Source organism: Eretmochelys imbricata, chromosome 1, assembly GCF_965152235.1.
Source record: "Eretmochelys imbricata isolate rEreImb1 chromosome 1, rEreImb1.hap1, whole genome shotgun sequence".
NCBI classification, from domain to species: Eukaryota; Metazoa; Chordata; order Testudines; family Cheloniidae; genus Eretmochelys; species Eretmochelys imbricata.
In genome coordinates, this window is record NC_135572.1 from 158,910,542 (window position 1) to 159,037,542 (window position 127,001).

General features: G+C 41.9%; 1 protein-coding gene across 1 annotated transcript; it reads right to left on the minus strand.

The window, feature by feature from the left end:
* Nucleotides 1-21,221: 21,221 nt before the first annotated feature.
* Nucleotides 21,222-100,823, minus strand: PDE9A (phosphodiesterase 9A). Its single transcript, XM_077818132.1, has 19 exons — nt 100,755-100,823; nt 88,639-88,709; nt 86,762-86,839; nt 85,762-85,805; nt 68,513-68,567; nt 67,581-67,651; nt 57,624-57,708; nt 49,676-49,757; nt 47,284-47,358; nt 40,435-40,521; nt 36,360-36,464; nt 33,583-33,665; nt 32,425-32,581; nt 31,250-31,363; nt 29,935-30,039; nt 27,656-27,784; nt 27,392-27,487; nt 23,891-23,977; nt 21,222-21,304 (listed from the first exon to the last, which is right to left on the minus strand). Exons 1-18 carry the CDS (start codon nt 100,821-100,823, stop codon nt 23,927-23,929), a joined length of 1,557 nt encoding a protein of 518 aa, XP_077674258.1. The 3' UTR covers nt 21,222-21,304; nt 23,891-23,926.
* Between the last annotated feature and the right edge of the window lie 26,178 nt (nt 100,824-127,001).

The following is a 127,001-nucleotide window of genomic DNA, read 5'->3' on the forward strand; positions in this document are numbered from 1 at the left end:
GATGAGGCAGGGGTACCAGAAGGCAAGGGAGGACAACCATAGCTCTGGTGCAGCGCTGAAGACATGCCGCTTCTATAAGGAGCTGCACATTATGCTCGGTGGCAAACCCACCTCCACCGCCAAGAACCATGTGGATACTTAGGGGGGACTGGAGGCAGAGGCCAGCAGACTCAACCCCGATGAACTGGTGGCCATCAATTATTTCCTGCACATTACCAAGAGTCAGTCTTTAATAGCAGGAAGCGATTAATGGCCCTGCACACTTGCAACACTGCAACCCCCGTGGTGGACTTTCCAACTCCAAACTGATTTGCGACTGACTGGTAGCAGTCTGGAGTTGCCAGCTTCCACACAGCAATTGCCACTTGCTTTTCCACAGTGAGGGCAGCTCTCACTCTGGTGTCCTTGCACAGCATAACTGAAGTCGACTTAACTCTGTAGTGTAGACACAGGCTAAGAGGAGTTCTTTTCCCTTGCCAATGATACCCATTGCAAATAATCCAGATCTTAACTCAGATCACTAACCAGAGAGCTTTAAAGACTGGGAGAGCTATGGAATATACATGGTTGGCCAGCTATTCAGTAAAGAACGTTTCTAACTTATTTAGAGATCAAAACTGACTTTAACTGGTCTTATTTCCCATAGTATCCATACCTTCAAATTAGACGTTTCTCAACTTTCTAGAAAAGCTGTTTTATACAGAATGCTAATTTTAATCGAAGTGATGGTATTTTGTCCATTAAGAAACAAAAGTAATTATAACTAACTTATATCAATCTTTTCAGACAACTATCCTAAAACAAAAAACAACCCCCCAAAACAAAAAAATCCATATATTAAAAAAACATCCATTTATAAAAACCACAATAATTTCTATTTGCAATTTAACCAGTACTTTCTTTACTACCCCTTTACATCAAAACAATTATAAATTTACTTTCCCTTTTCAAACAACCCCAACTACGTTTTACCAAAATACCTACAAACTTAATACCGCTATTATTTATCACACCCATGTAAACACAATATAATCTCCTACGTAAATATTTTAATTTATACCGAAACAAATTTAAAAATCCTAAACAAAATTACAAAAATTACAGAAAAATCCAAAACCCCCCAAAATTTAAGATAGCCCCTCAAAAAACCAATTATGCTCACAAATAAACCAACTAAAAAAAAAAAAACATTCCCATAACTCCCAGCTCCCACAAATATAATCACTCTCAAATCATTTCTAAAAATAATCTTTCCAACATTTTATTAAAAACTTTTAAAAAACCCTTCAACCCCACTACACAAACTTAAAATAAATAAACAAAACAAAAAGCATTAAGCCTATTAAAACAAGTTTTAGCTCAAGCCCCAGCCTCAACCTATCCAAAAATAAAACAGCCATTTATACTGGAATTAATTACAAAAAAACAAAACAAAGCTACATCAAAACCATAATACAAAGCGCCAGTCCATAACCTATACCTTTAAATAAAATAAAAATAATTCATTCCCTATTACAATAATCTTTGCGCTAATATAAACTCTGCAAGGTTAAAAATATCTAATAAAATCATAAATATTGCTATCCCCCCCCATAAAATATATACTCATTAGCAAAATGAGCAACAATCAATTTTTCTTATATCATGACCAACCCCTCCCACCCAAATCCTCATTTCACTGAAAATGTCACTGATGAGACAGGTATATCATTTAGCTGGCAGTCATGGCAAAACATGAATCAGCCTTCATAGCTGCGCTCCACTTTGAAAGGTCTGCATGGAGAGTCTTGAGATTAGCTAAACCAAGCTTTAAGCTATTTTAAATCATGTATCAGTGTTGTTTTCTGAGAAGTATATGGAGCAGCACTTCAGAGTATGCCAGGGTCTCACTCTGGAGATATTTTTATTATATGACATATGACATAAGTAATTAGAAGCAAATTATGGAGCACATGGACAAGACAATGACTCCATGAAAGATGAGAAATGAAGAAATCATCCATTTGTTGCAAGGAAAAAGGAATCAGCTCTGCAAGCCTCATTCATGAGTTTGTTCCTTCTCCAGTGCAGGTGAAGTCAACAGGATTTACTTAAGTAAATATTACTTGCATGAGTAAAGATTGTTGGCTTCAGCTCTAAATTTATGTCACAGCGGAGCTCTCTGTTAAAAACAGTGCTCAAGAAAGCTGTGGGATCTGAAATGGAAGCAGTAAATTAAGTTCTCTGCCTATAAGACAAACAGAATGCAATCTGCAGCAGTGTAAGCTTCCACCTGCTCTCTCACTCCTGAGCTGAGAAGGTATTTAATTCTTCATACCCATTCAATCCTCAGGCCTTCTGCAGAAACTGTCAGCCAGCCTGCCAATTACTCTGGGATATTTTTGTGACCCAGCCACCTGTCTTATTCACTAAGAAGTGAGCTGAGTTCCCTATATAACAGGATACCGATGGGAGAGTTAAAGTAACAAAGGCAAAAGGGTAGATTGCAGCCAGCCCCTGAACAGGATTCAAGGGGATAGCTGTTACTGCAATTCTTGTGCTCTCCTGAGCAGAAAGGCCGGTGCTAGCTACTCAAAACAGGCAAGGAGAAGTCGGTGCTATGGCTGGATGAGGATGGGCGCATACACTACACCCCCTTAAGGGATGCTGTGATCACACAGTCTCTCTTGTGAGTCAGTGAGACACAATGGGAGGTATTCGTCTCTGCACTGCCGTTTCTTTGTGCCAGCTAGAAAATCCCCTGGGGAAGATATTCCTGACAGTAGGATCCTCAGCCTAACATTCATCAGCTCTGCACCCCAGCTCCCAACCCTACCCTGAAGCCCTCAGTGCTGAGCACATTCTAAGGCAGGCGGAAATGGGACTAATTTGTTTCTATGCCACGGCTGTTACCCAGCTGCAGAAGGCTCTTAAGGGCCATGGGCGGGGTGCTGGAACAATCTGTATAATTGAGAGACATTGAACTGTAAACCTGTCTATAATGGAAACCACTTCAAGCCAGAGGGTGCTTCTGCATCCCCTGCACCCCTCGTTCCAGCACCTCTGGTCGTGGGCAGCCCCAGGTACAACTTCTAACCTGTACTTGTGGCTAGTTTAGTCCCAGAACTGAGTAGGTACCAGCCATTTTCCATCAATCCCAGGACTAGTGCAGGGAAGGGAAGAATCTGGTCCCAGCCTTCCTGGAGCTCCTGCTGGAGCAGTGAATACCTGCATCACCCCCAGCTGAGGGCTGTACTTTAATGAGCCCTTACCTTACAATTGAAGAGACCTGACAAAGAACAAAGGCATGGCCCTGTTATAATACAGTTCTGGCTCTCTCATCCTCATTGCTATTTGTATAGTAACCATTGATTTCTAGGTCATCTGCTCATTGTCTAGTTAGTTACACCCACGCTTACAGGCAAGCTACAGGAGGATCCTTTGTTGGGTGGAATAAAGGAACTACATTTTCACTTCACTGTACTTTGTTCTGTTTCATTATTAGTTCAGTGTTCTCTGTGTGGCTAATTGAACAGAGCATGGCAATAAAAAGCTTAGAGATTGCACTTGTAATGATCCTATAAAATTCAGTACAAAACATTATTAACAGTGTTCTTGAAAATAGGTAAGTTCAAGGCACAAAATTCATGCTGGATCCAATGGGGATATTTGGATTAGAGGTTTTGCTCCTTTGAGCAGCAAACAACCAATACATGCCAAGATGTCTGCTACATTATCGAGCAGAGCTCCACCGACCAGAAAGCAGCTCCATCAGTTGTTTAATCCGGTCAGTGCTGCAGACGGCAATATTAGGCAGGCAACCGCTCCTGCAACCGCTGGAGATGGAACATGCTGTGACCATCGTTGCCAAAAAGTGAGCTAGACCGTAGTGGAAAATTCCAGGTGAAAAATTTCAATTGGTTCCAACTGGCAACTAAATTTTGGAGCAATGCAATAGGTCTTGTAGTCTAGGGTTCCCTTCCTGTAACTACCACCACCTTTCTTCTTCATGACAGTCACCAAATAAACAAAGACCACACAACCCCTTCTCTCCACATCTAAATGAAAACAGGCATAATTTGTATTAAGAATGGAGGCAGAAAAACAAATTTACCAATTCAGCATTATCAAGATGCTTGCGTAGTCAGGAAACTATGTAATCTTTTACTGTAGCTCTTGTCCTCTCTCTCCTCCTATTGTTTGTTGAACTTATTTGCATCCACATCTAAATGAAAACAGGCATAATTTGTATTAAGAATGGAGGCAGAAAAACAAATTTACCAATTCAGCATTATCAAGATGCTTGCGTAGTCAGGAAACTATGTAATCTTTTACTGTAGCTCTTGTCCTCTCTCTCCTCCTATTGTTTGTTGAACTTATTTGCATGCCATGTCCAGTGAAGCTGCGAGCGCTTTGGGGTGGAGACTGTGTTTCTCTTTATGTTTTCACAGTGCCTAACAAAACAACCCCTCTCCTCTCCCCCGCATCTCCAGTCCTCATTGAGGACCTTGCGTGTTACCATAAATACATATAATAATACTGTTCCTTCACTAGAAAGGTAGAGACAAGTAAAAACCAAGATACCTGCTGAGGGGTTCTAATGAAGCCTATTGGCATTTCCACTTGCGGTCCAAGACAAATCCATTTCGTATATACAGTCTAAGATAGTTACTTTTACCTTCAGAGCCTCTGCCTTCTAGATGAAGTGCAATTGTTCCTGGGCAACGCTAGCTATATTCCAAAATACTGTAATAGGCTTCTAGTGAAACGCTACCATTCTATATGTTTATGTAGGTAAATACTGTAGGAGAGTTCGTATTAGAGATAGGCCAAAGAGACAGTGTTTGGCTCTAGAATAATTTTAGGCTAGAGTTAGAGGCTTGGGCCTGTGACGTTTGAGTTCAAGATAGTGGTAATCTGCTACGATCAGCCATTTTAGTGAAATTGTCGCCATCTTCATCTGAATCTGAGTTGGATTCAGAAAATAGGCCTCATCTAGATTGGGATTCATCCGAGCACCAAAATGGATATCAGGCTTGGATCCAAGGATTTAAAAACCGGGCCCCACATGCGGTAGTTATGATTATAATAGTGTTTAAATATTGCATGTTTTTGAGGAGAGCTGTGACTGGAAAACCACTAATAATTGAATTCTAATGACTGATGACATGTCACTATCTCTGAGAAAATATTCTTGGCAGGGGAGTATATGAGGTGTTAAATAGCTTTTGTGATTGTCAAATGCCTGCAAAAGCTCTTTATTGTAAACATAATCCAGTCCCGTGAAGGTCATCCCTATTTGGTGACAAAAAATTAAGAAACCCACAACCCAAGATATTCTGAACCAGGGACTATGAAAGTTTTCTGCTGCTTCCTTCTCTTGCTGTTCACGGATAATTGTTGAACACAGTAGCTGTGTAGTAAGGGGTGTGAGGTAACTGGATGTAAATGATAGCCAATATGGATTTCAATGTCCTTTGTTAGATAACATAATGACTTAGTTAATGCACTGGACTTCTTATATAAGCATAGGTCCTTTGCAAGCTATTAGTCCCTTGTATTCATGAGAGAAGTAAGATACCTAAATATCACTTTTCCATGACATTTTAAACAGTGAGTAACAGACATAAAAAGAATTGTAGGGCCCTGTATTTTGCTTGCTAATAGGTGCTGCTTTTACATAAAATTGAATGCATTTATTCATGTCATTTGGTAAAAAGGATCCTCTGGTGCTGTGTAACAGAGAATAAAAGAACCTTGAAAAGATGAAAAATTGGAGAAGATGAGAGACTTTCAAATTTGTTGCAGTATTGCGCCTTACTTTGGAAATGGATGGGGGCCTATACAAGTAGGATGATCTATATATGAACAGAAAAAGACATTACCACCTCTGAAGATAGAAAAATACACAGTATAGTCACCACATTGTCTAATACAGCATGTATTTCTATCAGGACTAAATATCTGCTGCTTTGTATATGCTGAATATTTAATTGGAATCCTTTTGTAGCAAGCAGCATTGGCACAGGGAACAAGCAAGTTTGCCAGTTATATGTTTTCTTTTCCTTCTCTTCTGTTCCACGCTAATTGACACATCTAATGTTCTTTAGACTTGGGGAATGAATTTTTAAAGGCAAAAGGTTTGGATGCAAATTTAACAGCCAAGAGTATTTCTCAGATGCTATATTGTGACTTCAAAATAGCATTTAGCCAAGAGTTAGAGTGACCAACTGCTTCTGGTTTTCTGGATTGGTTCCTTTCTATTAGCATCTGTTCCTTAATTAGGTGCAATATGTTCCTTACTTTTACTCTTTCGGTTGCTAGGTTTAAGATGCAATACTCAGTGACTGACACCAATTTCCTTTCACTCCCTGTCTACAAGGGACTCAATTAATTCTGAGCAGGGAGGGGTATGTACAGCTGCACAAACTTCCATTTGGACACACAGTAACACTTCAGAAAGCTGATATCCCGTTGCAACATTATTGCAAGTTACAGAGTGCATGGGCATGACTCACTCACACCTCCCTTTCCTGGGGCACAGCTGTGGAAAACAGGTCTCCGCCACCTACACGGCAGCATGTAGACGGTGTAGGCTCTTTTGACCTTGCCCAGCAGGTCACCTTAATTCTGTAGGGCTTTAGTATCCGCGGTGTGACAAATTGCAGGGCAGGGGCATCAGACACAGTCTATGGGCGGTCCATATTTCATTTTGAAGAGGGGGCTAGCACCATAGCTACAAGTTTAGCACATGATATGACTCCCAGAACACCAGAACTCACTGATGTCAATGGGAACTTTGCACAAAGACTGAGGGTAGAATGTGGCCTTTACATAGTTACTATACTTGTTGTACAGTGGGTTCTGAGTGGGTGCTCAATTGAGAAGGTGCAAGAAGCTTCTGGGTATAATCCCTCTAGGCACACCAGCACTACACCCTACTATCATCTTGTGGGTGCTAAATACCCAAAAGGGGCCAAGGAAGAGTTCTCCTCCCCAATCTCACCTCAGTGCAGACTCCAGTGGGAAATCTTCAATGGAGAGCTGCCCAGACTCTGTGGTGGCTCTACCATAATGAATACTTTTCTTCTCCTCCACCTCTCTTAGAGCACTGACAGGTGGAGCATTTAAAAGGGAGGTGATTCAGAGACAGCTGCACCAGCAGACTTCAGGGATTCACAGATTCCAAGGCCAGAAGGGACAACTGTAATAATCCAGTCTGATCTCCTGTGTAACACAGCCACAGAACTTCCCCAAAGTAATTAATTCAGAATAGCTTTTAGGAAAACAGCCAATCTTGATTTAAAAATTGTCAGTGATGAAGAAACCACCACAACCCATGGTAAATTGTTCCAGTGGTTAATTATCCTCATTGTCAAAAATTTATGCCTTATATCCAGGCTGAATTTGTCTAGCTTCAACTTCCAGCCATTGGAACATGTCATACCTTTCTCAGCTAGATTGAAGAGCCCATTATTACATATTTGTGTTTCATGTAGATATTTATAGAATGTGATCAAGTCTTCAGAGACTGGTTGCAGATGAAAGATGACCAGCGCTTAACCTACTCTTTGTTAAGCTAAATAGACTGAGCTTCTTGAATTTCTCACTATAAGACATTTTTCTAATCCTTTAACCATTCTCGTGGCTCTTCTCTGAACCCTCTCCAATTTATCAACCTCCTTCTTGAATTGTGGGCTCCAGAACAGACACAGTATTCCAGCAGAGGTTCCACAGTGCCAAATACAGAAGTAAAATAACCTCTCTACTCCTACTCGAGATTCCCCTGTTTATGCATCCCAGGATTGCATTAGCCCTTTTGGCCACAGAGTCACTGGGAACTCATGTTCAACTGATTATCCACCAAAACCCTGAAATCTTTGTCAGAGTCACTGCTTCTCAGGATAGAGTCCCCGACCCTGTAAAAATGGCCTACATTCCTTGTTCCTAGCTGTATACATTTACATTTAGCCGAATTAAAATGCACATTGTTTGCTTGTGCCCAGTTTACAAAGCAATCCAGATCGCGTTGTGTCAGTAACTTGCCATCTTCATTATTTACCACTACCCAAATTTTTGACTCATCTGCAAACTTTATCAGTGATGATTTTATGTTTTCTTCCAGGTCACTGAGAAGCATGTTAAAGAGCTTAGGGACAAGAACGGATCCCTGTGGATCCTACTGGAAATGCAGCCACTCAATGACAATTTCCCATTTACAATTACAATTTGACACCTGTGAGTGAGCCAGTTTTTAATCCATTTAATGTGTGCCATGTTAATTCTATATCATTATCATTTTTTAATTGAAGTGTCATGCCGTACCAAGTCAAATGCCTTATAGAAGTCCAAGTATATTAATGCAATGCTATTATCTTTATCAACCAAATTTGTAATCTCATCAAAAAATATATCAAGTTAGTTTGACAGGAACTATTTTCTGTAAACCCATGTTGATTTGCATTAACTAATTTATCTTCCTTTAATTCTTTATGAATTGAGTCCCATATCAGCTGCTCCATGATCTTGCCTGAGAGCGATATCTGGCTGACAGGCCAATAATTATATGGATCATCCCATTTACCCCTTTTAAAAATTGGCATAATATTAGCTTTCTTCCAGTCTTCTGGAACTTCCCCAGTGTTCCAATACTTATTGAAAAAAAACATTAATGGTCCAGCGAGCTGCTCAGCCAGCTGTTCTAAAGCTCCTGGATGCAAGTTATCTGGACCCTCTGATTTTAAAAAGTTCAACTTTAGTAGCTGTTCTTTAACATCCTCTAGTGATATTAATGGCATGGAAAAAGCATTATCATCACCATATGATACGACTATATAATCTGTTTCCCCTCCAAATACACAACAGAAATATTTATTGAACTCTTCTGCCTTTTCTGCATTATTACTGATACTTATATCATTTCCAACTAGTAATGGACAAATATCATTGTCAGGATTCTTTTTGTTATAATTTTTTTTTTTTTAAAAACCCTCTTCTTATTGTCCTTAACTCTGCCAGCCATAGATGTCTCCTGATGTTCCTTTGCTTCCCTTGTCAATTTTCTATAATTTCTAACTTCTGATTTATATTCATTACTCTCAACTTTCCCTTTCTTCCATTTATTATATATTATTTTGTTATTTTTTTAATAACTGCCTTCACTTTCCTTCTAAACCAAGTTGTTTTTTTAACCAGCATAGCCTTCTTCCTCAGTTGTGGGACTGTGGATTTTTGGGCATCTAGTAAGATGCTCTTAAATGATTTCTAATTATGATTCACATTTTTCTAATTAAATTCTTCCCCTCAGCTGACTCTGCCCATAATTGTTTGCAGCTTTGTGAAACTGATCCTTTTAAAGTACCAAGTATAGAAATCAGTCATCCTGTTCCCTAGTGTTAGTTGGTGGTCGATACCAGGCACCAACTAATACTGGATCTTGTGCTTTATATGTCAGGGCACTGATCTATAAACATTCAAGATCAATTTATTCTGAGTTATCAGTGACTCAGAAACAGATAATGACATTTCTGACAGGGGGGAGAGGGGCAGAAGTACAGGAGAAAAATGTTATTTTTATTCTTTCCCTTCTTCTGAACAGGGAGTGGGGAAGTCCAGCAGTAGTTGATTTTTCTTCCCCCCCCGCTCAATCCTCTTGATGGGGACTGAGTCAGAAGGAAGGCACAGACATTAAGGCTCAGATCCTCAAAGTTTTTTAGGTGCCTAACTTCAGTGGGAGTTAGGTGCCTGAATACCTTTGAGGATCTTGGTCTGAGAGACTGGGACAGGAAAGATGGCGCCACGGAGCTAAGCACATTAGATGGGTGTTTCTGTTAAAATAATCACCAGTTAAACAGTTATCATTGTTGACATTTATAACATTACCATTAGGCTTCAGAGCCAATGTAATGAACTGAAATGAATGGGGCCAAGTCACCCACTCTTTAGGGTGATTGGTTCAAAATGTCTGTCTGTTGTCTCAGGAAGATTACATTGCATTAGTTCATACTGCAAAGTCTGTCTTTGTAACCAAGTGGCCTAATTTCTGTGTTGTTTTTATTGGTGATAGTTTTACATTTTACAGAACCCTAAAATGACACAGGGGTCAAATTAATACAGCAAGCAAGCTTCTTCTAACACACAGGCTTAGAACTTGACCTCCACAACATGGAGAATGAATCATCTCCTGTAACACTATGAAGAATTCTCCCTCTTTTGTAACGATGTGCAGTCAGTTGTTATTCGCTTTACAGCCTGTAAAGTCCATTCTTACTTGGCAAATGCTGAATTCCTCTTACAAGTCATTCCACAGAATTCCCTTCCCTGTGCAATATGTCTTCAAAGATAACTACTATCTCTCCAGTTAAACTTTAACAACCAGGGATGAGAAGAGACCTTTGTCCCAGAGATAAGTTCGGAGGTGTTATAAGCTTATTACAGTGTGAATAATATATTTAACTTAATTTATAAAAGAAGAAGAAGGAAAAAAGTAAGCTCGTTGAGGTCTCCTTTGATGATTGTTGTATGGTACAAAGGGAAAGGAATAAAATAGAATTTATTTCAATCAAATTTTAATACATTTTTAATGTGTTTGTAGCATTTACTTTATTTGCATGCATTTAGGTCTGGGACATACACTGGGCCTGATTGCTGTAAAGGGACTCAGTGCAGATATACAAATGCCTACAATTCATTGAAGGTGCAAAATGGAGGGGGGCATTATTTGAGGGTGCAACATTTCTCCCACAAAATTAAAGGATTAATTAAGTGATTAAGAAATAAACTGACTGGTTGCATAAAGTGCAAAAGAATAAACAAGGGGGAATGCCTGAACTTTTCAGCTTACTAAAATGTGTGCTGCAAACGGGGGTTCTCCCTCAATCCAGTCCCACTTTCAGATTCCTTCCTTGACAAAAGCTGTGAAGGCAAACCCTAACTTATCTGAAACTCTGCTACATTTGTTCAGAACAACTCGGCACTGTCAGTTTATATGTTAAATTGAGCTGGTGAGCTTGGTTCAAATCCTAACGTGAACACAGGTCCGTATCAGAAAAAATATCCTCACCACACAATTGTCACCTTGTTTGACCGTCTCAGCTGAGAGGACCAGACTGCATAGGCATGGTGAACAAAATAGCCTTTCACACCCACTAGAGCTGCTTATGTGTCAGTTATGGCAGAATGAAGGGGCAGCATGTGGGAGCTTCACACAGCTACTGTACCTGTTAATTAAAAAAAAGGAACAACTCTTTTTGTTTGTTTCCTTCATTTTTCATGATTTTTTTAACCAACAATTTTTTGTCCCCCCTTTGTCCTTTTTCCATTTGGCCACTGAAAAAGGAGGAGATGGGGGGAAATGGGGAGAGAAATATTTAAAAAAAAGAAAAGCTTTTCATTTAGTCAAATGAATTATCTTGAAAAAAAAATATCAACGGGCCTGATCGTCAGCAAACGTAAATCAGTTTATATGCATTGAAGACAACAGAGTTGGGCCTATACCCACTGAGGATCTGCCCCTTACTGTATAGGGAGTAACAACTATGACTAGGAAGCACAAAGTCCTTAAAAACAGCCTGGAAGAAGTAATATTTTAATTTACAACATGTGCCTATAAACCTAATGACCCTCCTGCAGGTACTTAGTGTTTTAGACTTTTTGTCTTATATGCTTTAGAAATTTATTTCTCTAGCTCTGGATGGGTTACATTGGACTCTCATTGCCTCATGGAGCAGGTACAAAACATGTACGCTCATAAAGGTGCTCTTATCTAGCACTGTTTCTCCACCTTGGTTAACCTTATACACCACGGTAGTAATTGTTCTAGCAACCTGAGTGGGCGGGCCTAACACTGAAGCTACCCCCATGGGGGAGATCTGAGCAAAAGGTTGCAGAGTCGCCATGATCCTCTTAGCTCTGGTGGCTAGTTAAGGGACTACATGAGTAGAATCAAAAGGAAACCATGGGCCTAAGGAGAGAAGAGGATTAAGAAGAGAGAAGATTGATGAGGATTGTCAGGGTCAAGTATCCTCTATAATGGCTAGAGCAAGGAACGGAGAGCTAAGGCTCCTGGCTTCTATTCCTGGTATTTGAATGGCTATGCTACCTTGGGGAAGTCCCTTAATTTTTCTGTGCATCAGTTTACCAGTCTGTAAAAGAGAGGGGATAATCTTTCCCTAATTCACAGGGTATTGTGAGTTTTACTGAATGTTTGTAGAGCCCTCTGAGATCCGGAGATGGAAAGGGCTGTATAAGGGCAAAGTATGTGTGTGAAGGATGACACAATAAACAGAATTGTAAATCATTGGGAGAAAATTAAATCAGAGATTAGTTTTACGTGGTCAGTCTTAACTGGAACATACTGTATAAATACCTGTCAGTGCACAGCAATACACACTTCATCACAGCAAGGTCTTAACTTCTCAACAGTCAAATCACCCATGAAAATACAAAGTAGTTATTGCCTTGGCTTCGGGAAAAGACTGTTGCAACTTCAGCTGAACCTTCATGCTGACTCTTGCAACTTCCTGAGCCTCCTTCAGGAAGTGAAGAATAAGCCATTCCTTCCCACTGAGCTGAACAAATGGCTCAGAGTTCAAAGGCCAGATCTTGCCAGTCTTCTGTGAGCTGAACTCCGACTGAAAGCAATGGGAGTTCTGAACACAGAGGGTTTGCAAGATCAGGACCCAATTTAGCCATCCTGAGCAAATCTTACTAGGTGATAATATAGACACAATTTTCAGAGGTGCTGAGTTCCCTCAGCTCCTACTGACTTCAACTCAGCTTCTCTGAAAATCAGGCCCTTAGAGCCAGATCTAGAGGCAGCTCCAGTGCAGAGCACTCTGAGGGGAATAGACGTAGCTCGTTCTCATGGGACTGCTGCTGATTTTTTCCCATTAATTTATAAAAGTCTTAACTCTGCTGCCCTCCCCCTTATTAGTCTAACCATCCTGTTGGGCTTCCTGAGCTTGTCAACAACCCAAGAGAGGCAGACGCAGCGACATCTGTTGTGAGCCAGTGCAAGAAAATGTTGGTAGTGTAAGAACCACAACTCTAAAGGTGGTACAGTGGACGAGCTCATCAAGGCAGGATCCATGGACAGCTGCCCTAGAAAGTTGCTCATGTCACTGGAAGTTAGCAGGACCCATTTACATGGGAATTAAATTGGTAGGTTTAGGACTTGAGTAGCAGAGGGGTATTGGGTGAGATTAAGGAGCAGAGGCAGAGCTGTGTGGGAAAGCTTGCACAACAGCTGCTCATGCTATGCCCTGTTCAAGCCAAAGCTGTTAATCACCACTTTCCTGGCTACTAGATTTTTATTTGTTAGTTCAGTAGCACTATACGGTAAGTGTGCATGCCAGTTTACAGTAATTGAACTGTGCTAAACAAATAACAATATCCCTTGAGGACTGTTACCTTATAATTGTTAAACCTTGTTCCTCAGAGGCTTGATCCTACACTCTGGAAGTTAATGGGAGTTTTGCCGTTGACTTCAGTGGGAGCAAGACCAAACTCTCAGGCCCAGATTTTCAAAGGCATTTTGGCATTGAGATGCTCAGCGTGGCAGCGATTTCGAAGTCTCAATCTCGTTTTCAAAATGGATTTATGTACTGACTGTCCGGGGCATTTTGGCTCATAAGTGCCTAAATCCCTTTTGAAAATGTGATTTAGACATGTACATCAGTTAGGTGTTGCAATGTTGAGTGCTGCAACATCTAAACACCTTTACAAATCTGGACCTCAGTCATCAGATGTTTCTTGTGCATCCAGAGGCCCACAGCTATACCTACAATAGCCCTGGTCGGAGAGGACCCTTTTGTGCATGCTCTTTTTACCACGCATCCTTAGTGGGGCCACCTCCAGACCTTTTTTTCCTTACCTCTTCTTCAGTGTCAAAGGTTTCTTTCACTTGGCGAGGACACTTTGGTGAAATTTCCAAACATCAGTCTAGAACCACAGAATCCAGTAGAATAAGCCTGATTAGCAATAAGCAGCCAAAAAGATCAGATAACCAAAAGGGGAAGCAGCATGTATCAGCTGATCAGGGTCAGATGACACAGAAATAAAAATGCCCGAGTCTTGCTGACACAACAGCTTCCACCATTCCTAGTGCTGGCAGAGCTGCAGTGGTGAAGAATTGCAGCTATGGAGATGGCAAAGCCTACGTGTGTGAGACAGGCTGAACAAGGAGTGCACAAGGAGTGAGCAGGCGAAGCGAATGGATGGGAAGTAAGGAGTGAGGGGGGCTGTGTAGGAGAGAAATCTGATTTTTTTAAAAAGCGATTAACGCGAAGGGTTTCAGGTTAATTGCATTCAAAATTTAATTTTAAGAAAGAATTGCAACCTTAAGTGATCCTTTCCACAGCCTGAGTTATAAAGCCCCAACTACAAGGCTTTTGACAATGGAAAGGCGGATAGACCCGCCAGCGCTAACGATAGCAGGATCCAAACACTGCCACTAGACTAGATTGTCAGCCTGCTGATTTGAAAAGCAGATTGAACTCTTTCCATAGCCAGCTGGAAATTCGTTGCAAAACACCACAAAAGAATTGGAAACATTGGAATGAGCAAACCAGTTTAAGACCCAAGATGGGAAAGGGAAATGTTAGCGGCTTTCCCGTTGCATTGACTTGGCAATTTATTTGCATGTGCTTAGAACCCTTCTAGAGACTGCTATGCAGCTTAGTGATACGACTAGTGACCCTTCTAGTGACTGCTGAGCACTCCAGCCAGAGTGACCTGAACTTGGGCCATCAGGCATTTATTATATATCCCCATGTCACTTTTCATCATGTGGGACTTTTTAACTGCTCGCTAGCTAATGTTAGTTAAGTCCAAACAGGAAATGTTAGACAGGCTAACAGCAGATGAACAGTTGGCCAGTGTGCCTGGTTGTGAACTATCCAAAGCCCAAAAACCTGTGGTTTGCAGTGGGTCAGCCTGTCAGGTGGAGGATGTGTGTCTAACAGGGCACCTTGGCTCAGCATTAGTTAAGGGCACTTTGAAAGCACCCCTCACTCCGCTGCTGTGGCTGGCAGGCTTTGCAGGTCTCTGCTGGAATGAGCACTACAGTGTGGAGCAATATGGCTGGAGCAGCTGACCCCATAATGGACTGGTTGCCTGGGAAAGTATTCTGTTGTTAGCAGCTGTGCTCTGAGCACACAGACTAGGGTACATATATTTTACTTTGATTTTATTTTTGCTGACTGCAGAAATGCCCCAGCTATCTTAATAGCAGAATTACCACTGATGGTCTGACAGCAAATTGATTTATTTGAGAAAGAAATATAGCTATTCCAAATTCCTACTATTTAGCAGCTCCCCTCTGGGGAAGATCTGCCGTCTATCATATAGGGCAGGGAACATGGAGCAACAAAATTTGGAAGGGAAAGATTTTTCCTCAAAAGAAGAATTATAGTGAGCTTTGGCTGAGACAGAATCAGTTCATATTTGCCAAACCCTCCCGATTCTAAGTTTCCCTTGTAACAGAGAAAATTCAGCATTATAAAAACATCTACAGATAGCACGTGTGTGTGTGAGGCCTGTACACATGCCAGTACAAGCATCACAGGTCCAGCTGGAAATATAAACTATCCAGCCCCCAACTAGAACCTCAAGCCTCCCATCTAGGGATTATGCCTTTTCACTCAAACTTTATATATTTTTTTCAAGATATGTAATAGGATTAGCAGGCTAGTCTTAATTATAAATAGGATATATACATACATGAATGTATTAATATATCATATCATGTATGTATAAATATTATTAATATTAATGTGAGTGTATATAATTAGAAGGAACACAAATAAAACAAGGCATGACATAGGTTAGACAAGATAACAACGGGCATAAAAATGGTAAACCAGGCATTGCTGTTTACCCTTCATCATGCTACAAGAATGAGGGGCCAATCAATGAAACTGAAAGGCAGCAAAAGGGAATATATTTTCACGGACCATATAACTCACCTGGGGTACTCAACGAGGACAAGGTGCTAGGGAAGTACAGGGTCTGACCCTGGAGCCACAAGACATCCCAGAAATGCCAGGAGGAGATGGGAGCATGGTCTCCTCCCTTCACTCCCAGTGTACTGGCCTGCTGAGCTGACTGGACAAGGTGACTTGAGCATGCTGAAGGGACAGTGCATCATCCACTGTCCCTGTGTGGCTGGGTCTCCGTCCCACAGCTCCCCTGGGGTAGAGGATCAGGACTTTGACTTATCAGAACAATTGAGCCCTAAGCACGTGACACTTATTGGATATTAGCTGGGAAGAATTTCATTCCCATGCCAACAAAACCACTGGGAAAGACTGTGAGGTGAGAACGTAAGTCAGACTCCTGTGCATAACTGCACCACATGCCAACCCCCGTTTCTTGCATTCAGTTTAGTAGGGGCAGAACGCAACGTGACAGGAAGCTATACTGACGCTTTTGCAGCTCTGATTTTTGAAGGTTCTGGGTAAGCTTTTTATTTTTGTTAAATGAGGGGTGCGGAGGAATGTTATGAATGTAACTATATTTCAAGGAAGGGGAGGGCACATGTTTATGGCTGTTGGCCTTTCTCCTGTGATAGGTGCACTTATTGCCTGCTTTCTAGTGCAGTTCTGCAGAGCCCAGTCACTAACTTTTACCCTGCGCTTTCCTGTGGGATTGAGAACAGACCTTCCCGCCCACTTTTTTGTTGCCTGGGAAAACATTAACAATGTTTTAAACACAGCAGGCCTTGATTCGCCAGCATGTGGAGAAGACTTTGCCAGCAAAAAAGCAGCCCTACCCAGCAGATCTACACACTGGAGTATTCCCCATGCACCGGGGAATCTTTAGGTGATACAGAGCCTTGTATGCCACCCTTTCTCGACATGGCCAGAGAACGGGGGGACAGTGGGGGAGGGGGTACATGGCATGGCCAAGGTTACCTTATTCCTGCCCGATTCCCAGCTGCACAGACAGCCCCTGGGGGCCTCTAGAAACTAGTGTTTATTTTGAGGACCAGTCTGCACACAAGGACCCCAGGATCAGAGGTGTATAATTCTTGCAGTCTCCCTCCAGCCTTGTGTTAAGTGCCTCTAATGTTACACCAGGGAATCAGTGGGAGCCAGCTTCATTCTGCCCCATCTTACCCCCCACCCCGCATCCAACGCCAATGAAGTCAATGAGATGACATGGGGTATAAGCAAGGTAGGGAAGATTTTGCCCAACTCTGTGGAAAATTTGTTCCAGAATTAGTGTATTTCTCCTGAAATCTTTTATTTTTTTTATTATGTATTAATTATTATAATTATTATAACAAAACAATGAGATTAGGATCGTAATAAAAAGTGTATGAATTTTTAATATTACAACTCAAGCACAAAGACTTTCTCTAGCTTCCAATGTTTCTGGAGCAGAGAGGCAGGTTGGAACAATAGCCCATGATGTAAAAGGGAAAATTAAATACTGTCTGACATTTCTTTTCACGATGGGTTCATCCTCAGTACCAGTATTGTGCTTCACTGCCATAGGGAACAGATGCTATTATTATTACACCGCAGAGGCAACTCTGTTATCAACAATTTCCACGTACAGATATTTATTTGGCATTACATAGTCCGTGTATTTAACATGCACTAAACTTTCCTTTAAAATTGGCTGCTGTGGAGTAGTCAAGTTTTTAAAGCTGTCTCTTTCCCAGCTATGTAGTTATGATATATGACCTTACTTTGATCTGATTAGAAATGCTCTGCGCAAGAGTGAAGTGTGTACAGGACTCGGGGGACATCGCTCTATTTAAAAACAAAACAGAGCCCTAGCTTGGTTTCCCAAGCCAAAAATGTGGAACAGATATAAACTCTTTTGTATTTGCCTGTGATTCTAAGGATAATGGTAAAAATACCGGGCTGGAGTGCATTCAGGATAATAATGATGCTCAAAGGATATGAAGAGCAGAGAGTGTAACATTTTGTAAGGCACATATCACAGAGTCAAAAATAATATTACAATATAACATTCATAGATATATACTTGACTGGGTTAGAAAAAAATTATTAAATCACACTTCAGATGCCTGTCTGGATGTCTCCAAACGCTCCATTTTTATGCCAAGTATAGATTTCAAATGTCAGACTGAAAATGCATGACAATTGAAAGGGCTGATTGCCAGGATTTATCAAATCCATTCATTTACATATAAATCACAATATCCAATATTATGGAAACACAGGTGAAACCTAGAATTAAGAGAGGATGCCTTCCAATCCCCATGTTTAAACATAAATTCGACAGGGACTGCTTGGAAAACACTACAAATACAGAGGGGGCAAAATATATCAGTAGCTAGTTAATAAAACAAGGGGTCTTGTTTTCATTTTGTCTAAACAGCTGCTTGCACTTTGCATGTTCCTTTTGTAAACTGCAGTATATGTTACAAGAGCCTGACAGGTATTAGCATATGCTTGAGTACGTAAGAGCCAAATTCTCCTCAGTAATACTGATGTACCTCCATTAAAGCCAGAAGGGTTGCATCAGTGTCCTTTATAGTAATCTCCCTTCAGAAGTAAATCAGAGATTTCAGGCTACCCTTAAACATGATGGGGAATTAGCTTGGTCCCACTGAAGTCAATTACAAAACTCTCATTGATTTCAATGGGAGAAGGCTCAAGCTCATGATGAGCCCTGATCCTGAACACGCTTGTGCACATGCTTAACTTTATGCAGGTGTGGAGTTCCATTAATGTCTATGAGACTATCATGTGTGTAAAGTTAAGCAAATGCTTGGAGAATCAGAGCTTTGGTTTGCTGAAGAGCCTTTCAGTTGAAATGAAACCTACGAGGTAACACAACATAATAATAAACACTCAAAAATCTTTATTATGAGTGGGGTGAGGTGGTCTTATTACCAGAGATTTTCTCATGTAATGCTCTCGTTGAATGCGGGACTTGGTATATCCTAAAGCAATTGTTTGTAATTACTACACAGCACATCTGCTTTGGGGGCTGATTTGTGGAAGAAATTCACTTAACTGGAGATGGTAAATTTGATTCCCTTGTGAAAAGAAACCAGGAACTCCACAGCAAAATGAATCTGGTTCATCATGAACTCTGGAGTATAATATTTACTAGAGACAGGTAGCTGCAAAATTCAGATTCAATTCTCAAACATCACAGAGTTCAGGTGTATATGGATCATTGTATTATAAAGGTATTTGTATAACTTGCATCTGAATCTGGGTTTAGAACCTTTCCTTGTCTGGGTGTTAAAATCCAGGCTTTGGTTCTGGCTACCATGCAATGTACAACAGAAAAAGTCAGCACTACCCACTGTGGTTCTGCCACTGGGGCAGCCAAGCAGGAAGAGGGCAAAGATTTCAAGGAGCTGTCCAGTCTGTGGAGGTCTGGAGAGCAGATTACAATACTGGGATATCCACCACGTGAGAAACAATGTGAAGCTGAGAATTAACAAACACAAACTAGAGGAGAATAAAGGCTTTGAAATGCCAGAGCACTGTACAAAAAGGATGTAAGGATTATTATTCAATGCTGAAAAGAGCGAGTGTTAGTCACTTGGTACTCCTAGAAAGGAAAGCCTGAGATTCCCAAAGTGTTGCCTGTGTCACGAGGAAGAAGGACTAGCCACCCACCTTCTTCTTTCTTTTTAAAATGAGCTAAGACTTCACATGCAGCTTTGGAGCTTGCAGACATATGGCTTCAGTGTGTGTGCCCTTCAAAGAGAAACACGAGCATTCGTGGGCACCAGGCCTTCCTTATGTGCTACTCTGCATATTTATAGCGCAACCACGGAATAACCTAGGAGACAAAGCACAGAAAAGGCAGCCTGTTTTCTTCCACCACAAGAGTCTGATTAAAAACATACCTATGTGAAAGCTACAGTGCAATACTTCTTACGCTTCTGTCATGTGAAGATTTAAAAACCAAGGGCCAAATTCTGCCCTCGGTAATACGTGTGGAAGCCCGTTCCAGGCTCTGTTGTGGCTACTAGCCATGAACCTTCCTTGGGGGTGGAATGGAGGAGCACCACTCCAGCACTGACACTGCTGTGCACGCTGCTCGGAATTCCCTTGCGTGCAGGTGTAAGCCTGGGTGAACACGGGCTACCTCTGCCCCTCTGTGTCGAGATACAGAGGATAGGAGTTGTTGCAGTCCCTAACTCCAGAGCTTTGGCTGTTTAGCGCAAGCTCATGTTTTTAGCTTTGGACATCTCCTGTCCAGTTCCCCGTGTGTCAGCCAAGAGGGCAGCTGTCACACAGACAGAGCACACCCCTGGATACCGCCCAGCGGGGGGACTCCGCTGTGCAGCTGGCCAACTCTGGCAGCTAGTGTCCCAGCCGGTGCTAGCAGGGACCAGTTCCTGCACTCAGGGTTGCTCCGGGACTAAAATTGCGGCTAACCCCTGCAATGGGGGCACAAGAAACAACGGTTCCTTACCCCTCCTCCTCCTCCTCCCCTCCTTGTGCTCTTGCACAGGGATTAATTACAATCTGGCCCTCAGTAGGCTGGCAGGGGCGGGAGGGACTAGGCCTAGTAAATAAACCTCTCTCTCCCACATGTCAGTGCATATCAACACCCCTAGACCACCAGAGTCAAACTTTTTTCTCTCTTTCCTTTGATTATCCCTACAAAAGGTTCCCCCACCCCCTGGCTCTCCTGCTGATAATAGCTAACCTACCTGATCACTCTCCTTACAATGTGTATGGTAACACCCATTGTTTCATGTTCTCGGTGTATATAAATCTCCCCACTGTATTTTCCACTGCATGCATCCGATGAAGTGAGCTGTAGCTCGCGAAAGCTTATGCTCAAATAAATTTGTTAGTCTCTAAGGTGCCACAAGTCCTCCTTTTCTTCATGTGAGGGTTAGTGTCCTGTGGCAGGATTTGGCTCCTAATATTTACATAACCATACATGAATAATAAAGCATTTTTCTGTTCTTACTGTTATGACACACACTATACCACACACAAATGTTTATAAAATGGCTCCTCTAAAAGGTCCAACACCCATTCCTTTCCTCCATGTACATATGAAAACATTTTTCTTTGGGAACAGGAGCAGTTCTTTATATACACATCTATGAAAGGAAATAATTACACCACCCAGGTTTGTATAAGAATATTTTATTTAGAAGAGCAGTTGAAAAATAAAAAAATTCTATACATCAAAGTTTCCTTTTTTTGTGTCCATGAAGATAGCAACAGTTCTTAGAAAATACGTTCTTGACGTGGTCTCGGCAGCTTTCTACCATCTTTCCTCTGGGCTGAAGGATCCCATGATACTTAGCTGCATCAGTCCACTCCGTGAACAAACACAACAGACCTTTAAGGTCTCAACAATTCTGTTCTGGTACAGAAGGGAAATTCAGATCAAATATATTAAATGTCAACTAAACATAATACAATTCAGAAGATTATATAGATAAATACACTGTTAGGTCATAATCTCTGGAATATTGCTAGGTAAACCGAGAAGTCTGCTGCTTGTTAGGAGCTAGGGTTCACGATGTGACGGAGAGACTGTCGAGACTCATCAAGCCCTCGGATCGCTACCCCTTCCTGGTTCTCCATGTGGGCACCAATGATACTGCCAAGAATGACCTTGAGCGGATCACTGCGGACTACGTGGCTCTGGGAAGAAGGATAAAGGAGTTTGAGGCGCAAGTGGTCTTCTCGTCCATCTTCCCCGTGGAAAGAAAAGGCCGGGGTAAGGACCGTCGAATCGTGGAAGTCAACGAATGGCTACACAGGTGGTGTCGGAGAGAAGGCTTTGGATTCTTTGACCATGGGATGGTGTTCCAAGAAGGAGGAGTGCTAGGCAGAGACGGGCTCCACCTAACGAAGAAAGGGAAGAGCATCTTCGCAAGCAGGCTGGGTAACCTAGTGAGGAGGGTTTAAACTAGGTTCACCGGGAGAAGGAGACCAAAGCCCTCAGGTAAGTGGGGACGTGGGATACCAGGAGGAAGCAGAAGCGCACGAGAGGGCAGGGCTCCTGCCTCGTACTGAGAAAGAGGGACGATCAGCGAGTTATCTCAAGTGCCTATACACAAATGCAAGAAGCCTGGGAAACAAGCAGGGAGAACTGGAAGTCCTGGCACAGTCAAGGAATTATGATGTGATTGGAATAGAGACTTGGTGGGATAACTCACATGACTGGAGTACTGTCATGGATGGATATAAACTGTTCAGGAAGGACAGGCAGGGCAGAAAAAAAAAAAGGGAAGAAAGAGGATCCTGGGAACTACAGGCCTGTCAGCCTCACCTCAGTCCCTGGAAAGATCATGGAGCAGATCCTCAAGGAATCAATTCTGAACCACTTAGAGGACAGGAAAGTGATCAGGAACAGTCAGCATGGATTCACCAAGGGCAAGTCATGCCTGACTAATCTAATTGCCTTCTATGACGAGATAACTGGCTCTGTGGATGAGGGGAAAGCGGTGGACGTGTTGTTCCTTGACTTTAGCAAAGCTTTTGACATGGTCTCCCACAGTATTCTTGCCAGCAAGTTAAAGAAGTATGGGCTGGATGAATGGACTATAAGGTGGATAGAAAGTTGGCTAGATTGTCGGGCTCAACGGGTAGTGATCAATGGCTCCATGTCTAGTTGGCAGCCAGTATCAAGTGGAGTGCCCCAAGGGTCGGTCCTCGGGCCGGTTTTGTTCAATATCTTCATAAATGATCTGGAAGATGGTGTGGATTGCACCCTCAGCAAGTTTGCAGATGACACTAAACTGGGAGGAGAGGTAGATACGCTGGAGGGTAGGGATAGAATACAGAGGGACCTAGACAAATTAGAGGATTGGGCCAAAAGAAATCTGATGAGGTTCAACAAGGACAAGTGCAGAGTCCTGCACTTAGGAAGGAAGAACCCCATGCACTGCTACAGACTAGGGACCGAATGGCTCGGCAGCAGTTCTGCAGAAAAGGACCTAGGGGTTACAGTGGACGAGAAGCTGCATATGAGAAGCTGCATATGTGCCCTTGTTGCCAAGAAGGCCAATGGCATTTTGGGATGTATACGAAGGGGCATTGCCAGCAGATCGAAGGACGTGATCGTTCCCCTCTATTCGACATTGGTGAGGCCTCATCTGGAGTACTGTGTCCAGTTTTGGGCCCCACACTACAAGAAGGATGTGGAAAAATTGGAAAATGTCCAGCGGAGGGCAACAAAAATGATTAGGGGACTGGAACACATGAGTTATGAGGAGAGGCTGAGGGAACTGGGATTGTTTAGTCTGCAGAAGAGAAGAATGAGCAGGGATTTAATAGCTGCTTTCAATTACCTGAAAGGGGGTTCCAAAGAGGATGGATCTAGACTGTTCTCAGTGGTAGCTGATGACAGAACAAGGAGTAATGGTGTCAAGTTGCAGTGGGGGAGGTTTAAGTTGGATATTAGGAAAACCTTTTTCACTAGGAGGGTAGTGAAGCACTGGAATGGGTTACCTAGAGAGGTGGTGGAATCTCCTTTCTTAGAGGTTTTTAAGGTCAGGCTTGACAAAGGCCTGGCTGGGATGATTTAGTTGGGGATCGGTCCTGCTTTGAGCAGGGGGTTGGACTATATGACCTCCTGAGGTCCCTTCCAACCCTGATATTCTATGATTCTAAACAAAGCATGTGCAGCATGCTACACCCACTGACTCATAAATATTAGGATACAAAGATTAGTTAGATAATGCTGTAATTGTCATATGGCTGCCTACAGGTATTTAGTGCATGAATCAGAAAGACTTTTTTGTTGTTGTTGTTGACTTCTGTGAATCATTTTCCAGAAAAGGGTGGTTGCTAAAACTTCATCTTATGTGGATGGACTCCTGGCCAAATTCTCTAGGGGCACAAGAAGGGACAGGTTCACTGAAGTCAGTTGAGCTGCACCATCTTCTGTCCATGTGTGTCTACTTTTAAAATATTTTAAAAACAAACTCACTCACCTTGTGACTTTTGTGTAGCTAAGGGTGTTTTTCTTTTCACTTCTGTGTGCTCTCAGTTGTCAAACTTGCACTTTTCTTCTTTTGCAACTAGAATAAAGAGCAAAACAGAACAAATATCACCACTGGCACATCCCAGACAGACTGCTACAGCTAGCTGATCACTAATCCTCAATAAGATATCAGCTGAATCTCTAATGCAATAGTATACACCAATTTGGTGCATCACGGGCCCCATTGAATCCAAAATAACTATGGTACTTGACTGGAGAAAGTGCACCTCAGTATTTCTCATTATCTGTTGACTTAATTTCTGAGATTGTTCGCTACCTGCTATTTGTTTGATGGCATTTCTGAGTTTACACAGTTCTCATTATACCAGCACTCCTTGTGCCGATATACTGTAATTAAGGCTCTATCAGTTTCCATAGAAACTCTGTTTTTGACAGCTTTACATTTCAGGTATAGAAATTCACTTCAGCTTGAAACTTCTCAAAGCTTCTCAAAGCCCCCACTATCACCTTGAACTTATTTTTAGTTTTTTTAAGGAATGTTTCATGTTTCTGTTGTAGACTTGAGAATTTCCACAAGATTTTATTTGCCCTTATATAACTCTCCCCACAAGACCTGTGTTCTGTTCCTCTCCACTCTTAATCAGAATTAGAATCTGAGCTCCTTGGAGAAGGAACTGTCCTTCCTAAAAAAAAGAAAAGGAGGACTTGTTGCACCTTAGAGACTAACCAATTTATTAAGAGCATAAGCTTTCGTGAGCTACAGCTCACTTCATCGGATGCATGCAGTAGAAAATACAGTGGGGAGATTTTATATACACAGAGAAAATGAAACAAAGGGTGTTACCATACACACTGTAACAAAAGTGATCAGGTAAGGTGAGCCATTACCAGCAGGAGAGCGGGGTGTGTGTGTGTGTGTGTGTGAACCTTTGGTAGTGATAATCAAGGTGGGCCATTTCCAGCAGTTAACAAGAACGTCTGAGGAACAGTGGGAGGGGGAGCGGGGGAACGCGCAGGGCGGGGGAGGGAAATAAACATGGGGAAATAGTTTTACTTTGTGTAGTGACCCATGCACTCCCATGCATCATCAAGGATCTACAACCTATCCTGAAGGATGTCCCATCACTCTCACAGATCTTGGGAGACAGGCCAGTCCTTGCTTACAGACAACCCCCCAACCTGAAGCAAATACTCACCAGCAACCACACACCACACAACAGAACCACTAACCCAGGAATCTATCCTTGCAACAAAGCCCGTTGCCAACTCTGTCCACATATCTATTCAGGGGACACCATCATAGGGCCTAATCACATCAGCCACACTATCAGAGGCTCATTCACCTGCACATCTACCAATGTGATATATGCCATCATGTGCCAGCAATGACCCTCTGCCATGTACATTGGCCAAACTGGACAGTCTCTACGTAAAAGAATAAATGGACACAAATCAGACGTCAAGAATTATAACATTCAAAAACCAGTTGGAGAACATTTCAATCTCTTTGGTCACTCGATTACAGACCTAAAAGTGGCAATTCTTCAACAAAAAAATTTCAGAAACAGACTCCAATGAGAGACTGCTGAATTGGAATTAATTTGCAAACCGGATACAATTAACTTAGGCTTGAATAAAGACTGGGAGTGGATGGGTCATTAGACAAAGTAAAACTATTTCCCCATGTTTATTTCCCCCCTCCCCCTCACGCTGTTCCTCAGATGTTCTTGTTAACTGCTGGAAATGGCCCACCTTGATTATCACTACAAAAGGTTCCCCCCCCCGCACCGGCTCTCCTGCTGATAATAGCTCACCTTACCTGTTTCAGAGTAGCAGCCGTGTTAGTCTGTATTCACAAAGAGAAAAGGAGTACTTGTGGCACCTTAGAGACTAACACATTTATTTGAGCATAAGCTTTCGTGAGCTACAGCTCACTTCATCTTACTTGATCACTCTTGTTACAGTGTGTATGGTAACACCCATTGTTTCATGTTCTCTGTGTATATAAATCTCCTCACTGTATTTTCCACGGTATGCATCCGATGAAGTGAGCTGTAGCTCACGAAAGCTTATGCTCAAATAAATTTGTTAAGTCTCTAAGGTGCCACAAGTCCTCCTATTTCCATACTTTGTAATGCCAGCTTTGTGCCCCTCGATCAGTGCTTTTATCAGAGCATCCACCTAGATGAGCTTATTCACAATCCTAATTTATTTTCGGATTTTTCTGTTTTCTCTCCTGTGCCCATAAACTCTGCTTTTATGTAAGGTAACTGGATTTGGATGTAGTGAATTTGGGGTTACCTGCTGTTGGGCATCATGACAAGAGGAAAAGAAACCTAAACTCTGACCTCAGAGGGAGAGGACTCAGGAGCAGAGGTCACAGTCTGAGCACTAAGGGCATCATTCTGTATCACTGAAGTCAATGGTGGCTCTGTCATTGACTTCAATGGGAGCAGGACCAAGCATGACAGCACTGTGATTCCCCTGCTTGCCCAGTGCTGAAGAGGATTTGGCCCAGGTCAGAGAGAGCTGAAAGACCTGGCACCTGGTTACAGATATCATCAAAGCTCTCCGAGGTCTTACATGCCAACGGGAGAGACATCTGGTAAATACCATTGATAGATAGTTTAACCTGGGCCATAAAATGAATTAAGGTGGCCATTTGTTTAATTGTATTGTATGGTATGTGTGTTTGTGCAGGTGTGTGTGCAGTATAAGAGAGAGAAAGAGCAATTCCTGGTGTAATGCCAATGATATCTGGTGATATCTCGGCAGGCTCTTTTGAATGACTCATTCTGTGCACCCAGAATTTTTTTGCCATTTTCTTTTCTGTGGTACGGTATCATGGCTGCTTCTCTTGCTCTTTCTGTTTATAATTATTATTAATGATCTTGTGGCATAGGTATGCCTGGTGCTTTACAAATATATAGGAAGAAAAAGTGACCATAGATATAATCAAAAGCAATAAATATCATCAAACTGAAGAACTTGAACTGTCTGTTTCACTTCTTAGTACCACCCAGAGTGTATGTACAGAGCTGAGAGAATAATCAATTTTTCAGTTCAAATCCACAAAATCAGTTTGTTTGGAATTGAAACAGATTTTTTTGTTTGTTTTTTCTTGATGAAACAAAAAGACTGAAAAAAATCACTTTGGCTTGAGCAAAATATGTAATTTGAGTGAAACAACTGTTTTCATTTTGTTACGTTTTCAGGTGTTTTTACCCTTTTAAATAAAAATTTGAACAAATGGAGCTAGATTTCAAAAAGAAATGTTGTTTTGACATGAAAAGTCAAAACATTTTGCCTTTAAAAAGCCAAAATAAACCATTTAGACTTTTTCAACTTAAAAAAAAATGTATTCGGCGAAAACTATTTGCTGAATTCAACCCATATTCACAAACAGTTTTGGTCACTTCTCACTGAATTTTTGAGCAAATTTAAGATTTGACTGAAATATGTCACCCAGTTCTAGGTATGTATAGCTTGCCTCTTTCATAGTATCATCTAGTTGTTTTAATTCCTCGTAGCGGTCCCTGGATTCCCAAAGAGGTTGGAGCATCACTTCGTCAACTTCTGGAAAAAGCTAAACAAAAGTGAGAAGAGTCAAACTATCATTTCTTTAAATATTTATTTACCTGTAAATGATAAAAATGGAGTAAGAGGAGGTGTCACTGGCTGACTAAATGTTTAGCAAAATCAAAGCTGAAATGTTCTCAGTTCCTGCAGGCATCTTAGAACCTTAATAACGTACCTTTGTTACTGTTTCAAACATTGGGATCAGGACAAACTTAAGGAACCCGATCTGTGCTGTTGGTTTGGTCACTTTATCTCGGTCCATGAAAGGTGCCACTGGAAGTCCCTCAGACTTTTCTCGGTCACTCTAGGACAGATTCAATAGTTAACAAAGATTATTATCAACAGGGAGACTGTGAGGGCAGCAAAACACAAACTGTTTGCAGACCAGTAACTAGATCACTGATATCCTATACACATGCCTCAATGGTGTATGTGACAACAGCAAATGAAAGGGAAACTGTGTGTCATACATTTTAGAAGCTGACTCTTATTGTTTTAATAACCTTTGTATTGTTGTTTCTTTTGGTTTTTCACAAATGCTGCATGTACAGAAACGTATCATATTATAACAAGGCCATAAGGGTATGTATGCAGTCAGGAGCGAGCCTCACAGCCCATGTAGACTGATTCACACTAGTGGGACTCGAGCTAGAGTGCTAAAAATAGCTGTGTGGCTGTTTTGGCATTGGAGGAGGCTAGCCACCTCACCTCGAACCCAGGAGGCAGGGTGGGCTTGAGCTCAGGTGGCTAGCTCAAGCCTCTGCTAGTGCAATGTCCACACAGCTATATTTAGTGTAAGCCCACTAGCACAAGTCTGCCTGCCTGGCTTAAGAGGCTTGTGTAACACCAACAGACCCCGGTCGTTGTCTGCCAGGATCAAACCTGGGACCTCTGGAGCTTAATGCATGAGCCTCTACCGCATGAGCTAAAAGACATGCCTCTTAGCCCAGGCTATAGCAGACTCATCAATCTCTAGCTGCCACTAGAGGGGGACAGAGTGCCACACCAAGCAGGCATGGGTTGCACTTGCTCCCTGCTACAGTATAGACATACCGTAAGAGGGAGATACTCAGAGGCATACAAATCCCAAAATCCATGGGACTTCTTGTGGAGTAAAGCACTACTCAGTGTGAGACAAGGTAACAGAATCTAGCCCTTAGCCATTCTATATAAGAGGGAAAGGGTCCTTGACTTCCTTCTCCTCTGGAGAATTATTCTTTTGGGTATTAGGCTACAACTAGCCAACCATGATCAAAAATGGTTGAGTGTTTCTAGTCTATCAAGCGGCTCCTAGTACATATAGATTCAGGGAGGGATGTATCTCTGTGTGCCAAACTTTGGAAAGATCTTTACAAATAATGGGCTGGATCCTTAGCTAGTATAAATCAGCGTAGCTCCATTGACTTAAATGGGTCTACAGTGATTGGACTGTCCTATAAGCGCATAGTTAGTAAGAAGGGCACAGAATACGCCAAAAATTGACACCCCTTTAACTTCATTGCCAGAATTTACTCTCATCTGTCAGACTTGCTTTAATAATGTGTGTACAGTAGTACTTTGGGTCAGATATTAGGGTGAGGAAGACAATAAAGTGCAGAGACAGATCATTTTATTTTGCATAAAAATATTGCAGAGACAATGAGCTAATTGTCATTAAGATTCCCTATTGTCAAGCCTTCCCCTTTGGATATGTCTAATGTCATTTCTTTGTCAAATTGATTCCTTCAGCACAGGGAAAATGTTAAAAAAAATAGAAAGAAGAAAACTCTGGCATCTTGTTCCTCCAATCATGATAAAGCTTTGCATGCTGCCAGCTACTTCACAGACAGCTTGGCTTGGGTAGGAGAGAGCAGAGGATTACTGTTAGTTTTAATGTTGCTTTATACTACAAGAAGCCACACTAGAGAGGGATGGGAATCCAGAAAGAAGCAACTGTTTTGGGAGCATAAGCTGACTTTTCAGGACTAATGAAGTTGATGGTGTCCTTTGGAAATAATCAGAATGTTTTCATTTTTAAAGCAAATGTTCATCCTATGCAGCCTTGGGCATTTCAAATCATCACGGATATAATTTAAACTTGGACCATTTAATACTGCACATTTAATTGACTTTTTCTATACTCACGCTTCTTGCCCTTTTGGCTTGACAAGGGTTTACATGCCAAGAAACTCACAAGACAGCCCTATTAGTGAGAACAAGCTGCAGTCCAATGACATTAGCATTTCTACATTATTGTCATTAATCTTACAAATTGCAGTCAATTACAGTAACTTTTATTCTGAACATACTGTCTTATGCCACACTTCTGTCACCTTATGCAAAAGAAACCTCCTCATCCTTGTGGCACTGGATTGTCATACAGTAGTACCAGTCAGCTGTCAGCTATAGTTAAAATAGGAATTACTATTATGATGATGATGATTGTGTATCTGTGTCTCTGTCTCTCATTCTTACCTGCATAAAATACTCCTCTAATAAGCAGTCTACCCACGGTTCCGCTACTTCCATCGGGCGGACTTCATTTGAGATATCACAACATTTTATCAGTACCATCTTCAACTGAAGAAGGAAAAATACTTTAACACTCTGGTAATATAGAAGCCTGCCTCTTTGCCTTTACAGAAGCCATAGAAGCCATGAGTCCTTCATTTTTAGAGAGGCAGAGGGAAATGATCTCAGACAAGAAGGATAGTCTTATGGCTAAGGCACAAGACTGATCTGGTTTCTCTTCCTTCTACCTAGAGAGATTTGATTCCTGGTTCTGCCTGCCACATATTTCCTGTATGATCTTTGGCAAGTCACTTAACCCCTCTGTGTCTCAGTTTTCCTTTCTGTGAAAGGGGGATAATGGTTACCTACTCCATGGGAGGCTTAATCCATGAATGATTGCAAAGGGCTTTGACATTCCTGGAGGGAAGACACTATAGGGGCCTGATCCCACCCTCATTAATGTCAGTGGAAAGATTCCCACTGAGTTCAATGGGAATTAGATTAGGGCTAGAGCAAAGTATTGTTATGATGGATGTAATGGAGACTAGAATGAAACTAAGAATTTATATCCAGACAGATACAGTAATTATTTCTTGCTCAGATGACTCTAAGATTTCAAAATCTGAAAGAGAAATCTAGACTTTCTTTGTATCAAGTGACCCCAGACTTCTCATTGTTTTTTGGGGAAAAAGCTTTTATAAAAATCTACAGAAATACTTTGACGTTTCTTTTAACGTTACAGTGCAAACGGTTGTTTTTAGGCACACATTTCCCTGCACTTGGTACCCACTCACAGTGACACCCAAAAAGGGTAGGAAGGATGGTTCCATAGTTAGGTAGCTAGGCTGGGATTAGGGAGAGCTCGGCCAATACCCTGCTCTGCCAAGGATTTCCTGTGAGACCTGGGGCAAGTCACTTAGTCTCTCTGGGTCTCACTTCTCCAGCTGTAAAAGTAGTACTTCTCTACCTCAGAGGGGTGTTGGAGGCACTTATATGCTACACTGAGCGGAGCTATCCAAGTATTCAATTCAGATTGATCCAACCCAAAACAAACTATTTTATTTGGATTTTTTTCTTGTCAAAATCTTTTCCCCACACAGAAAATTTCAAGTTTGCAGAAACTGCATTTTCTGTTGAAAAAACCCATTTTGACAGAAAAATTCTGACTACTTCTACTCAACATCTTGCATGATTAGGCCAAAACCAAAGTTTAGAATGTAGCAGTATCACTGCGAACCATGGTAGGCACTGAAAAATGATAAACATGTAATCTCCTTACACAGGTGACATGTTCCTCATTTGAGTAATCAAAATTATCCATTTTTTCTTTGAAAGAGTCCAGTATTTCTGCATGTCTTGCCATGTCTGTTGCCAGGATTAATGTAATTATCCCCTATCAAAACAAATAATAATAATACATTGATTTAACGTCTCACAAGGCATAGCTATTGCTATGTAAAGAAATGTGCTTAAATTAACACAAATACCTTATGATAGAACACAGACAAGAAGAACAGATGTATCACATCAGCACCATTGAAAGAGGAACTTTCATACTTGAGGCCACTTGACAAAGTAGACCATTAATTTAAAGAATTCACAGTGACATAAGAGAATGACTAACTATGTAATTGGTTTTGTATAATTATATGCTGGAGAAACTACTGCTTCTTGTTCTGAGCTTTGTTTGATTTTTAGTATGAATGCAAAGTGCACAAAGAAATAAACTAAAAGCTCAATTCTACATGCTGAGGCCCAAGCTTGGTCCCACAGAAGTCAATGGCAGTTTTGCATTTCTGCATTTTCATTTAAAATGGATGGGAGAGTTGCATCCATGAATCTGAGGGCGGAATTTGGCCCATAATGCTATGCGAATTACATCTTAGTTTGTGGTCACGGAAAATATTGTGAATTTATTCTTATGACTTCATTGCCTCACGCAACAGAAAAAGAGATGGGCTCCACAGGTTGAAGCTTTTGTGCAAACACAAATATTTTTAATACTGATGAAAAATGGGGAAAAAAAGATGATAAAATGTGTAGGAGGTGAATATTTGTTTATGTCTTTACAAATTGTCTCCAGTTTGAACTCCCTGTTTAAGTTCAGCATAATGTTCTCCTAATGGTTAAGTTGTTACCATATGAGCAAGTTGGCCTAGTTACAGTCACATCCTAACAACTCTTTTCATAATGTAAGTTTCTACACAGAAGAGGATAAGTTTAAGAGTCAAACTTTGCTCATTGGTACCCAAGGAAGGTCAGCTCAACTGTCCAACGAGAGTTGCTAGAGAAATAGCCCAGGAATCTCTCTGTGTTACTTCAAGTTTGAGATTATTCAGTTCTAACCTCTTGATGGAATTATTCTGCTGGACTGTTCAGAAGGTAGATTTGTGCACACTGAAACTTCAAGAGCGGTTTGCATGTCATACCTCCCTTCTGGATCAACATTCATACCTGTCTTATCCGTTTGAATTGTTCCTGGGTAGCATTGGAGAAAATGTTGCATTCTGGCTGGGCAATGATCTGGAAAGCCACAGCACAGTGATGGTTCTCCAGTGGGGAGATGTCATTGTAGCGCACGGCAAGCTCTGTTCGGGCATTAATCTGGTAGCTGATGTGAAGGAAAATAGTGAGGTCTCACACGTTGCCTACACCCGACACTTAAAAACATACATTACACATTAGACATTGGTTATTTTTATGTATATTGTTGTGAATACCTAATTAATTAATAATAAATTATTGCAACAGTTAATATTAAATCCAAATATTTTTTTGAGAAAATCATACTTCCACATCGTTTCAAACACTCTCATTATTTACTTGTTATTACTGAATTTCTATAACTTAAAAACATATGGGGGAAGGATAGAGGGGACTCTTCTTCTTTTTAGCTCACAGGCTTGACTCCCACTAACTCCCAGTAAAGTCAGTGGAAAGATGCTCATGGAGCTCAATGCAAATTGGATCAGGCCCTTATTTAATAGCTGAATACAAGCAAATTAGAGTTTATATGTAGTTCACAGAAGTAATAATGCTTAGCACTTCTAGCACTTTCCATCTGAGGCTCACACCATGCTTTACAGACATTTATGAAGTAACCTTCAGATCATCCCTGCCATCTAGCTCCATTGTATAGATGGGCAAATGGAGATAGACAGTGGTTAAGGGCTTTGTTTAAGGTCTTTGGCAGAGCTGGGAAAAGAACCAGAAACTCTTCCCGTGTAATTGAGCCTCAACCATATGACCATTCTTCTACTACATAGCATAATTAACAAAAGAATTTGACCTGAGATGTTTTCTAGCTGCCAATTTCCTTTAATGGAAAATACTAAGTTTTATGAGAAAATTGAAGAGGGAGCCATTTTCCTTTCAGAGTTTAGCACACTTAGCAGCCTCAGCTCAGGACTGAGTAAGCTAATGGCTAGCGTTGCATATAACCTAACCAGTGGTGGCTCTGTCCTTGTCAGTGTTTGACCATAATAGCAGAGCATTGTGGGTAGATTCCTAATTAGCTGCCCTACTCTCTGCTCTGGACATGAGAAGAAAATGCTGATCTGCATTGTTTTCCAGATATATTTGAAAGGAACAAAAAATAAAGGGCACCCATACGTGTTGTTATATCCTGGATGATCCAAATCATGGCAAACTGCAGCAGTCATCAGAATTAAGATATCAATTTGGGGAAATTTCTCCTGCAAAAGAAAAACATAATAATGTAGTGTCTTACAATTTCTATACTTTTTCCCCCCAATACATTCACATTTCAGAAAAACAAGTCACCTGGGTAGAATTAACCATTATTCGTTAATTAAATTTACTGCAGATAAGAAAGAAGATTTCACTGTTCACTGCAGCAACAAATGACTCAGATTTGGCTTTGACGCATTAAATAGAAGCAGTTTGGAGGAGGCCAGTAGAATTTTGTCTGAGAGTTATTCATATTCATATTATGTTTTAAAGCACAGAGATGTTAATACTCAGGCCTTTAGAAATCATTCCAGTGTCTACACTAGCTGAGGGAGGGTTGGAAGACAATTTACATACTATTATCTTTCACACTAACTAGAGATGGGAAGAGAGTGAGGAAAATTTTTCACAAACATTTCAGCAACTTCCAAACAGGATGAATATTCGTGGAAGCGGTTTTGCTCATATGTATATCCACAAGAACACAAATTCTTGCCAGTATCTGGGATTCATTTTACCATGGAACAAAATGTGGTTTGTGATGAAATTAAATTTGTTTTGTGTGGAAGTGAAAGCAGTTTAGAAATGTTAGGTCATCCAGTGAGGGAAAAATACACCTGGCAAAGGTGACCGACCATACAGAATAAATATGAATCGTGAACATAGAACATGCAAAGCAATATTTTCAGTGAGCGGTTCATGAACAACCCATAGGCTAAATCTAGTTTGCAGAAAACATTTGCTGAAATATTTTATATAGTGAATGAAGTCCCAATTCATAGACCATGAAAGTCACTTCACTGGGATTTTGACCGGCCCCAAATTCATACAAATGTCAGACTACCTGCATCCAGAGAAAGGGTTAAATTAATACATTGTGAATGGTTCTTCCAGCTTTAATAAGCGCTCTTTCTTTGAGCTGCAGTCTGATTTGGGGGTCTTCTGGGGAAGTAGTGACAAGGAAGAGACAACTTTAGCTTGAATGATGGTTCTTTCTACTTTTTGGTCAATTTAAAGAGGGAGACCTAAATTTGAGATTAAAATCAAAGAGGCCAGTCCTTGGGCTGTTGAAGGTCAGATATACTTCAGTCACAACTACTGTCTGGAAATCTGGATTTTTACTACGTCTCTGGATCACTGATATCTTTGACAGGATGATAGAAGGAGATGTTTTCTAGTCTTCCTATTTGTAGGATTCTATTGTATTATAACTAAAGCTTAATTCATTCCACAGGGCATGCCAGTCAGCCAGCTGTCTTGTGGATTTTCAGAGGTGTTGAGTACTCACAAATCCCAAAGAAGTTAGTGAGAGCTATAGGGGTGCAGCATCTTGGACTACCCCTTGTCTCCATGGGATTACTCTGTCATTTTCCTAATGTTAAGCTTGTGCTTAAGTGCTTTGCTGATTCAGGCCTAGATGACTAAATGAAAGAGTCTCTGAAATGACTGAGCATTTTATTCCGTGATTTAAATAATTACTTTTCATATAATCCAGGGCAATAAGTTCTCATTATAATTAGACATAGATGAACCAATTGGGGTAAAATAAGAACCCACTGGAAACATTTTTTATTTCAGAACAAAACACAGCCTCCTTTTCATGGCTGGATCTGTTCGATAAGTCTCTTCACTATGTCCCGTGACCAGCCCAACCACTTATCTACAGTGGCAGATCCTCTTTTGAGGAAGACTGTAAAACTCCTTCCTTCCTTGGGTGGCAGTTTAGCCTCTGTACTAGCCATTGCTGCTGCAGCTCTTGTCAACCTTCCAGAGAGTCTAGAGTTCCCCTGATACATGCTCCCCAGAATGCCCTACTGGAGCACAGGCAGGCACGTGGTTTAATTGGCTCAGGGGCTTCAGAAGGTGATGGTGTAGTCTGGGACCCAAGTACTGGGGAAGAGCCGGAATGAGTGGAGTGTGAAGGAGCAGTCAGCGGAGACGCTACTGGGTCCTGTTCTCAGCTGCTGCTTCTGGAGAAAGGGAGAGAGAGGGGAGGGCTGCTGCATGGCTTTCCACTGAAGAGAGTACCACACCGGAGGAGTGGAGAAGTCCTCTTCCCCTGAAGCATAGCAAAGAGGAAGGAGCATTGATCAGCAAAGATAGAGGAGCTGGGGTTTTTTGAGGGAGTTGTTTCATAGGGAGGGAGCCAGCAGCGAACTATCCAAGTTTGAGTTTCCAGAACTTTAAGTCATTTCTGGTAAAGCTCTTGTGCTTATGGATACTTATCTAAACTTTTGAGACCCATCCTACCTATCTTAGGTACTTACATAGCCCCATTACTGTCATATTTGAGCATCTCACAATCTTTATGTATTTATCTTCACAAACACGCCTTTGAGGTAGGGCAGTGCTATCATCTCCATCTTACAGGTGGAGAACTGAGGCATAGAGAGGGTAAGTGACTTGCTCAAGGTCAGACAGGAAATCTGTGGCAGAACATGAACTTGAACCCAGGTCTCCCAAGCCCTAGGCTAGTTGCCCAACCTTGAGCAGCCTTTTTTTCCACTTTAACTAATTATAGTTAGGTTTCCTAAAGTTTTCTTGTTTGCTTTCAATAAATTAATGAGTCATGTACAAACAAAATGATGGTCCTTTTTGGAAGGAAAATGTCCTGGGTTTTATGACTCTTAGTGGATGAATATTTGTCTGGTGATAGAAGCAGAAATACAGATAGGTATGTGGACAAACCAGAGACACACCTGGAGATTGCAGAGTGAGATCATACTGTACATCATCTGAGTCACACAGAAGCAGTGCCGGAAATTATGGAATGGGTTGTTTCTGTAATTGTCATGAATACATAGCTACAAAAAGAAGGAGTAAAACAGTTAATGACTGTAGAGATGTTTCAGAATGGAAAGATCTGAGTCCATGCACTTCCCGCTCTCCCTCGAGGCACTGCACGTTGCCATGTGAGACATATGGATCCCAAATCATTCTCCACTTTTGCCCCTTCAAAAATCACAACATGCAGCCCTGCAACACCACCCTCCTCCTTCTGGCTGAGGAGAACTAGATATAGCTCCCTATGAAGATTTTATTAACAGAATCTGTGAACCATCCAATGGAGTCACTGAAAAGTACCAGGTGGCATTCCTTCCCCAGCCACACGAGGGATAGCAATATGAGGCCAGGGATTGTCAGTAGTCCCTCTCTTTGTTATCTGCCTCACCCAGAAGTATAGGCAGGCAATAGCAAGATTTCCCAGTCCTGATGCACAACATGTGCTCTGGTCTTGCATATCTCCTCAGCAGACACCACCAAGTCTGCCAAACTGTGCTGGGGACAAAGGCCCACTTAGGAATATACAGAGGCCACAAAACTCATTTCTGACATAATTTGAATGTCAACTCTTGAGGTCTTCAAAGGCAAGAATGTAATAGTTATTTAATTTACAAATATACACTGAAGACATCTTATCAGATCGCCAATCTTCCCCAGCACTACTGAGCTCCACACACTTAGGGCTTGATTTTGCAAGGTGCTCAGCACTCTGGCCTCCAGCACGTGCTTAACTTTAAGCATGGGACTAGCCCCATTGCCATATGTGGGATTACATACATTCTTAAAGTTAAACTGAGCCTAAGTGCATTGCCGGATCAGGACCAGAGTCCTCCGCGCCCTGCAGGATCAAGCCGCTTGTTCTTGGGCTTGATGTTCTAAGCATCCCAAACCTCCAGCTGGAGTCAATGGGAGCTGGGAAAGCTCAGCACTTCTGAAAAACCAGGCCTGTATTGTTTGGCTTCTATTTCAGTAGAGAAGGACTTTTGAAAGTAACTTTAAAAATTCTATGTTGATAATCTCCTCAAATGTTATAAACATCATCTCATACAACTTCTGTACTGAAATGTGGGTCATACACATTCATTGTGCAAGGTAATATGATTGTAATGCATGCATCCATCAGCGGAAGTCAGAACACTAAATGTGATTCCTGATTCAGAAGCTGTATCAGCCCTGCATGCTGAGCTATTAAAAATATTTGGTTGCATTAGTCATCCTGTTCCTCAGTTTCTCGGTGGTATTTTTAAGGTAGGTGAATGTGGGACCGAGAAAGGAAACGTTCAAGTAAAGTGAGGTAGCTCTTTCTCGTCCACCTGACTTCAACCCTAAGCACACTATAGGCTTTGGGGAAATAGCACCACCTGGAATTAGGGACTGTGGGTCTCTTTTTATCATCCCTTTTTGCAAAGCCGATATTTGCGAAGTAATTTTTGTAACACTCAGATTTTTATAGAATAAACAAGGAGCCGCACACATGGTTCAGAATGAGATTGTATTAACTATTAATAGTAGCACATTGAATTACTCAGGGAAATTTGAACTGATGTGAACGCATCTCTACACATATTGTAGGTGGCACAGATTCATAGTTTTTAATGTCAAAAGGGACCATCGTGATAATCCAGTCTGACCTCCTGTACCACACAGGCCATAGAATGTCACCCCATAATTCCTGAATTTTGCCCAATTTGTGGTTGAACAAGAGCGTATCTTTTAAAAAGACAGCCAATCCTGACTTAAAGATTCCAAGTGATGGAGGATCTACCACATTCCTAGGAAAGTTGTTCCAACGGTTAAATACCCTCACTCTTAAAAATCTGCACCTTATTTCCAGTTTGAACTTCTAGCTTCACCTTTCAGCCGCAGGATCTTGTTATGTTTTTCTCTAATAGGTTAAAGACCCACCTACTACCAAAAATCTTCTCCCTGTTTAGATTTTTAGAGATAACACTCAAGTCACCTCTTGATTTTTTTTACCAGTGAGATAACTAAATTCATCTCCTTAAGTCTCTCACAGTGAAGCATGTTTTCCAGTCCTTGAATCATTTTTGTAGCAATGCCATTTTACTGACATTTGCTACTTTTGGCCAGAGAAAGAGCAATCAAATAGTTTTCATTGCATCCACCAGACAAAAATGATATAATCCTGCAGAGCAACATGCTAGGTGACATACACTTACAAGACAGTACATTTTCTGCTGTGCATAGAAGTGCAGAGACATGCCATGTTTATGAAAAACAGTCTAACAACCTACACGCAGAAGTATTGAGAGTCACATCATGTCCAGTACTAGTAATTTCAGGCTAAACCAATGTATAATATAGGAACACAGACAATGCCATACTGGACATAGGCGTGGGAAGTAGGAGTGCGGGGGATGCTGCCAGCCCAGGGTCCTGGCCACCAGCCCCGCATGTGGGGTTCCGGCCGCTGGCCCTGCCCCCACCCCCGCCCCTAGCTGTGGCCCCAGCCTCTGCTGCCTTACCTCTGTCCGTGTCCCCACCTCCTGGAGCCATGGCCCTGCTCTCGGCCCCAGCTCTAGGGGGCGGTGAGGGGCGCAGACAGGGGAAAGAGGGGTGCAGCTCATCACCCCCACTCCAAAAACTGTTCAAGCACCACTGATACTGGATCAAACCCAACGTCCATCTAGTCCAAGCTCCTGTTTTTGACATGGCCAGTACCAGATGCTTCAGAGGAAAATGTAAGAACCCCACAGGGAAATGTGGGATAATCTGTCCCCCCACCACATTACGTCTACCTCATCTATAATAGTTAGAGATTGGGTTAAGCCCCGAAACATGAGATTTAATGTCTCTTCCAAAAAGAATTATTAGCATTTATCGTGATAACTCTGGGTATTCTTGATATCTATATAAGTGTCTAATCTTGTTAAATTCTTGGTCTCAACACCTTCCTGTGGCACTGAATTCCAGAGTCTAATTATGCATTGCAAATTCTATTTTGAATTTACCACCTTTTAATTTCATTGAATGTCTCTTTGTTCTTGTGTTTCAAGACAGGGAGAACTGACATTCCTGATCTACATTCTCTATATTATTCATTATTTTATATACTTTTATGAAGATCCCTCTTATTCATCTCCTTTCTAAGCAAACCAATCCCAATTTTAATTCATGTGAGTTTTTCCATTACCCTAATCATTCTGGTGGCCCTTCTCTGAAACCTCTCTAATTCTGCAATATCCTTTTTGAGAGATAGTGACCAGTACGACACAAGGTATTCCAAATGATGGTCACATCATTGATTCACATAACGGCATCATACTATTTTCTGTGTTATTTTCCATCCCAATCCTTAGGAATTCTAATGTCTTATTGGCTTTTTTGACCACAGCAGCACATTTTGCAGAGGTCTTCATTGAGCTGTCTGCAATAACACCCAGGGCATTTTTCTAAGGTGACACATCTAATTTAGAACCTTTTAAGGTGTACTAGTTGCCTAATTTTTTGCCTCCAGTGTGTATTACTTTGAATTTATTGACACTGAATGTCATTTGCCAACTCATTTATTTAGGTCTCTCTGAAGTTCTTCAGTCTACCCAGTCCCGACTAATCTATATAACTTTGTCTCATCTGCAAATTTTGCCACCTCACTACTCGCTTCCCTTTTCAGATCATTAATATTAAACACTGTACGTAGTATCTAGCCTTAAAGCACCCTGTGTTAACCTTTTTTTTCCATGTTAACAATTGAGTTACTCTAGGAATAAATTTGGCCGTAGTGAGTCCACAGAAAGCTCAGAATCAAGATTTAAGTAAACAAATACAGACCTATTCCAAAACATGTCATCTGTGACCCCAATCATGCAAACATTGGCACAGGTGCTTAACTTTAAACATGTGAGTAGTTTCACCGCCTTTAGTGGGATTACTCATCTGAATAAAGTTAATGTCATGAGGAAGTGTTTGCAGGATTTGGAGCTGTATTTTAAAAATCACAAATACTGGGAATTTTAAAGAAATACTTACCAACCACCTCTTCAGCGTGATGGGGTTGATATTAAAGCCTTTAACCAAACCGAGATCATGGTACATATGTTCCAAACAACTCAGCATCTGTAATGATGAATAGACAGGATATTGTTTTAATCACTGTTGTTTATAAAGCACAAAGTACAATGTAATGTAAATCTTCACATTACAAGCACTGATGTCTAATGGAGCCCTATTGTTAATCATGAAACAAAGCTGTTCAAAGATTGCAAGATCAAAACCAGTTCACTAAGGACCTGATCCAAAGCCCACTGAAGACAAAATAAAAACTTCTGTTGACTTCAATATGTTTTGGATTGGGCCCTAATTCATCCCAGAGCGTCACAGTGATCATTGCTCATGAAAATCAACACTATATCACCTCTTGAAGAAGTAATTTGATTTTGCTAATGGAACCGGTTTATGGGCCTGATTCAAAGCCCAGTTGAAATCAATGGTGGCCTTTTCATTGACTTCAATGGACATTGTATTAGGACTCAAGTGCATAGAAATACGACAGCAGAAGATAAGAGTGGCTGGAGGTAGAGTGCAGTCCAGATAACTGGGCACATCTAATTCATGTGTGACTTCCTGGAATTTTTAAAAAATCAAGTATCCTCAATAGACTAAACAGACAAAAAAACCCCCTCAGACTGTAAAATTACAAAATTAGAGCAGGTTTGTGCATATTCCCTCCCATAACTGTGTATCTATGAATCTATGAATACCAAAACACAAAGGCAAAACATTGTTTAAGACAACAGCATATGACATTCATTCGTGTTTTCAGAACAGAACACAACTAGCTCAGCTATGCCATTCCAAGTCTAGATTTTGTTGTGTCTGGAAATATTATGGAAAATAACTTATTTATATGCTACTTAGGTCTTGGTTTAAGAGTGGCTGACCCAGTTTTTGCATCTCAATTATAGTAACATTGGAATAGTGTTATAAATATGCCCTAGGAGATATTTGAATTTTAAACCCCTATTTTTTGGGCACTCATAGCGTCCCAGAAAAATTTCTTCCCTTAGTGAAATTTCCTATGTTTGTCAGCTCATATTTAATTTAATATCATGTTTAGTAGAATTCCATTACGGCTGGCTTTGGGTCATTCAAATGTGAATTTAAAAGGTTTTCTCACAAAACTGCAAGAAAAATCTCAGAAGACTGATGGATACTCAGATAAGACCATCACAATTTTGCTTTACAGCATCATGCTTGGTTCCCTGGTACCCAAGGCCAGAACATATTGTTTGATACATTAAAAAACAAACAGACAAAACAAACCCTGTTACTGAAACAAAGATTTAGGCCTGATCTACACTGAAAAGTTGTACTGGTATAATTTTGTCAGTTAGGGTTGTGATTTATTACCAAAACAGTTCTATCTGTACAGCTGCTCATGTGCATGCAGTTATAATGGTACAAAATGCCAGTGCAGCTTATTTCCCTTCCCATACTGGTATAGCTATACCAGTATAAATCATCAATATGACTGCATCCATGCTAGGATTTTAGTTAACAAGGTAGAACATTTTATGTGAAGATGAGAGGATGTTGTGAAGGTCAAGACTATAACAGGGTTAAAAAAAGAACTAGATAAGTTAATGAAGGATAGGCCCATCAATGGCCATTAGCCAGGATAGTTTGCCAGAAGCTGGGAATGGGCGACAGGGGATGGATCACTTGACGATTACCTGTTCTGTTAATTCCCTCTGGGGCACCTGGCATTGACCACGGTTGGAAGACAGGATTCTGGGTTAGATGGACGTTTGGTCTGACCCAGTATGGCCGTTCTTATGTTCTTAAGAAATTGAAAGCAGGGCATCATTATGAGTGGAACTGGAGTCAGAGGGCCCATGTGCCCAGGAGGGCCTGTTTTAGATGAGACACCAGTAGAACAGACAATGCAGGGAGGTTGGTTGGAAGCTAATCAGCCACATGGACAGAGCAGGGCACAAGGTTTAATAAAGTTCCATTTATTCAACTTGACCTGCATTCCACTTCACTCTTTGCTAATGAAACAAGCAGCAGACCTCACATTTGCTGAGCTTCATTTTCCTTAATGATTGAACTGCATCTAGTGCAATTATCCAGCAGGCGTATATTTGGATCTTGGCAAATTAAATGTTTTGGTTCAGTAAAGGATCTCCTTAATTTTTTCTTATATTTCCTTTTCTATTTTGTATGAATAATATTAAAATAAGGGAAATATAATGCAAAATGACAACAATAGGGTTAACATTCTGCAGACACAAAATTCAGAAAATTCAAACTTTTAGTACAGACAGAAAAATTTTAATTTATAAATACTGCACATCTATTCTATATTTTATGTCTGTCTGTCTCATTTTTGCCCTGGATGATGACATTATGGAGATGCAATACAACCTGTCCACACCCCTGCCTAATTATATAACCTGTAAATTTGCCAATTTACAGGTTATATAATTGGGCCAGATTTTCAAGTGCTCAGCTTCAATTAAGGCACCTAAATGAAGTGGCCAGTTCTGCAAATGTACACCCAGTCGCTCCCATTAAGGTTAATGACAAGCTCCCTCGAGGAGCTGCTGGATGCTGAGTACTTTTGAAAAGCTGGCACATTATTTATGTTCAATTACTCATATTATGATAGCACCCATAGGCCAAATATGGATCAGAGCTCCACTGTACAAGGCACTGTACAAACACAGATGTAGACACACACCTTGTCCTGCAGAGTTTACAGTCTAAAGCCCTGATTCTGCTAGCTAGTAAATGGGGGTGGAGGTGGGAGCAGAAGGGACACACTGATGCTGGCACAGAGCCCCATTGAAGTCATTGGGCACAGTGGTTTGCCAGCAAGGAATATCTTGCAGGATTGGGATCAAAGAAGACAAGTGGCAGACAAAAGGTGGGGCAGAAGGAAACACTAAAATACAGTGTTGACTACACTTTGTGATTTATTGTGAGTCTCACAATATTTGGAGTTTTTCTTAAAGCTCCAGCTCCTGGAATCAGGAGAAAACATGAGAATCTTGGGGAGGCGAGTTAAGCCAGAAGGAAAAGAACCCCCCACCCCCCATTTATTAATTTAAAAATCTCATGATTTGGGAGGGCCTTATGATTTTTGAACATTTGGGGTTGGCAACACTGAAAATATATACAATTTTCACATATGATTTGTTAATGTACAGGTATATGGTAAGCTTCTTTCCTTCCTTTCCCTTCAGGGCTGAGCTTAGGCATCATCTGTTGGCAGATACATTGTAAGCACTGTGGAAGAGGTGGCTTTTGAGGAGGGATTTGAAAAAGGTACTGACCTTTATGGACCAGTTCAAGGATGTAAGGAATAACATGGGTTAAAAATATATATGCAGCATGGTACCCCTCTACAAAGACACGGGCACCCATTAAAGGCTTGGAGCGAGGAGCCATTCTGATTCCTCTCAATCTCCATGGGGAAGCTCCTTGTGAGGTATTTGAAGCCCCATGGCTGCAATAACTTCTGATAGTCTGCTAGCCCTGTCTGGGGAGAGGTGGGACAACAAATTCACAGAGATACTCAGTGTGAGGAGAAAGTGGGGCAGGACGTCAATATATGAGTGTGCCCTATCTCCTGAGCAGCTCCATAAATCCAAACAGAAAATGGTCACCTCGTTTCTTTGTCCTCCTTCTGCATATAGCTCGACAGTCCTCAGGACTGATCAGGTAAGCTGCTTTAGAAGGGAACAAGGGACTAACACCCCAGTTACTACTGCATAAGAGAAGGTTAGGTTTTAGCCCCAGTGGGCAAAATATGATTACATTGTCATACATTCCTCAGGGAGCAAGAGATTCTCCAGGTGGGTTGATAAAATACTGTAGAGCAAACTATTACGTTATTGCCTTACACACTGGTTACACTCTAGCATGGTGATTTACAACCCACTTGCTCAAAATCAGCCACATAAACCACCACTTACTGTTAAGTAAGCGTTAACATAATTGAAATGATTCATGTAAACATAAAACAGAGTCAAAAGGGTGAAAATGTCAACAGACATTATCATATGGTATTGTGCCCACAGTGGTTTGTGTGATTGTTTCTGAGCCTAAGTCCCGCATATGGTATGTTCCTAATCTCCATACCCTCATGCTATCAGTGTGTATGCCACAATGTAATGGTTCCCATTACAATGAATGAGTTACGCTGTTAAAATATTGTGCCTCAGTGTACAAAAATCCATGGATAATGCTTTTTTCCCTAGTCCTACTCTTTATTAATGGTCTGCTAAACAATCTGCCAACATTTTTATGATCTACCTGGCACGCTGTAATTCTTAGGGCAGTAAAAACACCACAGGCTAGATATCTTTAAGATGGTGGGTAAATCGTTTTGCCTGACAAGTAAATGACTTTGATGCTTAACTACAGGTGCCTGGAAAAAAATAACTATAAAGAATCTCCCTCAAACTGGCAAGAAGTGTGCGGTGAAAATGCTGTTACCTTCCATGTGAACTTGCATGGCTATATATTCTAACAACCAACAGGAGACTGAACTCTGAACCCACATAAAAGTCCTCCTGTTACTCCTACCAGCTGGAAGTATGTTAACAAAGAAACTGAATGAAGAACATTATTCATGTTAAAAGAAAAGGAGGACTTGTAGCACCTTAGAGACTAACCAATTTATTTGAGCATAAGCTTTCGTGAGCTACAGCTCACTTCATCGGATGCTGTAGCTCACGAAAGCTTATGCTCAAATAAATTGGTTAGTCTCTAAGGTGCCACAAGTCCTCCTGTTCTTTTTGTGAATACAAACTAACACGGCTGCTACTCTGAAACCTGTCATTATTTATGTTGGGATTTTTTTAATCTTTGGAAATTTGCTTCGTCATAGAATATGTTCATCTAGCGATTCTGAAGCAGAATGGCTCCTGTTCGCATAACACTTCTTTGAGGATTGATTTGTGCTGCTAGTTTGCAACTCCACTCTCTCTCCTTTTTTGTTGTTGCTATTGTACTGATCTAGTTACGTCCTTCTTCTCCCTTTCCGGGCTATCGTTTGTTACATCCATTTGTTGAATCTTGTTTCACATTATAACTTTCCACAAAAGGGGCATCCTCTTCCTTTGTGTTTCTACAGTAGCTGACACAATGGGCCCCCTGGGAGCTTCCATAACACAGATGATGATGATTAATAAATAATAATAATATGCTGTGCACTTAGATTTGCATCTCCTCTGAATGTATTGCACACCAACATCCCTGTACAGGAGCATACAAATCAATGTCTGCCCCCAGGCCCTGATTCAGCAAAGCACCTAAATACTTGTTTAATATTGTGCAGGAAAGTAGTGTCATTGATTTCAGTAAAAAGAAAAGGAGTACTTGTGGCACCTTAGAGACATCCGATGAAGTGAGCTGTAGCTCACGAAAGCTCATGCTCAAATAAATTGGTTAGTCTCTAAGGTGCCACAAGTACTCCTTTTCTTTTTGCAAATACAGACTAACACGGTTGTTACTCTGAAACCATTGATTTCAGTGGGATTGGTCACTTACTTAAAGTTAAGCATGTGCTTAAGTGCTTTGCTGAACAGGGATAGACTCACTTATACTAGAGGGCATGAAAGAACACAGGCTGGCATTAACTTTGTTGCACTTGTCCTTGAATGACATTACCAATATTTGGACTATGAAGAAATAAACAAGGAGTTCTATAATAAGGACAATCTATTTGGCACCTTTAGGGAACCAAAATTATTGCACTCCAGAATGATTCACTCAGTAAAGAATTAGATTTCAGGCATATTACCTGGATCCACCAATTCTATGTTTAAAACAGCAAATTTCAACTTAAAAGCTGAGGAGTCATGAAAATATATATTAGGTAAGGGGATCTGAAAAGGAAAAAAACAAAACTTTCTTGAGTGGATATTTTTGGCCTCGTGTACCTTTGGGAATAGCACTGATCCAGCAATTGGTGTACCCCCTCAGGTGCTGATCTCTAAGGATAATGTCTACACTGCAATTAGATGCTTATGGCTGCCCAGTGCCAGTTCACTTGGGTTCACGGGGCTCAGGCTCAGGGGCTGTTTAATTGCGGTATAGACATTTGGGCTCGGGCTGGAGCTTGAGCTCTGGGACCCTCCCACCTCGCAGGGTCCTAAAGCCTGGGCTCATCCCCAAGACTGAATGTCTACACCACAATTAAACAGTCCCTGAGCCTGAGCCCTGTGAGCCTGAGTCAGTTGGCACGGGCCAACCCTGGGTTTTTAATTGCAATGTAGACATGCTCAAAGGCAGTGTCTTCATTGCAAAAAAGGTATGTTTATCTCACTGTAAAATGCGAGTGGAGTGAAGGCACAGGCACTGTTTACCTCTGTCTAGCTAGATGAGGTCATCCCCTATGCCTTCCACCAGGGGTTTATCTTGACTAACTGCATCAAGGTAAGAACTATGGTGCCTTGTCTCCACTAGGATTATAGCTAGCTCAAGTTAGCTATCTCCAGGTAAAAACACCCCCTTTTAAGCAGTGAAGGTGTAGCCTCAGTGTAGAGAAGGGCATGCAGGGGTTTGTTCGACGGAGGGAACGAGGCGCACCCCTACTTGTACGTGGGGTAAAGCACGATGAGCTCAGGCAGTGCAACTCCTTGCATGTTCATTTCTACACTTTGGGGTCAGCGCCCATGTGGTCTCATTGACTTCCGGTGGCCAGTCGATGAACAAAGGGTATTCCTGAGTGTAGGCCAGGTCTTTGTTCTGCATTGCCTTCGTTAGGCTTTCATTGTTAGATACTAAAGATGGTTTTCCTGACCGTCTCAGTGCGGTCATGGGATAAGCCACAAGTACCAACAACTTGTTTACTCCTTGCCTCATTACCTCATTGGGCTCCCACAGCCAGACATCAAACGTTGGTTTCCGAAGTGCTTCTATGGTTTCTTGAGACAGCATGTACTGTAGACAAAAAGACAGAGTCTATAATTAACTACTACAGTACTGAGTTCCCCTCATGTCTTTGTGGGAGCTGCGTTCTGCCCTCATCAGAAGTTCTCCAGTATGCCATTAATTAATTTTCCAAAATATAGTGCCTCAGCCGTGGCTGGGTAAAATGCATTGTCTCTTGTTGGTTTTAATCTTAAGTTCTTCATATTTTGGGGAATGAAATATTTAACTGCAGGTGATTTATATTGTTATTTTGAACAGTTGTTTTTCTCAAGGGTTCCCACATTTCAATCAGGTGCCAGGCAGCAAAGTTTATGCATGTGTTTATTGCGTACTCAGAGCTCCAAAACAAAATCCAAGTCAGCCTCCAGCAGGACTTAAAGTGTGCTGGGCTGGCACAGAACACAAACCCTGGAAATAACATTTCTAAAAGGCAAGCTGGGTCACCTAGGGTACACATTTTTAGTACCCCCAGGGGAAAAGCCCCTCTGATTGCTTGCTTTTCCTGCTTGCCCACATCCTGGGGAAGTGCAGCCAAGCAGAGCTGCTGCAGGAAACAGGTAAGGCTCTTTCTCCCTCCCCTCAGGAGCTGACACCGTTCTCACAGAAGGGGAAAGGGAGGAGGGAGTAGAAAGAGACCAGCAGCTCTGAGCTGGTGGTCGTGGTGGTGGGGCTGAGGAGACAGGATTGATTTGGACTTTGTGGGCAGGAGATGGGCAGATGTGGAGAGGATGACAGACCTCTCCCCCCCCCGCCACTTTTTTCACAGCACTTTAAGCATTGGCCCCCAGTGTTCTGGGTTGTTACTGTGTTGGTAACAATGGCTGGCAATTTGTAAAAAAATTCTAGAGTGTCAGAAGATGTTGAAGGTATCTAACCACTATTGAACTGTGTTTTTGAGACAACATGATCAAAATATTCTTGGAATACGTAAATCTAGTATCTTAATTGTCCACTTACCATAGTTGGCTATAATTAGTTTTGGTATACTATACTGAGAATATAAATGAAATGATCTGCGCCACTCCATTGTTATTTAATTCAAGCAAGAATTACATTTGAGGATTAATCCTTCATCTCTGGAAGGAAGTAATTTTGCATTTGCATTATACTTTATTTGTAGTATAGAGTTTTGCTAGACAGCTGTAAATTAGCAATACTGATGTATTCATTAATAACTGCATTGTAATTACCAAATCTTTTTCAAGTGAACTGCTACCTCCTAACATGCCTGAGGTCACACAAATCCAGTATTTAAAGCCATAACGAATGTCACACACAGAGCAAACAAAACCTAAACTTCTCCTAAAACCAAGCAATTAAAAGCCTTGGGTTCGAGGCAGAAAGGAACAACAGTTTACCACTGTGTTCAGTTAGTGCAACTCTCTACAGTAATAGTTAATCTCAGAAGCCAAGCATTCTAGCAGTGGGTAAAAGGTTAAGGTATAGTTTCCGTCTACATATCATGGAACAAAGGAATGTAGAGCAGTTTGAGAAAGCATGTGTTAGTAGTGTCAACAACACACATAAATTTAAGCAAAGCCAAAATGGAAATGACATTTTACAGCTCATTAAATCCATTTTCAAGAGACAGATGCCAGGACTACATAAATTACTTTAACTGAAAAATAATTCACTGAGAGGGAAAAAGGTAGAGGCGCCATTACAGAATAGGGAATAAAGTTATAGACTAAAATAAATCTTGTTCTGAGCCTGCAGACTAAGTATCATTAGATAAAACAGAACACGAAATGTTCGACAAATTTCAGGAATTCACTAACATTTTCAGCTTTAATGAGATTCCAAATATTGAGGGTCAGATTTCAAACCCATTGAAATCAATGGGAGTCTTTCTATTGGCTTCCAGGGTCTTTGGATTAGGCCCTTGATCTACACCAGTGGTTCCCAAAGTGGTGTTCCCGGACTCTGGGGGATTTTCTGTGGGTCACATGGGAGTCCCACCCTTAAGCCAGGGCCGGAACATGCTGAAACAGCATTCTGGTATTTTTGCTGCATGGAGGATGCCATTTTGTTCTCAAAATGACATCCTCAGCACAGTGTGACCTTTCGCACCCAGTGCGTGACAGGTCACGCTGGCAGGGGTGTTCCCACACTGGTGGGGTTGTTCCAATAGTACAGGATATGAAAGGGGTCCCGGACAGTTAGTTAGTCAGATGCCAAAGGGTCCTTGATGGGAAAAAGTTTGAGAATCACTGATCTAAAAATTAAGCTATAGAGTGATGTGAAGTCATGCATTGTATTCCAGCTTCTCATAGGAAGGCATGCTCTTTTAATTAACAGCCTGATAACAAAGTACATCTTTTGGTACCTTTGGATAGGATGGTACATCCCTTCGGGGTGCCAACTTCTTGTTTTCATCTAAGAAGCTGTGCTTACAGGGACAGCTGGTCCTGCAAATGAAAAATTCAGCACTCAACATTGGGACAACAGCAGGTGCATTCTCTTGAGTAGCACTGAATATAATAAAATATCTTGGTATGTGGTCACATAGAGGGTATGTCTACACTGCATCTTAAGCCTGGGTACTAACTCAGGTTTGAGCCCAAGCCCCACTTCCATTCACACACAAATCAGTTTAACTCAGGTCAGCGAGCACTCAGGGCCTGGATCTTAGGACCAGCTAGAGGGTGGCTCCGAGCCCAAGTTCTGCTGTGACTGAGGTCCAAGCCCTGTGATTTTGCAATGTGGATGAAGCTCAAGCTGCAGACCCAAGTCAGAAGATCTGTGTGGTGCCATATGGATGTAAACCCAGGTTTACAACGCAGTGCGGAAGCTGAAGTGTAGGTTTGGAAACACCAAACCCACAAGCCAAGGTCCCACAGACCTGGCTTTACAATGCAGTGTGGACATATCCTTAGAGTTACACTGCTTCCCAATCTCACCTAACAATCTCATTTTCTCTAATCATAAGAAAGAATCAGGGCCAAGTCATTCTTGCCTATGTATGAGGTAATATATAATTGAGGCCACCATAATAACCAAGAAACTCTCTGGAAACAAATGTAGGTGTATCTGAAATTCATTCATACTCTTTAATTTAATCATCTTTAATAGAATCATAGACTTTAAGATCTTTAAGAAGGGACCATTATGATCGTCTAGTCTGACCTCCTGCACAACGCAGGCCACAGAATCTCATCCACCCACTCCTGTAACAAACCCCTGACCTATGTCTGAGCTATTGAAGTCCTCAAGTCATGGTTTAAAGACTTCAAGGTGCAGAGAATCCTCCAGCAAATGACCCGTGCCCCATGCTGCAGAGGAAGGCGAAAAACCTTTCAATTCAACCGATTCAATATCTTTATTATCTTTTGTGTAAAATAGTTCTGCTTGAGTTTAGCTTTCACTCCTAGATTCCTAATGTTTAGATTATCCCTTTTTATTTTAAAAACACTCAATAGTAAAACAAAAAGCAAAAAACAAAGAAAACTAAAAAAAACCCAAATCCAAAAAACTAAAAAACCAAAAGCCAACAAATCAAAACAACCTATCAACTTTGTTTCTTCTTTTCATAATTTTGGAAATTTCTATTATGTCACAACGTTTCCTCTATTCCAGTGTGAATATCCCAATCCTCTAACTTCTTCCTTGTAACTTTGATGTTTGCTATCATCTCTGTTGCTGTATTTTGTATTCTTTGCAAAGCAATTTTGGCTTTTGGTTGATGGTGATCAGTACTGAATACCATCTAACAAGGGCTTTATGCATTAGCAGTATCACTGGTGAGGTCAGAGATTGTCCAAAACAGTCCTAAGAAATCAATCAGTTCATGAACATTAATAGTATTACTCTTTGTATTGTAGTAGCTCCTAGAGGTCCCAGCTGAGATTGGGACTCCATGGTGATGGCATTGTATGAACACTGAATAAGACAGTCCTTGCTCCAAAGAATTTACAATCTAAATACACAAGACGGACAAAGTACAGAAGAAAGGAACTATTATTCCAGTTTTACCGGCAGGGTGCTGAGGTGCAGAGAAACCAATGGCTAGATCCACAAAGGGGATTTAGGCTTAGCATTGCATCTCCTAACTTCAGGTGCTCTGCCTCCCACTTGAGCCCACAGCTCCGAGTCAGATGCTCAGGCTCCCTATACAATGCATGAGGAGAGTTAGGTGCCCAGAAATGGGATCTACAAAAGCCAGCACATTGAATAGGGAGCGGCCTAAACTAGCCAATAGGAAATACCAAGGAGAGGGATTTGGCCTCAGCCCTACCCCTCTCAGGGACTTAGGCGCCTAACTCTGGCCCAGAGGTTGGTACCTATATCCATTTGGAATTCACAACTGTGATCCTGCTCCCACAGGTGCTGGCTTCCTCCAGGCCCCAGGGGTGCTCAGTGCTTGACAAAGCCCTGGCTAGGATGATTTAGTTGGGGTTGGTCCTGCTTTGAACAGGGGATTAGACTAGATGACCTCCTGAGGTCTCTTCCAACCCTAATCTTCTATGATTTTATGATTCTATGGTAGGCCTGCTCCAAGGCTCCATCTGAGCACACCTACGGGGTTGGGCTCCACAGGTGAGATAGTGGGAAACACCTGGTTTGATGATCCCATCAGAGTTTAAGTGTGAGTGACGTGTCAGAACTTCAGCAGCTGTGCACATGCCTGCTGCCAGATTTTTAGGCACCTCAGAAACTGAGGTACCTACAGGGTTAAGCAGTAGCTGAGTGCGGGTTTTGAGGATCTAAATTTTGGCCTTAAGCACCTGAAGTAGCAGTTAGGTACATAAATCCCTTTGTGGATCTAACCTTAAGTGACTTGCCCAAGGTCACAGAGAAAGCCTGTGGCAGAACGTGGAGCTGACCCCACATCTCTTGAGATGCAGTCCAATGCATTAACCACAAGAACGGCCTTCCTCATTATCAGAGCCTGCTATAGAAATGGGAACCTCTGGGCCGGATTCCTCATTAGCCCACAGCTGATTTGTGCAGTTTGAGGGGGTACTAAACTCTGTAAACTCAGATTAACCAGTCAGTTTCTCCTGTCTAGTGTAGGGGGGATCCCCAGGTGGAGGACAGGCACATTAATGGCTCATAAGCCACACTCCTCCAAGCCCCTGTGCTAGGGGTATGATAGGAGAAAAGGTGGTGTGGTCCCGCCATCCCTGCACCTGGCTGAAAGTAGCTACTGGGGGCGGAGGGCAGAGCAGCATGGAGCAGCCTTCATGTTGCTGTAACTTGCACCAGTGCCAGGACATAATCAAGCACTTATGTATATGCATTACCTAAATTATACCCCACAAGCACCCTCATGTTATTAGCCTCTACAAGCTGCAGGTACAAAAAATAGGGGCCTGCATTAACAATCTGACCCTTAGTGTGTGGGTAAGGGGAAGGGAGCTTTGCTCCTCTTTTTTGTAGAAGCTGATGTGCTTCTATCTGTATGTGATGACACTCCAGGAGGGGCATTTTAAAAACATATACGTTGAGCATTACTATTCTATACCATTAAAATATGACTTTGTCTATATACATTTTAATAAACTGTGTAGTGAATAAAATACTGTGGTACGAAGGCTGGATGAAGTGCAAAGAAAACCACTACGTTGCTCTTGGATGTCTTTTTTAGACCCCTCATGCCGTGGGGAGGGCTTGTTTGCTTAGCAACTCAAGGATGAAGCTCCTCTTGCACTGAGTCAACACTCCTTCATGTCACTGCTCCAGCTGAGCCATGGTTGCTAGGGAAACTGGTAGCTACTTGTAATTACTCAACAACTTCAGTGGGGGTCCTTCTTCAGGACAATGCCACACAAGGAGCAGACTTTCCTTGCCTTAGAAAACCAAAGCAATTCACTGGGATCTTTGATTATATTCTGGTCCAGCTCAGGTCCAGCTGCTGATGCAAGAGCCATCTGTTTAGGCTGATGACTACAGTGGGTGGCTTATTATGCACGCTTTTAGGTCATTCGGCTTGGACCTCAGTCTTCCCTCTAAAAATAAGAATGAGTAAGCTGATACTTTTCTTTTACTTTGATGATGTGGGAGAGGGAGTATGAGTGTTTGTGGGATTCCTTGCTTCCTTCCATACGTTTAATGGAGAATCTGAGATGTAAGTGGTCTCAATTAAAGTAAAAGCAATTAATTAATACAAATAATTAATTTTGCACTTTTACAGTGTTTTTCTCCTGAAGATGTCAAAGTGGTCAACTCCACTCATCAAGTCTCGTAATACTCATGTAAGTTAAGTAAGTATTATGGTACGAAGGATGATCTTGTGATTAAAGTACATGATGGAGAATCAGGAGACCTGGATTCTAATCCTGGCCCTGCCACTGGGGGTATGTCTACACTGCAAAGAAAAACCCGTGGCTGTCCTGTGCCAGCCAATTTCGGCTTGCAGGGCTCAGGCTGCGGGGCTGTTTCATTGCTGCAGAGGCTTCCAGGCTCAGGCTATGGTCTGGATCTAGAACCCTGAGAGGTGGAAGGGTCCTAGATCCCGGGCTCCAGCCAGAGCCCGGCAGTCAATACAGCAATGAACCAGCACTGCAGCCCTAGCCCTGCATGGACCAGCCACGGTTTTTTCTTTGCTGTGTAGACATACCCAGATTTACTACATGATCCTGTCAGATTGTCTCTCAACCTCGTCTTCCTCATCTGTAAAATAGGATAACAGTGTAGTGAATTGGCTAGGAGCCCATGCTTTTGAAGCAGAGGGCTTCAAGGTTAAATGTAACTGTGATTTGACAGTAACTAGGTAATTAAAGCTGCTCCCTACACCTCGCTGGGAATAAAGGGAGAGAAAAGAATCAACTGGGGTTAGCCCAAGATCGGCCAAAAAGAACTCAAGAAGAGCAACAGTCGCTGACTATAGTTACCACTACCTCTGAACAGTGGCCCCTGCTGGCACAGGTCCCTCTGACCTTAGGGGAACCAGGGTGCCTTGACCAACCACCATCAATCAGCAGTAAATGAAAAAAAACAATTTGATTTTATTTTTTTCACCTTTCATACTCTTCAATGGCATCACATCAACATAAAACTAGAATTTTGCTATAGTGAGGCAGGCCCCAAGTTTCTATCTTTTTCTACTGCAAAGATGCAGCTGTTACAGATCTGCAGCCTTGTAGAACAACCGCAACAGCAAAGATGGGATCTCACTTCTCCAGTGCACCACTGACTTAGAGGAGGTGTGAACTCAACATTCTAATTGGATGCATTTAAATCATCACATTATTAAGAACAGGCAAGTTCATTCTTTCTTTTAAAGCCTACTTACTTAAATGCAAAAAACCTGTGTTAAATCAGCATTATGACTGCCCAGTTAAAACCACAAAAATACAACATTTCGGTCCCACAGCAATGTTAACTTGACTACATTGAATGTATGTAGTATTTTCTATTTCTGATTTTCTGGTTAAATGGACAGCTTACTCTATTGCTGCTCATATTACAAAATACAGACCACAAAACAACAGGATGTGCAGCACAAACGAGTCAAGACTGAGGTTAGAACAATAAGTTTTGCATTTCCTAATTTTTGTGTGATATTCACTGTGCAACCTTAATGTAGCATTAACATATTTTTTTGTTCTGTCTCTCTCTGCATGCCTGCATGCACATACTCACATACTCCACAAAAAGTTAGGAATCAAACCGCCTCTCCTGCCCCCCCCCCCGTATGCAAATTGAATCTAACATATATTAGAACACAATTTTTTTTTCATAGATTCATAGATATTTAGGTCAGAAGGGACCATTATGATCACCTAGTCTGACCTCCTGCACAACGCAGGCCACAGAATTTCACCCACCACTCCTGCAATAAACCTCACACCTATATCTGTGCTACTGAAGTCCTCAAATCATAGTTTAAAGACTTCAAGGAGCAGAGAATCCTCCAGCAAGTGACCCGTGCCCCATGCTATAGAGGAAGGCGAAAAACCTCTAGGGCCTCTTCCAATCTGCCCTGGAGGAAAATTCCTTCCCGACCCCAAATATGGCGATCACCTAAACCCTGAGCATATAGGCAAGATTCATCAGCCAGATACTACAGAAAATTCTTTCCTGGGTAACTCGGATCCCACCCCATCTAATATCCCATCACAGGCCATTGGGCCTATTTACCATGAATATTTAATTACCAAAACCATGTTATCCCATCATACCATCTCCTCCATAAACTCATCGAGTTTAATCTTAAAGCCAGATAGATCTTTTGCCCCCACTGCTTCCCTTGGAAGGCTATTTCAAAACTTCACTCCTCTGATGGTTAGAAACCTTCGTCTAATTTCTAGTCTAAATTTCCTAGTGGCCAGTTTATATCCCTTTGTTCTTGTGTCCACATTGGTACTGAGCTTAAATAATTCCTCTCCCTCTCCAGTATTCATCCCTCTGATATATTTATAGATAGCAATCATATCTCCCCTCAACCTTCTTTTAGTTAGGCTAAACAAGCCAAGCTCCTTGAGTCTCCTTTCATAAGACAAGTTTTCCATTCCTCGGATCATCCTAGTAGCCCTTCTCTGTACCTGTTCCAGTTTGAATTCATCCTTCTTAAACATGGGACACCAGAAAGGCACACAGTATTCCAGATGAGGTCTCACCAGTGCCTTGTATAACGGTACTAAAACCTCCTTATCCCTACTGGAAATACCTCTCCTGATGCATCCCAAGACCGCATTAGCTTTTTTCACAGTCACATTACATTGGCAGCTCATAGTCATCATATGATCAGCCAATACTCCAAGGTCCTTTTCCTCCTCCGTTACTTCTAATTGATGCGTCCCTAGCTTATAATTAAAATTATTGTTATTAATCCCTAAATGCATGACCTTACACTTCTCACTATTAAATTTCATCCTATTACTATTACTCCAGTTTAGAAGGTCATCCAGATCCTCCTGTAGGATATCCCTGTCCTTCTCTAAATTGGCAATACCTCCCAGCTTTGTATCATCCGCAAACTTTATTAGCACACTCCCACTTTTTGTGCCAAGGTCAGTAATAAAAAGATTAAATAAGACTGGTCCCAAAACTGATCCTTGAGGAACTCCACTGGTAACCTCCCTCCAGCCTGACAGTTCACCTTTCAGTAGGACACGCTGTAGTCTCCCCTTTAACCAATTCCTTATCCACCTTTCAATTTTCCTATTGATCCTATTGATTTTGCTGCCAAATTCATTCCTAGCCATGCTAATGAAATTCCCTCAGATGCCTTAACAAGTGACTATGTAGTCAGCAGGGCAAATTTGTGTCTGTCACGCTGCTTGCTGTAAATCTGGAGCAGTTCCATTGAGGTTAATGTGTTACTCCAGATTTACTCCAGAATGACAGAGCAGAATTTGGCTCTAAGACGGTATCTAATACAAATGTGTTTTTTGAACTCTTGCATCACATTCATCTGGATAATCATAAAATTATAAAATCAAATTATTATATTTGAACAAATCTCCCATCTACTTCAGTGAAAGATTTGTCTGCTTAAGGACCAAAAAGTGTGACCCTAAATATAGAACAAAAGTGAAAGGCTTTCAAGACAACACACACAGTTAACTTCGCTTAGGAGACACCCTTTTTAGCAAGAGTCTGAATTGCCTGGTGTATTTCTCCTTAATAACCGTACCAGCAGTGTTAATAATCTCTTAGTTGCCGATATGTTTATCTTAATGATGTATTTTGGAGACATAAAGGTCCAACACTCCAGCTGATGCAGTGTATCACAACAAGATACAATTCCCTCTGCTGTTGTTTTAATTACAGCAAGTCTAAACTTGGTAATAGCTGATCGGTAGGGTGACTCCTTGAATTTAGAATGAAATCCCTCATTGCTAGTTGAAACTGGAAGTCAATTCTGCAGAAGTGTGAGATCATAATTAGAAGAACTGTTATGTATTTATGTGATATTTTCCCAACTTCCATTTTAAATCTTAGTGGAGCTAATTAGAACACTAGACTCTTACAAAATAAATGTTTTCTTTGACAGAAGTTTCTCTCTCTGCATAAAACTTGGTGCAAAATTCCTATGACTGGATGGCTGAACACAGAAAAAACAAGACATTAATCTCTGTCTGCAAGAAGATTTTTCTTTCAGTCATCTGGAACAAGCTTTTTTAACGACTGAATTTCCATAAATTCTTAAATGAAACCACAGTCTTTGCAAATGAAGCCAATGCCCTGCACAGCACTGAGCTGCTGATTTGCTTCTGTGTTTAAAAAACCAGAGTGACTAAATTCAATGGAATTACTTCACCAGAGTTTGAATACAGAAATCCAGCTGGATTTTTCTTTTCCCCAGTGGCAACTAAAGCAGAACTTACCTGGTGCTTCTTGCTGCCATTTCCTCCCTCATCTTTTTAATGTCACTCTTGCATTTCTCGATCTCTACTACTTTCAGTCCTTCCACTGTCAACAAAGCAAAACAACAGGGGTGTTACCATGGAGAAACATGAAGGATCTTATTTCATTAATTGTGCAGAATTTCAAAAGGGTTGTAACAGTGGGGTTATCCAGTGAGTCAACAGGTTCTTACATGCTGCACCAGTTCCCATACCTGCAGGAGTTACTGACACCATGTAGCTTTAAAATCCTTAGGAATTTTCTGTTGCCAATTTTTGAAATTACCTCGTGTTTTAATTCACAAAATGGCTATAGCATCTAATCTTTTCAGAGCAGTTAGCAACAGTCTACTGCTCTGTTACCTTTTTCACCCCCTCTTCCTTAGAACACTAATCAAAGGAATTAGTTGGCAAAGAACTGCTCCAGTAATGTGATAAGATTGTGACTGTACAGTCTGGCAAAAGTGTCCTGCTAGAATTCAAATTCTTCATTAAGATAAAAGGTTTTAATTTAAAAAGTTCCCCCCAGGAGCAATAAGAGACTTTGAGAGGCATGCCTGAATACAGAGAAACCAAAAATAGACATTTAAAAAATGTCTTGGTGCTTAGAAATCATTTTATTTCAGTTAATTACCTAAAATATGTCATGATTCCTTGCGGATAAATTGTTGTGCAATCCAGGGTCATTGTTGCATACAGAACAGGAAATACTATACTCTCATCTCTATGTATTATAAGTGCCCCAAGGCAGAGAGTCTGTATTTATGTTGCAGCTCGTTTCATTCCCTGCAGCCTTGAGAGCCTCACGCAGGTCCAATGCGTGGATCTCCCTCCCTTCTCACTCTCAGGCTACCAACATACTCAAGGACATAATACCAAACCATTTATTAAGCGCATATCATTCACAGTGTGATCATGCCACAGCTCATTTGTTTACTGTACTCACTGCTTACGTAGACAAGCTGATGTGCAGGAAACTCAAGGGAACTTTTAACTGTTGGATCAGTATTCATTCACTCTCTCTTAAAATAGTCATCATCCTACCCACCCATAGCATAACATACAAGTGATGAAAAATTGCTTGGGACGGACATAACTCTGTAGATAGCGGAGAACTCAGATTTCATCTAATTGCTAGTATCTACAGTTACTGCTTTTGGGTATGGGAAGGGGAAAAACACAAGGGATACACAAGCTCAATCCAGATTATTACATATGAGAAGAGGAAAAGGAGAGGGTTCTGAAAATAATTCATGTTTGACGAAAGGGACTTGGAAAGCACATTTCCATCGGAACATTTTGTACTTAATATTTTTAGGAGTAACCCTTAAGATGATTAGAGCTGAAAGGGACGAGAGAAAAAAGGTTTATTTATTCAGTGTTTGTTTGGTGTGCTTTTGACAGCACTTGGTGTATGCTCAATTTTACTGCTTTGTTGGTAGTCAGTTGCACTTCCTGTCTCATACACTGGTATGATGACCTCTATGATGCATGACCAGAAAGAGTTAAGCATCCGGCAGGATAAATTACTCAAATTCAACCCTTAACAACATAAGGGGAGATAATGTTTGTGGTTTTGTGTTTTTACATATATATTGGTAGACGTCAACAATGTAATCAAACAGTCCCTGTCTATGTGTATTCTTTTAATTCAGAGATCAAAAGGACATCTTAACATTTAAATGAACTGTAAACATACGATATCGCTGTATTCATCCTTCTTTGCAATGTATAGCAACCCATCTGCGAATGGTGGAAAAACAGGAAATCGCCTTATGTTAATCTGCGTGGATAATTACTGGGGATGCTTAGGAACTGGGTCCACTTCAAAGTCCACATGAGTGCCTACTGTTCGCCTAAGGATTCCGAGCTGTTAAAAGAAGTCCTGAAACTATATGAAGATATTTGGGTCCCAATCCGTTTTATTTCAGATCTGCTTGAGGCTTCATGCAGGAGAAGCCTAACCCATAAGGACTGAGATCCCAGTTCTGACTGGACAGCCCTGAATATAAACTGGATTATAACCTGTGAACTACTTCTGAAAGAACTCTTTGCAACTACAAAGCTCACCATCTCTGCTATGAATCTGAATCTCAAGAATTGTACTCATGTCTTTTATATGATGAATAAGATTTTCAGTAATCCTCATCATATTTGACTTCGGTATCTGGGTGGAGGCCTGAGGCTGGGTTACTATAAGGGAACTGTGTTGTCGGCTTCTGGGCAACCAGTGAGGTACTATAGAAGCTGTTTTGTGTTGGCTCGGTAAAGTAAGTATTGGAATATTCACCAGCTTTGGGGTTTGTCTGCCCCATTCTTTGCAGTTCACCCTAATTGAGTGACCTCAGGTGGCTCCCCTGGGACTCCGGTCACAATTGCGCTTCAGCTTTCCTCAAACCTGCTCACCACCAACACGGGAAAAGAAAACTAATATAATTATTTTTTAAAAGGGTGTTTTTAAAATTAAAAAAAAATTAAGTGTTCTTCTCCTTCCTTACATAGCTTTTGGGCAGGCCGGAAACGGTCATGAAATTAATTTGTGGTCATGAAATTAATGTTGTTAGCATTGTACAATCACATGTAACAGCAGTTTAAATTGAGAGGCAGGGCCAGATTCTGCCCTCACTTTACATTTGTGAAATACTTTGTGGTCATTAAATGTAATGCCATCAACGATGCACCAATGAAAGATAGATAGATAAAGTGGTTTGAGCTCACTCATGGCCTTAGATGTCATTCCTTTAGGTGTCCTTTTCAGATAATGAATTTCAGCTATGGTTGCTGACCTATCTAATAACTACTGTGACGTGATAGATCTTTGAGCCGGGGAGGGGGACATTGACAAAAGGGTCATTTTTCTTCCTCCTAGCACAATGTGGTTGTGTATTTTGTTCAGGTGCAACCTGAGTCATGCTCCTTTGGGATTCACAGTTGCACCCTTGTTACACCCCTCGTTTAAGGCCATTTATTCTACTGCAGGATGCTTTGCTGTCTTGACTACCTGTTTATCTACATGGGGAAGTTTTACAGGTATCGTTTTAGAGATATTACTCCCCACTTTTATTTCAGCATAAAAATGGCTATTTTGGGCGGGAGGGGGTTTAGCTGTAAACCCTTCCCAAGCAATGTAAGAAAAGGAAAAGTCACTCTTATACCAGAATAAGAATGTCCCAGTGAGGGTTGCCCAAGTATAAATACATTGGATTATACTGAGAAAATTTTCCTGTGAAGACAAGGTCTTACATACTTCAGTCAGTTACACCCTGTAGGTGTCCACTTGGCACCCATTTATACTTTTCACATCCCATGTATGCCAGCACCTGGTCTCCATTGCAGAAGTCAAGAGCAAAGGAAGCAGCTGAAAAAAGCGTTATTTGCTTCACACTACTTATATATGATAAACTGCCTTGTTTATGCACACAGATCAAGGCCCTTTACATTAATTTGCAGCAACAAATACATTTTTAAAAGACCCTGTAGTTTAAAAAGGCAAATCCTGAATTCTGCACTGGATCATAACTCTTATTGAACTCAGTGGGAGTTTGCCTAAGTAAGGAGTTCAGGATCCAGCTCATTGCACTTATACATTTAAAACACGAAGACCTGGAATTATTTCAAAATGTTGCATACTTGGCACAGTTGCAAGATCTTGAGTCAAATTCTGAGCAGATGTGTGCACTCGTAGACAGGAAAAAAGGAGCACCTCTTCATCAGCACTGGCTATTGGAGATGCGATCTGATCCATTCAGGCAGAAATAGCCCTGGATAGCCACATCTGTTGTTATTTCTATCAGTAGTGAAACCCAGTTTAAGAAGGAGCCTTGTTTGGGGAAAATTTGTCAGCTCTGTGAATGCTGGCTTCCCAAATCCAACTACCAAGCCCCATGTACTGCAGATACATAATTTATTTCACCATGTAGCTGAAATAAGACAGTTTGCAACTGTGACCCTAAAAGCATCCCAGTGCCAGAGGGAAAGGGACTTGCTGGTATCAGGTAATGAGTTTCAGCTGACCCAACCAATTCAGTGTGCCCTAACTCACTATGGTTATAATCTGTATCTAAAAGGTATCATGCAATACGTCACTGGAAAACTAATAACTCACTGATCGTTAATATTCTGTCAAGGTGTATGCAAAGGGTGCGGACAAAAACTCATGAGTATGTGCTAGAATTATATTCTTGACATGTGTTTGGTGTGTGTTGGCATCCTTTCGTCTGCGAGAGATGGTGGGAATTGTAGCCTACGTTGTAGACGGTTTGCAATGTCTCATGTGTCTGAATAGTCCAATCCGAGATTTGCATGATCTTTGGCAGTTATTGAAAATGTATGTATCTTGGTTGGGAGCTGCTTGCTTCCTATGGGCTCTTTTCTCTTCAAGCTGTAGGAGCCAGTTTCTGTCATAGACTTTGATACCCTGATGGAGACAATGGCGCCACTTATTGTGATCACTCACCAAGATTTCCCATTGGTCAATACCAGGTGTTTGGTAAGTAATGCATAAGCACAGTCTGCCTCCGAAAAAGGAATACATATTTGATTCTCTGACCAGACAGGTCTTCAAGCAGACAGTGAAAGTCCGTTGTTACATATTAGGTAAACAAGGCTATCGAGCCAAAAAATGGGTGAGGAGATAGGATGGTGTCTATGCCCCAGGAGAGAGAAGCTGGGTCCGGGTTTTACTTTTCAAAGAACACATTGTAAAGGTTTACTTGTCTATAAAGACAGGAGGGCTGAACCTCAAGTGATAAGCAATTGAATCAACTGATTATATAGAATATTACTTTATTATAAAAGTTTATAGAGTAAGGTCTTTTCTGAAAGCTAATGACACTGGTGATTAATATTGTGAAATGTATATATTTACAATATATGAGGAAATGTGGATATTTTATGATATTATGCTTTACAAATCTGTGGCCAAACAGGAAGAAACAGGTACTCCCCTCCGGACAGGAAAGAAGGTAGCTATTTTCCTGTCTCCTATGTAAATTAAGCAAGGTGGAATCAAAACAACTGAAGCCCCATATACATACAGAGGGATGGGAGGCCCACGGGAAGGGAAGAACCAGCATGAAGACATCCTGCCTCTTGAAACAAAATAACTGAACTTTGCAAGATATAAGCAAAGACAGAAGTCATCTTTGGCACTCATCACTAGACAGACAAAAGAAACCAGAGCTCTTGCAAGCTGAGAAAGATGGGTCCTTCAACCAAGATGGCGGGGTTTGAAGTCTCTGGAAACTGAATATAGGTTAGAAACCTGCTTAGGCAAAGATGTTTTACCTAGGAAGACAAGGGAAGCCAGCATCTTGTACTTTTGTGGAAGGTCCTGACTGAGGGAAAATCAGCCATGGCTGGGAGAAAAATGTCTGGTGAGAGAAACCATCTTGAACATAGCCTGTACGTTGCTAGATTAAGTTTTAGAACTTCTAGATGAGTTTTCACTTTTATTTGCTTGTAACCCTTTCTAACTTTATTCCTTTTACTTGGCATCACTCAACCTATGTCCTGTTGTTAACAAAGTTGATTTATTTTTAGCTATAAACCAACTCAAAGCTGTGTTTAAATGGAAGAGTGCATTTACCCTAGTTAAATTAATAAGCTGTGATGTGCTTTTGTGTCTTTAGAAGAACACAGAACCCTTAGCATTTCTCTGAACTGTCCAGGAAAGGATGGATATTGCAGAGCACACAGTTTTGTGGAAACAAGGCTGGAGGAAGCTAGAGTGGGGCTGTAGACAGGGTGCTGGGGTCAGAGCTGCTGAACCAGGGCTGTCTAGCACACAAACACTTCAGGGAGTGACCTGCATGCTTGTAGGCTGCTTTTGAGCATTCCAGGCTAGAAGCTACAGCAGCAAAGCACCGTAAGGAACCCAGTGTGGCAGGGCCAGTGGTGACATAACCCTGCACTGGTCTGGATTGAACCCTGAACCATGGGACAGCAACCTTTCTTTATCTCCTCCCATTCCAGCTGGCCTGCCTGTGCTGAAAGGCTGTGCATGCAGAGTGCATCTGTAACTGGGGTTTAGCAGGTGCGTCTGCAGCTAGGGTTTAGTAAGCCACCAGGGAGAGAGCCAGTGGAAGAAGGAAGCATTTGGCTGGCTGGCATAGTTCGACAGAGCACTCTCTCTGGTGCCTGCTCTGTATACCCGTTTGACGGGGAGCCCCACAGAAGTGTTGGCCTCACCTGCTCTGGTCCATGGATTCTGGCAAGCTGCTCGTACTAGCCTAGAGTGAAGAGGCATTGCTGCAGCTGCGGTGCGGCAGAAGGTTCTCTCAATTTCTGTCTTAAATGTGCCTATGCCCATGGAGCATATAAATGAGAACTTGACCATGTCGAAACTGTGCTGTATGACAGTGCTTTATGTGTCCTATTGCCCTCTCTTCCATAGGTCTATTTTATGCGCTACACAGGCTGAAAAAATAAAAATCAGATTGTATATAGAAAAATGCTGCTTTGAACTTTACTTTCGTGCTGCAGAGTAACTAAGAACAATCATTTTACTGTTAAAACAATAAGGAAGAATAGAAACAATAATAGAGCCTTGCAGTGTTTTAATCTGCAACCAGGAAACAGGGGACGAAAGGCGTGGGTGTTCTGTGTTTACACTTCCAGTTTCGGCCAAGGTAATTTAAAGCCTCTGCCTCTTTAATAAAGAGCACAGGTAGCCTTTGTTGCCTAAACTATGTGAAGTCACACGAAATAGATGTAGTCTATTTTATATATGCAGTATATTTATTGGTGTGGACAATATAGTATTTTACATTTTACTTACGTTACATATTCAGAATCAGTGTGTGTGCTGCAGCTAGAATAGGAACCATAGTAGGTGAAAACCTGCATTGATATTAATGGGGCTTTTCCCTTTGACTTCAGTGAGATCCAGATTTCATCCAGTGAGAGAGTACAGAAAGGGAAAAAGAAAGTGAGATATTTTCACATATATTGGAAATACCTTAAAAATCTAATGCTAATAATGGGAAGTTTAAAGTATTCAGTGAGAAGAAGGTATTCAATGGTATTCTCTTTAATATATGGTAAATGTATCAATGAAAGAAGTTGACTGTAAGGGAAGGGAGTGTAAATGACTAACAAGGGTTCTGATTTGTACAGATATCCAGCATAACCACATAAAATGGAAGAAGTTTTTAAAAAGTACTAAAAAATTCAAGGCATGAGACTATATTTTACAGGACTACACTTTATTGAGTGTAGGCACTTATCCTTTGGAGTTGTACTTCACATAAAAGTGAAAACAGCACTATAAATATATATATCACATCCACACACCCAACGTATTTTAAAAGTACAGTATTAAGGTTGAACAGTCAAGCATTAAAAGATCGGAAATTCCAGAATGAATTCTGCTCCCTTGTGTGCATGCGTTATCATACAGTCTTCAATTACACGATCACATACTGGTTTTTCCACAGGCGCTCTTCCTCATTTAGTGCACAGGATGGGCAGTGCTCATTTAATGAGCAGCTATTTGATATTTTGTTTTCTTTTCATTGTTCAATATGTGGCCCCAGGCCTGATTTACTGCACACTATTCAAACCCTGCTCTGAATATACAATTATTAATTTCCTCATTGGTTTTCACGCTAATCACTAGGTTATCTGAGTGCTTCACAAACATTACTTTATCTTCCCAATCCCTATTATCTCCATTTTACAGATGGAGAATGGAAGCACAGCAAGATTAGGGTAAAAATTTTAATTACGGTCCACTAAGTTTCGGTGCCCAATTTGAGATGCCTAGGACCTCATTTTTCAGAGTGCTTAGCATTCCATACCACTTTATATGTTCACCTTCCACCTCCCACTGACTGCCGTTGCAGCTCTGAATTCTCAGCACTTCTGTAAACCAGATCCCAAGGTCTCAAATCAGGAATCCAGAAAAGGAGGGACATACTATTGGTGACCACCTTTGAAAAGTGTGGTTTAAGTGACTTGCTCAGCATCTCATAGGATCTCTGTGGCAGAGGCAGGGACAGAATCTAATTCTCCAAGCCAGCATTCAACTACTGTAACCATGAAACTATCCTTCCTCTTCCTGCAGTCCCGTGCCTCATTCACTGCACACCTTCCAACTTCTATAGCAAATAAAGCAGAAGTCCCTCGGACAACATTTTCTTTTACTACACAGCCCTGATTCCTCTCCAGAGCAGCTCTATCCTGTGTACTAAATGAGGCAGAGGTCCTGAAGAAAAAAAATTAAATGTGATCATGTAATTAAGGACTGTATCATAATGCATGCATACACACAAGGGGGCTGAATTAAGGTAGCACAAGCCACCTTAATTCTGGCATTTCCTAACTTTTGAGTGCTTGACTTTGCACCCTTATATTGTTCTGTTAACACAGTATGGTATGTGTATAATTTCCTAGGTTTTTTAAAAAGCCAACCGAAAAAACAGAAATTCCATCATGTGGCAACTTATTGTCACCAGCATGGGTCATTAGCAGGATTGGAACCTTTAGATCCACCTCACAGAACTCTGCCACTTGAGTTGATAGAGTAACCGACAGTAGTAGGTTGTCATGTGGTCATCTTCCATGTGGACCAGCAGAAGAGGGGGACGGGACAGGACACTTTGACAATGGGTTTCACAGATATTTGCTGACAGCAGAGGAAAGGTGAGACTCAGGAATCCTTCGTTCCATGTCAGGCTCTGGATGGGAGTGTATTGTAGTGTCTGTCCCCCATAAACATGACCCCTTCTACCCCATCCCCTCCAACATGTCCCTGTCCCAGCCCTCTCTTCCCCATCCCTTGTTCCTCATTCCCATCCCAGCCTCCACTCCTTCAGCTTCTCCTCCCAGGCCCAGTCTCCTTACCTAGTGACTCCAAGTCTCAACTCTTTGGACTCTCTGTACCAGTCTCTCCCCCAATCCCAGGGCCCCTCCCAGTTCTCCTCCATACCCTAGCTCTTTGTCAGATCTGTCTCCCCTCCTCCCACATCTCCTTACCCTGGTTCTCAGTTCCAGTCTCCTTGTCCATCCAGTCCCAGTCCCCCCCACCTTCTCTTCCATTCTCAGCAGCCCCTAAATCTATTGGCTCCCAGTCCCCTCCTGTTTCCCTCCCTAGCTTTCAGTCCCCCCCGCCCTCAACTTCCAGTCTCCGTTTCCCTCTTCCCCCTGCCAGTCTCCAGTCCCAGTCTTCCCACAGGCTCCTTGTCACCATCTGCTCCTTCTGCCTCCCCTGCAGGTGAGGCTCTTGTTCCCTCTGCATTCAAATTAGGCAGCTTCTTCCTACACGCTACCTTGTCATCAGCAGCAGAAGGGCGTGGAGAGACAGGCTGTCTGCCCTCAATTTCAATGTCTGGCCCTGCTCTGGCCCATGGCAGCTCAGAACTACAATTGTGCAGAAAATCCTGCTAATCACTGGACTGGAGTGTGCTCAGTACAGATGGAATATTTGGGGAATTTAGCAGCTAAAATTGAAGCAGTCTCTACTGAGCATGTGTAAACTGTGATTTTTCAGAGGCTTATTACTTGTCCAAATTTGGGCAAATATTCATAGGGACAGAAAAAGGCACATCCTGACATAAAGACCACCTCCCTTCCCAACTTTCAAGTCCCTTCTCCAAAGCATAGGGGCGCTAGAGCTTGTCAATGAAAAGGTCACCAGAATTTTTTTAACATGGACGAAACACCATATTTTCCCCTAGCTTCTTGGAAATGACTTAACTTTTTTGGCTGAAAATTTCCAGAACAATTCAGCCTCAGGCAAAGACCCAGCATGGAAAATTTCAGCCCAAATGTCTAAAGTCTGGTAAAAGTCATAAGTAACTGAAAACAGAGTGATATAATGAGAAGTGTCAGGAGACTTTAATAATAGGCAATGCTACCAGTCCCTTGTATTATAATTAAACAGATATCGATTTTATATATAGTAATTCCTAATTGTGTTAAAAAATAAAGGGCACTTACGTTCAACTTTTTTCTCCAGCATTGCCAAGTGATTTGCTACTTCAGTTTTCAGTTCATTGATTTTAAACACCCTGGGAAACAAATTCAGATCTGAAATATACATTTATATCTATATGTACACAAGAAAGAAAAGATTTTCTGCTAGAAACCACACACCAGTTTCAAAGGGTGGACTAAGGAATGACATTTAACGGCAAGTAAAGAACAGCAAAGTCTGTGCTGAATGTACAACCTTGAAGAAAGATATGTGCACATTCAAAGGCAATGGAGAGTCCATGAAAATTAAAAGAGAATGCTATAGTTATGGCTCTAAGAAAATGAAGTCATCACCCCATCTTCCAGCAGATACTTGTTATCATGCCCCTTAGGGAAGCAAAACTAAATTGATAGTGCTTCAAGACCAGCATACAGGTATTTGTACACTTTGAAGCTCTTTTTTCTTTCAATCAGATTGGTGGCTTGCAGAGATGTAGCAGAATTGATCCCTCTTACTGAAGCCAGTGAGGATAAAACAAGCATTCGAAAAACATTCAGAATTATTATCTGAGGGAAGAAAAATGTGCACATGAAAATTGATAAACTGATGCTGAGCCTACAAAACTAAACAAAGCAGCACTTTTTTTTGCCGCCAATAAGATGATGGAAGCACAATTAAATCAATTAACCTTTCCTTTCTTCTGGAAATACCGTCCAAATTCCATCTTGGCCTAAGCCTTGTGCATCTCCTCGTTGCAGTCAATGGGAGTTGTATGGGCTGAGTCTGGCAGTAAGGCTGGAATTGTCAAGAGTTCTAAGGTCATGAGGTGCCCAACTCCCTTTGAATTCCAGTGGAAGTTGGGTGCCTCACTTCTTTAGCCCCCTTTGAAAGCCTCAGCCGGGGTCAATAAAAGAAATAGAACTTTGCATTCATAACAACGATGTAAAGTTTTTACCTTGAGAATTGTTCGGCAACCTGTGTCAGTACACTCTGGAACAATTCCTCTTTCTCTAAAAAACAAAACAATGGGAAAACATAGTACACGACACAGAAAGAGAAGACAGTGAAGTCTGACACTGTATGCATTACTTCAACTTTAGGGCCTGGCAAATGCCACCCACCTGCTGCAACAGGTCGGGGAACTTGATGGAGCCATCAGTGAAGGGGGACAGTCCCAGCAGTGAGGTACGGAGCTACTCACTGAAGGACCTCTCCCTTGGAGTCTCTGGCACTCACTGGCCAGCTGGAGGGGAAAAGGGTGCTGATTGGCTAGCATTCCCCAGCTCCCAGGATTTATCCTGGAATAGGGAGCCATGTGGAGCCTCTTTGGACTTTATTCCTGCAGCCCCACCCTACCCACACTGAACTAGGAATGGGAACCTGGCCTGACAGAGGCTGCAGACCTAGCTCATCGTCTGATTAGGGGCGTCAGGAAAGATTCTTTTTCCCCCCTGGGCCAAGTAGCAGAGGACCAGAGAGTTTTTTGCTGTCTTCACAGCACCTTCAAGCCACAGTGGGTTAAGTAGGAATGCGTTTGGTACCTAACGGGGGTACTTTGATTGAGTTGTTGATTTGTCACAATTTGCAGCTGGTTCCAGCACAGTTAAAGGGATAAAACAAACAGTTTCCAACCTAGGATTTTGGTGATGGGCCTTGGGTTTTTGGGACAAAGTGAGATGTTAGGGCCCTCACGGGCAGAGTGCCCATTCTGCTGCACCCTTTGTTCCCCTTGAGAGGGTACATTGTGCTGCCACTCAGAATGAGCAGAGTACCAGGGGGTAGGCTGAGGAGTGCCTACACTGAGTTATGAGTGATGTGGTAGGAGCTCTGGAAGTCTTGCACTGGAACCAACTAAATGCCTGGTATAGATGAGCAGGGGTGATTGTAGGTAGGGTCCCTCCGCTGTGTTAAAGTTTAATAAGATTTGTAGCTTTCGGCTTAAAATCCATCCACGTGTCTGTCCTGTTTTCGCAGTGGGTCCGCATCAAAGAAACATATAAAGCAAAGCAGCTATTCTGGTGCCTTGAATGTAACCATTCGTTTGGAATGTAGATATGCCAGTGATGGTACCTTTCCCCTTCCACTGGACTTGCTACTTCCTTGGTTCTACCACAGTCTCATATCCTCTGGCTACAGATTACAGCCAAGGTTTTCAAAAGAGGCTGGTCATTTTGGATGCCCAACTTGAGATATCTGAAAAATATCTGATTTCCAGAAAGAATTCTACTCCTATCCTCTGACAATTAGGCCCCTTTCAGGTGTCTCAGGGTGGACACCCAAAACTGGAGGCACCCAAAATCACTAATAGCTTTTGAAAATCTTGGCCCACTTTCCTCTTTCTGGCTCACACAGGTTGCATTTACACTATAAACACACTGTCTGAAGAACCCAGTAACAACATGTTAATGCCTCAACGTAGCTAAAGCACAGCTTGGGATCACGCTTTAGTCCTATCTTTGGCACTGACTGTAAAAAGCAGAAAAGTTCAGTAACTTCTTAAATCCAGGAAGTGTCATTCCATAACCATGTTGTATTCTAGGGTAGGTAATAGTATCAGAAGTGTCTTCTTTACGAGGGTATAACACACCATTGCTAAATAAGGTGATTTTGCAGAGTCGGAGCTGGCTGGTTGACTGTGGAGTCTGTAGTGCGTTTCAGCCATTGCCTGCAAAAACACACTCCAGATATTGGCCTACTCCCTGTCCTCCATTGTGAGTAACTACAATGTGGAAATAAACTGCATTACAGGAAATATAAAATTTTGACCTTTCTGGAGACCTAGGAAACCACTAGATCCTCTAGTTTGTTTGTTTTTAACTTAAAAAATTTCAGGTGAATTTAGTGCTCATGAAAGTTAGAGACTAGTAGCATGATCATAAATCAGGTAGTGTGCAAGCAGATGTTGTGAAAGTTTCTCCCACACAACACAGTAAATGTACCTCATGCCTGACCTGCAAATGTTTTTTACTTACTTCCCCAGAGACTGCCAGTTCTGCGATTTTGTTTTTAAACTTGTCTGCAGGAGGAGAGGAGACCACCATATTCATTTTCCTTTGTAATCCAAACTAGGATTAAAATTCAGGTCCCCAAACAAGAAAGGCCAGTCTGTGTATTAACTTGCTCTATTAGCTTTAGCATGAATCCCATTTTAATTTTCTAGAGGGCCCAACACATGAAATTGAAAAGGAAGTCAAGCTATAAATGATAGGACAGCACTAGGGTTGCCAGGCGTCCCGTTTTTGACTGGAAAGCCCGGTTGAAAAGGGACCCTGGCGGCTCCAGTCAGCACTGCCAACCGGGCCATTAAAAGTCCGGTCAGTGGTGCTGCGGGGCTAAGGCAGTCTAGTCCCTACCTGTCCTGGCTCCGTGCTGTGCCCTGGAGGCGGCCAGCAGGTCCGGCTCCTAGGCGGGAGGGCCAAGGGTCTCAGCGTGCTGCCCCCGCCCTGAGCACCAGCTCCACAATCCCACTGGCTGGGATCCATGGCCAATGGGAGCTGCAGGGGCGGTGCCTGCGGGTGAGAGCAGCGCGTGGAGCCTCCTGGCCCCCCCGCTTAGGAGCCGGATCTGATGGCCACTTCTGGGGCACAGCGCAACATGGAGCCAGGACAGGCAGGAAGCCTACCTTAGCCCTGCTATGCCGCTGACTGGGAGACCCCTGAGGTAAGCCCGTGACCCCAACTCCGAGCCCCAACCTCCTGCCCCAGCCCTGAGCCCGCCCAAATCCAGAGCCTTCTCCTGCACCCCAAACCCCACATCCTCAGCACTACCCCAGAGCCTGCACCCCCCACCAGAGCCCTCACCCCCTGCCCCCCAACTCCCTTCTCCAGCCCAGAGCCCCCTCCCACTCCCTGAACCCCTCATCTATGGCCCCACCCCAAAACCCACACCCCCAGCTGGAGCCCGCACCCCCTTCTGCACCCCAACCCCTTGCCTCAACCCGGAGCCCCCTCCCACATTCCAAATCCCTCGACCCTACCCCCCAGACTGGAGCCCTCTCCTTCACCCCAAACCCCTCATCCCTGGCCCCACCCCACAGCCCACACTCCCAGCCAGAGCCCTCACCACCTCCCGCACCCCAATCCCCTGCCCCAGCCCAGTGAAAGTGAGTGAGGGTGGAGGAGAGTGAGCCACTGAGGAAGGGGGAATGTAATGAGCAGTGGCGGGGCCTCAGGGAAGGGCTGGGGCTAGGGTGTTTGGTTTTGTGCCATTAGAAAGTTGGCAACCCTAGACCAGTGGTTCTCAAAGCTGGTCTGCCGCTTGTTCAGGGAAAGCCCCTGGCAGGCCGGACCAGTTTGTTTATCTGCTACGTCCGCAGGTTCGGCCAATCGCGGTTCGCCGCTCCAGGCCAATGGGGGCTGCGGGAAGTGGCGCGGGCCAAGGGACGTGCTGGCCACCCTTCCCGCAGCTCCCATTGGCCTGGAGTGGCGAACCGCTGAACCTGTGGACATGGCAGGTAAACAAATCGGTCTGGCCCGCCAGGGGCTTTCTCTGAACAAGCAGCAGGCCGGCTTTGAGACTCACTGCCCTAGACAGCACTGAGTGATTTAACCAGGTAGCTAGAAAACAGCAAGTAAAATTTCTTGATTTTGTACATATTAAAAAACAGCCTAAAACCTACAGAAGTGGTGTCCATGTTCACAAGTAAAACATTGCTAATTCTTCAATGGGAGGAAAAGCAATACACCAAACATTGAGACCAATGCTTACTGCAGGAGAGAATTCTAGCTCTTTACTGTTCTTTATGACAACACAACTACAGCAAGTACACTTTAGACACATAGGAAAGGTTTATGCTATATCTTGGCTTTACAATGCTTAGTACTGCAGTAGTTGGCATGTTAGCAAACCTTAAGACAGATAAATAAGGAGCAACTTTCCAGAACACTGATGTTTGACAGAATGAAAGGCATTCAGGATATACTTGCCTTTGACAATCTCCAGTAAATAATTCTTGCAACAAAAACTAAGATGTACCATACTAGGGAAGACCCTTGATCCAACTTGTCTAGTATCCTTTCTATTCCTGACAGTGGGTAACTGCTCTAGTTATGAAATGCCATACTATAGGGACATGATTTTTTATTTATGCTTATGCCTGAAGCATGAAACACGACAGCCAGATTATATCCTCCCCAGTATAGCTGCAGAAGCTATATCCATCACCTATATCTACACACACAGAGCTATCATTTATCTCTATCATCTATATGTACACTCACACACAATATATAAATGTCTAAGGGCAATCCTCAGCTGATATAAAGTGTCGTAGCTCCATAGAAATCAATGGACCTATGACAGTTTACACCAATTGAGGATCTGTCCCAAACTCTTTGTTTTGCGCTATTTATCCAAATGTAATGTAACCAATAGAGAAGGAATCAGCAATAGGACATTTTAAAGTGGAACAGGCCTATAATTCTAAAAGGAAATCTTGGGTAAAAAATTTTAAAGCATTTAAATAACTTCCGCACCTAAGCATCATTTTCAAAAGTAACTTAGGTACTATTAAAAATGGTACCCCTTAACTCTTTTGTCCGAAATGTTATGATCCTCACTGGCCTTGATATCCTTTGCTGGCATTTGGTTTGTTTTTTAGGCTGTATTTACTGACATTCAGTAAAACTATAAATATATATGAAAAAGAAATAACTTTGACTGGACAAGAGTCTGTGGCACGAATGCAAATTAAAGTAAGATGGAGCATTTGAAATAACATTAAACATAAATGTGTCCAAAGTTTTGGACTAAGTGAGGTAAATCTAGAAAGTAAACATGGAAGATGTATCTGTTGTTGACATTGCTTGGGAGATAACCTACTTCTACATTAGATTTTGCTACTCACGCTTTAATTTTTACCTCTGTGCACATGGCTTATGCCTTCTTCCCCATTCAAGCATGGACTTAAATGAGAATTAACATCTATGCATCCCACCTGCAGCAGAGACCACCTCACTAGTCCGTACATTCTGCTTTACCAATATGCTACAGGCTACATTCTGCTTTACCAATATGCTACAAGATAATATCCTTGTATTATCACAGTGCCCAACAGCCCCAGTTAAGGACCAATCATAGTATCAGTATTTCCAAGTAAAATCCCAGTTACAGAGCTCTGTTCTAAACCACTGATAATGCAGCAGGACAGCAAAGTTGCTTTGTACTACACAAACATCCTTAGGATAAAGCAGAAAAGTGCATAATCCTGAGGTCTTACTCCTGGGGGAATTCTTTGCCAAAAAATAAAAAATTCTGAACACAACATTTTTAAATTCTGCATATTTTATTTGTCAAAATAACATAATATAATCACACCAGTTTCAATTATTTTGGTAATTTATTTCAGAATACCTGTCAGCAAGTATGTCTGTAACAATACAGACAACAAAAATGATTCAGGAAAGGTTTTTTGACAAATAGATTAATTACTAGGCATATTAATACAGACATCGGAGTAATAATTCATTTGAACTGTGATACAGAAATGTATTTCCTATGCTCCTCAGAAGTAATGCAAAAGCTTGGGGGAGCCAAGGGTAACAGAGGAGCTGAGGGAGATGGAAGTAATTGCTTTGGAGGATCCTGGGTGTGAACTTGGAGAGTTGTTGGGTATGGGTGGGAGAAGTATGGAACAGGGTTTTTTTTGTGCAGGAAAGGATTGTTAGGGAGCCTTCCCCATGCAGACCCTGGCTGACCCTTAGTCTCTCTCATTCAGTCAGGCACATCTGCCCCTGTCCGCATGTGTCCCTGCATCCCCACTCAGCCAGCCCCCCCATATGTCTCTGCAGCCCCTTCCCTCTGCCCCATGTGTCCCTGTACCCCCATCCTTATTCAGCCCCTACCCTAGTCTGTGCCTCCCACTGGCCCTTCTGAACCCCAATCTGTGACCCCCCAGCAGGTCCATGTGCCACACCCTATCCATCCCTCGCCTCCTGACCTTGCCCCATGGGCAGGGCACTTTGAGGAACGCAGCCTCTTCTCTTCCCTATCTGCAGCTGGGGCAGCTCCCACCCCAGAGTGGCTGCTCTCTGTTCCGGCACACAGTGGCTCCTAGAGGGTGAAAGGCATAACTGCAGCACTTCTTGGCAGAATGTATTTTCTGCTGAGAAAAAAATATTCTGTACTGCACACGAATTCTGCATGTCCGCAGTGGTGCAGAATTCCCCCAGGAGTAGTCTCTACCCAGGGAAAAGCTCCTAATAGAGTAATGGGAATCTTGCCTGCGTAAGGATGGCAGGATCAGACCACTAAATTTATATTATATGGTAATATATTAATTGATTTATTTTTTAAATAAAACAGACTTTCTTTAAAAAATTCTTAGTATACTTTAAAAAGTTGCTAACCTTTAAAAAATGTAAGTGCATAAAATGCTAATATGAAGTGCCAGGTTGACAGCGCTGGAGAACAGAGTCCTCTGAGTATCCATAGGAGAGGGAGAGCATTGGCATTTGCAGTACAAACTTCCCAAGCACTTTCCCCTGAAAATCAAACCTAACCCATCTCTACAGCCTTGTCTACAGTAGGGAATTAAAATGTAAAAATACCACCATTGCCAGCACTGGTTCAGCTGCACTGTTGTTTGCAACATTGGAGGTCCTAGTGTAGACAGCTCTCTGTCTCCAGCAGCTATGTCCATTAAACTTGCTCAGCAGAGTAGTTCAGGTTTCCTCTATCTAGTAAATCCCCAGACTCTTTGCTGAGATTATCCACAAGACCATGCAATTAGTGTTTGAAACAGCAACTGCTTCTTAAACAAGATACTAGATTTTAAGAAGTAGGTTCTTTTAGTTAGGTTTAAAAAAGTAAAATGAGAAAATGGTGCTAATATAATCCCCTGTCCTCCACAAATGAAGTCCAGTAACAATATGCTATATTTCTCTCACTCTCTTCTGGAAATGCAAGCTAAACATTTGATATTCTCACATATGTTTTAAATATATTTTTAATATATTGGCACACACACATTTATTGTCATTTCTAAACAACATATTGTCATTTCTAACAGCTGCCTCTTGTACTTTTCTGATATACCAAAATGTATCATGAATATAACATACATAATGCAAAATACATTTTGGAAAAGAATCAGTTGTATACACATGTAAGAAATAGATACCCAACATATAAAATATATTTCTTTAAAACAGCTTCTGTTTCCTTTGAGAGCATCCATTATCACTAGGCTACTCTTCAAAATATTACAGTTAATTATGAGAGATATCAGTAATACTTCTCAGGAACATTTGCTTTTATTTTCCAAATGATTTGATTATTACATGAATGTGACTCTAAAATGGGACAAGCACACAGTAATCTGAAAGTCTAGGATCTAATTCATGCTCTGTTGTGTTTTTATTTTATTCGATTCCCGGGTTCAGTGACCCGAAGAGCAAATAAAAAGATTTGTTCCATTACAGGGAATAGTTTTCAGTTATCTCAGAAAGGGTTTTAAAACTGCTGTTGAAAATCAAAGAGCTGAAACAAAACAAATAATACTTCTTATTTAAAATACCAGGAAAGCTTCATCTCTGCTTACCGTATACAATGCCTGGAATGCTACGAGTCCAGCAGTAAGAATAAACACAGAAACCTGCGTACCCTGAATTCAATGCCTCTCAGATCTGTCTCAATGGCTGTAGCATACAAGAGAGTGACAAGTTGCTTTTAAAAACCAACCCAGTAACAAAACTAGATGTTCTACTTTCACTCCTTCCGCCTGTCAAAACTCACTAAGTACCAGGACATTCTAATCCAGGGAACAATCAACTGCAATGTGATGTTTATGGATGTAATAAATGACTTTCAAAACAAAAATGTGTTTTTACAACCCTAGAGTGCAATAAATATATATGACTAACAATGGTAGTTCCTCTCATCTTAAAGAGACAAAGCACCATTTCTTTTCACCATTTTAATCAAGAATGATATAATTGCTTATACAAAAAAAAAAAAAAGAATTATGCAGACACCATTTAATCTCTCTGGCTCAGATCCTCAAAGGCATTTAGGACCCTAGCTCCCATTGAAATCAATGGGAGTTAGGTGCCTAAAAACCTTTGAGGATCTGCACTTCTGTGCCTCAATTTCCCATCTGTAAAATGAGGATAATAATAATCTTCCCATTCTCCTATCTTCTGTCTGTTGTATCTATTTAGCTCTTTTGGGCAGGGAATGGCTCTTACTATGGGCCAGATTGCAATCTCCCTCTCATGCTGAATACTGCCTTATGCCATCAGTAATCTCATTGATTTCACTGCAGCTCCTTGTGTAACTTAATGTGCATCAGGATATCGCAATCTGACCTTACATGTATGCACAGTGCATAGCACAATGCTTCATTAGGGCCTCTAGCTCCTACTGGAATGCAAACATGCAACGTAATTGTCACCTTCATTCTGAAATTCACATTTACAAAAGTGGATATGGTTTTACAAGACAAGAGTTTTTGCATAATTTGCAAAGGACTTCAGTTTTGCTCCCCAACATTTTTCAAGTGAAAATCAGAAGGTTTACACCCACCCAATGATATTGCAGTAAAATAATGCTGCACAGTTTACAGGCCAAATTCAACTCTTTCTGCAGCTATCTGTTACCTATTCTGCACTTGCTCTGTGTGGAGCTCTCGGCAAGGTTTCTTGTATGACGACAATGGAAATTCATCCCCAAATGAAAGGGAGTACTTGTGGCACCTTAGAGACTAACCAATTTATTTGAGCGTAAGCTTTCGTGAGCTACAGCTCACTTCATCGGGCACCCGATGAAGTGAGCTGTAGCTCATGAAAGCTTATGCTCAAATAAATTGGTTAGTCTCTAACGTGCAACAAGTACTCCTTTTCTTTTTGCGAACACAGACTAACACGGCTGTTACTCTGATCCCCAAATGAGGGCATGATATTCAGCAGTGCTTCCACAGCCTGGATATGAGCTCTGCAATATAGGATCAGAGAGGAGGAGTTTGCCCTTTTTCTTTAAAGGCCAAATTCCAGCAGCCTTCAGGTTTGGCCAGAAAACAGGTGCATACCAATGCTGTAAAAGCACTTTCTTTGTCAAGTGTACTGTGCCAGACTGCTGCCATGCACAGATTTTTCCTGCCAGAATCAGGAGAAATTTAGAGTAGGACAGGTATATGCTGGGCTGAGTAGGTTACACACACACTAAAACAGGTGGCCTCATATCCCATAATCCCTCGGTGCCTTCTTTAGAATGGCCAGAGTTACAATCCCTCCCCTGCTTCACCTCTGGCCCCAGACAGCTATTGCAGCCTACAAGTATGGGGAGGCAGAAGCAGGGATCTTACCACTTCCCACTGAGTTGCTCACGGGGCACAGGGAGTAGCAGGCAATTTGGTCCTGTTCCCCTGAAAAACAGTCAGAATTGCATTTTGAGCAGGTCAAAGCAGGTGGTGGGGCGGGGGGAGGTTGTGGCTTACCTCACACTTCCCTAGGTGGCCAAGCAAGGCCTGTGATAATCTCAGCCTAAGGACCAGAATCAGGCTGGATAATTTCTGCCCCATGGTCCCATCCTCAACACACCTACCCGAGCTTGTGCCTCTGTCCAGCTCGCAGTCAGGATTTATCTCTAAGCATTTTGTTTTGATAAGGATGATAGCCCTTCCAAATGTAAAAGATCAGAAGAACAAAAGCCTTAGAAATGGGCACAATGAGAGCTGGTTAGGAATTTTTTGACAAAATGTGTTTTTATTGGAAAATGCCGATTCATCAAAACCAAAGCTTTCCATGGAAATTTGGATGGAAATGTTGCTGAGGTCTAAGCTGGAATTTCTGGGAACAGAAGAGACCCTCCGCACAATAGTCATTTGATTAGGGCCTTCACCTGGGATGTGGTAGACCCAGGTTCAAGTGCCCATTCTGAAGCAGGCAGAGTTGCCTCCCACATTCCAGCTAAGTGCCCTACCCACTGGACTATAGAGTCAGTCTCAATTTCTCCTGTTGGACTTTGCAGAAATAATTAATAAACACAGGACCAGAGAGCTCAGGCAGAGGACAGGCTTAAACCTGCATCTCCTACATTCCAGGAGAGGGCCTTAACCACTAGGCTAGTCTCTTGCTCTTGCTAAGGGTCTCTTGCTCTGCCCCCCTGAAAATTTTTTAAAGGTCATGGTTTTGTTCCACTGCAGAACAAAAACAAATTCTGAAACCTTGAAATTTTTCACAAAACGGAATTCTTGTTTTGTAGCCAGCTCTAATTCTGACCCCAAATCCATTGCAGCTCATCATCTAAGATTGCTCCACAAGTTAATTAGGGCTGAAACTTGCAAACCCTTACTCAGGTGAGTACTCTCTTTGCAAGTTACAGTAGCTACTGTTGGATTTACACTGGCGTACCCAAGATCAGAGTCCAGCCCACGAGCTACTTGTGTGAATAAGTTATGTAGGGAACAGCTTTGCAGCATGGGGACCTTTTCCCTGAAGACATTGTTTAGAATGAGCATGTCACACTCTTGCATAAGTTTTAAGAGTTATCTTGTCTCCTAAATGAAAATAGATCATCATATATGTAGATTCAGGCATTGGTGACAAGTTTCTGTCATTTCACAAATAACGAATAGGTACAATAGGCTATATATAACCATTCAAAAAAATCTGTGGGTCTCACTTATATATCATCAATGGGCTCATCAATCAGCAAGGCGGGTATATAAACAGATTTGCGCACAGGTCTCGTACCAGGCAGCTACATTAATTTGTGTAGATCCAACTCTTCCAATTCATGCTGGTATCTCTGGGAAAGAATCATGGGCTTTCTTCCATATGAGTGGTTGATAACAAGCTAATTGACAAGGAAAATAAAGGGCAACTGAAGTTGGAGGCAGAGATGCATTCTTCGCTCTTTGTCTGGCCAACAGAATATGAAATGCACTGGTAACTGTTCCTAATGCTGAGGCTCTGTAGAAAGAAGTGGTAAAGGCATTAATTGCCCTGTGCGTTTGTCTAGATATCATCTCAGTTGATAAGACAAAGAGGCTACTGATCTCTTTGCATTTCAATATGCAGTCCAAATTTGGTCATGAGGTTACTTTGTTATACTTTTCCCAAGGACTTGTCTGACTGAGCTAGTGACAGTGGTGCTAGGAAAAGCTCAGAGGTGAATTGGGTGCATCTAAGTGATGACAAAGGCCTCAGAAAGAAAACGCTAGAGAGGAATTTAGTTTTATTGTTTTCCTTAAGGGTTGGAATTCTGTAGGATTTGATCTTCAGCATAATTTAACTCGCATCTATCGTATTAAGAAGTGCTTGAACTTTAGTTGTTCCAAAACACTACTGTCATGAATCTGTGAGTCCTAAGACCATTTTAACTTCAGGAATGAGACCGCTGTCTTCACATTGCAGAAATCTAAGCTACTTGTGATATAACAGCACTCACTGGAGTTAACGGAGGATGCCCCTATCATGTGACTGTGGTAATCTTCCGCAGTCCTGACCTGTGTGACTATGGCCAGGACAAAGACTGGCCTCTTACCAGTACACCTGTGCATCACACCTTTACGCTATGTCTACAGTACAAACTTTGGTTGATGCAAGTTATGTCAGAGTAAAGCTGCTGCAGTTAGTATATGCTTGTGCGTGCACACTTGTCTCCTGGCATCGGCGCTTTGCGATAGTCACCAGGAGTGCTTGTATTGATGTACAACCACTGGCTCAGCAGGTGCAGAATGACAGCTGAATGTGCTTTTGGTAGATTGAGGGGTCGCTGGTGTTGTTTATTCACAAGATTGGATTTCAGTGAGAAAAACATCCCAATAGTTATAGCTGCCTGCTGTGCCCTGCATTATAGCTGTGAAGCAAAGGGGAAAAAGTTGCTGCTGGAGTGGAGGGTGAAGCAGCTGTCTGCTGAGTTTAAACAGCCAGACACAAGGGCTATTAGAAGATCTCAAGGAGCTATATGGCTCAGGGAGGCTTTGAAAGGGCACTTTATCAGTGAGCCACAGTAATATGGTGTGGTGTGGTGTGCTCTACCTGGCCCTGCTGTGAGGGGGCCTGTTAGGAATTGTATGGTGCTTGGTGTACATCTATGCATGTAACAGTCAATGTACCTATTAATTTTGTGCTGCTTGCTGTACATTTTGATTATTATACTGTGTGGGTTTGTCCCTGATCCTGTGAGTTGTGTCACACTATGCAGGAACAAGTAAGTGGGTGCTTTCAGAACTGCTACGCACTCTGCAAGGTATGTTATGAACTGATGAAGATGTTCCAAATAATTGAATTTTATTCAGTAACAAAACCAGTGCAGAGAAAAATCTGTGCAATTTAAAAGCAAATACACTCAAAACTTTAATAAATTAATAGAACAAAATGTATCAAGGGGAAAGAATATTCATATCCATTTGTGCTACACATACAGCTACCGTGGCTTTCATAAGGTCAGTGAAGCAGTGGTGGTCCTTAATGTCCCCTTGTGTGGTAGGGCTGTGGACCCTGGTGCCATGTGGAATGTTGATGGGTAGCTGCAGGGAAGTGCTGTAATGGAGTTCGCCATGGACTGCAAAGGGAGGAGACCCCAGGATTGTTGAACCCGTAGATCCACAAGAGCCTGTAGCATCTGTGTTTGCTGCAAGAAAAGCCCCATTATGTCCTGATGCATCTCTCTTTCCTTTTCCTGCTGGGAACCCTGGGCCTTTCTCCTCTCCACACTCTCCTTCTCCAGGCTGTCTGCAATGTTCACCTTCCAGGCCCTCTGCTCCCATTCTCATGTAGCACTATCTTGCAGGATCTCACTGAACATGTTGTCCCAAGTCCTCTTCTTTCTCCTCCTTATCTGGCTCAGGTATTCTGCTGGTGTGAAGGGGGAACCCCTTCAAGGCTGCAACTTCAGCAGTTACAGATAAAACACAGAGGGACCCTTGTCAGTATAATCACAACAGAAAGCAAAAGTTAAAGTTCAGAACTCACTTCCCTCGCTCCCCCAAAGTTTTAAACAGGCCATGCCTATTGACACTTCTGCTTTGGAGTGCTTGTATACGGCACCACTCAGCACCAGCCGTGGTGAATAAGTCTTGCTAGGGGTGAGGGAAATGAGGCAGGAATTGCTCAGTTGCATGAAACTAGGGCAGTGGCACTGAATACTGGCACCATTTTCCACAGACTGTGGTGATTTTAGCTGATATCTCATTCCTGAGGTTGACAAAGGCACAGAGATCACAGCTGCTGCTGGTGACCCAAAGTTGCTTAGGCCTGTATGCTGCTAGCCTGTGTACTGCAATGGCCTGCTGAAGTTACCGCTGACTGGCATGGGAAAGTGTCTTACCGCACAGGAAGAAATAAGGCTGCCATCCCTAGAAACCTTCTCGAAAGGACTGCAAAATACATCTATGAAAGTTTCATCGAGATCTCTCAGAAGGATTCAAGGGACATCCCTGTGGACATAAACAAATTTCTCCTCATGGTACACACCTTGCCTAACTCTATAGGGGAATGAAAAGCATATAACAACACTACTTCTCTTTTTTGTACTGCTGCCTCTTCTAGTAGAAATAAAATAATGCAAAATCGATAAATGTGTCCTGTTAAGTTGGGAGTGCCACCACTGTAATGGGAAATAAATTTACACACTTACCCCAAGATCCTTCCCTTCCATTGGGCTCACTCGTTCTTGATTGCCAGGACTGACTAGATGCATTGGAGTCTCAAACAGGTCCTGGCTAATGGCATAGCTGGACCCCTCCCCTGGTTGCTTGTCTCCCATCTTCCTCCTCCTCCTTGCTGTTCAGGTCAGGGAACTGTGGCTCAGGCTCCCTGGAGGCATCCACGGTGGTGGGTTCTCCTCTAAGTATGGCATGCAGTTCTTTGTGAAAACAGCAGGCCTGTGGATCACTATTGGCCTCCCTGGCCTTCAGGTATGCCTGACATGCCCTTTTACTTTCATGCGGCCCTGCTGCTGGTCCCTGTCATACACCTTCTCCTGCAACCCCCATGCAATCTGCTCATAGATAGCCACATTTCTATGGTGGGTCCATAGCTGTGCTTGCAGAGCCTCTTCTCGCCACAGGCCTAGGAGATCCAGTATCTCCTGTCTATGCCAAGCTGGAGCTCATCTGGAGCATGTAGCCAGCATGGTCTGTTGGGCAGTTGTTCACAACAGTGGAGAGCTTCCAGGTGTGCTCACCAAGCTGGGCAATCAGGAACAGGCATTTTCAAAATTCATGGGGCATTAAAAGGAAGGAGGGGCCTTCTGGTCTCTGTGCTCCTGGGCAGTGAAGTTCACAACTGAGAGCAGAGTGGTCAATGTAGGGATTGTGGGACAGCTGCTGGAGGACTGCTAGGGTCAACACAGGTAACTCAGTGTCTTTGCTTGCACAGCATTGACCTCTGTACATCAATCATGGCTCAATGCTGCTTGGGGAGGCACGTGTAACTGCGTTGCTGTAACGAGGCGCTTACATTGGTGTGAGACAAATTTCAGGGTAGACACATGCACAACTAGGTCAATGCAAAATGGCTTACGTCGACCTAACTTTGTAGCGTAGACCAGGCCTCACTGTGGTGAAACTGCTGATTATATTCCTTTCCAAGGGTCAAACTTTCCAATCTCATCTTTCATGCTCCTCTTTGCTCCATTTACCCATACTTCACTGTTTTCCAGCTGTGTCAGAGAGCAGTGAAAAGAGCAGTGCTAGCTACACCCCGTATGGAAACTGCTGTGAGCCTTTTTTGGCATCTATTTGACTAACAGCTAGTTGCTTCTGAAAGCAGAATGTGATTGCACCCTCCTTTCATGAAGTCAGGGTTGTTTAAAAAGAAAGAACTAGAACTGAGTATTTTTACAGAAAAGAACACTTTCCCACTCTCAATTCTTTTTATCCCCTGAAAAAGTTCAGGAATGTTTAAAATTAATGGCAACCAATGTAAATGAGAAACAGAAACAAAAGAAACATTAATTCCCTTGCATACAGTCCAACTTGCTTCTCTTTTTCCAAAACAGAAAATGTTTGCCTGCTTCGGCTACTATACCACCAGGAATTTCCAGCCCTTTCCAGCTTAGATCTTTGGGAATCCCTACTTCGTAAAATGAAGCAAGAAGCCACAGACAGTATGAAAATGATGAGCTGTACTCTGCACAAAGCATTCTCCCCTCCCCCCACCCTCAGCTGACCAAAAAACCAGGACTATCAGAAAGTGTGAAAAGGCAAATGTGCTCTTGGAAAATACAAAGTGGGCTTCGTGTAAATAAAGCCAAACTACCTGGAGCCATCGGGTGTGATTCTCAGCCAGTGTAAATCAGTGTAGCTCGACTGCAGAGCCACACTTACGCATACCAAATGAGGATCTGTCCCTTTTTGTAGATGAGGCAAGCAAACAATGATACTAGTCGGAATTTAAGGAAGGGCACACCTCCTAAAACCCCTTTCCTTCTCATTTGATAATGCAGGTATTTAGCTCCTAGGCCAAGAGTTCTGACACTTTTACAGTGTGGAGCACATTTTAATAAGAAGAATATTTCTCAGGCTTGCTCCCTTCCCATTTGCTATCACATGGACCCCTCTCCTCTCATTTGGATAGCCTTCCTCAGTCTTCAGCAGTCACTGCTATGTGAAGTCTCTTTACTGTCATAAAATCTTTTCCCCTTTTCAATCCATTCTATTCCTTTCCCTTGTCCTGCTCCCCTGCACATGCTTCTCTGTCACCCGTTCCCTCTCTCCTGACATGCTTCCCAATTGCTTGGCCCTCCCCTGGACATATTGCCAGGCTGCCTCATTTCCTTTTCCTCTGGATATTCCTCTTCCAATGGAAGCTAGCAGATGCAGCTAGGGCCAGGCTATTCTTCCTTGTTTCTAGCTGCCTTTACAGGCCTCTGCACACTTCTTTGCAGTGCAAAGTCAGCATCCCTCTAGAACAGGGGTTCTCAAACTTAATTGCACCACGACCCCCTTCTGACAACAAAAATTACTACATAACCCCAGGAGTGGAGACTGTAGCCTGAGCCCACCTGACTCCCACCACCTCGAGTGGGGGGAACAAAGCCAAAGCCCCAGGGCTTCAGCCCCAGGCTGGGGGCCTGTAACCTAAGGCCCGCCACCCGGGGCTGAAGCCCTTGGGCTTCGGCTTTGGTCCTGGGTAGTGGGGTTTAGGCTTTGGCCAGCAAGTCTAACGTCATCCCTGGAGACCCACAGCTTGAGAACCACTGCTCTAGAACCAGGTAGACAGAAGCAGCCACTACCACATGACTAGCTGGCTCCCTGCTGAACACAAAAATGTGCTTGTGAACCTCCTGTGCTCGCCACACCAAACTCTGGGAGCTGCTGGCCTAAGCATGTTGCTCAAAAGCAGAGAGAAAACGTGAAGCAGATCGGACTGAAGTGAAAGTGCCATTTCTGTTCCTTTGGAGAAGGAACATCTTAGCTGCTTTGGAGAACAGGCCCCTGAAAGCACACATGGTATATGCAATGTTGTTGTCCACCCAGAGCTTCTTCAGTCATGTCACATTTATTTAGAGCAACTGAACCTGCGCCCAGTAAATGTTTGAAGGAACGACACCCTTTCCTCAGCCTGTTAGTGCTACCTAGGGTACAAATGTTGTGCCCAACTTTGAGGAGATGTTTGCAGAGGTAAAAAACAAAACAAAACACTACAAAACACTTTCAAAAGTGATCAGCAACAGCCTTACCCTTACTGATCTCAGTGGGAACGGTATGTCTACACAGCAGCTAGACACCCGTGGCTGGCCTGTGCCAGCTGACTAGGGCTCACAGGGCTTGGGCTGCAGGGCTGTTTCATTGCTCTGTACACTTCTGATTTTTCTACCTTGCAGGATCCTAGATCCCAGGCTCCAGCCTGAACCCAGACATCTACACAACAATGAAACAGCCCCACAGCCTGAACCAGAGGGGCTGGCACAGGCCAGCCATGGGTGTCTAGTTGCTGTGTAGACATACCCTGAGACTTTTAGCATTGACCTCAGTGGGAGTGGAGTTAGACCAGTGGTGAGTCCTTTTGAAAATTCCATGCTACATGTTCACAGATGTGTCTCCAACTTGAATTTAACCACTTTTTACTTGGGAGTTAAATATTTTACACAGTTCTTGATTATGGCATAGCCACAGCCATGTCAGATCAATTTTTTTTTTTTTGCAGTATAGCTAGAGAACATACAAGTAATACATTTTCCAGATTATTTTAATCCCAAACTACCAGCTCAGTCAAAGGCGTTTTAGTAAATATGACTAAAATAGAGGTGTTTTACCTGATAACTGTCCAGTGGCCACAGGTCTCACTTTATACGGAGTACTGCAAAATATCAAAGAGGGCTGGTTACAATGACACTGATAAAACACTTTGTGTTTTCTGTACAGGACTGGTGTACATGCCATGAAGAGTGGGAGGAAGTATATGAATGCATTCTGAGCCAGCTTGAAACTTGTGGGTTGAAAATTTACCCATGGAAATAAAGAACATGCACTTTCTATGAATTTATCACCTTCAAATTTGCCACTGCACTGGTAGTCAAGGACTTGTTCAGGCTGCTTTAGTGCCACCAGAACACACCATGGTCACACTACAAGCACAGCAGAAATCTCTCCCCTTTGGGGAGAGTCAGGTTAGCTTGGAAATAGAGGTGTCAAGGAAACAGTCACTGGGAAGAAGAAAGTTCCTTGGGGCAGGGACAGACTTTTTGTTCTGTTTGTACAGTGCCTAGCATACTGAGGTCCTGGCCCATGACTGGGGTGGGGGCCTAGGCACTGTGGTAATACAAATAAATAAATAATAATGAGAGTGGCCACGGTAAAAAAAATAGCAAGGCAGAGCAAGCTCTGAGAAGCCAGGGAACAAAAATAAATGGGGTTCAGAGCAGTTGGGCTTGGAGCAGCACCTCATAAAAGCCGGAACCCCCCCGTTTCCAAATAATGACATGCCTAAGTTCTAACAGAGAAATAAAAAAGACTGTGAATTAAGGGAGCTGGGAGCCTTTGGAGTAAACATAGTGGGTTGTAAACGGATGTTCTACATGAAATACTTATGTGCAGTAGTTTTTCCTCAGATAACTCCGCCTACTTTAATAGCAGGTAAAATTACAAACCAAAGAGGCATTAGTGTTATAATCTTGTGCCCAACTTCTGCTGACAGCTATCTCCCACTGCACAGGCTCTCCTGCCACATTGCACAGGAAAGGTGTTTATGGCTAAACAAACCCTCTTCCCTGGGCTTGACGCTATTTTACAATATCGCGTCCTCCTCAGGCTTACCTCTCTGAGTTTGCTGGCATTGTTGGATCGATGGATACCATGCAATTATCAACTGTCAAAAGTGAGATAGTTGTGTTCCTGAAAGACACAAATCAAAGAGGTTTATTTAACCTAGAAAGTGACGGTCCTGATTCTGTGCTGCCTCAGACCTTGCATTGCACAGGTATAACTGGCTAAGTGGGCTTAAAACACTCCTATTTTAAGTAGCTACTGTATCTCACCCACTTTGCACTGATGTAGATGACTACACCAGGGGCAAGGCAGTGGAAAATTAGGTCCTTAATGGCTATGTTCTGTACAGTATAACCACAAGAGACATTTGTGATTAAAATGCAATTGTGGTCTTGTCTTTCCCCAGAGGGAACTTTGCTCCCTATAAAATCACATATGCTGTGCTGTTGAATAATCAGATACTGACTTCTACTGAGGAGGTATCATGATTTATTGACTTGGCAGATATATATTGACGGAGTTAAAAATCAATAAAAATACTTACCTTGAGATAATACACACAAAATCCAACCCCCTCCAAGCTACACAAGTGATTATCAGTGTTGTTATCCACTTCTTTTACAAAAGGGAATTCTGAAATTGTTAAAGAAACTCCTTCACAACAAACAAAAACAAAACACCAACAGCAATTGAAAAGAGGGCAATGTTTTCTGAATATTAGTTTGCTAGTTTGGGCACCACAGACTGAACTGTGCTCACCAGAAGCTTGTTTGAAATTAGTGAAACTTCAGCAGCCCTTTGTATGGCCCTATTTAAAACAAACCATAACCTAACCTGTTTAACTGAAACCCTCCTGTTGTTGTCCATGAATGGCTTACATTGTTAAACAAGGTTTTCTGAGGGACAGTGGAAGTGCTTGACATCACAGGCAAATGACAGTTGTTGAGCTCTCCAATATCAAAGGAGGGGTAATAGCAAGGGTAAACAGCAAAGCTTGTTGGATTCCATCCCAGAGTTTTATGTAAATAATAGTCAGTAGGATTCTCCAGATGCCCACAGAGTTAACCACACTCAATAACCCTGTGATTTAATGTTTTTCTTGGGTTTTGTACTGTGGGTGTGTACATCTAAGGGACATCATACTCCTCTCTGCATACCCCTTTTAGAGGGTTCTGTGATGTCTAGGGAGCAGTGGGAACTGGACTCCAGCGCATAGGCAAAGGGCTGCTGGCCGATTCCCCCAGATTCATGGGTGAAACCTCCAACCAATTCTCTTTGTGGAGGATAGGTACACCAAACTCTATCCCAAATGAAACAATTAACAAGAAACTCCAGGAGTGGAAACTAATGGAATTTTTAGACCGCTCCCCACCTCACAAAAATAACCCAGTTAAAGGAGAACATGGCCTGGAACAAGGGACTCAGTGACATTTTTTGTTTGTTTGTCCCATTTGTGCAAAATTCTAGTGGGTACTCTGTTTGGATACCAGGAACCTTGAACAAGAGTGGTATAGTTCTATTTGACAGTGCCCCAAATGTAAAACTGGCATCCTTGACTGGGCTTGTCTGTGCACAATTTCTCAAAACATCCCTCTCTTCTATTCTATTCCTTATACCAGACTAATATTGTGATATCCGAGCACCTTCCAATAGTGCATTAAGCCCTCTTCTGTTATTCATTATGCATGAATTACTGTTACCCCAATTTCTGATTCTCACATTCTGTAACTTGAGATATGCCTAAGATGCAAAATTCAAATCTGGGTTCAGATCTAGATTTTGAAATATATTCTCCTCTTCCCAAAACTCAGGGATTGTTGGGTGTGAGGTTCCATTTTGGGCCCACCTCTGAATTGTTCTGAAGAGGGAAGGAACCAAGGTGAAAGGTGTGTTAGCCCTTGTCAAATGTATCAAGTGATGCCTACCTTGGTAACCCAGTTGCAATGCAGAAGAGGTCAACAATATCTCTGGAATTGCAGTATTTACTGAAGACCACCTTCCGAGCAAAACAGCAGCATGAAGAAAAACAAGAAAAAGAAGAGAAGGTACAGTTAAATTCCATTGGACATGGACCTCATGTACTGGCTTTACGTAAATGACCATTCTTGCTTTTAAAATATCTGATTTGCCCTGGGCATCGAAATTCTTTCCTCCCTTTCTTATCTTCCCCCTTTTCTAATTCATTTATTTTCAATGAGAAAGCAGAGCAGGAAAGGGGATTTTGGAATCCTAACCGAACTATCTACAAATCTAGCATATGGTATCTGAAATGACAGCAAAAGAAACTTTATCATTAATCTAGAGAATGATCGTGATCTATAAAATGGGTCAGATCCTCAGTGTCAATTTGCATTGGTTAATTCAAGTCAACGGTGCTGCACTGATTTATATCAGCTGAGGATCCGGTCCTGTAATTTAGATGGAATGTAATATTTTCCAAGAAAGCCAAACTTCCCACTGTAATGTATGGCACTATTGCAGTACTATTAAGTTAGCAGTTGAATCCACTTGAGATTAATTTTTCCAACTGCTGTTGACGCCCAAAGAATGCCCTTTATCCTTTTACACACAAAAAATTATGTTAAAAAACACTATTAAGGTTGCAAAGACAACCCTAAAAGATGTCAGTTTAAAAATCTCCAAAAGTCAGGAAATGCTGGCATTAGGTGTTCCATGCCATCCCTTTGTGCATTTGCATTATGATACAGTCTTTAATTACATGATCACATACTATTTTTTCCATTGGACCCCTGCCTCTTTCAGTGCACAGGATAGACCTGCTCTGGAGATGAAGCATGATTGTGTTGTAAAGAAGACTGTTGTCTGTCAGACCCCTGCTTCATTTGTTGCAGAAGTTAGAAGATGTGGGGAAGGGGATTGCAGGAAGAGAAAGGACACACTCGTGGTCCTCCTGCAATCCCCTGCCTCATTCCTTTCACCACACAGACCTCTGCCGTTCGAGTAACTGATAGCAGTAGTAGGCTGTCTTCCTGTATGTGGACCAGCACTAGAGGGGGGACAGGACGCTTTGCCAGTGGGTGTCACACATATTTGCCTACAGCAGAGGAATGGTGAGACTCAAGGATCTTGCTTTCCATTCCAGGCTCTGATGGGGAGTGTGCTCTACTGGGCATGGATTCTTCTGTTTATTCCCCCCCCAAGCATGACCCCTTCTCTAGCCTGTTCCAATTCGGTTGCTTCCTCACTCCTAGCTCCTTCTTCCAATCTCATTCTCTTCACTTGGCAGCTCCTAGTCTCCATGCCTCAGGCTTCTCACCCCAGTCCCAACCTCCTTGCTCAGCCAGTCCCAGTTCTCCCCTCCTGGCTTCTCATCCAGTCTGCCTCTCTCCCCAACCCTGGCCTCCAGTTGCCCCCTCCACCCACATTCCCAGTCTCCTCATCCAACTTCACTGTTCTCTCTTGCGTCCCAGCTCTTTGAACCACTCTCTTTGTCCAGTCAGTCCCACTTCTCCTCTGCACCCAGCTCCTCATCAGATCTCTCTCCCTTCCCCGGCCACTTCCTTCACTCTTCCCCCACTCAGTTCCAGTATCCTCCCACCTACTGGCTTGCTCCCCATTACCTTCCCTGGCTCCCAGTCTTAGTCTCCCTCCTGCCCTAACTGCTGATCTGATCCATGTGTCCCTCCCCATGGCCTTCCCTAGCTCATAATCCCAGTCTCTTTATTCATCCAGTCGCAGTCTCCTTGACCAGCCTGCCCAAGTCTCCCTCTCCCCCCACCCACCATCAGCCTGAAGCCCCACTCAGGCTCCTTGTTCTAATCTAGTCTTCCTCACGTCTGGCTCTTGTCTTTGCAGCACCCTCCTCCTCACTGCCTGGACCCCACTCATTCAGGTATCTAGATTAAATGTACAGGATTGAACAATTAGATCATTAAAAACCTGAGACAGATCATTACCAGTTATTACATGTTATTTGGAAAGTAACTGGCATCAATTTACCCTATATGGCTATTTTGATAATCACCACAGTGATGGACCTTAGTTTATTACAGTCCAGCTGCAATCAAAGCAGTAAATCAAGGTTTTAAATATATTTTAATCAGATTTAGATATGACTGAAATCCTGCTCTTAGCAAAACACAGCATCTTTCAGAGGTTCTAGCTACTAAAACTGTCCGACACAATATCACAAGCCCATTATTGTACAAACAACTGACAAATGCAATAATTTAGGAGATGATGGCAATTGTAGCTGAACTTAGAACGAACTTTTGTGACATGCTGGGAGCGCTATTTCAGGTGTCCGGGGTTCTCATTCTGGAAATCAATTATTAGTGACCAGAAACTGGGATAAGAGTGGGATAAGATAAAAAAAATATTCAGGAAGCACTAAAGGTCAGAAAGCCAGCCCGTTTCATGAAGGAAAACACAAGGCTTTCAATGAAGCCAGGATGAATTTTTAAAAGTTCCAAATAATAATGAAAGAGTGAAAAGTTAGGCAATAAAGATATTCCTTTGTGGTTATATTTAAGTGGACTATGGGCTAGATTCCTAATTTTCTTGGTCTTTTAAAAGTTTGATAGAAACTGATTCATAAATCGCTTGCTGCATTTTGCTAAGGAGAGCAAGATTTGAATGATTGTCTTTAGGTTTTCTTTTAAACCAATGATTTTATGCTGTAAAAGGTCTTTTCCTTTGTCAGTTGCTGCGCTCTTCTGATTGGCTTCCTTCTCTTTTCAAACAAAGCAGTCAGCCAGCAAGCAATCATTTCCCAGCAAATATACAATTGTTTCTGTGATTGTCTGCACATTCTTACTCCCAATGAAGTAAATGGGAGTTTTCCTGGTGATTTCTCAGTGGGAAAAGAGTTGGGCCCTTTGTTCTGAGACTGTGGCGGTGAGTTATTTTGCCTTAGGGCTCGATTAATGAGCTAGTAGTATCCTTTCTATTTTACATTATGTGTAACTTGTGGGGGGGGTGGACTTTGGGCATGTGTGTGCGCCATTTATAGCCCTAGCAAAGTCTGAAAAGCCAATTCACTCAGAGCCTGCTTTTATTCCAGAGACATTAGCAATTTTCACCATCTATGGGTGAACCACAGCAATATTAGCTTGCAAACATCCATTGCCACCTAGGGTGAACAGATAGCAAGTGTGAAAAAATCAGGACAGGGGGTGGGGGATAATTGGCGTCTATATAAGACAAAGCCCCAAATATTGGGACTTTCCTTATAAAATTGGGACATCTGGTCACCCTAGTTGCCAATGGGAAAATGATTAGCCACTGACCTGTCACAGTCTGTGGTAACCTGCTTCCAGATGGCAACTGCAGCTCACTTCTGGCCTCTCTCAACTGCATGTCCCAGTACTTGAGGGCCAAGGGAAGCTCATCACACACTCCAGAAAGGCATCTTTCCTCATACAGAAGTTCTAGAACCACTGACGGTCATCCTAGGTCTGCATGATAATGCAGTCCCATCGCTCCGTGCTTGTGGTCCTGCTCCAGAATTGCCAATCAGCTTACTGGGATTCCACAGCTATTAAAAGCTGCATTAACTGTCTCCACTGCTCCATATCTCCATGCAGCCTGCATGATCTCCTTAGCAAGCCCTGCTGCCATCGTTTTCTCAGGATGACAAGCAGCTGCTGAAATGCCCTCTGTTGTGTCTGATGTCCTGTATCCGTCTTAAGTTGCATTAATGCCAGCACCTCAGAGTAGGAGACATGGTTACCAACAGATTGGGATGGAGGTCTATCCTGGACAGAAATCTAGAGAGTGCCAAACAAGAAGTACTTCACTGAGTTGGTGGGCTAAGACCACGTCCACACAGGTGCCCAGGTTGTCCCAATATACGCTTCCACAAAATAATAATTCATAGAGCAGCGCAGCTTAGAGTAGGACTAAGAACTATGGGACGTGCTCCCAGAAGTTCTATGGCCTTACAGGCACGAGTACAGTATCAGTGTGGGTGCAGCAATTCCACTGTGGCTTTGCAGTGAGGGCACTTACACTGCTGCTAGGCCAACTTGGGTGCCAATCACTTGAATGACCAAAATCATGTGACTGTAGTGAAGGGTGCTGGCACTCTGACTGAATTCTTCTACGTACCCATAGAAGAGATATAGCACAGGCAGGGGCAATTCAGGTTGCCCTACACTGCCCCAGCAACACACTTCAGCTTGCTCTGGAGAACTGACATCTAGGGTTTAATGGTGGATTGAGGAAATATAGCCATTCTTTGTTAACTTCACTGGCAAGGGTGACATGATTGTGTGGATTCTTATCTGCTGGGAACTGGACTGGTGCCACTAGGTTAATTTCAAATAGACCTCATGTTGTAGCAACTTTTGGTAACTACAATTTTGGACTGGATTTGAACTCGCCACCTTGAGAGAGAAGGCTCTATATTTCACCAGCTATTTCCTTCCCTGTCCAGTTCCCTGCAGAAATGCTGTCTCAAAGTTCTCTTCATTGAACTATCAGAGCCAGCTCAGTTTAGTCATTTTTATTCTGGTTCTCTTTTAACAACACTCTAAAGGTAGGGGAGAGGGTGCTAGAGGGTTCAGTCTGAATTTGCAGATTGCGAACTTCAAGATCCCCAACCATATATAAATCCAGTTAACTGCATCTCCCTCATGCATGTGCCAGACAGCAATGGAAGGAATATAATCCTCAAAAACATTATAGCAACTGCACATAGTTTGCTTCCCCTGTTTTAGGGTTAACATTTGCTACATTTCAGTCCCTGTTGCCCCCTTGTCTTTAGAGGAATTTCCAATAGGCTTAGAAAAAAGGACAGTGAAACTGGTCATCATTTAATATTTTGCACAATCATTTTAATAAGCCTCCAACAAAGCCAACATGTAGCCATTTGATTTAAGCACAGGATATGCTCGGATTGCTTCTGAGGGTAACATGAAGCAAGGAAAGAAAGCAGAGTGACTAATGAGATGACTGAGACTTTCTGGAGTGGAAATAATAGTTAGATTAAGTGTGCAAAGAGTGTGAAATAGGCCACTGAGTCAGCGCTAATGCTTATTGACTGGGCTTTGGGTCATATCCACAATGTTAATATTTCTGTAACTTTTTTAGACAAATGTCCTTTCTATCTTAGTCCCTTCTGTACAGCTCTGGTGTGTGTCAAAGATCTCATGTTACTTTGCAGAGAGGTTAGAGATTAATAACCCGTGTCTTGCCCAATATTCCCACTCAATAAAATATATTTTAATACTCAAGGCTGAGCAGGAGCGATTATTAAAGATACAATAACTGCTCTGATTACACATAGTTGTAAACTGGTAGGGCTGAGACTAATTACTTTGTATTTCACTTTGGGAAATGGATACCATGAGTAGGAAACAGTGTATTAACTCAAATTCTGTTCTATATTTAGCTTCAGAGTATCTCATCGTCCACATGTCCAGAATTCTATCCCTTATCAATTTTTGTTGATCATTGGATTTCGTTCCAATTTTTCAACAAACATTTGAATTTTTTTTCCCTGGTAAAATTCCTAATTGAGTAGTGCAAAAAATACTTTCGAAGTAAGCCTGTGCTTGGCTTCCAGCCCTTTGTATGGTAGTATCAACCCCTTGGATCTGACATCGGTAGCCCTTAGGTGATGTATTTTTTCAGTCAGTAAAATAGGCAGGATCACTGTCAAACTGTACGGGGTTTGCGACCTTTTAAAAGTATGTAAAACACTAGTGTCTGTAGAATAACACTGCAGCATAGCTTGTGTCGTACAACATACCATAATAAGGCAGCAGATGGTGCCTAAGTGCAAGCAGCCAAGTTTTGGTGGATCAATCGCCAATAGGGGCAAGAAGCCAGAGGATTCCAGAACAGTTGGGAGGAGTAGGTGGAGAGACAGAGGGGAGAAGCGCCTCGGTGGAGAAGGAGGAGGACTGTGTTGCGCTGAGTGTGGGTGTCTGTGAGCCCAGGGAACAAGCCTGTGATGAGCACTGCTAGACTGCAACTAGTGGTGGACACTTTGGATTCAGACTCACATGTGTCCCAAGGGCAGGTGAAGGCTGAGTAGCCAGGGAGCAAGGTACCCCAACAGGTCAGCGGTCCAGACTGAGCAGCCACCAAGCAGCGCGCTCCACCAAGCTAGCGCATTTCTGCTTTATGTGCACCTCTGGTGTGATCTGAGGCCGTGTGTGTGTGTGTGTGTGTGAGAGAGATAGTTTTGGATATCTTGGGGGGGGGGGGCGGGCCAGAAAGGGGAGGGATGGTACCTATTGTTTCACTGTTGCTGTTGAATTCCCTTCAGTCACCCATCCCTTTTCAGCCCATCGGTCTGTACCCATTCCCTTGCTTATATTCCTTTATACAAATGGTCTCAGAATTCCCGTCTGTGAAATTGGGTCTTTGTGTTCGGGGCCTCTGGATCCATGTAAGCAAAGGGGGTCTATGCCCAAACCAAAGAGAAATATGTTCAGGTCATGCTACCTTAGGACATCTACCAACACCTGTGTCCGGCTCAGAGAAAGGGTAGGGAGCTGGCACAATACAATTATGCTTTATTGTGTAATGTATCTTGTCCAGGCTGTGAAAAGTGTTACTGAATTGCTTTAACAACAGTTTTCTCAGAAGAATTTTGAACTGCTGAATAAGAAGTCTGATGTGATGTTTCTATCATCATGATTATCCTTTCCTCTCCAACAACCTTAAATGGCTATATCAATGTGAAACAGGAGCATTTAAATACTACTGTGTTGAAATCACTGGGAAAGAAGAAACTTTCTTTTCTATTTTTGTAATCAAATGTTCTTGAGAAGCTGAGAAAGTACTGATAAGACTACCTGTCTTATCAGTTATATTTCCCAAACATAGAGATAAGCCCCATCTAAAACCTCACTTCTAAATACCATCTGAGTTTAGGAGTGTTTGAAATTCAGATAGAAGTAGTGTAACTTGAGCCCATCCCTATCCAAAATATCAGGTTGTTTCTCCTTTATTTTCCAACCTAATTAATAGTTGGCTGAGTAACTTCACCTCTCTGTGCCTCAGTTTCCCCATCTATAAAGTGGGGATAATGATACTTGCCTCTTTTCTAAAGTGCTTTGTGACCTACTGATTAAAAAACAATAAGAGCTGTGTATAATTATAATTGGTAGTCTTGTCTAAATGATTTCAGTTTCTGTGGAGTGTGGTTAGGATACAACACATAGGATGCTCATTTTGTGTTTGCTACTATCCTACTAAAGTTTTAAATGTCTATTCAAAATGTTATGCCTGATTCTTGGTTTATGCAGGTGTAACTCTAGTTGGGGGCAGGGGAAGAGAGAGAAACATCAATACAAGAACTTAAACCCTCCACTAGCTTTTCACATTGCCTGTGTATCAGAGAGGTGGATGTTAGATCAGTTGGGGCCAGAGATCTAACATCTATATGGGCCAGTTTTGTCTCAAGAATACTGGCATATTTTGAGGATATTCACTTCAACACAGTACACAGATGAAGAGTAAGTGATTACTTTTCTAATGACAGCATGTGATTCTGAAATGAAGCTCAGAAACCAGAAAGATTCTGCATATTGAGATTTCAAGACACACGACTGTATGATCAAACATACTTTTTATCCTCTGCTATTTTTTAATATCCACAAACTGAGAGGTTTGGAAGAAACATCTCCAGGTGGAACCCTCAGTAAAGAGAAATTATCTGGTGGGCACATGGTGCGATACTGGTCAGTGATATGCACTGGTCAGTGCTTAATTTGTAACTAAAGAGGTGCCGGGGCTCAAGCAATTAGGTGCTGGGGTTCAAGCATTTTTTTTTTTTTTTTTTTTTTACTTTCATAACTGACACGACAAGTCCAACAGTGCTGGGGCTCTGAACTGCCAAGCCGAGAGGTGCCAGGGCTCAGCCCTGGAATAAATTAAGCACTGGCACATGAGAGCTCCAGGCTAGATTCCTGGTCAGGAATGCCCTGGGAAGGAGGAGTGCAGCAGAAGCTGTGCGCTTTTTAGTGATGTAGTGACTGGTACAGGAAGTGATGAGAGCTCAGCGTGGATCCAATGCAGTCCTTCTGGCCAGAAGGATGGTGGCCATAAACTTATGCCTTTGAAGCATTTGGAGGAATGCTTGGGGCTCTAAGAAATATGCCAAAGATACCCAACCAGCTAAATAGAGATACCATCTTTTAAAGGGAATGCAGAAAGGAGCATTAACTATGGATATTGATCCCCTCTTCCAAATTTCCGAACAGTCTGTTTTAAACCATTTTTTACTCTAAAAATATTCACTAAACTGTACTGTACAAATAGTTTAACATGACAGGGTGTTTTAGAGTGCCCATTGCTTAATTTGCTGCATTACTAACTAACAAGAAACTATTTTATCAGCTCCCTTGAATTCACTGAAATGTGATGAGTCACAGGGTAAGTTGAAACAAATTACATGAATCATGATCTGCACTATTTTTCATAGGCTGTTGTCTTTAGCGGTCTATCATCAAGAACTATGACCCTGATCCTGCAGACAGTTATTACCATGCATAACTGCAGTGGTTTTCAACCAGGGGTACATGTATCACTGTGGGTACACAGAGGTCTTCTAGGGGGTACATCAATTCTTCTAGAGATTTGCCTAGGTTTACAACAGGCTACATAAAAAGCACTAGCGAAGTCAGTACAAACTAAAATTTCATAGCCAATGACTTGTTTATATTGCTCTATAAACACTATACACTGAAATGTAAATACAATATTTATATTCCAATTAATTTATTTTATAATTATATGGTAAAAAGGAGAAAGTAAGCAATTTGTCAGTAATAGTGTGCTGTGACACTTCTGTATTTTATTGTCCGATTTTGTAAGCAAGTCATTTTTAACTGAGGTGAAAGCTGGGGTACACAAATCAGATTTCTGAGAGGGATACAGTAGTCTGGAAAGGTTGGGAGCCACTGCATAACTGTAATCCTATGGGTACTCATATAGGACTACTCATATGAATAAAGAGCATGTGAAAGTTGGCCAGAGTACTGCAGAAAGGGATCTGGGGGTCAGAGTGAATCCTTTGCAATCCTTTGCAAACCCAGCTAAATATGAGTCAACAGTGTAATACTGTTGCAAAAAAAGCAAACATCATTCTGGGATGTATTAGCAGGAGTATTGTAAGCAAGAAATGAGAAGTGATTCTTCCACTCTACTCCATGCTGATTAGGCCTCAACTGGAGTATTGTGTCCAGTTCTGGGCGCCACATTTCAGGAAAGATGTGGACAAATTGGAGACAATCCAGAGAAGAGCAACAAAGATGACTAAAGGTCTAGAACACATGACCTATGAGGGAAAATTGAAAAAATTGGGTGTGTTTAGTCTGGGGAAAGGAAGACAGAGGACATGATAACAGTTTTCAAGTACATAAAAGGTTGTTAAAAGGTGGAGGGAGAAAAATTGTTTTCTTTAACCGCTGAGGATAAAACAAGAAGCAATGGGCTTAACTTGCAGCAAGGGCGGTTTAGGTTGGACATTAGAAAAAGCTTCCTAAGGGTCAGGGTGGTTAAGCACTGAAATAAATTGCCAAGGGAGGTTGTGGACTCTCCATCACTGGAGATTTTTAAGAGCAGGTTAGACAAACACCTGTCAGGGATGATCTAGATCAGTGGTGGGCAACCTGCGGCCACTGGGAGCTGCGGGCAGTCGTGCCTGCGGATGGTCAATGTAAACAAACTGTTTCGCGGCCCGCCAACGGATTACCCTGACGGGGACTGGACTAGATGATTTCGCGAGGTTCCTTCCTGGACTATGATTCTACTGCTGGGGTCTCAAACACTTTCATTCTGCAGATCACCAGGAATTCAACATACTGTGACCCCTAGTCTAGCAGTTAGACTGAGTCAGGTCTCTTTGGGCAGGCTATGTAACTGCTTTGTGCCTCAGTTTACCTAACAGTACCCTTACCTGCTAGGACGTGATACTTAATTAAATGTGAATGTTTTCATTAACAGATCCTCAACTGCAATGTGCTACATACCAGATCCTCAGGCATAATACTCAATAAGTCTGATTGTCCTCTGACTTAAACTCATGTAAATGAGGAGTAACTCCACAGAAGTCAATGGTGTACCCCAGTGCAAAAACGGTGTGAGGTCAGAATCAGGCCATGTAAAAGCAGAAGTATTTATTATTATAATTATCATGAGATGCCCACCTCCATTACAATACTCTGAAATGTTCATCAGTTCAGCCAGACTTTGAGTCTGAAAGGATTTAGCCTAAACAATTTTATAATGATCGTATTTCAGTAGTGGGTCAAGTAAGGAGTAGTTCAGCATTAGTTTAAAGAGCTGCTTCTAGAAATCACAAATACTGCATTCCTTGGAAGATTATGGATTCCTTTTGTCTAATTAGGAGGCATGAAGCTTTGCGATATGCTCTGCTTACCCCTGAATGAACCCGCGTTTACTCTGTATTTTTACTGCAGGAATCCTTCCAAACATTGCACAGATGGAATTTCACATCTGACAAAAGAAACAGATAATGTTTATTGAGCAAAATTTATATTGCTGGAGTTTGCGTTGCTATTTCATGCAGTCATGCCTCTGGTGTGTTCTTCTAGGATACAATTACTCTCCAGAGACTAATTCTGGGAAATGCTCAAGTTTTAGCAGGAGGAAGTGAAAAGTATTATTTAGTAAATATGATGTAAATGATCTCTATTTTTTTTAAATAAAAATTAAAACCTTTGTTTTTCTATTTTTGAAGGTGCTGGGGAACTTCACACTGCAAGTGTCGTTTCCTTGGATTATTAGGCAACTAGCTCTGCTAAACCGTGGCAAAACATAAATCCTCCCTCCTGTTTAAGAGAGTTTGGATGCTCCTTTCTGCTAGTGACGAAGAGCTGACAGCAACAGAGATTTCACCTTCAACTCAAAGACCCCAGACTGATGATGAGGTGATAATATTCTGCTCTGGGGAAACTTGTGCAGCTCTTCATTATTCAAGGTCTTATTTTGACTACATTTCTGATTCTCTATTTGCATGTTTCTGTGAGCGTGCCTTATGCAGGAGAATTGGTTAAGTCTTCTAGGTGACCAGAGCAGTGGGGGGGGGGGGGGGAGGGCAGAGACCGTAGGCAAAGGCAACACATTTGGATATGACTGTAGGCAGCTAATCCTAAATTACGTGTTCATAAGGTCATTTAAAACATGTGGGAAATGCATAATGCTATTTCTTTCCAAAGGAAAAGCTGAAGCTAGGTAAAATAATAATTTAGGCTTGAACCCTAAAAGATGGCTATTTTGAATTTTGCAAGCCACACTGAGATCACTCTTTAATAGCTTAGTGTCTTCTATTTGCTGTATAAGATAAGGCACTTGATTTGTAGCTGAAAGATGATCTAGGATAAATTAGTAATAGAAACCGTAGGGTGTTTATGTGTAAAATGCATGTCTAATATACTTCACATATTCTGAGCTGTCTGTTTTTTAGTTACTAAACATTCCTCAGAGCAGGGACTGCATCTTCCTCTATGTTCTGTATAGCACGGAGCACACAATATCTGAAGTTTTGATAAAAGTTTAATGATACGGAAGAAGAACTTTGCCAATGTTATTGGGGATCCCTACCTGCTGATACAAATACACAATAGATTATAACAACGAATGAAATAGCTTCCTATACACCATTTAGAGTATATTTTAAAATGTCTTCCTACCGTTAATATCCATGTGCTAAACAATCTCAAAATAATGCAACATAGCTTCTTTTCCAGTTACTATTGATCATGTGAAAACCAGGAAAGCACCTTTCCACATGCAAAACTTTGCAAACACGTAAAGGGCTGCTCTTGTAGAGCAACCCTGGAAGACTATTAAATCAGGAATACACACACACACACACACACCCTGCAGCACAGACAGTCCTAACTGCACTTAAAAAACCCCCTATATTCATTCGCAAAACAGAAGTAACTCAAGAGCATTTTACAAAGAGTCAAGATCCATACCAGAGCTGAATATAAACAACCTTTTATATTTTATAGGTCACAAAATAAATACAGCCTGCCATCATTATTGCTGCTGCTTACTGAAAGAGACACCAGTTTGTGAAATATAAGAAAAGTACCTTTTGAATTCTTCCATCAATATCCAAATAAATACACTTGGGCCGGTAAGTTGAGGAGCCGGATCCCATCTTGCTACAGTTGGACTTTTACTGTACTTTCTTACTGTCAGCTATATAGCAGGAAAAAGGGATTAGCCAAACAATGCTGAGCCACCACTGCCAGATCCTTTAGTGTCTTTGCTTTTCTATAAACCACAGTCTCATGCTATGAAGATCCTTCCTCTAACATGCATGCATTTTGCTGTGGCAGTGTGTGTATGCCACCTCCTCTTAGTTTCCCTTTTCTCTGACTTCAGCTGCCTTGGACAGGGAAACACAAGCTTCAGATCCTGTCTTCAAGTGCCCTCCCGATTCCCATAGCAACCCCCTTTGACTTCAGAGCTGGGAGCCTGTGGGCAATCAATCCGTAATGCTGTACTGGAGAGCAGGGCTTGATTAGTTGCTTTCAACACACAAGACAAAGTACCACTTATCACTGGGAGAATCCTCTACATTAGATTGGATTGCAGTCAGTGTCACTCTTTTTTATGGTGAAATGGAAACAGAATAATCCATTAACATCTATCCTTTTAGTTGCCTTTCTATACATCTTAAGAAGTGTGACAGACTCCCGGCTGCACTGAACACGGACACAACCCATTTTAAAAACACCATGTAGCCAGAGCTGGGACTGACCCAGCTAAAATGAAGCAGTTTCATTTATATACCACCTTTGTTATCAATGCATAGAACACAAGACAGGCAAGAAAGAGTTACAGTAATAAAGTTTGAAGAAAACAAAGCCTGCCTGTTGCTATTGACTAATGTCCTAAATGCAATTCCTCCATTTAAAAGAAATGTAGGGAAATGTTAAGTACTCTGAGAAATGTGTACCATATTTGAAAACAGTCTAAAAACTGGAGGGAGCAATGCATTTGCTCTTTGATTCTAAGTGAACTCCAAATGCCATCTGCTCAATGTCTGTCTTGTTTTGCATTGTTTCAGAGTAGCAGCCATGTTAGTCTGTATCCGCAAGAAGAACAGGAGTACTTGTGGCACCTTAGAGACTAACCAATTTATTTGAGCATAAGCTTTCGTGGCCTACAGCCCACTTCATCGGATGCATGCAGTGGAAAATACAGTAAGACGATTTGATATACACAGAGAACATGAAACAATGGATGTTACCATGCACGCTATAACGAGAGCGATCAGTTAAGGTGAGCTATTACCAGCAGGAGAGGAAAAAAAACCTTTTGTAGGGATAACTGGACACTATTAAATTAGGCTTGAATAAAGACTGGGAGTGGATGTGTCATCACACAAAGCAAAACTATTTCCCCATGTTTATTCCCCCCCCCCCACGCACACTGTTTCTCACAGGTTCTTGCCAACTGCTGGAAATGGCCCATCTTGATTATCACTACAAAAGTAAGGGAGTTTGCATTTTTCAGTGCTGAACCTTGTTTTGTTATTTCCTGCCCATATTTTGGCTCTCTCAGTCTTCACACAGACATGGCATCATTAGTGAATTTCCTTAACATGCTGTTTACTCTCTCTTCATGAACATTAATGAAGATGTGAGGAGATCAGACTAGAGGACGACCATGGTCCATCTTGGCCTTGGAATCTATGATAAGTGTGACTGGACCCAACACCAATCCCTTTTGTACCTCTATAGATCTCTCTTCCAACTTGATGGATTGCCATGTACCCTTGCCCTTTTCTTGTGGATCTAGAATTAAAGAACCGCTAAAGCCATCTAATCCAGCTCCCTGCTCATGCATCTTATTCCCTACTCTACATTTACCAGTGTTTTGTCCTCCAGCCAGTTTTAAATCCCTGTGACTGCATTCCTAACCCAGACAATTAGAAGTAATTTTGAGAATAAGACTTTGGGCTGGTCTACGTTTAAAATGCTACAGTAGCACCACTGCAGTGCTTGAGTGTAGACACTCCACATGCCGACAGGAGGGGTTCTCCCATCGGCATAGGTCAGAGGCAGTAGCTCAGTTGATGGAAGGATTCTTCATCAATTTAGAACAGTCTGCACTGGGTGTTAGGTCAGCTTAACTATGCTGCTCAGGGGTGTGGATTTTTCACACCCCTGAGCAACATAGTTAAGCCAACTTAATTTTCTAGTGCAGACCTCAAACCTGTGTGACACTGAGTTCAACCATCCAGTGCACTAGAACTGTGCCAGCAATCCTGGCAGGGGATGCAAAGGAGGCTTTCATCAAAGCCACCAAGGGGAAACCCCTGTACTTACGGAAAGCACTGTGGGTTCTCTAGTGTTTATACAGGAAAGACAGGATGGCAGTTTTTAAAGCTTCATCTGAAAGAGATACACAGACCAGTGGAAATGGAAATGTAATTATCTGCCTCAGAAACATGAAGGGCCAGACACTGGTCTTAGCATGATTTGAACCAACCGTTTCAGGAAGCTGAAATATTTCTTGGGATTAGGTCATGTAGCCATCCCTCTGGCTAAAGTACAGGGAGGTTATTAAAAAGAAATCAAACACATTTTTCTAGTCTATTTTGTATCTCTGCCTCCCATTTTGCTTCCTCTGCCTCACCTGCATCCTTTTCCCCAATTTCCGAGCTTCTGCTATACGCCTCTCTCAGGTCTGACTTTCACCGGCTCCCCTCAGGGCCTTGTCTTACTGCTTTACTCTTCCACAGTTTTTAACTCTTTCATTTATTCTAATGCTTCATTTCCTCTGCCACTGAAGCTCAAAAATTTTCCCCTGACTGTCCTTCCCCTCTGCCCTCCCTCCCCCAGTTATCTCTCTCTGAATCTGTTTTTCTCACTCACCTCTTTTTTAGGGTTTTTCCCCGCTCAGTTTCTCACGCTCACTCCTAGATTTCCACCCCCCAAAAATCTGTTTTAGGGCTTGTTTTCACAGGAAAGTTTTACATATTATACTGGGATGGTTATATTGGGTATCACACACACACACACACACACACACCCGTGTAGATACTCTTATTCTGGAATAAGAGGGGTTTTTTTTGGTTTATCTTAAACCCCCTTAAATTCACACCTTAGCTTATACCAGTACAACTTTCCCATGTAGACTAGCCCTTAATACTTTCTCTCCTCCCATTTCTTTTATTCCTTTGCCATTTCCCCCCTAGCCAGCACTGGAAACAACCACATTTGATGCTGATTACATCCTGCTTAATCAATGATCACAGAACATTTCTAAGATATCATTGCACCTGTCTGTGCAGGTTGCCAAGGTGCTTGTTCAAGCCCTCATCCTTTGGCACCTCTACTATTGGCACCAGCCACATTTCCCCCTCCCGGCCCAAAATCCATTCAAAGTGCTGCTGCCAGGATCATCTTCCCAGCTCCCTGCTTAGGCCTCCTCACCCTCCTCTTTGTGCCCCTCTCCACTAGCTCTCCCTGTTCCATCACAAACCCCTCATCTTGGCCTTGAAGGTGCTTCATCACTTAATCCCCCATCGTTGATCAGATCTACCCACTTCCTGAGACATCAACCCTCTCCTTTGCCCCACCAGTGATAACCGCCTCCATCTGCTTCCCCCTTATGCAACTTTGTGTGTTCCCCCCAGCCAGCCCTCCCTGTGTGGGGGAAAAAATACCCGTTAAAATGTGCAGCGCTCCTTTAAATCCTTCTTTAAAACCTGCCTCTGTTGTGATGCTTACAAATTGCTACCATCTGGCATTAGTTTGGCAAGTGAAATTCTGAGAGTTCTCCTTTCATGGTAAACTGTGGTATTGTTACCAAATCCCCCACCTCCACTCCATGTTGTATGCTGTCTACCTTGTAGTTTGCTAGCTCTCTGGAGCTTTGACTATCTGTATTGATACTTGCCCTTTTCAAAGCCTAGCACAATGGGGCCCCGATTCTTGATCAGGGCTCCTAGATGCTACTGTAACATAAATAAATACATAATGATCATTTAAAAGCTGTAATGCCTGAATACCATTTCATTGTCCTTTAGAGCTACTACTTCACTAGCATACCAAAGACTAGCAGATGCCAATTAATGGGTTCTTGCACATGAGAGAATCTAACTGGAGCAGAGGGAAACAATCCCATAGTTGGGACCCTCCTTCCAGATGATGATGTGGTATCCTCTCACACTGAGGATACTTCTCTGGGGGAGGGAACTCCAGTTATTAGGAAGAGACAGGTATTAGTAATGGGCGATTTGAACATTAGAAACATAGATAGCTGGGTTTGCAATGACCGGGAGAACCACATGGTGACTTGCCTGCCTGGTGCAAAGTTACAGAAGCAGCTTTGCCTCTCCTGGAATTGACACCTCCTTATCTACTGTTGGGAGTAGATTACATCCACCCTGATCAAATTGGCCCTGTCAGCACTAGTTCTCCACTTGTGAGGTAACTCCCTTCTCTTCACGTGTCAATATGATAATGCCTGCATCTGTAACTTTTACTCCATGCATCTGAAGAAGTGGGGTTTTTACCCATGAAAGCTTATGCTCAAATAAATCTGTTAAGTCTTTAAGGTGCCACTGGACTCCTTGTTGTTTTGGTGCAAAGTTGCGGATCTCTCAGGACATCTAGATAGACTTATGTGTAGTGCTGAGGAGGAGCTGGTGGTCGTGGTACATGTAGGTACCAATGACATAGGGACGGATAGCAGAGAGGTCCTGGAGGCCAAATTTAGGCTGCTACGTAAGAAATTGAAGTCCAGGTCCTCCATGGTAGCATTCTCGGAGATGCTCCTAGTTCCACAGACAGGCAGAACTGCAGAGTCTCAATGCGTGGCTGAGACGATGGTACACGGAGGAGGGGTTTAGATTTATTAGGAACTGGGGAAACTTTTGGGAAAGGGGGAGCCTATATAGGAAGGATGGTCTCCACCTAAACCAAAATGGAACCAGATTGCTGGCACTTAATTTAAAAACTACTCTACGACCTTTTTAATGTTAAGGGCTGGGGGAAAGCTGACAGCTGCGGAGGAGCACATGGTTTGGACATCCCTTAAGGGAGGATCTATTAATAGATAATCTCTCTGTCCTAGTAAGGAGAAGAGGGTGGAAGATGATAAAATACAGGCAGGGTCTGATGAGAAACAGTCAAATAAAAAAGAATCCCATTCAATTACATCATGTAATGGCAGACAGCTAAAAGGAGACAAGTTTTTAAAGTGCTTATATACCAATGCTAGAAGTCTAAATAATAAGATGGGTGAGCTAGAGTGCCTTGTATTAAATGAGGATATTGATATAATAGGCATCACAGAAACTTGGTGGAATGAGGATAATCGATGGGATACAGTAATACCAGGGTACAAAATATATCGGAAGGACAGAACAGGTAGTGCTGGTGGGAGAGTGGCACTGTATGTGAAAGAAAGTGTAGAATCAAATGAAGTAGTAATCGTAAATGAATCAAACTGTACCATAGACTCTCTATGGATAGAAATACCATGCTCTAATAATAAGAATACAGTGGTAGGGATATATTACCGACCACCTGACCAGTATGGTGATTGTGACTGTGAAATGCTTAGGCAGATTAGAGAAGCTATTAACACAAAAAACTCAATTATCCCCATATTGACTGGGTACATGTCATCTCAGGATGGGATGCAGAGATAAAGTTTCTTAACACCTTAAATGACTGCTTCTTGGAGCAGCTAGTCCTGGAACCCACCAGAGGATTTAGTCCTAAGTGGAGCACAGGATCTGGTCCAAGAGGTGAATGTAGCTGGACCGCTTGGTAATAGTGACCATAATAGAATTAAATTTAATATCCCTGTGGCAGGAAAAACACTATAGTGGCCCAACACTGTAGCATTTAATTTCAGAAAGTGGAACTACACAAAAATGAGGAGGTTAGCTAAACCGAAATTAAAAGGTTCGGTGCCAAAAGTGAAATCTCTGCAAGCTGTGTGAAAACTTTTTAAAGACACCATAATAGAGGCTCAACTTAAATGTATACCCCCAAATTAAAAAACATAGTAAGAGAACCAAAAAGGAGCCACTGTGGCTAAACAACAAAGTAAAAGAAGCAGTGAGAGGCAAAAAGGCATCCTTTAAAAAGTGGAAGTTAAAGCCTAATGAAGAAAATAGAAAGGAGCATAAACACGGGCAAATGAAGTGTAAAAATACAATTCGGAAGGCCACAAAAGAACTTGAGGAACAGTTAGCCAAAGACTCAAAAAGTAATACCATTTTTTTTTTAAGTACATCAGAAGCAGGACGCCTGCTAAACAAACAGTGGGGCCACTGGATGATCGAGGTGCTAAAGGAGCACTCAAGGACTATAAGGTAATTACGGAGAAACTAAATGAATTCTTTTCATCAGTCTTCACGGCTGAGGAAGTGAGGGAGATTCCCAAACCTGAGCCATTATTTTTAGGTGACAGATCTGAGGAACTGTCCCAGATTGAGGTGTCATTGGACGTTTTGGAACAAATTGATAAATTAAACAGCAGTAAGTCATCAGGACCAGATGGTATTCACCCAAGAGTTCTAAAATTTCACATTTGAGTTTCTTCAGAACTACTAACTGTAGTCTGTAACCTATCATTTACATCAGCTTCTGTACCAGATGACTGGAGGATACCTAATGTGACGCCAATTTTTAAAAAGGGCTCCAGAGGTGATACTGGCAATTACAGGCCTGTAAGCCTGACTTCAGTACTGATTGAAACTATAATAATGAACCATATTGTCAGAGACATAAAGATGAACATAATTTGTTGAGGAACAGTCAACATGGTTTTAGTAATGGGAAATCATGCCTCAAGAATCTACTAGAATTGTTTGAGGGGGTCATGTGGATGTAGACCAAGGGGATCCAGTGGATATAGTGTACTTAGATTTTCAGAAAACCTTTGACAAGGTCCCTCACCAAAGGCTCTTATGGAAAGTAAGCAGCCACGGGATAAAAGGGACGGTGCGCTCATGGATTGGTAACTGGTTAAAAGATAGGAAACAAAGGGTAGGTATAAATGGTCAGTTTTCAGAATGAAGAGAGGTAAATAGAGGTGTCCCCCAGGGGTCCGTTCTGGGACCAGTCCTATTCAACATATTCATAAATGATCTGGAAAAAGGAGGAAACAGTGAGGTGGCAAAATTTGCAGATGATACAAAATTACTAGTTTCAGAGTAACAGCCGTGTTAGTCTGTATTACCAGCAGGACAGTGGGGTGGGAGGAGGTATTGTTTCATATTCTCTGTGTATATATAAAGTCTGCTGCAGTTTCCACGGTATGCATCCGATGAAGTGAGCTGTAGCTCACGAAAGCTCATGCTCAAATAAATTGGTTAGTCTCTAAGGTGCCAGAAGTACTCCTTTTCTTTTTACAAAATTACTAAAGAGAGTTAAGACCCAGGCAGACTGCGAAGAGCTACAAAGGGATCTCTCAAAACTGGGTGACTGGGCAACAAAATGGCAGATGAAATTTAATGTTGATAAATGCAAAGTAATGCAAATTGGAAAGCATAATCCCAACTATACATATAAAATGATGGGGTCTAAATTAGCTGTTACCACTCAAGAAAGAGATCTTGGAGTCATTGTGGATAGTTCTCTGAAAACATCCACTCAAGGTGCAGTGGCAGTCAAAAAAGTGAACAGAATGATAAGAATAATTAAGAAAGAGGTAGAGAATAGGACAGAAAATATCATGTTGCCTCTATACAAATCCATGGTACTCCCACATCTTAAATATTGTGTGCAGATGTGGTCACCCCATCTCAAAACAGATATATTGGAATTGGAAAAGGGTCAGAAAAGGGCAACAAAAATGATTAGGGGTATAGAACAGCTTCCATATTAGTAGAAATTAATAAAACTGGGACTTTTCAGCTTGGAAAAGAGATGGCTAAGGGGAGATATGATTGAGGTCTATAAAATCATGACTGGTGTCAAGAAAGTAGATAAGGAATTGTTGTTTACTACTTCTCATAACACAAGGACTAGGGGTCACCAAATGAAATTAATAGGCAGCAAGTTTAAAACAAAAGGAAATATTTCTTCACACAACGCACACGCAACCTGTGGAACTCCTTGCCAAAGGATGTTGTGAAGGCCAAGACCATAACAGGGTTCAAAAAAGAACTAGATAAGTTCATGGAAGATAGGTCCATCAATGGCTATTAGCCAGGATGGGCAGCGATGGTGTCCCTAGCCTCTGTTTGCCAGAAGCTGGGAGAGAGTGACAGGGGATGGATCACTTGATGATTATCTATTCTGTTCATTCCCTCTGGGGCACCTGGCACTGCCTTTTGGTCTCACCCAGTAGGGCCATTCTTATGTGATAAGTCCCAGCAAAGTCTATGGGCCCAATTTTGCAAATACTTGCTAGAGGGAGTAGTGCTGCAAGTAGTCTCATCAACTACAGTGACTACAATGGGACTACTTACTGCGGTAAGCACTCTGCTCACTAATAAGAGTTTGCAAGATTGGGGTCAAAGCTGAGGGTTTCAGATATGGTGTGTGGGTGGAAGATTTTATTGTAGAGCACGTCTACTCTTGTACTATTTAGCAGAGTTTATGCTATTGCATTTAGAGCTTATTATCACTAATATAAATGCATGCTATAATATACCATCTGTCATCCCAAAAGGACCCCAGAGCACTTGATAATTTTAAGCTGAAATACACACCAAGACCAGTGAAGTGGAAAACAGCAGCTGTTTTATGGCACACCGAAGCTCTAGAGAACAGTTTAGGAGGGGAGGTTAATAATATTGTACCCAACTGAAACTAAAGAGGAAAGTGTGTAATCGAAGCTGGGGTTGGCCAGGACACTGAGGTTAACGCCTCTATTCTGCTAGTCAGAGTTGGCAGCAACAAGGGCTGGATTCAGTATCTAGGAGTTCCTTTTCAACAGTACAACATGAAACCAGATCAAGTCCCCACCCCAGTGACCTGGGACAATTATACCCCCCTCCCCAGCACCTCTAAGAGGCAATATTTCCCCTCTCCCAAGCACAGAGTCTGAGTGTAGCAAAGAAACTTTTAATAAAAGGAGGGAAGTAACCCAGCATTCATTTGGGAAAACACCACAAACAGGGTTCATAAACCTAAACCATGAGCAAAAGACTCACCACCCTTGACAAGTAAATTAGGCTGTGTCCTTCTCCCTCAGGTTCTTCAGTCCAGCAACCAAAAGTCCTGTACCTTCTCTGCACCCCACTCACTGTTGTTGCCCTTGGTCAGGGCAGACCCAGAGTTGAGAGGTGCTTCTGCACAGTTCACCTCCCACCTGGGTGGAGGTGTGCGGGGAGGCGGGGGAGTAAGAAGGCACCTTACTCGCTCCGCTGCCAGGCACTCGCTTGCTGTTCCTCTTTGCCTGCTGCCCTGCTGGCCGACCGGTGCTCTCCTCCTGTTCACTGGCCACCCTGCAATCCATTACCACTCCTCTCTGCAGGGCTCCACTCTGGTCTTCTCTGCTGGCCACCCGATCACCAATCCACCAGGATGTCTTCAGGTCTCACTGCTTAACACAGCTCTCGCTGATTTCAGCTGGCTGTTAGTGGGGGAGCCTCATTGCTGGTGCACACTGGGCAGCATCTTGTATCAGAGACCCAGGTCTAGTGCTTAGACCTAGATATCAGTGATTTCAGCTCTGCGGTGTGTAACAAGATTCCCAATTGAGTCTTAATCAGCTATGTTATTACACAGGGAAGAAAGGAAGGGTCAAATACTGTCTAGGGCCCACACCACCAGGTACAAATACCTGTTCCCACCCTCTCCCCACTCACTGGAAGTTGGAACCCATGTCCCCTGCCTAGCAAGTGTCATTTTGTTGAGGATGAGTCCCTCACTCAGGCTATGTTAAGCACAGTTTTGCTGCCCTTAATTCACACAACAAGAACAACAACCCTTATTATTCCTGCCCCAATAACAAGGAGACTGGGGATCCAACACCAGGCAAAAGCCATCATTTGGGCAAGCAATCCCATCATGCTGAGCACCTCGGCAGGGTAGGCATGCCCATGCAAATGAGATCAGCTCCTGAAGTTTTCTTCCATAGCTCATCACTACATGTCAGCAGAGAGCTCATTCAGACCCTGCTTACGCTGGTTATACTAAGGGGCCCTGGCACAAACTGGCCTTAGCTATTTCTCATCTCTAAGCAGTTTTCCTTCTGACTCTCTTTTGAGTGTTCCTATAGAAAGTTCTTTCTTAAATTTAATGTGCCCAAGCCATGGCGCCATCTGCTGGCAGCCTCCAATATTGCAGAATGACAACAAACTTCCCACCCCATTTGTTGTATTGTCACTGTTTTTTGTCGTCCTTCTCTCATCCCACCTCCCTTACCACGGCAACCCTTCAACAGCACAGTCTCACCGTTCCTGCTTATTACACTCCTTTCTCCCTCCTTTCCCTTTTCTACCGATCTCCTTCATTAATCCTGTGCCCCTCTTACTTCAGCAATCCATTCCTACTTATATTGCCCTCTTTGCCACAGTATCTGAGCACCTCACAATCTTGCACATCTGACATTGTGCACTCTTCTACAAGAAGAAGTATAAATGTTCTAATGAGCTGTTGGGGCTGTAGTCAGAATACTGGCTCCCACATCCAGAGTTTCTGGGAAAGCCCAACCTTAAAATCTGTCTGGACTTATTTTCTCAAGGTTATGGAAGAATTTACAGACATAGCTGAAAACTTAAATAACTGGTGGGCAAAAAATAAAATTAACTGTGTCTAGAGACACCTGCTGGATCACTCAAAGAGATGATAGCCAAGAAATGGAAAAGTAAAGTCCGTCCACTAGACTAAAACTGACTGACCCTCTTGGCAAGGAAGCTGAGCTCTAGGCAAGAGTATATGCCTCAAAATAGCAGACAGACAAGTATCAGGTTCTATTTAGGGAAAATCATGTATTATTTTATATCCTCCAGGAAAGTAAGATAATTCAGATACAGGGACTGGATATCACAATAAAAGGAGTCTCCAAAAGTTGAGAGATACTTAGAGTGAAAAGAGGCACTGATATTTTCATAATAATATCAGCTCTGGAATACTGTGGGCAAATCATTATTGTGAACTTGGGATGGAAGATTCAATGGACTTTTATATCAGGATGAAAGGATCCACAGAACTGATACAGTGTCAAAAATTTTAAAAAAAAATCTCAGACATGCTGGATGTATGAAGTCTTAAATGTTTTGGATAATATTGTTTTATTTTGGTAATATTGTATATATTTTTCTCTCACATGCTCATTTTGCAGAACAGTTATAAGGACAGTAGTTCTATATAATTGCTTCCCTCCCCAAAAGGAATTATGCACAGTTCCTTTATCCATCAGGGTTTGCATTCATTTCAAAAGGGGACAAGAATCTAGAGGCAAGATTATTGCTGCAGCTACGTCATCCTTTTGTATTTCATAGAATCATAGATTTTAAGGTCAGAAGGACCATTATGATCATCTAGTCTTACCTCCTGCACAACGCAGGCCACAGAATCTCACCCATCCACTCCTGTAACAAAACCCTAACCTATGTCTGAGCTATTGAAGTCCTCAAATCATGCTTTAAAGACTGCAAAGTGCAGAGAATCCTCCAGCGAGTGACCCATGCCCCACGCTGCAGAGGAAGGTGAGAAACCCCCCAGGGCCTCTGCCAATCTGCCCTGGAGGGAAATTCCTTCCCAATCCCAAATATGGCAATCAGCTAAACCCTGAGCATGTGGGCAAGACTCACCAGCCAGACATCCAGGAAAGAATTCTCTGTAGTAACTCAGATCCCACCCCATCTAACATCCCATCACAGGCCATTGGGCACATCTACCGCTAATAGTCGAAGATCAATTAATTGCCAAAATTAGGCTATTCCATCATATCATCTCCATACACTTATCAAGCTTAGTCTTGAAGCTAGATATGTCTTTTGCCCCCACTGCTTCCATTGGAAGGCTGTTCCAGAACTTCACTCCTCTGATGGTTAGAAACCTTCATCTAATTTCAAGTCTAAACATCCTGATGGCCAGTTTATATCCATTTGTTCTTATGTCCACATTAGTACTGCGCTTAAATAATTCTTCTCCCTCCGTGGTATTTATCCCTCTGATATATTTATAGATAGCAATCATATCTCCTCTCAGCCTTCTTTTGGTTACGCTAAACAAGTCGAACGCTTTGAGTCTCCTTTCATAGGACAGGTTTTCCATTCTTCGGATCATCCTAGTAGCCCTTCTCTGTACCTGTTCCAGTTTGAATTCATCCTTCTTAAACATGGGACACCAGAACTGCACACAGCATTCCAGATGAGGTCTCACCAGTGCCTTGAATAATGGTACTAACATCTCCTTATCTCTACTGGAAATACCTCGCCTGATGCATCCCAAGACCGCATTCGCTTTTTTCACAGCCATATCACATTGGCAGCTCATAGTCATCCTGTGATCAACCAATACTCCGAGGTCCTTCTCCTCTTCTATTACTTCCAAGTGATGCATCCTCAGTTTATAACAAAAATTCTTGTTACTAATCCCTAAATGCATGACCTTGCACTTTTCACTATTAAATTTCATCCTATTACTCCAGTTTACAAGGTCATCCAGATCTTCCTGTATGATATCCTGGTCCTTCTCTGTATTGGCAATACCTCCCAGCTTTGTGTCATCTGCAAACTTTATTAGCACATTCCCAGTTTTTGTGCCAAGGTCAGTAATAAAAAGATTAAATAAGATTGGTCCCAAAACCGATCCTTGAGGAACTCCACTAGTAACCTCCTTCCAGCCTGACAGTTCACCTTTCAGTGTGACCCGCTGTAGTCTCCCCTTTAACCAGTTCCTTATCCACCTTCCAACTTTCATATTGAGCCCCATCTTTTCCAATTTAGCTAATAATTCTCCATGTGGAACCATAACAAATGCCTTACTGAAACTGAGGTAAATTAGATCCACTGTGTTTCCTTTGTCTAAAAAATCTGTTACCTTCTCAAAGAAGGAGATCAGGTTGGTTTGACACAATCTACCTTTTGTAAAACCATGTTGTATTTTGTCTCAATTACCACTGACCTCAATGTCCTTAACTACTTTCTCCTTCAATTTTTTTTCTAAGACCTTGCATACTACAGATGTCAAACTAACAGGCCTGTAGTTACCCGAATTGCTTTTTTTAATCTTTCTTAAAAATAGGAACTATGTTAGCAATTCGCCAGTCATACGGTACAACCCCTGAGTTTACAGATTCGTTAAAAATTCTTGCTAATGGGCTTGCAATTTCATGTGCCAGTTCCTTTAATATTCTTGGATGAAGATTTTCTGGGCCCCACAATTTAGTCCCATTAAGCTGTTCAAGTTTGGCTTCTACCTCGGATGTGGTAATATCTACCTCCATATCCTCATTCCCATTTGTCGTCCTACCATTATTCCTAAGCTCCTCATTTAGCTTCATTAAAGACTGAGGCAAAGTATTTGTTTAGCTATTGGGCCATGCCTAGATTATCCTTAACCTCCACTCCATCCTCAGTGTAAAGTGGTCCCACTTCTTCTTTCTTTGTTTTCTTCTTATTTGTATGGCTATAGAACCTTTTACTATTGGTTTTAATTCCCTTTGCAAGGTCCAGCTCTCCATGGCTTTTGGCCTCTCTCACTTTATCCCTACATGTTCTGACCTCAATAAGGTAGCTTTCCTTGCTAATCCCTCTCATCTTCCACTCCTTGTAGGCTTTCTGCTTTTTCTTAATCACCTCTCTGAGATGCTTGCTCATCCAGCTTGGTCTACAACTCCTGCCTATGAATTTTTTCCCCTTTCTTGGGATGCAGGCTTGTGATAGTTTCTGCAACTTTGACCTGAAGTAATTCTAGGCCTCCTCTGCCTTTAGATCCTCAAGTTTTTCAGTCCAATCCACTTCCTTAACTAATTTCCTTAATTTTTTTAATTAAGATTATCCATTGCTTGCAGACTTTTTTTGTGTGCTATGTCTAGACATATTGGAAAAAATTAAAATGGATGTGATATACAAAACTAAATTCTTTGTTTTACAGCATGTTAGATACTTCCAGGGCTTGTGATCTCACTTTCAGTTGTCTCGCGCCAGTACAATTCAACTAGCAAAGAGAAAAGAAAAGGACAGGTTTCAGAGTAGCAGCTGTGTTAGTCTGTATTTGCAAAAAGAAAAGGAGTACTAGTGGCACCTTAGAGACTAACCCATTTATTTGAGCATAAGCTTTCGTGAGCTACAGCTCACTTCATTGGATGCATTCAGCCGATGTAGCTCACGAAAGCTTATGCTCAAATAAATGGGTTAGTCTCTAAGGTGCCACAAGTACTCCTTTTCTTTTTGTGAATACAGACTAACATGGCTGCTACTCTGAAACCTAGCAAAGAGAAGTTACTTCTGATTTACACACACGTACAATAGGTGAGATCAGAATCAGCTACCTGAAGTTTGCTACATCAGTACAGGTGAAGTTAGCTTACATAATTCACGGTATGATATGAAAACATATTCCTTTATAATACATAACAATCACATTTTTGTTCTGTATGCATATGATTCTGCACTGCTTCCACTAACATGCAGAGATACGTATGCTTTTTCAATACAAAGAGTCAGCGAATCAACATATCAGAATGTGTGGAGATATACTCGCTGATATGACAGTACACGGAGGGGGAGAATATTTTAGCAAGTGAAGAAGATCAAATTAGATCCACAACAGGTTGGATCAGCACGGAGGGCTTCTTACTTGCTTCAGTGGAGTGCTAAAAGATGTCTGAAGCAGATGAAAATAGTGCTAAATCAGGGACAGGTGAGCCTCATGGAGTTCAATTTTTTGTAAGCCTCTCAAACTCTCTTTTGGGTTCCCCAAATTAGCCTGAGTTAATTAACCATCTTTTCTTGTAATTTACAACTTACAAAAAAATCAGGACACAGGGACCAAACTAAATAAGTAAATAAATAAATAAATAAAAATCATGATCGGCTTAAAAAAAAAAAAGAGTTTAAAAAAGTAATAAATTTGGGCTCTTTTTCTTTGCCGTAAGGTTTCTTAGCCTTTAGGTTGCCCTCAGGCCACATTGTCAAGCATTTCTTTGCAAGCATGAAGGATAGATTTTTTATTTTGTTTTATAAATGAAAGCAGAGAATCTCATGTAACAACCACATGACTTCTGTGACGGAGGCTCGAAGTCAGACAGTAAATATTGCAAGACTAGTGACACAATTGAGAGAGTTGGTAACACAGCTACAAAGCAAAGTTAGGCAAACAACAAGTAGGTGGCCTGTATAAAAGACTTTCACACTATTTTATTTTTCCATTCGAATTTTTCCTCTGCTCCCTTCACCCCACACTCTCAGCTCCATTTTTCACCTTTGCCCTATTAGTTTCCCCTCTTCCCTCTTTTGTTTTCACAGTCTCTCCTAAGTCAAACAGACGCCCAATAACACCTGATTTAGAGGTCAATTTTCAAGCCTGTGATATTGCAATAGATTATTAAATTCGGAGAAAACCAGTTCATCCATTCCTACCTCTTGCAAAGTTTAGATGCTTAAACCAAGATATTCCTGATATGCACTCATTTTCTTAGCTGCAGTCTCCCTCCTTTGTAATTGGTCAGTTCCTGGGACTCCCACGCCCCCTTGTGTCAAGTCCCAGTGAGACCAAGTTCGGCTTTCTTTGATGTCAATATCAGTTGAGCCTTGTCTTTCCTGGAAGGACCAAGTACAATATATCCGTTTGTTTTCATGAATTAAATCTGTGATCGTGATCCAAATTCTTCTTGTTTTCTGCACACGTCCCATTCCAATGGGATTATGCGCATGAGGAAAGTGAGCAAAATTGGCCTTTTTATAAGTTTTTTTCACATAGAAGCCTCTTGCTGATGATCTGCTTCTCAGAACTGGTCTTGGTGTTTTTATTTATTTGTGTGTTTTACAAATTCCTGCAAATATATGATCCATTTTAAAAACTCTCTCACATTTAAATCAACTACTCACCACTAATTGGAGACACGGGGTCCAGTGCAAAAGAAGGTGATGGCTTTATAAAAATGCATATTCCTGATATGCTGTGTTACATCAGATCATGAATAGTATATCTTTGGGTCTACATTTACAAAATTTTTCTTGGCTAAGTATTATTTGTAGCCATGTCTACAGCACACTCACTCTGTTATCAGACCATCTGGTAAGATGAAGATACATTGTTACCTCTAAAATGTAGTACTCTTTTTATTCCTTTGAAGTCAATTTCTCACTTAGCTTAGGTGCTGTGGATCGATTCCATCTGTGCTGGGTTTCTCATTATATGAGATTGCTTGAGGGGCTGCCAGCATAATCAAGTGGGTCTGCAGTCGGCATCATAGTTGAAAGGTGATGAGATCCAGACTCAACCCAATCCCCTGCAGAAGCCAAATCCATCATCATGGGTCTTCCTGTGAGAACATCCTGACCTTGACCACCACAAGTTCAAACTGGGACTCTGTCAGCCACAGCATTGCTACTGAGACTAGAAGATCTAGTAGGGAGCTAGGATGCCTGAACGGTACCTTGAAACAGACTCAGAATTTGATGCTGGATGACAAGTGACTGAAATCCATGATGTGATCATTTGGACAGCCTTGCTTGACATTAGGTTCATATGTCATAGAATATTAAAAGTTGCTTGTAAACCATGCAGTTCCTGACTGCTCATTTGATCCTGTACATTTTTGCCTCATACCAAAAATGAGTAACACTATGATAAGTTACAGGCAGTCATTCTTCTGAAAGAAAGGTGGGTGAGGTAATATCTTTTACTGGGACAATTTCTGTTGGAGACAGAGACGAGCTTTCAAGCCACACAGAGCTCTTCTTCGGGTCCAATAGAAGATATTACTTCACTCACCTTCTCTCAGATATCCTGGGACTCACATGGCTGCATACAGTTTCAGTCATGCCTAGGAAAATTTTAGATAACCATAAGAATCCAACTTAGTTGTTGATATTCATACATGTGTATAGATAAAAGCATAAAAGCTGCCATGCATTCATTTTAACTGCTAGAATGCTTTTAAGGGTTTGGATTAAAACCCTTAAACAATATTCCCTGGGAGCAAATAGGTACTTAAAAATAAATTCCTTTATGAGGTTACATAGGCACAAAATGTTGGTGTTGCTCTAACAAGTGGATTATTTTGGTGTTCTACAAGAGGATTTTGATTAGTCAAACACAGGAGCTCTGCTTTTAATGATAACAATTACATCATTCATAACCTTTCTATCCACAGGCTTATTTCAAACAGTAATGTGCAGATGGTGTTCTGAGGAGAGCTAGCCAGTGTATTCGATTTCCTCATCTATGCAAGAAATTAATTCCGCTTTCAGAATTAACCATCATTTAGGATTTTAGATTGATATTCCTGCCCCTTCCGCCCCCGCAAAATAATAGTTCCTTAAATCTGCAGTCAATACCCACTTCAAAGTACCTTGACTTGGATAACAGCAAAGATTTTTTAAAAAACCAGCCAACCAAAAAGGAAAGGAAAATAAAAGTCATTCTATGTTCACCATCCAAATTGCTTTGCACTCATACAGAGAGGCCAGTACAAAGAAACTCAGTGGTATTTCAATATAGCTAGTAGAACTAAGAAGAATGTAAAAACCTGTTCAGCACTGAACCAAAACCCAAACCCAAACCCTAAGTAGGGTAGTTCATCCCAGTGCACAGGACCCTCATAGATCCCTCTACATCATCTGAGTTCTTTGTTCTGTTCAAGATAAAAGGATATGAATCTTAATAAAAATTCTCTGTGGTCTCTGCTGAGATCTACTTTAAAATTGTTATTACGTCATTATGCATAACCTTGTGGAGCTGAGGGCAAAGGAAAGCGAGGCAGGGAAGTAGTTGTAAAGAACTTTCTAATTGTGAGCTGCTAACTTGAATCCCAGCTGTATTAATACATATAACTAATCATATAAGACCCAAGTATACATATTCTGTTACAGGATAACTTGCAAAGTTCAGTTCTTACCTGTCATATAAATTAGAGAGATTTAATAATAGATTCAGAATCAGCCTTATTTATTAAATTAAAACCTCACATCCCATTCACATGCAATGAAATGATGACTGTTCAACCAAAAATAATTTTTCATGTTCTACAGCAGAATTAATATCAATGTTTTGGCTGGTCATTCAGAAGAAAACAAAGCCTTCTGAAAGAAGTTGACTGTACTTTAAATTGGCCATTTGTTCCCTGTTTAAAGAATTGACTCTTTGTATCATAACACTGAAAATAGGAGCATTCATATACCAGTTTGTCATTTTGCTACATCTGTTCTTTTCCTTATTTTGAAACAGACTCACTGAATCTATCAGACTGCAGTTTTAATTCTTTTTTCCCAGTGAAGATTTTGAGTCCATACCCCAATTCTAGCACAGATGCCCTGTCCCACCCATGCGTACACACACACACACTAGGGTTAGCCGATAAATTCACCTTTTAATGAGAGCTGCTAGGTGCTCTGCACTTTTCAAAACAGGCCACATTTTTGAAATATACATACTGATTTAGCAACTTAAATGTAGACACACATTTTAAAAAAATCTTGGCCGAGTGTTCTTCAAATAGCATATGTGGTGTTTTCTATTGCTAAACAGTGCTATAGCCCTGACATTTCCTATCTTCTTTTTGTACATGTGGAACTAAAACTAGTTAAAATAATATAATTAAAATGTTATTAAAAAAATAAAACAATCATGTCATAATCAAATCAATCTCTAAAACCTTGAATCTAGCCCAGGCCCTAGCTTTTGAAGCATTTACCTCACATCATCAAATGCATTCATTTGTATGCAGCAAGAGGCCTGTCTTCTGGTGTATCCAAAACCATAATCATCACTTAATGTTGGGAAAACATCATAAACATTGCCAGAATTGGAAAAGAACGTTGCCTCTGATAACAGAAAATGCACAAAATGATTCTCACTTTCAATTTTTTCTTTGAGGTATCCTTTCATTAGAAAATATAGTAAGCATGATAAGAAAACAGGAAGTAAAACATTAAAATGGCCCTGTTTAAATGCTACATTTCCCCCATGGATTTGATTACCAAAATATTTCTTTACCGGTGAACCCAAGGACAGGTGAACACAAGGTCATTCACGATTTCAAAAGTCATTCAGGAATTTAAAATAAAAGTCTTCTGGACCTGCAAGATGCATCTGAGTTGTGTTGTTTACAGCAGTGATGTACTTAGACTGTACGCTTCTGTGGCAGGGACTGTTTTCATTTTGTGTGCATACATGTGCATACAGTGCCTATCTTAATGGAACCCTGGCCTCTAGGCAGTACTGCGATACAAGGAAACGAAAAACAGCCAGCAACAACAACGATTTAATTACAATATGTTTTTCCATCAAGGGAATCTTGTGCTATGTAAACAGAGAAGAGAGCTGTCAAATACAGCATTGTGTCCTTCCACAGGAACCTATATAAGCCCACTGTAGTGCAGAGTTGCCTTAAAGATGGAGTAAGCTTCTGGATCACTCATGGAAATGAAGGAAACATGGCTAAGCCCCTTTTGTAAAAGCGGGGGAATAAAGTCCTACCCTACCCTGCTTATACCTAAAAAGTGGAACAGGCAGATGAAGAAAGTAAATAAAAACATGGTAAAGGAATTTATAGCAATCTACAGTTTCAGGAACAGCTTGCGACAGATTCTCACAGCACGGTTTTCAAACAGGTGACAGATCGTTCATATGCAACATGTCTGAAAAGAATTTGGCTGTGGTGTTTATAGTCTTTGAATGAACAAAAAGTTTACGGCAGTAGAAAGAGAGCATGGTCTCCGGTGGCACAGAGGGGCATGTGCAATAGAATATTCCCCGAATGGCAAGTAATTCTCTGATTGTAGGGAGATATATTTCCAACATTACTCCACCCGGAAAATTAGCCATAACAAGGGAAATGAACAGGGAAAATGCTCAATTCTTTACATCGATATAGACAATTAAATTCCGAAGAGAAATGTATATTATAATACATCTACAGCCCTTGAGAGTAAACCATAAAAACATTTGAACCAGCCCCCAATCAAGAGGATACACAAAATTTTAATTCAGCGTTGCAGATAGGGTGACCAGATGTCCCAATTTTATACGGACAGTCCCGATTTTTGGGTCTTTTTCTTATATAGGCTCCTATTACTCCCCCCACCCCCATCCCGATTTTTCGCATTTGCTGTCTGGTCACCCTAGTTGCAGGATGCACAGTTCCCATTGAAATTAAGGAGAGATGTGTTTCTAAATTCATAAAGTAGCTTTGACAGTCTCACCTGTAATTACCAGAGAAGACAGATAATGCAAGTGATTTCTATTTCAAAAGTTTTAAAAACACCCCCCAAAAACAGACACCCCCCAAAAGCTGAAAAAGTCATAGTTCAGAGGTAAGGAAATCATAATTCTTGGATTGTAAGGACAGAAGAGACCATTAGATCATCTGGTCTGATATCCTGTATAACACTGGCCAAAGAATTTCACCCAGATCTCTCTGTATTGAGCCCAATAACTTGTGTTTGACTAAAACTGATCTTCCTAAAATCAGACCCAGGTTTGAAAATATCCAACAACTCTGAACGTCCATTGACTTCTGTAATATACTAGGTCAATCTGACTTTGAACAACACTTATAACATAGATGTTTGCAGTGTCATCGTAGCCATGTTGGTCCCAGGATATTATAGAGACAAGATGGGTGAGGTAATATCTTATATTGGACCAACTTCTGCTGGTGAGAGAGACAAGCTTTTGAGCTCTTTCACCAACACAAGTTGGTCCAATAAAAGATATTACCTCAACCCTCCTTGTCACTTTTAACATTAGCAATCCTGTGTATTGACCACTGCAGGAACCTATGAGTGGTGATGGCTAAATGGAATCGTAAGTTTAAATCTATTAAGAGGTCACTGAGAAAGTCTGAATTAATAGGACATCAGCATAAATATAAATTAGACATCCCCGATATTGTTCTAAAGTCTTTGTACCTCAGACATATAAACTCAGCATATGGAATAACTTTTACAAGTATAAGGAGGAATCCTATCTGAAATTCCTTTATTGAGATGCAAGAACCACCACAACAGGAGTTTTTTGTTTTGTTCTTTAAAATGCCACAGGTACCCCTTGCAGGAAGCTGAAGACAAAAAAATCTTCCGTGTGGTCTCTTTAGTATTTGAAGGTGAAATGCCATTAAAAATAGAACTCCACTTTTTCAGGCAACAGAGATGGGTATTTCCAGGGAATTTACAGCAGCATCTGCCAGAGTTAGAGACTTACATCCCAAGAGGTATCCATAAACAATGGATGGTTAATGCTATTATGGCTTCTATTCAGGCCCTCATGATTTGATAAGCAAAGTTCCAGAGTTATTATTCTTTCTAATTTTATTTCAATTAGATGAAAAAGGAAAGACTGACACTGGAATGTATTTACAGTAATTTGGCTATCTAGAAGATGGACTGTAATGAGGTACAGAAGATTACATTTCTGCTATGTTTCTTTCATCTTTATATTCTGTTGCCAAACTCAAAGCACTGTAGCCTCTCCATAAGCCTGCGTGCACATCACATTTGCCACTCGTATTATATAGAAATATAAGCACTGGAATGAGAAAAAGCTAAAGGTTCCATCTGTTTTAATACAGTGCTTCTCCCAGGGCACTTTCAGTAGATTTAAGTTACAGTAACTCCTCATTTAACGTTGTCGTTATGTTCCTGAAAAATGCAACTTTAAGAGAAACGATGTTAAGCGAACCCAATCTCCCCATAAGAATTAATGTAAATAGGGTGTGGGGGGGGGGAGGGTTAGGTTCCAGGGAAATTTTTTTCACCAGACAAAAGACTATATTATATATACATACACACACAATAAATTTTAAACAAACCATTTAATACTGGTACACAGCGATGATGATTGTGAAGCTTGGTTGAGGTGGTGAACTAACAATTGGTTGAGCCCTCAAGGGTTAACATATTGTTGTTAATGTAGCCTCACATTCTACAAGGCAGCATGAATGGAGGGAGGGGAGACAGCATGGCAGACAGAGATACACACCGTGTGTGTGTGTGTGTGTGTGTGTGTGTGTGTGTGTGTGTGTGTGAGAGAGAGAGAGAGAGAGATGAACATTGCCCCTTTAAGTAGCTGATGCCACTCTAAGTACATTGCCTTTTTAAGTTGATCAGCAAGCTGAGACAGCAGCTGCTGCCAGGAAGCTCCCTCCGTCCTGAGCCCTGTCATGTGTTCCCCGTTCTATGGAAGATGAGGTAAGCGGAATGCAGGAGCAGGGGGGGTGGGGGACACTTTCACATTAGCCCCCCTCTTTCCTTCCCCACCTCTCCCCCCCACGTTCAGCAAGCAGGAGGCTCCGGGGAGCAGCTCCAAGGCAGAGGGCAGGAGCAGCACATGGCAGTGCAGGGAGGGACAGCTGAACTTCCGGCAATTGGTAGCCTGCTGGGAGGCTGTGGCACAGGGAACTTAGGGGAAAGGGGAGCTGATAGGGGGGCTGCTGGTCCACCCTGGTTCCAAGCCCCCACCAGTTAGCTCCATCGGGCTGCTCTTCCTGCAAGCAGTGGACAAAGCAGGTGGCTGCCAAACGACATTATAAGGGAGCATTGCACAACTTTAAACGAGCATGTTCTCAATTGATCAGCAACGTAACAATGAAACAACATTAACTGGGACAACTTTAAGTGAGGAGTTACTGTACTTCCTTTACCTTTGTCCTCACTAGAGGTTTGAACCCTGGTTTTGTAAATTACTTGACCCTTGCTTGATTGGCTAAATGGGTATGTTTTTTCCAATAGGGTTAGCTCAATCGAGTTAGCTTTGCATGACCAAAAAGCTCTGACAACATGCAGGCTAAAATGTCTGAAGTCGTGTTATCAAGTCACGTTTTAGCATGGTGGGAGAAGGACATAGTCACCTTCACTGGTTACAGGCAACATGGTTCAATTTGTGTCCACGGAGCAGCTTTACTGCCATCACAACCATGTTTGTATGTCTGCACCTACCTTGTTTGTATTAATCCGTTCTGGGAAAATGTAGGCAGCTATCCCATAGTGCTCCAGAAAGGCTAGAGTTTCTCCAGGGCATCGGCACGGAGCAGCAAAAGCAGGATGTGGGGCAATGCACTCTCGTATGGCTAAGTGCAAAGAGAGCTGGAAGGAAGAAGGACCAGCCAAACCAGTTACAAGGCATGGTTAAATATTCTTTATTATTTTCATTTGGGTTGTGCCTAAAGGTTCCAGTTAGGATCAGGGTCTCATTGTGCTAAGCACTGTACAAACACATAGTAAAAGAAAGTCCCTAAACTGAAGATTTACAATCTAAATAAGGGAGCAGCTTTTACTTTCAAGGCCTCTGAGACCAGGTTACTATATGGATCAATTGCTACCCTGGAACCAGACATTGTCAGGGAACAATTTAATCTAGTGGCAGAACAGGAGCGAGAAGAACTTCCGGGAGCACACCACCAGTGATGGATGATAAATAGGGTGGTAACTCGTGAAAGATTGGCCACCTTGTTTCCTCATTTTGAGTTGAGAAATGAGTTGTTTTATTGAGTGGACCAATTTATCCAAAAATGAAAGAGTTCGGATATCTTACATTATTCTCGAAACTAGTTCAAAGGGAAGTTCTATGGCTTGTCCATATCTTACCCTCTGCTGGCCACATGGGAAGGGAGAAGACTCTACAGAGATTGGTTGCAGTCTTGATGGCCCATCATGAGATGGCAAGTTTTTGTGCCTCCTGTCCAGAGTGCCAGAAGGTGGCTCAGAAAGCTACCAGCCTCTTCTAGTTCCCTTGGTTCCAATGAGAAGTGGCCTTTTGGGAAGATTAGGATGAGTCTTTTGATCCAATAAAGAAAGACGTACATTAATTCTAGTAATAGTGGACTATGCCAATAGTTTTTGGAAGCTGTCCCACTTGGAACCTCACCAGAGAAGGAAGTGGTTCAGGAATTCTCAAAGGTGGGATTACTCCCAATGCATTTTGCATTCCAGGACACCAGCTTCATGTCTGCACTGCAGTGACAAGTAATGTGGCCTGCTGGAGGCCAAACCTGTGTGGGTCTGTCTACAAACACCCAGTCAGATGGACTTAACCTTTCTCTCCATCTATTTTGCTATGGCCCTATATCTCTGTGACGCCGAAGTAGCTCTCTAGCTCTGCAAGGCGGAGTGCCACAGCTGCAGACTGCACTTACCAAAACCATTTGAAATTGCTCTGTGCTATATGGGCCTTTATAGTTTTCTAACCCACCTCAGGGCTTCCAGTTTTTTGTACAGCAAAGTGAATTTTTTTTTTTCATACTTGTTCATTTCTTCATCTCTTGCTCCTCTTCCCCTCACCGCCCCATAAAAAGGTACTAGAGATTTCAGAGTCCCCCTGCATATTTTCTTTAGAAGTATTTTAGACGCATGGAAATCTTTCTTCTGATGTAATTTTGCAAAGCTTCCTTAACTGGAAACTTGCTTTCAGCTCCTAGCATTTTCCCCCATGCAGAAGTGCTTTAAATCCCATTATATCTCTAGGAGAGTCACACAACATTAAACACGAAGTTGATCAAGACCATGAAATTCTTGAGAGGACTGGGAACAGAGAGGAGGGAAAAGGAGAAAAAAGAGCAGAGTAAAGAGGGAAGACACAGGAATATTCATTGTTTTACATATATGGACTACAAATCCAAGAACAGATGGAACATAATAGACATGGAGTTTAAATGGCACTCTAAGGTAAGTAGTATAAGAAGTGCTGGGCCCGTCTCCTTTCCTGAGTGCCTGCTTTCACACAGGACAGAGAGGAAGGCTTAATGTCTCTCACAGATAGAAATTGGTCTAATAAAAGCTATTACCTCACCCACATCATCTCTCTAATTGTCACATTGGTCATTGCATCCTGCTCCAAGGTGTCTAATTCCACTTTCAGGTGAGAAAGCCACTGTGTCTGGAAGAAAGATTCTAGTTTGTTTTCCTTAATAAACTAGCTCCACTACTCCTGCAAGAAAGGGCTACTCTCTACTCTCACAGGCAGGAATGGACAATTTCCTTATTAAGATATAAAAGAGGCAAAAAGCGATCCACATTTTAAACTGAAATGCAGAATCCATCTTTATTTAATATGTGCTATGAAAAAATATTTTAATCTGCAAATAATCAATATTTAAAACTGAAACACTTCACATTCAGATACTAACCCTACTTTGATTACTGCACTTCTGCATTCCTATACACATTTGTCACCAGATTTGTTCACCCCCAGGTGAATGAGAATCCACACCAGAAGCTAACAAAATGCACTGTTTGTTCAGAATGCAAGGATTTTTAGGACTGATTATAAAAGAGAAGTGGCCAAATTCCTTGCCCATGGGCAAATTAGGTATGGGAGTTAGGCCTTCAAATTTAATTATCTGCACCAGAAAATGTTTACACATGCAAGCTGTGAACACATATTTAGAGGTTAGACTGAGGGCCCTTTGGAAATTTGAAGCCTGATCCTGCTATTCTTAGGCAGAATTCCTGTTACAGACAAAACCCTTTGGCCTTAATGGCCAGGGAATTCCATATGTTGACAAATTTTTTTCCTGGCACAGAAAGTAATGAATTTCCTAGCACCTTAGAAAACATCATTAATGCTTCACCAGGTTTATTATTCCGCAAGATATCTTGGACATTTAATTTGCTGGCTAGCATTTTAGTGGGTTTTTTCTGATTTACACATGAGGATGCTCCCACTGGACCCCAAATAAAGAGCTAAAGAGCTCCTTCAAGAGAATATCACAACACTGAAGAAAATCCCACATCAGTTAAGTGAACTGCAAGGATTGTGTAAATTCAAAAGAATCTAAACTTCCGAACCATAAAGGACACAATGTGAGTAGCTGAGAGCTCTAATTCACCAGTGCAGTCAGTGGGAGGGAGGGCTCTTAGTCCTGCCTGTGACACGTTCATTGACTCACATGTGGGCTCTTATATTGCAAAAAAATTTTAAAAAATGAAATGAATAATGTGAGCTCCTAAGAAGGAAAACTTAAAAATTGGAATACACTAAATATCTTACCAGTATAATTCTGTTATCAACTAATACAATTAGAAGCACTTTAACATAAGACTTTAGCTGGAGTGACAAAGCTTTAAAAACAACTACTTGCAAATGGCGGAGTTTAGGAGTAAAACGGTTTTGGCAACTAAGGCCTGAATCCTGAAAAGACTTAGGCATCTGTTTATCTTTATGCAGTGTGTGTGGTCCCCTTGATTTTAATGGATCTGTTCACAATGTGGGAAGTTAAGTATTTACGTAAATCTTTG

What these genes read in the sequence shown, in the direction of transcription:
- PDE9A (XM_077818132.1), bottom strand. Translation starts at nt 100,823, where the DNA reads ATGGGATCCGGCTCCTCAACTTACCGGCCCAAGTGTATTTATTTGGAT. An exon ending in ATTGCAACTGGGTTACCAAG is followed by an intron (nt 86,840 to 88,638) that starts GTAGGCATCACT and finishes TGTGTCTTTCAG; the next exon opens with GAACACAACTATCTCACTTT. An exon ending in CATCCAGGATATAACAACAC is followed by an intron (nt 32,582 to 33,582) that starts GTATGGGTGCCC and finishes CCTTCACATCAG; the next exon opens with CTACCAGATTAATGCCCGAA.